A 141,074-nucleotide genomic window follows, 5' to 3' on the forward strand; every position below is an offset into this window, starting at 1 on the left:
CCTTGGGAGGAGGGCTTTGAACTAAGTCCAATGGGGGAGCGAGACGCACACTAGATGGGGGCACCGCATATTTAAAGGGAATGGCACATATGTCGGCAACTATTAATTTACAGGAACGTTCAAAAACTGAAAGCCTGGGGGATTCGTATGAAGGATTACCATGTCTCTACACCAGGGGTAGTCAAACTGCGGCCCTCCAGATGTCCATGGACTACAATTCCCAGGAGCCCCCTGCCAGCGAATGCTGGCAGGGGGCTCCTGGGAATTGTAGTCCATGGACATCTGGAGGGCCGCAGTTTGACTACCCCTGCTCTACACGAATGTGCAGAGTTGGGAAACAAGCAGGAAGAACTAGAAGTCCTAATAAAGGAAGGGGGCTAGGATCTCAGAGGCATTACAGAAGCCTGGTGGGATAACTCTCACCGCTGAAATAATGGGATTGAGGGGTACAACTTATTCAAAAGGGACAGACAAAGAAGAGGGGAGGAAGTACATGTGTCTGAGCATGGGAGTTCAGCTGAGAGTCTGGGTAAAAATAAAAGCAGTAGGAAATGAAAGTGCTATTGTGGTGGGGGTCTGCTATAGACCACCAGGCCAGAAGAGGACTTGGAGGAGATGCTCCTAGACCAGATGACAAAATTCTCAGAGATACAGGTCAGGGGAGATTTCAGTTACCCAGATGTCTGCTGGAAGACCAGCTCTGCTAAAAATGAAGTCCAATTCTTGACTTGTCTTGCTGACAACTACATATCCCAGAAAGCGGAAGGGGCAACCAGGGGGGTCTGTTGCTTTGGACTTGATTCTCACCAATAGGCAAGAACTGGTTGACGAGGTAATAATTGTGGGCAGGGTTGGTGGTCGTGACCATGTGACTTTGGACTCTGTGGTCTTGGGAAGAGAAAAGCTGCACATAGTCACACATACAGGCTAGACCTCAGGAGAGCAAATGTTAAGAAACAAAGTTATGTTGGGTAGAATCCCATGGTCAGAAAAAACTTAAGGAGGTGGAAGCCCAAGAAGGTTGGGAGTTTCTCAAATGTGAAATTCTGAAGGCACAATCGCAGAGGAGAGGACTGCAGAGGAGAGGACATGCAGTGATGGGTTTAAACTACAAGTACAACGATGTAGGCTAGATATCAGGGAAAATCAGAGTAGTTCAGCAGTGGAATAAGGAGGTGGTGAGCTCCCCCTCACTGGAAGTCTTCAAGCAAAGGTTGGATACACACTTTTCTTGGATGCTTTAGGATGCTTAGGGCTGATCCTGCATTGAGCAGGGGGTTAGACTAGATGGCCTGTGTGGCCCCTTCCAACTCTAGGATTCTATGATTCTATGATTCTACAACTCCCTTGAGAAGAAAAACTGGGAGGAACCTAAAGAAACTAGGATGGCCCCATAAACAGCTTTCAAAAGAACTGAATAATAAAAAATAATAATTTAGGAAATGGAAGGAGGGCCTTATAACCAAGGAGGAATGTAAACAAATAACCAAGGCTTGTATGAAGTGTTAGAAAAACTCAAGCTCAGCATGAGGTTAGGCTAGCAAGAAATGCGAAAAACAAGAAAAAAGGCTATTTAGTTATATTCAAGGTAAGAAAAAGAACAGGGATGTAGTAGGACAATTCCAGGGACAAGAAAGTGACACTGTGGCAGGTGATGAAGAGAGGGCTGAATTGCTCAATTCCTACTTCTCCTCGGTCTTCTCTTGCGGGGGGAATTGTGCTCAACGTGGCAAAATCATTTCGTGTGATGAGGCAGTGGCCTGGATGACCCCTTCCCACTCTAGGAGTCTATTATACTTCCACCAGCCCTTGCAGGAATTTATAAGCAGATTTCTAGACTGCCCCTAACACCTGAGGACTCTGCAGCAGCTGCAGCCCGGGGCAGCCCTAAATGACCCCCTCCCTCGCTCTGGCCCCCTCTGGAGTCAGACTCCACAATGCTAAGAAGGACAGCGCCAAGTGACTGACAGTCCACGGGGAGAAGTGAAAACAGCTCATGTTCCCTGAGGTTTGTTCTAAACTGGGTCCCCCCCCCCGCCACCCTTTCCACAGTCCAGGTTCATCCTGTCTCTATTCAGCCTGCAAACCGATTCTTCGCCAAAGGCTCCCTCTTCCCCCCTCCCCACCCCCAAGTCAATATGACAATTTACCAGCCCGATTGACTCCAGTCCGGCTTGGATCAATAAATCATAACCTTGTCAGCTCACAAGCCGGCTGTGGGGAAGGGGTAACTCTGGACAGACATGCTGAGATGCTTCTTTTGGCTTCGGGCCTGGGGTGCCCACCCTCCTCAAGCATCCATCCCCGCCCCCAGGGAGCCAATCTCTCCAGTGTTGGATCAGTTGTCATTCCCCGAGGACTCCAGGCCTCATCTGGAGGTTGGTGACCCTAACTGGGATGCCCGGCCTTCTAGCATCAGCCTGGGGGGGGGGGGTCCTCTAATGAGGGCCTGTCTTTATCTGAGCAGGGTTGCCAATCACCTGGAGATACCTGGTGATTACAATTGATCTCCCCAGGAGAGGATGGCTCCTTTGGGTACTATTCCCTGTTGAGATCCTTTTGTTCCCCCGAAACTCAGCCTCCCAAGGACCCAGCCCCCCAAATCTCCACAAATTTCCTAGCCAGGAACCGGCAAGACTCCTAGGCAGGGTCAAACCAGGGAAATAGGGCCCGTTTGCAAAAACTCCTTCACATAAACACACAAACGTGAAGCAGCTTTCTGCTGAATCTGACCCTGGGCCCATCAAGGCCAGATGTCCACTCAGACTGGCAGCTGTTCTCCAGGGCCCCAGGCAGAGAGCTCTTTCCCATCCTCGAGTATTTAAAAGGCTGCCATGTAGAGGATGGAGCAGAATTGTTCTCTCTTGCCCCAGAAGGACAGACCAGAACGAATGGGATGCAATTAATTCAAAAGAAATTCCGTCTAAACCTCCGGAAGAAGTTCCTGACAGTCGGAGCGGTTTCTCAGTGGAACAGGCTTCCTCGAGAGGTGGAGGGTTCTCCATCTTTGGAGATGTTTAAGCTGAGGCTGGAGAACCATCTGACAAGAGAGGCTGATTCTGTGGAGGTTCAAGGGGGTGGCAGGTGACATTGGATGAGCGAGAGGGATGTGAGTGTCCTTCCTAGTGCAGGGGGTTGGACTAGATGACCCAGGAGATCCCTTCCAACTCTAGGATTCTATGAGTCTGTGTGATTTCCTAACTGCCCTCTTGGCATTTCTGACTCAGGTTTGTTTCCAACATATTCCAGCATAAAACCACAGAATTAATCTGTAAAATACATACAACAGACCATCTCCGATGTAAACCGTGGCTCTTCAGTTTCTTGTGCCCCATTTCTTTCACGCTTGCTTATCATGTCGAAAGGCAAGTCTGAGCCGGTCTCTCTTTCCACCGTGACGTCCTCTCCCCAAGGCACAAGCCCATCAGAGGCAGAGATATCACACAGGACCTACGTGTGGCTTTCGGGGTGTCAAAGCAGAGGCTCTAATACTAAGCACAGCAAGCTTGTTTGGGGCTAAGCACAGCAAGCTTGTTTGGGGCTTTTCGACATCACAGAGAGCTTTTCAAAAAAGTCTCCAGAGCTAGATTCGAGGCCAGCAAGATTTTGGGGGTATAAACTTCTACGAGTTCAACCTCCCTTTGTCAGGGTTCTCTGAATCTACAGATGTCTTGTGCAGGTTTTAAAAGCCTATGGCCAGACACCATAATTTACGAATCAAGAATACTCGATAAGAACCCAAAACACTTGAAGGGCTGCCATACAGAGGATGGAACAGTGTTGTTTTCTGTTGCCCCAGAGGGTTGGACCAGAACCAAAATAATTCAAAATAAATTTTCCGCTAAACTTCTGGAAGAAGTTCTTAACCGTGGAACAGGCTTCCTCGGGAGGTGGTGGGTTCTCCTTCTTGGGAAGTTTTTAAGCAGAGGCTGGAGAGCCATCTGATGGAGAGGCTGATTCTGTGAACTCAGGTGGATGGTGAGTAGGTGAGCAGAAGGGATGATTTTCATGCCCGGCTCTTGTCCTCCTTTCTTGCACACCCAGGGATATGCTGATCCCTGCTTTGGGGTTGGGAGGTGAATTCCCTCCAGGCCATACTGGACAGGGATTCTGTTTTTTTTTGGGGGGGCATCATCTGGACATGAAATTGGGGTCGCTGTGGGTGGGCAGGTAGTTGTGAATTTCCTGCATTCTGCAGGGGATTGGACTAGATGACCCTGGAGGGCCCTTCCAACTCTATGGTTCTATGATAACAACAAAGCCCAATTTAGCCTTGTCAACTGTATGTGTTTTGTTGTGGTCAACTCAGTAGCTTCTTGGCCTTTTGACTGAGCTCAAGGGTAGTTACCTGAAACCATCTTTGGTTCCTTGTGTCGCTGGACAGAGTCGGTGTGGCCCCCTCCCCAACTGGGGCACTGAGGTGTAAAATTAACATTGCAGCAAAAAAGCCCCCCTTCCCCCTCCGCCCACCTCGCAGGCATATCCATCAGGACGTGACAGACCAAGCCGGGCCAAATGGTGGTTGCTAATTCGTTTGTGTTTATTCTGGGTGTTAATGAGTCTTTTCCCACAGCCCAATAATAAGTCCATTAGCTGCAAATTGTGGCAAGCAAACAGACGAGCCTGCTTATCGTCAAGACTACAAATCTCTGTTAGTCCTAATTAAAACAACTGCTCGGCCTTTAATTAAGTCATCTTTTTTCCTTCCACCCCCCCCTTTCAGCCCCCCTTTTGCTCTTTTCCCATCTCCTCCTTTCAGGCCCAATCGTTCCGAATCGGGCTCTATCAGCACAATGCGCCTCAAGGAGATGCACCCTGGAGCCAGGGGCCTGGAGGAAGACCTCGTCTTTGAGCACCCGAACTGCTGAGAGAGGGCAATTCCCTTCTGAGCATGCCCAGTCTGCCCTTCTCCTGCTGCCCCTAAGCAGGATTCTGGGGCTCACCGAGTGGATCTGAAGCAACAGACCAAATTTTGAGTCCAGCGGTACCCTTAAGGCTCACAAAGGTTTATTCCGGGCATAAGCCTTCTGATCATTTAAAAAGCTGTTCTTGATGAAGCATTGATTTCAACAGGAATGGGATTAACTCAAAAAAAAAAAAAGTGTGTGTGTGTGTGTTTCTTCACACCCTGCAGAGGCTACACACAAACTGCAAACTTGTGGTCTCATAGAATCATAGAATCATAGAGTTGGAAGGGGCCATACAGGCCATCTAGTCCAACCCCCTGCTCTACGCAGGATCAGCCCAAAGCATCCTAAATCATCTAAGAATCATAGAATCATAGAGTGGGAAGGGGCCATACAGGCCATCTAGTCCAACCCCCTGCTCAACGCAGGATCAGCCCTAAGCATCCTAAAGCATCCAAGAAAAGTGTGTCTCCAACCTTTGCTTGAAGACTGCCAGTGAGGGGGAGCTCACCATCTCCTTAGGCAGCCCCTTCCACTGCTGAACTAGACTCCTAGAATCCTAGAGTGGGAAGGGGCCATACAGGCCATCTAGTCCAACCCCCTGCTCAACGCAGGATCAGCCCTAAGCATCCTAAAGCAAGGTTGGGTCTCACAAGGTTGGGGGAGCTTGGTCTGCTTACTCTGGAGAGGAGACAACTGAGAGGGGATCTGATAACCATCTTCAAGTATTTAAAGGGCTGCCATGTAGAGGATGGAGCAGAGTTGTTCTCTCTTGCCCCGGAGGGACAGGCCAGAACCAACGGGATGAAATTAATTCAAAATAAATTTCCATCTAAACATGCAGAAGAAGTTCCTGACAGTTAGAGCGGTTTCTCAGTGGTTCCTCGGGAGGTGGTGGGTTCTCCATCTTTGGAGATTTTTAAGCAGAGGCTGGAGAGCCATCTGACGAAGAGGCTGATTCTCTGAAGGCTCAAGGGGGTGGCAGGTGACACTGGATGAGCGATAGGGTTGTGGGTGCCCTGCATAGTGCAGGAGGTCCAACTCTATGATTATATGATTCTGCCCTGTGGCTGGCCCTCCAAAGTGACTGGTTGGCCCCTGGGTGAGACGGGAGGCTGGACTGGAGGGACCCTCCTGGCCTGACCCAGCAGGGCTCTTTGGATGCTCTCGTGTATTGTAGACCCCCACCTTACGGAATGTCTTGCCTGAGGAGGTCAGAATAGCTCTGGTGCTCCTGCCCTTCCCGCTGCCAAGCTCTCCAGAAGACCGTTTTGTGCTGTGTTGGCAAATTCCTTGCCAGGGCTTTCCTTGATCGGTCTCAGGTGATTGGCTGAATAGCTTCCGTGTTATCCTATCAATGGCCGGCTTCCTTGTGCCAAGCATGCTGCTGTCCAGAGTGCTGAAGCTGGAGCCGAATAAGGGAGAGGCGTCTCCTTTCCTGGGAGAAAGAGGCCCAACAATTGCTTGGGATCAAGGAAAGCCAAAAGGTGCTCATTCCTCCCTTGGCATGTCGTGGCCCATCTGCCACATGACTCTTTATGTTTCCTGAGTCACTGGACCAGCGTGTGATCCTGTTTCCAGGCCTAACGGTCTCACTCCCACCCGCTCCAGCTCGGTGTTTTCTTGCTAAATGAAAAGCAATGTGTCGGACAGAGTCAGCTGTGTGCCCTTAAGGTGCCCTGGGACTTCCCCTTCCATATTTCCTTGTTTGGGTAGTGGGGAGGGCCACCCATTTGCACGGGACTTATGGCAACTCTGTACAGTTATTGAGGCAAGGGTGGTTTGCCCCAGTCTGCACCTGCACAGAAGCCCTGGGCTTCCTAGAAGGAGAAGGAGAAGGAGAAGGAGAAGGAGAAGGAGGAGAAGGAGGAGGAGGAGGAGGAGGAGGAGGAGGAGGAGGAGGAGAAGGAGAAGGAGGAGGAGGAGGAGGAGGAGGAGGAAGAGGAGAAGGAGAAGGAGAAGGAGAAGGAGAAGGAGAAGGAGAAGGAGAAGGAGAAGGAGAAGGAGAAGGAGAAGGAGAAGGAGAAGGAGAAGGAGAAGGAGAAGGAGAAGGAGAAGGAGAAGGAGAAGGAGAAGGAGAAGGAGGAGTTAATTATTATATGCTGCTTTTCTCTACCCAAAGAGTCTCAAAGCGGCTTCCATTCACCTTCCCTTTCCTCTCCCCACAACAGACACCCTGTGAGGTGGGTGAGGCTGAGAAAGCCCTGAGATTACTGAAGAAGAAGAAGAGTTGGTTCTTAGATGCCGCTTTTCTCTACTAGAACGAGTCTCAAAGCGGCTTCCAATCGCCTTCCCTTTCCTCTCCCCACAACAGACCCCCTGTGAGGTGGGTGAGGCTGAGAGAGCCCTGATATTCCTGCCTGGTCAGAACAGTTTTATCAGTGCCGTGGTGAGCCCAAGATCACCCAGCTGGCTGCATGTGGGGGAGTGCAGAATCAAACCCAGCATGCCAGATTAGAAGTCCACACTCCTAGCCACTACACCAAACTGGCTCTACACCAAATTTAGGGGGTGGGGTCTCCCATCCAAGTACCATCCAGGCCTGGCCATCTGGCATCACTTCTAGGGACCCTCATGGCTTGAGAATTTATTACAGGGGCTCCTCCACAGTTGGAAGAAGCTGCAGGCAGGGTATGCATCGAGAGACATTTTCTTGCAGGCATTTCCGGAGGGTTGAATGGGATTGCCTCAATTCTAGTAGGACATATACAGGCTGTATTTTTTATTTCTAGGGTTTTCAGGCCATTTCCTGCACCCCTCCCTGCAGACCCTGTCCCTTTCCATGCACAGCCAACCTGAGGGTCCCCCAGAGAGCAGCCAGGGTTCGTAATGCTAACAAAACCACACAGAACCACTCTGCCCTCTCCTCTGCAGGAGCCCCATCTCAGCCACATGCAGCAAAATTGGGTTTATTTACTGAGCTGCCTCCCAACCTGCCCATTCATGCACATGCAGTCTCCCTCTCTATAGACTGCTTTGGTGGGGAAATGACGGGCAGGAGGGGCCCTGATCGCCAGTTGGGCATTCAAAGCAAACCCTTCTTGCGTTCATCTTCTCCTCGGATCAGGGATAAATCAAGGGCAGAGAGACTGCATTTTCCCTCTCCCCAGAACAGTTCCTATCTCAGAGGGATCCTTTACAGGGATCCTGGCCCTGTCCTGGCTTCTAAAGGTGTTTCCACCTGCCCTGAGCTATCCTGAGAGATCAGGACGGCAATGAGTGAAGGGGAGGGGGTCACTGGGGGGAACCCACAGAATCCAGCAATCCATGTCTCACTTGACGGCACCAGGCCCTTCTCTCCCCAATGTGATCCATCCACTGGAAACCTGCCGATCGATAACCCCTTAATAAGCCACTGTCACCTTGTGCTAAGAGACCGGCCCGTGTTCCTTGGGGTGCTGAGCATGTAAATGCCTCCCCCCCTGCCCCAAAACATGGCAGCTAAACCAGCCTAACAAGCCACGGTGTCTGAGGCCAGCAGCCGCGATGTCTGCAGGAGGTCCAGAGAGCAGCCATTGATCCAGGGGATAATTGGGGTCTCACCTCGGCTTCTCGCTGCCAATCAGCTCCCAGCAGGGTGAATGGAGCAGGGAGGCCTGGAGGCAGGGATGGGAGGCATCGCAGGGGCACAGGTGAGACTCGGCCTCCGGAGCGTTCATTAGAGGCCTGGGGGTGGCCTGACCTCCTGGGGTGGCAGGTGGAGGGGACCGGGATGGGAAGGGCCACCTGCTGGCTCCGGAGCATCAATCAAAGCTCGTAATTGCCCTCAAGGGCTGGGAAGGCAGGCAGGGGAAGGGGGGGGGAGATGCAGAGGTCCTAGCAAGAAAGTCCTGGGGGCTTGGAGTATTTGCTGCAGGGCAGGTGGTCCCCTTCCTCTCTGGGTTGTTCTTTTGGTGAGTGTGAGCGGAGAGGTGCCGTTGTCCCGGAGTGGACAGGACACAGAACAAGGTCTCATTCCCCACCACAATCAGCAACTGGCCTTGACTGACTCTCCGTTCTCCAGATCTAAAACCAGGGTTCTGCCTGGGCTCAGCCTAGCCCAGTCTCTTCAGAAGAAGAGAAGAATTGTGAGGCAAGTGGGGCTGCGGGAGCTCCCGGAAGACTGTGACTGGCCCAAGGTCCAGTGGGAAATCAGATCCAGCTCTCCTGATCGGGGTCTCCTGCCATTTACTGCTTAGCCAGAGTTGGCCCTGATTAGTACTGGGAGGGAGGACACTGAGAGCCACCGTGGTGTTGTGGCTAAGAGCCGTGGACTGATCTGGAAGGCCAAGCGTGATTCCCCACTCCTCTTCCCCGTGTAGCCTGCTGGGTGACCTTGGGCTAGCCATGGTTCTCTCAGCTCTCTCACAAGGTGACTGTTGGGGGGAAAGGAAGGGAAAGGCAAGTGTACATTGTTTTGGAAGTCCTCAGAGTAGAGAAAAGCAAGGAATTGAGTATCTTCTGCACAGAACCCCACTGTGCAAGAGCAGGCCTGTCACCAGAGAGGCCTATGCAGCTAAGAACCTCCAGGGGGCACTCTGTGCCAGAATCAGATGCTTGTTCCCACCATGTATTCCTGTGCAACAGTACCGCCTATCCTCAGTATCTCTAGTGTAGCCTTTCTCAACCTTTTTACCATCAAGAAACCCCTGAAACATTCTCCAGGATGTCAGAAACCCTAGAAGTGATGCAATTGTCCAGAATACGGTTGGGAAGCAAAGCTGTGGACACACCCACCAAAGGCCGCTTCCCTTCCCACCTCTTCCAGGCCCATCAGTGGCCATTCTGGGAGTGGTGGATAGGCTGACCTGACCATATATGGTCCTATCCACAGATAAATGTTTAACAAATTTAAAACACACATTAAAATTAATTAACTCCCACCACTTCCAGGGTTGTCAAGAAACCCCAGGATTTCAGGAAACCCTGGTTAAGAAAGCCAGCTCTAGTGCCGCAAAAGCCAAAGCACGCAGTGGGACAGGAGGGAGGTATGTGTGCCTGCACAGAAGATACCAAATGAACAATAGTTACAAGTAAGTGCAACTTTGTTTTCATTCTCTATCTCTTGTGCAGTCCCACAGTAGTGTTCTAGTAAGCTACTCCGCAGGTAGTGGGGCATGCTCTCCTCACTTGAACGGTGAATGCTGTACTGCTTTTCCCACTTGAGTATCTTGCCTAGCCCACAGATCCAGTGTGTAGAGGTGTACAAACATATCTGCTGATGACCAAGTAGCAGTCAAGCAGATCTCTGTCAATGGTACTCTGCCATGAAAGAGTGCAGAGGAAGTTATAGGCTTAGCAGAGTGTGTTAGAAGCAAAACAAACTGTGCCATCTCTGAGCTCCATACTCCAGAGGGGGCTATGGTTAGTTTAGGCTAGTGAAGCCATGCCCTTAAACTCCCTGTTTACCTTCTGATCTTTTATTACTGTCTCCTTTGAAGTAGACTGATAGCTCTCAGGGAATCTTGGCCTCTCCCGCCTCCTCTGACAACTCTTTGTCTCTCTCTGTGAAGACTAGCCATCCTTGAGAGGGAGATGCAAACAAGGGGTTTGCATCTTCCCTCTGTTTTAGACAGCTTAGCTCGACCTATCCTATCTCTGATGGATTTCCTATAATAAAGTAGTTGTGTTAGACCAAAGAAGTAATGGCTGAGCCTGCTTAATCATGTTTGTTATTTTCTTAACTGCACTTGCAAATTCGGCATGATTTGCTTCCATTTTTCTTAGCTTTGAGCACTCTGCTACCTACTTACAAATAATTTGCCAGCATGCATATTGTGCCAGAGTGGGTTAAAGTATTTAGGGGGCAGGGTTTTCTGGTCATCCTATAATATTCTCTAATGACAGAAACAATCTACCGATATAATGTTTGGTGGGAAGTTCTCTTACCCCTACTGGGTCCCGCAAAAATGATGAACAGTGTTTTATCCCTGTGGAATTCCAGAGTTATTTTAAGGGGAAACAATAAAATCCTTCTAACAGCTAGAGAATGTAGCAGTCATTCGCTTTCTGAATTTGGTGTGGGAAAGAAAACAGGCAACAAATATCCTGAGATGAATGGAATCTGGATACAACCTTAGAGAGAAATCTGGGACTGGAGCACAGTAAGGAGGTTGAGAGGGGACATGATAGCCCTCTTTAAGTATTTGAAAGATTGTCACTTGGAGGAGGGCAGGATGCTGTTTCTGTTGGCTGCAGAGGAGAGGACACGCAGTAATGGGTTTAAACTTCAAGTACAACGATATAGGCTAGATATCAGGAAAACATTTTTCACAGTCAGAGTAGTTCAGCAGTGTAATAGGCTGCCTAAGGAGGTGGTGAGCTCCCCCTCACTGGCAGTCTTCAAGCAAAGGTTGGACACACACGTTTCTTGGATGCTTTAGGATAGCGATCCCTAACCTGTGGGCCACGGACCACATGTGGTCCTTCGACTAATTGGAGGTGGGCCCCGAAGGACGCCTTCTCCCCCCCCCCACCGGCCTTTTACTTCATCCCCCTCAGCCCTTTACAACACACTTCATTGTTGTGGCGTGTCTGTATCTTATTTTGAAGGGATGTTTAAACATTACCATAGAGATCAGAGAGCGTTAGGGCAGTGGTTGAGAGTAGAGGAGTAAACTACCCCCCCACCGGGGGTAGTAAAAGGTGTTGAGTGGTCGCCGGTGATAAAAAGGTTGGGGACCACTGGATGCTTAAGGCTGATCCTGCGTTGAGCAGGGGGTTGGACTAGATGGCCTGTATGGCCCCTTCCAATTCTATGATTCTGTGATTCTATGAACCCTCTTGGGGAAAAACTTGAAAACTGGGGGATCCACCTGAACAGCTGCTAATCCATTTTTCTGGCTGAAGTGATGGCGACCAACCGCCCCCCCCCCCATTTCCCTGGAAAGATTTCCCGAGCGACATGTCGCAAGAGGTCTGAAGGGCGTACACATTAAATGCGCTAAAACAAGTGAGAGGGACCCCTGGGGAATGAGGGGACCCTGAGGAGGGCAGAGATTACACAATCCTTTAAGGACCCTCTTGGACAAGTGACGAGAGAAAATCGAACTCCCATCAACACCCCCAAGGTAAGCAGCAATCGCAGCCAAGTTGACCTTTAAAGAAGAAAACGATAAGTCTATATTCTTCAGATTTAGTAAATACTCAAATATGACTTGCCATGGAACGGTCTACAGACACATTTTCTTGGTGCCACACCAGAGAGAATACTGTACCCACTTGAGAGCCAGCATGGTGTCGTGGTTAAGAGCAGCAGAATTTAATCCGGAGAGCTGGGTTACTCCAGGTGTAACCAGCTGCGTGACTTTGAGCCAGTCTCAGTTCTCTCAGAGTTGTTCTCAAATAGCAGTTCTTTTAGAGCTCTCCCTATCTCACAGGGGGGAGAGGAAGGGAAAGGTCTTTGTAATTTGCTTTGGGATTCTTTTGGGCAGTGAAAAGCGGGATATAAAAAGCTGCTCTCCTTCTTATACAGATAAGGTTTCTTAGTCCTTGATTTTCACAAATTCAGGAGAACATTGTTCACCTCCCAAGAAAAAAAATAAGTCCTTGTCCGAGACTGAGGGGATCTAAACGGTGGCAGAATATCTGATGGATGCTGATTGGGTCTAAATGTTTAGGTAAGTGAAGTTAATTGACCCTGAGAGGTCTTCATGCACCTTGGAACCAGATCTGGTATAGCTCTCTCAGCCTCCCCTCCCTCACAGGGTGTCTGTTGTGGGGAGAGGAAAGGGAAGGCGACTGTAAGCCACTTTGAGACTCCTTCGGGTAGAGAAAAGTGGCATCTAAGAACCAACTCTTCTTCTTCAGTAATCTCAGGGCTCTCTCAGCCTCCCCTCCCTCACAGGGTGTCTGTTGTGGGGAGACGAAAGGGAAGGCAAATGGAAGCCACTTTGAGCCTCCTTCAGGTAGAGAAAAGTGGCCTATAAGAACCAACTCTTCTTCTTCTTCAGTAATCTCAGGGCTCTCTCAGCCTCCCCTCCCTCATAGGGTGTCTGTTGTGGGGAGAGGAAAGGAAGGCGAATGGAAGCCGCTTTGAGACTCCTTCAGGTAGAGAAAAGTGGCATCTAAGAACCAACTCTTCTTCTTCAGTAATCTCAGGGCTCTCTCAGCCTCCCCTCCCTCATAGGGTGTCTGTTGTGGGGAGAGGAAAGGAAGGCGAATGGAAGCCACTTTGAGACTCCTTCGGGTAGAGAAAAGTGGCATCTAAGAACCAACTCTTCTTCTTCAGTAATCTCAGGGCTCTCTCAGCCTCCCCTCCCTCACAGGGTGTCTGTTGTGGGGAGACGAAAGGGAAGGCAAATGGAAGCCACTTTGAGCCTCCTTCAGGTAGAGAAAAGTGGCCTATAAGAACCAACTCTTCTTCTTCTTCTTCTTCTTCTTCTTCTTCTTCTTCTTCTTCTTCTTCTTCTTCTTCTTCTTCTTCTTCTTCTTTTCTGCTCCCAGGTCTCCGGGGGCCCCTGTGCTCTCCCGGGGACACTCGTGCCTCCCCCCCCCCCGCCCCCGGGTCCAGCTTCTCCAGGGCTGCGCACCTGTGCCCGGGAGCCCCCTGCGACGCAGCGCTGCCGAGGAGGCGCAGCTGAAGGGCCATGGATTTCCTGGGCTCAGGAGGTCTTCTGGAGAGCCCGGCCGAAAGCCCCCGGCCCGCTGCTTGGCTTCTCCGCGGCGGCAGCATTGCGGGTCGGGGCTGCCAGCTGTGCCTTGGGGAACCGCTGGAAGTCTGGGGTGGGGCAGATGGGGCTCAGCGGGACAGAATGCCAGGGAGGCCTCCCTCCCTCCCTCCCGGGGATGCCGGGGGAATCTGCCGGCCCGTCGGGAGGTTGGCAGCCAGCGCTCCCGCGAGGCGCGGCCAGCTGGTGGCCTCCAGGTCCTCGAGGGTCCGGTCCCCACTCGCCCGGGCTGGCTGCCCGTGCCCCGCTGCCGAGTCCGGATTGTGCTCCCGTCGGTCCGCTGCCCCCGCCCGGGCCTCCGCGGCGTCCACAGAGCGCGCCTGGGCAGGCCGAGAGGGCTCTGCTTCCGACGGGGCGGGGCGGGGGCAGCTCTGCTTCCCGGCCTCTGCGTAGCCTTGGGCAGCCTTCAGGGCCCGGAGGAAGGGGCTCCTCTGCCCAGCGGGGACAGCCGTGGCCCCCAACCCGGGCTCCAGCAAGGGTGGGGGGAGCTGCCGCTGGCTCCAAGGGAGACCACCTGCCCGGCCTGGGGGAGGGCCCGCAGGGGGTGGGGAGACCTCTGTCTGGGACCCGGGAGAGCCGCCCCCACAGGCCTGGGCTTTCCAACATCCAGGGGTAGCCGGAGAGCCCCCAGAATCACAACCGGTCTCCCAGGAAGAGCGGGAGAGAGAGAGGAGGGCCTGGCAGCTTTGTGGAGAGGGCTCTGCTGAGGAACCCTGCCGAGCTTCTCTCCCTCGTCAGATGCTGCTTTCCTCCGACCCTACCCCTAATCCCTCTCCCCCCCCCAGCATGCTAGCCACTGGCCCTAAGGGGCTGCCCATGGGATTCACCTTAAGGCAGCCTCCTCCGTTCCAAGACCTCTTTCTGGCCTAGGGCGGGAGGTTCCGGCAGCCCCGGAAGGGTTTCCTGAGTGGGTGGCCCCAGGCCCTTTCCTGGAGGTGTGTCAGTGGTGAAGGGTCCGACCCACGAAGCCTAGGAAGGCTGGTTCATATTGCTCTGCTGGCCCTTCCCCTTCCCCTCCGGCCTGATCCTTCCAAAGTGGAGCTGCCAGGGGTTGAGCCCGGGATCTTGTGCTCCACCCTGACTCTCCTGGGGCTGGCTGGGGATGAGCCCAGCCTCCGTGTGGGGGATCGTGCCCTCTGTGCGGTGCTGTCTCAAACCCCCGCCCATGTGCCTGGGCCTGGGAGCCTGCCATGGCTACGGACACGATGGTGCTGGATTTCTGGCCAGCTCAACTTCTCCCGTGGTGGTCCCCTCTGCTAAGGAGCCGCCTGGAGTCCCCATCTGGATACAGGCCTACCTGGCCACCCGACTGAGCGACTCTTCCCTTGAGAACGCCCCGAACTCTTGCCGGGACCTGCCTCAGCCGCGGGCCGCATCGACGGAAATGGCAAGGATTGATTCTCCCAAGGTTATGCCCTCCTTATATCACAGCTCCTTTTGCTAGCCTTGCCATTTTTAATTGTCACCCTTTGTTGAACAAAGCTTTTATTTATCCTCCCTTTCTCTTTCAATAAAACTATTGACCGCGCAGAACAAAGGAGGAGCAGTCTTACTTATCTCCCTCCCCATCTGATACTGCCTCGCCTCCCCCCTCGGCCTCCAAGGGAACTTCTTCTCCACTAATTCTTGCAGGGTTTTCGGCGGAGGGGAGTTCTTCAGGACTCCGGAGAACTTCGCTCCCTCTTTTGCGGCTCCTCTCTTGGAAGCAGCCCAGAGTCCATCCTGACCGGCATCCATCTGGGCCTGGAGAAACCAGCAATCAGGAGCACATAGGGTTGTCAGCTCCAGGCAGGGAAATACCTGGAGATTTGGGGTAGGAGCTGGAGGAGGAAGGGCTGTAGGCAGGAGAGGGACTTCAGTGGGGTAGAATGCCACAACATGGCCATTTTCTGCAGGGGAAATGATCAATATAGTGTGGACATTCACTGTATCTGCAGCCATCACCCGGCAAGCCTTGGAGAATGTCTCACCAGGACCATAGTGATTACACTGACTACCAATCTGATCCACAGCCTAATTGAAGGGTCTGTTTTTGACCTTAAAAGCTCTCTAGATCGGGACTGGGATAGCTGAAGGACCATCCTCTTCTGTACAGTCCTGCCCAGTTTCTCTGTAGGGCCTTCAAATGGACATCAGACGAGCCCTGCTGGATGAGGCCAGTGACGGTCCATCTAATTTAGCCTCCTGTCTCACATAGAGGCTTACTAGTTCCTCTGGAGGGCCAACAACACGGCAGAGAGGCTGAGGCATTCATAACAACAACCTCAGAAGAGCCCTGCTTGGTCAGACCTGGGAGGGTCCATCTGAACACAATGGGGAAACGGGCAAATGAGAACAAGATGCAATTTAATAAAGATAAGTGTAAAGTTCTGCATCTGGGTCAGAAAAATGAAAAGCATGCCTACTGGATGGGGGATACGCTTCCAGGTAACACTGTGTGTGACGGCCTGTATGGCCCCTTCCAACTCTATGCTTCTGTGATAGTCCAGCCTCCTGCCTCACACAGCAGCCAGGCTGTCCCTCTGGAAGGCCAACTACAGGGCAGAGAGGCTGAGGCCTGCTTCCTGGCACAGGGATTCGGAAGTTTAGTATCTCTGAACGTGGATGTGCCTCTCAGTCACCACGCCAAGTAGCCACTGATAGACCTGACAGACCACTTATGTGGCCGGGCAATGCCCCTGCCTACCTTTGACCACATCCAAAGGTTCTAAGCCACTCACACAAAACCGCCAGGGCACGTTTGCTGCATCAACCCATCTAGGCAGTGAAGAAGAGAGACCAACTGCGGTGGAACATGGGAGGGTGGGGAGGCCGTTGCCTGGCCTGCGACCCACTGTTGGGTCCTGAACAACAGTTCGGTAAGTGCTGAGCAAGAGGAGCAGCCAGAAACATGAGACACGGTGGCTCTGGGATGGAGCTATGGACTGGGAAGTCTTGAACGAGTCACATTTCTTTTGAAGAAAGCTGTTTTTTAATACCCTACTTCAGGGGTAGTCAAACTGCGGCCCTCCAGATGTCCGTGGACTACAATTCCCAGGAGCCCCTGCCAGCGAATGCTGGCAGGGGCTCCTGGGAATTGTAGTCCACGGACATCTGGAGGGCCGCAGTTTGACTACCCCTGGTCTACTTGGTTAGGAAAGTGTTTGTAACCCAGTGGCTTACAAATACTTTCCCCTTCCTCTCCCCACAATGGACACCCTGTGAGGTAGGTGGAGCTGAGAGAGTGCTAAGAGAACTGCTCTGCGAGAACAGTTCTATGAAAACTGTGACTAGCCCAAAGTCACCCAGCTGCCTGCCTGTGGAGGAAGAGAGAGTAATCAAACCTGCAGATTAGAGTTTGCTCTCCAGGATTTGGTGAGAAATGGACACCAGAGCCCTCCACATTTGGAAGTCTTTGGCTTCCAAATTCCACTTGGAAAGATGAACTCAAACTTTTTCCGCCCGGCCCTCATTGGAATTCTCGGGGCCTCGGGTTCCAGACACTTCCTTTCAGGGCTTTTAATTAATCCAACTGGATCCCTTCCACGAAAGGGCTTTGTAATTATGAGATACCAGTTGGAGGTCTGATGGACAACGGGGGAGCCGTGGCATTCATTAGCCTCTCTGTTTATTAATTAGTGTCACCTATTAGGATCAATAGGATAGATCGGGCCTCGCACTGGAGGCCTTGGGAGAAGTTCCCAGCAGGCGGGGCGATAAGATTTCAAAAGCCACGGTGACTTGCGATCGCTATATCTATTTTGTTTAAACTCTGTTTGAGCAACTCTTTGCTGAAGGAATGAAGCGCCCATCGATCTATTGGGAACCGCACGGGGCCCGGCACAGGGATGCAAATCGACATCGATTTACGTTAACTTTGGAGTATTTGGCTTTGGAGACCAGCTTCACATCTCGCACTCGCTCAGAAAGGAAGAAGCCCTGGCCCCCTGGCCTCGGTTCTGCCTCTGCATGGAGCTATTTCTGAAGGCGTGCGTCCGTGGGCTGGGGCTTGGATCGGCACCTGAGTCGGAGAAGTCCTCTGCGTCCTTCAGACCTGGAGGTCAGAACCCCTCCAGCTGCAGCAACGGGGGGAGGTGAGGCATACCTGAAGGACTGGGACACCTTTATTTCATTTTATTTTAAAAATTTATTTATATGCTGCTCTCCTCTGAGGCTCAGGGCTTACATAAAACGTAGAAACAGTACATGGAACTCCCCACCTCCTTAGGCAGCCCATTCCCCTGCTGAACTACTCAGATTGTGGACATTTTTTTCCCTGATATCTAGCCAATATCATTCTCCATGAGATTTAAACCCATTACCATGGATCCTCTCCTCTGCTGCCAACAGGAGCCTTTGCCTGCCCTCCTCCAAGTGACCGCCTTTCAGAAAGCCATCATAGGGCTTGGTTCCTGGCCCCAGATCATTCTCATCTCTCTCCTCTGCACCCTCTTCATATTTGCCATGTCCTTTTTGAAGGGAGGCCTCCAGAACGGCACACGGGACTCCAGGTGGGGTCTGACCAGTGCCGTATACAATGGAACTATGACATCTTGTGATTTTGATGCGATGCCTCTGTTGACACAGCCCAAGACTGAATTTGCCCTCTTTATTTATTATATTTATATGCCACTCTCCCTGAATGCTCAGCATCACCCTTTCTGCTCATAGGTAGCTTACAGTCCACAAGTACCCCAAGGTCATGTTCACACACTCTGCTTCCCTGCAGTGTCTCTCATATCCAGTCTGCCTCCTTCTCATTTTTGTGACCCAGATGTAGAACTCTGCCCTTCTCCTTATGGAATTGCACCTTGTTCTCGTTGGCCCACTTTTCCAGAGTGTTCAGACCTTGTTTATTTCTAGGGTGTTTGCTCCTCCTCCCCATTCGGTATCACCTGCACATTTAATGAGGAAACCCCCCACCCCCCCTTGTCCAAATCACTGATCAAAATGTTGAAAAGTAGCCTGCACCAAGCCCTGTGGCCCCCCCACTGCTCATCTCCCTCCACTCTGCTGAAATACGCCCGACGACCACTCTTTGGGGCCAGTTTTCTTGCCAGTTCCGCTTCCACCTGACTATCCAAAAATCCAGTCTGCTGTGCTCCAGTTTATCTTCTGGAGATTTGGGAAGGGCGGGGTCTGGGGAGGGGAAGGCCTCAGCCAGCAGGTATGTCGTACAGACGACTCTGTAAAGCAGCCATTTCCCCCTGGGGAACTGATCGCTGTAGTGTGAAAACAGGTCATAGCCCAATTTTGGAGTTGTGATTGCTGAGTCCTTGCAGGGCCTGGGTTTGCCTTCCAGTGGAAATGACCTCTGCAGGTTCAACTTCCATCGCCACACATCTGGCACCATGCAAAACCTTAGAATCATAGAGTACAAAAATTGGAAGGTACCTCCAGGGTCATCTAGTCCAGTAGTCCCCAAACTTTTTATCACCGGGGACCACTCAACGCTTGACAATTTTACTGAGGCCCAGTGGGGGGGGGTAGTTTACTCCTCTACTCTCAACCACTGCCCTAACGCTCTCTGATCGCTATGGTAATGTTTAAACATCCCTTCAAAACAAGATACAGACATGCCACAACAATGAACATAAGGAACATTTTATTTTCATGGAAATTTTAACTCATGACAATGACAAATCAATGGGAACCCTGAGCTTGTTTCTCTGCAACGAGATAGTCCCATCTGGGAGTGATGGGAGACAAGGACACCCAAAGTGTGTTGTAAAGGGCCGGGGGGGGGGAGAAGGCGTCCTTCATGGCCCACCTCCAATTAGTCGACGGACCACACGTGGTCTGCGGCCCACAGGTTGGGGATCGCTAATCTAGTCCAATGCACAATGCAGGAACTCACAGCTACCTGCCCACCCACGGTGACCCCAGTTTCATGCCCAAGTGATCCCCCCCCCGACCGTCTTAGATGGCTTCCACATGCGGAGCACAGATGTCACCTGAACCCGTGTCAGAGGAAAGAGGGGGGATGGGGCAGTGGTGCTGATGCTGGATGGCGTTTTAAACATTGAGACTTCTCCAAATGAACTGGTCAAAACCTGCCGGGATGGCAAGAGGTGAGCTGCTCCAGGAGCACTGGGGAAGGAACGGGCCACCTTCAAGGCTGACAGACGCACAGCAGAAACCTTAGCAGATCAAGGAGCACTTTCCCAGGGCACCTGGCTCACTGACAAGGGAACACTTACTCCTGGGCCAGTCTAGACACAAGGTCAGCCATGCAGCCATGCATTTGCACAACCCTGTTTACTATTTGAAGAAGAAGAAGAAGAGTTGGTTCTTATAGGCCACTTTTCTCTTCTGGCAGGGGCTCATGGGAATTGTAGTCCATGGACATCTGGAGGACCACAGGTTGACTACCCCTGGCATTCTACCATTGCTCTGATCTTCTCCTGCAGATGGGATTGAATCACTCTAGACTAGACTGCTCAGTGGCGTATGAGGTCACAGAGCCCACCCTCCAAAGCTGCCCTTTACTCCGGGGGAACCGATCTCTGTCACCTCGGACTGGTGGGAATTCCCGGAGCTCTTCAGCACCACCAGGAGGTGACAGCCGGACTCGACACCCAGACACCCAGGTCTGCCCCAGGGCCTGGCCATACCCGAGCAATTGTGATTGCTGCTCTTTACTGTTTCCACAGAGACTGTTTGCTTCTGCTTCCCTCCCCTACTTTATAAACTACCAAAACGGCACAGATAGAGAAGGCAGAGAAAGACGTACTTTGCTCCCTTTCTTGCCATATAGGAACCCGTGGGCCCTCCATGCCAGGAGGCTTAGAACAGGTGAAAGGAGTCCCTTGTCCACCTGGATTTTCTGCCGCAGGAAGTGGTGGTGACTACAAGCGTAGGCAGCTTCAGGAGGGGATTGGAGAAACATCTGGAGCAGGGCCCATCTGTGGTCCTATGCCACAAGGTCAAGTGGGAACACTGTCTGGGGCGGTGAAGCTCTGCCCTCTCAGGGCTTGGGGGGCCACAGTGGAGTTCTGGCCCTGCTGATGGCTCCTGGGTTTTGGCCCCTGTGTAACACAGAGCTCTGGGCTGGATGGGCTCCTGGCCGGATCCATGACAGCTTCTCAAGTGAGATTCTTAACCAGTGTTGTGGGATTTTTCCAGGCTTTCACTGACATTTCCTAGGCCTGATTTAGTAAGATCTTTCTGTGAAGATTGCAATGCATATGTGGACGGGAAAGGATCATAAAAGATCCTACTGTTTTTGAGGAAGGGATGGGGCAGAGATTTCAGGCTTTGAGAATCCTAGAGTTGAAAGGGGACTCCTGGGTCATCTAGTCCAACCCTCTGCACTGTGCAGGACACTCACAACCCTCTCGCTCATCCACTGTCACCTGCCACCCCTTTGCCTTCACAGAATCAGCCTCTCCGTCAGATGGCTCTCCAGCCACTGCTTAAAAATCTCCAAAGAGGGAGAACCCACCACCACCCGAGGAAATTAAGTTACTGAAGGCTACGCTAAGAGATTGTGACAGAAAATCTTTCAAAACCCATCATGAAATTACGAGCGGAAGGGCTTTTCTCTCCTTTTTTGGGGGGGGGAGCTCAGACGATAAAACAATAACCCAATTGCCCGATTATGCTCTTCTGAGGCCAGAACGAGCTCCACAAAACCCCCCACCATGATCAAAGCTGGGCTATAAGGAGGAAAGTGAACTCCTTGGAGCTGGAGAAACGCAGCCGGCCAACTTGGAGGTCCTGTCAAACTATCGACAGGCTAAAGTTGCAGCGGGAGTATAGATTTCATGGCATCCTCAGAAGGAGGAGAAGAAAAACTTGTCTATTTAAGCTTGAAAATCTACTTCTAAAGTACATTGAAAGTGCATTAACTAACGTGTGTGCAATGGGCCTCTGTCAGGCCCTTGTAAAAATGTGTGTGTTTACGAAGTGTCGTCAAATCACAACTGAGAGCAACCCCGGCAGGTAGAATTGAGCGCAAGTGAGTAGCAAAGTGGTTTGCCACTAACTTCCTCTGCAGGGTCTTCCTTGGCGGTTTCCAAGTACCGACCCTAATTTGCTTCCAAAATCTGATGCGATCAGGCTAATCCGAAGAATACAGTCTAGGACCTTTAAAAATAGTCCTACATAAAAGATCAGCGCAGTGAGAATAAACTCCTCGCATCTGAAAAAACAGTCCCGCAGAGCTTATGCTGAATTGTAGTTTTGTTCATTTCTAAGGTGCCCCAAGACTTGAAATTAAAGCCACAATTAGACAGTCTCTTCTCCACCCCCCTTCTATGGGCTGCAGTGAGTGAAGTAAGGAACCAGCTCCTTAAAAAGGGACGGAAATCAGTTTAAAGAACTTGAAAGAGAGCACTGCTGCCACCTGCTGGGACCGAGTAAGGAGAGGGTTCATGCGATACCCTTTTAAATGAAATGTGACCAGCAAGAGCCCAGAGGCACCCTAAAGTTGTAGCTAGAGGTGAGGCAGGGCTCCATTCTTTAAGTACCTGAAACTTATTGTCAGAGAATCAAAACGTACTGAATTATCCAGAGCAAACAGTTGTTGTTAGGTGCGAAGTCGTGTCCGATCCATCGCAACCCCATGGACAATGATCCTCCAGGCCTTCCTGTCCTCTACCATTCCCCGGAGTCCATTTAAGTTTGCACCGACTGCTTCAGTGACTCCATCCAGCCACCTCATTCTCTGTCGTCCCCTTCTTCTTTTGCCCTCGATCGCTCCCAGCATTAGGCTCTTCTCCAGGGAGTCCTTCCTTCTCATGAGGTGGCCAAAGTATTTGAGTTTCATCTTCAGGATCTGGCCTTCTAAAGAGCAGTCAGGGTTGATCTCCTCTAGGACTGACCGGTTTGTTTGCCTTGCAGTCCAAGGGACTCGCAAGAGTCTTCTCCAGCACCAGAAAACAGTTATCCTAAATTTAAAAGGAAATTCCTCACTGAATGCATTTCTCCCCACAAGGCTTGACTTGGTGAGCCCACCGGTTGACTTTGCCTAAGGCCCTAAGTGGCTGTGTTTGTCCCAGATGCACCTTCTGAGTGCTGATTTGCGACGGGAAAGTGGAAAAGAAACCCTTTTCATGCTTTGCCTATTAAAACCCTTGCCTTTGGAAACATTTTACCGATTCTAAAGGAGGAAATGCTGAATTGGGAATTTCTTTTCAGTGCTCTTTCAAATTTTCCAATTGCCCCATTTGAAAAAGCTTTGAAAAAAACAAAAGTGGAAATCCTGCCCCCCTCCACAACTTTAATGTTCTATTCTGCATAGTGCAGGGGGCTGGACTAGATGACCCAGGAGGTCCCTTCCAACTATATCGTTCTACGATTCTATTCCACCCCCCCCAGCTCTAATTCCTCTAAGATTCCTCCAAATACGGAGAACCCTTAATTTGTTCCTCTGTGACACCAGACCATAGGGCTCTCTGTGAGATCTGGGGCTTAGCAGCATTTTGAGGCTCCCCCCCCCCCCCGGAGCCTGGTGGTCCTTCCTGTGGCCCCTTGCTGCCACTTCCTGACAGGAGCAGTAGGGCTGGTGCATTGCACACCCAAAGGCCCAGGCTGAACCTTCAGTGCCCCAAGCAGGATGATTCTGGAGTGCTGCCGATACTGACAAAAACGTTTCTCTGCCAGCTGGATCAGTAGATCCTTGGCTGGATGAACTCAAAGCCCGACTTGGTAGGAAACGGTTTGCAATTTATATAAAAGCAGAGGCAACAGCAGCCAAGAGCAGAGCCCAGACGCCTGCAGCTTCTCCGTTTAGCTGCTGATCAGCAACAAAAGCCCTAACTAATCCAAGCCGGTCGTCTTAGTCCGTGGCACAGAACGAGCAGCCTGTTTTCATAAAACCAGAGGGATGCTCAACAGCACAAAGGGCATCCTAGAGTTGTTGGCAGCCAGGGAAATCTGGGTGTCGGAAAGGACTCCTGTTTGGCCTTGCTGGTCTGGTAACCAAGCAGCACCACCCTCTGGGCCTGCTTGCGGCAAGCGCCTCCTCGGTCTCCAGCGGGGATGAACAGATGGCTTCTGCCAGAGAGAACTGGCGAGCGGCATCTCGAGAGAGACGTTTGCAGTGTGATCTTCCATAGGCAAGAAATGCGGAAAACGCTCCAGACTCTCTAAACAGATGGGTTGGGAGACTGCGGTGCACAGACCACGCTGACAAAGTGAAAACAGAAGGCATCGGGCCCTTGGTGGGTTCCTAAAAGTGGGCTCAAACGGCAGGAACAGAGATGAGATCACTGCGTTTACTAGGGCCGCTAACAGACATGGGTCTGCCCCCAGAAGCACCTGACCTCGTATAGCCAGCCCTGTGAGTTCCCCCCCAGCCATTGCAAGGAAGAGGAGCAGAAGGGTCCCTTAATGCCAACGTTTCCCCCGCCCCCCAAGACAAAACATTTCTTCCAACAGTAGAAAATGAGAGTGACACAAATAAATTAAGCAGAAATTCCATTGTGTCGTAAGCATACTTTACAGCAGGGGTAGTCAACTTGTGGTCCTCCAGATGTCCATGGACTACAATTCCCATGAGCCCCTGCCAGCGAATGCTGGCAGGGGCTCATGGGAATTGTAGTCCATGGACATCTGGAGGACCACAAGTTGACTACCCCTGCTTTACAGCGCCTGGGAAATGCCACAGGGCAACAAATGGCATTGATACAGCTTCAACTTTTAGTGCTTACTTCCAGACTATCATGCTCAAATCCTTCATCCCCAAAGCAGACTCAAAAGGACCGTTTCTGGTGTTCCAGGAACGTCACCGCTCTTAGTGCCTAGAGAGAGCACGACGGGGATAAAACCTCACCAGATAGCGAACTGGCTGCCCGTGAAGAGGGGCTGCAGCCACTGCTTCACCTCCTTACCCAGCTTTGGCCTGGGGACGGCACCACCAACTCAGGAAAGGAAGAAACGGGAAGCCCCAAGAGCGAACATCTGACCCTCCCCTCAGCCCCCCTCCCCCACTTCCCAAAAGGGGCAGTTCTTGTCCGAGACCCTTTTGCTCCACTCTGAAGAGGGACAAAGCAGGCAAAGGAGGACGCTCACGGGCGGAGGGGCCAAGGAGCAGGCCTGGCTTCTGCCACAGACACACCTGAGGGCCAAACGTACACCTGCCAAAGGAGAGAGGCTGAGCTGCTTAGTGTGTGAACATTCGACTTTCCACTGGACACCGACCTTTGATTACTCCCTCTGTCGATGGACGGATGCAATGAGATGTTCTGTAGACAAACACAGCCCACGGAGTGTTGGAGTAGGCAATGTCTGGTGTACAAAGTTAACCAGGAAGAGGAAGACCCTGATGGGGGCAGCAAGAAGGCTGTTAGATAGATCAGAGTTCAGGACATTTCTATCTTTTAAGTGTGCCTTTTGTCTGTCCCTAGATTGCTACTCTTAGGGCAATTTCCTCTTTCTTCCCGGATGCTTCCCAGTCTGCCTTCTTCTCTTGAGCCAGCTGGATGTAGGAGCTCTATCCTCTGCCTCACCTTTCCTATCCGGAATGTCCTTCCGAAAATAAAACTTTTCTTTTCTAAGCTAAACAGCGTCTGCATATCAATGAAACAACTCTGCTATGCTAACACGGAGTGCTTTTTTAAAAAAGAAGAAAGCCCAAGTTCCGCAAAAACCCAATTAAACAGTCAGACCAAGACTCTCAGCTTCCTTGTTTTAAGCAGATCAGGGGCTTGCCTGAGTCCAACACCAGCCTCTCCCTCCTGGTGGACTGGAACATTCTGCAAATTGGAACTCGAAATAGAGCCCTAAACAGGGCTGGGGGGAGAGAACAGGTTTGGTTGTGCTTCATTAGAGCAGTTCAGCAGTGAATGGGCTGCCTAAGGAGGTGGGGACCTCCAAGGAGTTTTGGTTCGAAAACAACAGGGGAGCATAATGTTTAAGTAAACCGGTACAATAAGCCACAACTGTGAAAACATAAATCATCAAGTTTCCAACTGTGAAGATTTTATATATATTAAAAAACACACACGGCAGATTTATTCCTGGTTCATTCTATTTCTCTGCTTGTCAAAGAATAACACTGATTTTTGATTTCACACACGGTGTGGCAAACATGCCGAGACTGGACGTGTACAGGAGCCACAACGATTGCATCCGAGAGACAAGAAACAGGGCTCATGCGAGACGTCGGGTGGATGGATCCGAGGCTGTTTATGTTTCAGTTTAGATGCGCCCCCCCCCCCCTTCCCCGAGGGCTCAGGGCAGCTCACAACCCTGCGCCAAGGAGACCGCGGTTCCCAAGTCCCCTCTGCAAGGAGATAACGTAACCCTGGAGAGAGCAGGAACTGGGGCATGGGGGGCTGGGGTACAAAGCAGCTGCCTGGAATCCAATACCGTGTTCTGACCCAAAGAGCTGGGGGAAGCAGAAAGAAAGACCCTCTGCCCTCGCAGGTTCTCAGTGCTCCGGATGGCAGCACATACTAGGAAAGCTGTCCCATTTTCGACAGACGAGAAGGCTCGCACATCGGAGCATCACCCTTTGGAGATCCTTTTAAGGATCAACATGTTTCTTCCTGGGAAGGCTGGTGTTGGGCACGGGGCAGTCAGCCCTGCCAAGGGAGGGTGGCCCTGGGGCCCAAGAGAAGGCAAGGAGCCAGCGGCCCCCTTCCCCCGCATGCCTACACGGCAGCCAGACTCCTTTCGGCTTCCCAGCAGGACTGGCTGAAGTCCCTCGATGCCCGCTGCTACCTCCCTGATTGCAAACTGAGGACAGGTTTCCTACCCTCTGCCAGAAAGTGCAAGAGCCAGTGGGAATTACTGTTAGGGGAGGGGGTGTCCCCAAGGGGGAGATGAATAGCCCGGAGTTTAAGACTGGAGGAAGATTGGGACGGACAGGCTACGGCAGCATGACCCAGCTGGGGAATTATTTTGGGAGGACAACAGAGGCGCTCGTGGGGGCTGGCAGACAGAACTCCTGCGCTCTTGGGTGCCTCGACTACCAACTCTGCTTCCGCTTGGAGAGGGAAAGAGGGCACATCGTCCCTTGGGCACAGACAGTGAGCTACTGGACAGCACAAACAGGCTCAGAGAGCAAGAGGTCCGGGCAGGGATCTCTCGCATCTGGGGAAGAAGGAAGAGGGCGGGTGATCCGTAGGCTCTACCCAACCAGGTCGGCTTAATCCTGGGGCTCAGCCCAAAAGCACCCCCGGGGGCAAGCCCCGCCACCCCAAGATATAGACACTAGGAGGTATATCCATGCGTGCATAGCTGAAGAGGCCGCCAATAAGGCTTGAGGTTAAGGCGATGGGTGGCGGCTCTCTTGTGTTACGAGACTGAACTAGGGGAGGTCCTCTGAGAACGCGCGGCTCACGCTGATGAAAAGGGAGGAAGGAGAGCTCCACCGTCTTTGGCCCTGCAAGGTCCCCTGCCCCTTCCCCCGATCTCCTGGCCGGGCTAGAGAGGCTGACAGGACCTCTCACGCATTAAGACGCATTAAGGGAAAATCTTGTTGCACGCAGACAGGCCCCGAAGGCTTAGCTCCCCTGGGGCTGGACTGATCCAAGGAGCTTTGCTGCACTTACACTTCCCAAATTGACCCACCGGGGCCACAGAGGCCACGACTCTGATAAGCCACATGGGGCTGATCTCTACAGGGAGAGAAGGCGTCTTCCTGGCCACCCGCACAGGAAGTGGAATGCCATGAAATTCCTCCCCAGGGGCTAGGGCCCAAGGTGAACAAGGCTTCCGGCACTTCTGGTGCTCACGCCTTCAGGCCCTGCTTGGCCGCTCTTTCCCGACAGCGTAGCAGCCCTGGCTCATTCTCAGGATCTCCGTTAAGCTAAGTTAGCGGGACTTGTCTGCGTGATACGCTAGTGCAAATACGGCCTCTGTGCCCTGCTGCTGTGCAACACCCTATTCCTGTGAGAATGAAGCACGACACTGCCCACCCAGGGGAAAACAGTCACAGTCCTGCAGTCACAGAGGTTGCTGGGTTGCCTCCTGGGCGCCTCTCGCGTGCCCCAGAGGGCGGAAATGCATAATGGCATGGCTTCTCTCTAAGACAGCTTGTGTCCACCTCTCCAGGCAACAGCCAGCAAGGTCCTTGCAAAGCATGGTCAAGACCATGTCTAGTTAGAGAGACCTGTGAGAAATGTTCCCGTACCGACAGTATTCTGGGAAGGCATAGATCCCTGCCCTCTTTTCCCCCTTTCGTGGGCCTCCTGTTGGGGGGGGGGGTGGCTGAGAGGAAGCGAGCCCCACTGGGCATCCTGGGATGAAACATGGCCCGGGGGAGGGGGGGGGGCTAGGAGCTCTTTCCTTTGCAAAGGGTACGGCGGGGAAGGACAGGCACTTAATGGCCTGTGTCACTGAAGTAGGTGCTGGCCTCCAGGAGCAGCCCCTTGGCGTAGACCCGTACGGTGTAGAAGAGAGTAAGGAAATCCTGAGTACTGAAAACGGAGTCGGCGAGGGCGAAGCCGAGGGTGGATGGGATGAATCCCCGGCCGTACTCCACCATCCATGTGCCAGCGCTCCACTGCACGGCCGTGGCCTCTCCGGAGCGGTGAACGATGGTATCTCCTGAACACAAATAAGCAGATGATGCCTGGCGTCTTGCATGGCCCTTTGCCCTGCCTGGACTGACCCCAGAAGAACGGTGTGGCTCACCTGGGTAGTAGATCTCACTTTTGGTCGTTCCTTCCTTCCACTGCCGGAAGGTGCCTGAAATGATGGTGTCGTGGATATCGGCCCAATAACGACCTGCAAAGGAGGAAATGAAATGAAGACGTCAGGAGGGGAAATTTGTACAGCAAAGTCAAGTTCACGGGGATGAGCCACTGCTCCAGGGGACAGAATCTGTTTAGCATGGAGAAGGTCCCAGGTGCCGTCTCTGGCTTCTCCAGTTAAAAAGAACAGACAGGAGGTGATACAAATGACCTCCCCTTGAGACACCAGACAAGACTGACCCGGAGGGACTGATATGGCATAAGGCAGCTCCACCTACTCAAGGGTTAATGAATAAAAGATGCAGAGAGGTGTGTGCTCTTGAACAGGGGTAGCCAACCTGTGGTCCTCCAGATGTTCATGGACTACAATTCCCACCAGCCCCTGCCAGCAGGGGCTCATGGGAATTGTAGTCCATGAACATCTGGAGGACCACAGGTTGGCTACCCCTGCTCTTGAGAACTGATGGCAGAGTTCAGGGGCAATGTTAGCATTCCAGCCTCAGTCAGTTTCAACGATGATGTTTCCTCAGCTCACTGTTCTGCTCTGCAAAGGGCCCCACCTCAATTTTACATGTGAAGTCATGGTGAGAGTGCGCCATTGAGCTGGAACCACAGGTGAGCAAGGGGATCCAAATGCACCTCACTATCACCGAAACAGGGACCAAGACTACCTCTGAACTCAATATTGGCCTCCCTGATATAACAAAGAGATGTTTTCCTTCTGATGCCAATCCTCTCTTGGCTCCCTGCGAGCTTTTCTCTGGCTTACCAGAATGTCCCCCAGTGTCCACAGCTGTGCCAAAGAGCAGCACGTACTCGGAGAGGGACGCATGCAGGAGGCACATGGAGCCCATCCAGCCACCGGCGTTGACAAACACCCACTGCAGGTCCTCGTCTGGCAAGATGTGCCCTGGATGCTTCTTGCGCAGCTCTACGATGATTTTAGAAAAGGCCAGCTCGTGATCCAGGCCTGTGGGAGGTAACAGGGCCACAGTTTATTATTCTCATAGCATTGGAAGAGACCTCCTGAGTCATCCAGTCCAACCCCCTGCACTATGCAGGACACTCACATCCCAATTGCTCAGCTACTGTAACCTGCCACCCCTTTGCGTTCCCAGGATCAGCCTCTCCGTCAGATGGCTATCCAGCTGCTCAATTAAGATTATGTATATCTTAATGTTGTGATTGTTATGATAATGATTATGTACTCTATTTTGAGACTTCGGGGAAGGGCAAGTTCATCGAATCATGGAATAATAGAGATGGAAGGGCCTCCTGGGTCATCTAGTCCCACCCTCTGCATTTGCAGGACACTCACAACCCTCTCGCTCACCCACTGTCACCTGCCACCCCCTTGAGCCTTCATAAACTCAGCATTTCTGTGAGATGATTATCCAGCCTCTGCTTAAAGACTTCCAAAGGAGGAGAATGCATCACCTCCCGAGGAAGCCTGTTCCACTGAGGAACCGCTCTGACTGTCAGGAACTTCTTCCGGATGTTGAGACGGAATTTCTTTTGAATTAATTTCATCCCATTGGTTCTGGTCTGTCCCTCTGAGTCAAGAAAAAACAATTCTGCTCCAATTCTCCACATGGCAGCCTTTTAAATACTTGAAGATGGTTATCGGATCCCCTCTCAGTTGTCTCCTCTCCAGGCTAAACAGACCAAGCTCCCCCAACCTTTCCTCCTACGTCTTGGTCTCCAAACCGCTCCCCATCTTTGTTGCCCTCCTCTGGACACGTTCCAGTTTGTCAACACCCCTCTTCAATTGGGGAGCCCAAAACTGAACCCAGGACTCCGAGTGAGGCCGAACCAGAGCAGAGTCCAGCGGTCCCCTCATTCCTACTGACCCCAGTGCAGATCCCGCCCTCTCCCGAGGCCCCCTTGAAGCTCCCCCTGCCCCCCCCCCCACTGACCGGCGTGGTGCTTGGCGAGGCGGGCGATGTCTTCGGGCTCGAACTCGAAGCGGCGGGCGGAGCTGGCCCACCCGCGCAGGGCCTGGACGAGGAGCGCCACTGCGGCCACCACCGCCCCCGCGCGCAGCCCCCGCCCGGCCCAGCCGCGCCCCGCCACCAGCCCCATCGCCGCCACCGCCGCCACCGCCGCCGCCCGGGAGAAGGACGCCGACGCCGCGCGCAGCCCCGCAGCCGCCCGGCCAATGGGAGGCGCGCCCCGCCGCTCGCGCGCCCCGGAATCAGCCAATCCCAGCCCGAACCGCGCGCCCGCGACGCCGCTGCCAATCCCCGCCCGCGCCCCGCGGCGCCACTTGGCGGCGCGTCGGCCTTGACCAATAGCGGCGTCGCCCCGGCATCTCCCCGCCCCTCCCGCTCCACGAATCACAGACGGCAGGCCTAGGAGCGGCGTCACGTGACACGGGCCAAGCTCGTCCCAGCACGCCGCGGGTCAAGGCTCGGCCAACCGGCGCCCGCGGCCAGAAAGGGGCGGGGCGTAGCGCCTCTTTTAAGGTCACGTGAGAGGCGGAGTGGGCGGGGCGCCGTCGGGGGTCCCGAGGAGGAGGAGGAGGAGGACGGAGGCCATGGCGCGAGCGGAGTCCGGCCCGGGAGGTGAGTTAGGCCAGGCTGGACTCTGGAGGCTTCATCTGGGCATGGAGGTGGGGTCTTTGTGGGCGGGCCTAGTGCAGGGGGTGGACTAGATGACCCCAGGGGGTCCCTTCCAGCACTAGGAGTCTATAAATTTGGTGAATGAAATGCTTTCAAAGGCAACGCTTTCTTCATATAAAAGGCTGCGGACCATGCTGCACAGAGAAACGTTTGCAACTTAGCTTGAATCAAACCGTTTCCGATTTTGCCTGGCAGATTGCCGGGGGAGGGGGGCAGGCGTGGCTCTCAGGGTGGGACTTGAGGGGGGGAGGAGATAGACACAGGCGACGGTGTCCCAACAGGGGTCCTGCACCTACTTTGCCGGAGCCCTGCGGAGCAAAGGGCCCCAGGCCCACAGTGCTGTCGGCGTGCTGGGAAGCAGTGGCTCACTGGAGGGCCTGCAGGGACTTAGAATAATCATCTGGGCATGGAATTGGGGTCCCTGTGGGTGGGTGGGAAGGTGACTGTGAATTTCCTGCATAGTGCAGGGGGGTTTGTCTAGATGACCCTGGAGGGATTTCCGACTATGATTCTATGCACTGGGGAGCATGCTGTTTTCTGGGTAAAGAATAATTTTATTGTCTCCCCATCCCCATTGGTAATTCAACAGTCAGGGTTTGGGTCCCCTTCCTATCCCTGCTTTCCTGACCCCTTAAAATGGGATCTAACAGGGTCACAGACCAGAGAGCTGCTAGTGGCCTGTAAAGCAGGAGGTGGGACTTGCCCTGCTTGGGGGGCTGATTTCCTTTCCTTCTCCCTCTTTGCACAGAGCACCAGCACATCCGCTACAACCCTCTGCGGGATGACTGGGTCTTGGTCTCTGCGCATCGCATGCGGCGGCCCTGGCAGGGGCAGGTGGAGGAGCCCCCACAAGAGGACGTGCCGCGCTGTGACCTGGCCAACCCTCTGTGCCCTGGGGCCACGCGGGCCAACGGAATGGTACCTGCTGCATTCACAGGGGGCGGCTGTGGTGTATTTATTGCAGGGGTCCCCAACATGCTGCCGTGCCTGCCTAAGCCTCTCCTGGCTCTGACCTGGTGTTATTATAAAGCAGGGGAAGCTTTTCCCTGCAAGGCTCCCTCCTGGCTTTTGGAGATTTCATTGCCTGTGTATATTTTTAAAACTTTTGTTAAGGATCTTGTCTGTGTGCCTGAAGGTGAGCTGTAGGAACCACTTGTGCTGGCCCCATCTCCTGGGGCTGCCATTTGGGGTTGCTCACAACACAGCGGCTTAAAAGTCCAACTCTGGCTGCCCTCACAAAAACAGCTGGGCACTCCTGATTTATTGTATTTATATTGTGTTGGAAGCATATCCATCTGTGCTGCGTGATCCTCAGAGGAAGAACCTCTTTAAGGACCCTGTTCCTGGCTTGAAAGCAAAAGGGACCATCGCTGAGGCTGCCAGCCCACCCTGCTCATCCTGTGCTGGCTCCGTGGTACAATGTGTTCATATGCCATATAAAAATATAACTGTGCTGTATGCCCTATCTGCTTCTCCTTTGCCCTTCTCCTCTGAATAATATTCATAATCTTTGTATCCAACTTGAAAGAGTCAGAACCCAAAGTCTGGTTCTTCCAGGAAGGGTAGGTGGTCTTGTAGCCTGGAGGTCCAGGTGATAATTCTGCTCTTGCTCTGTTCAATGCAGGTGAATCCTGAATACAAGAGCACATTTGTCTTTGACAACGATTTCCCTGCACTGCAGCCGGATGCCCCCACGCTTGGTAAGAATCTGCACCATCCTGGTTTGAGTTTCGGGGAGCTATTTGGGGAATGCGGTTCGGAACCAGGTCTGAGATAACAAGCAGGTCACCACGCCTCTGCATTCAGAATTGTAGCAGCTGGGTAGAAAGGTGATTGTAAGCCATGACTTCTTCAGGTAGTAAAAAGTTCCAGCTCTTCCAGAAAGGTGGTAACTATTTGGAATAGAGGATTGCCACCCTTTGTCGAAGCTGAAGCTGAGTGTTTTCACTAAGAGGTGGTATGAGGATGGAGGAAGGAACCCAGCCCCTGATGGATGGGGCTTTTCTTTGGAGGGGAAGGATGGAGAATATAACTGGATAGATAACTCCTCAATCTTGTATGGACAGTTGGGGTTCTCTAGGGCAGGGGTAGTCAGCCTGTGCTTGCTTGGGGTTCATGGGAATTGTAGTCCATGGACATCTAGAGGACCACAGGTTGACTACCCCTGCTCTAGGGTGTTTCCACGTGGCAGTTCTGGGGGGTTTTCTTCTCTGTGTATAGCTCTTCTCCCCCTCTCTACTTAACTGTCCAAACACAGGAAGCCGTTATACTGGGGCTGCATTTGGCTTTGTGCTTCTGGTAGGTAGGGATTCATTTGAGCTTGTGAACGAAAATAAAACCTGCCTTATTTGCGGCACTTAGCGCTTAACAGCCAGGTACCAGTTTGAACACTTAAGGAAATGGCATTTGGGCCTATCGTACCCCCGTGGATCCCCCGCCATTCTTGCACTGATAGCAGACAGCCATGCCAGGCATTTCAGCCATGCACGTGTGGTTTCTCCCTGATTTTCAATCAAACAAGGCTGTCTTCTGCCTTAGTCAGGTGCACAAATATATATTTTAACCGAGTGATTCAAATGTGGAATTTGCTACCAGAGAGTAAGCATCTTTTAATAGGGATTAGACTCATGGTGGATAAGTCTGTTAGTAGCTACTGGCCATGGTGGGACCCCGAAGCCAGAGCCAGGAGGCAACGGTCTCGGCCTCTATATCCTCTTGTTTGACCTCTGGCTGGCCACTGTGTGCTAGACTAGTTGGTCTTCTCGGGGGAAGGCCTCAGCCTCTCTGCCCTGTTCTTGGCCCTCCAGAGGAACTGAGGCAGGATGGTGGCCTAGATGGACCACTGGTCTGATCCAGCAGGGCTCTTCTGATGTTTGTATCCAAACTATATATTGAAGCAGAAAAATCTCCAGGGGAATAGGCTATGTGGTTGTGGGTTAGGAGGGCCTTGGACTGGGCAATGCTTGGGGGGGGGGTCTCAGGGTCCTCCTCTGGCCTGCAGCTTTCAGCCTTGCCTTGATTGCAGCCCTCCCATTCTGCCTTCCTGCCTGTTTCTCACTGGGTTTCCTCTCCTTTCCCAGATGCTGGTGACCACCCTTTGTTCCGTGCAGCTTCTGCTCGAGGCGTGTGGTAAATGTAGCCTTGCACCTGATAGAATCGTAGAAACTCAGAGTTGGAAGGGGCCTGCAGGGCTATCTAGTCCAACCCCCGACAATGCAGTACACTCACAATGGCATGCCCAGATAATACTCCCCCCCCCCCACCAGAATCCCTGTCCAGCCTGGCCTGGAGGGAATTCACCCACCATCTGACAGTGGTGATCAGCCATTCCCCGGGTATGCAAGGAAAGGCCACAAGAGACAAACCCTTCCTGCCCACCCACTCACCATCTGCGACCGCCATGACTGCTTCCCAGGGCAATCCCAGCACTCCGACCCTGCTGCTTCCCACAGAGTTTCCCGAGGACACCCTTCTTAGCTAATTGAAGCAGGCAGCAAGGATGCCCTCTGGGTCTCAAAGGCCTCCCCTGCACAGACACGCCTAGTCCACCTGGGGTGGATTAAGGAAGGCAAAAGGCATGTCCTCTGACATGGTGAGCAGAGTTATTCCTCCTCTGCACCTCTGGCTTGTGGCAACAGAGGCAGATTGTTTGGGTGGGAGTATCCCCCCTCCTCTTGGGAGTAGCCCCATTCACTGTGTGTGTTTTTGGGGGTGGGGGTGGCGCTCTAGTTGGCCGGCCCTCAGAGTTTTTTCTGGCACTCTATTTGACCTCTCCACCCCTGACTGTCATTCAGGTTCACACGCTGACCAGCTGGGTATTCCTTGACAGCCTAAAAACAAGATGCAAACAGGATGTTGGGCTAGATGGACCTCTGGGAGCCAATGCGGGCAGTGGGTAGGGTGCAGACATAGGATCTGGTCAAATGACGTTTAAATCTCTGTTCTGCCGCGCAGTGTGCTGACTAAGCTTGGTTCAGTCCCCTTTCAAGCTAGACCCCTTTTCCTTACAGTTCTGCTGTACGGGGAGCCGACTTTTCTGCTCCAGGGCTCCCCCTCAGCTTTACGGCATGGCCTGTCCTGCAAAGGTTGGCTAAGGGCAGCAAATTGGAATTTGAGGGACTGGGGAGGCTGTCCTGACACTGACCCCTTGCCATTTCTGAGGAGGGTTTGTAGTCTTGCCTTCATGCTGCCCGCTTCGGCTGGGCTCTGCCATGGCTTTTCTTGCTTGCTAAGGTAGGAGTCTCTCTTCCTTGTAAGGCCCCAGCCCAAGAGGCAGCACCGAAGGCCTGTTAGGCAAGGGAGGGGGAGACATTGCAAAGGGTTCAGAGCAGCTTCCTGTAGAATTTGGGGTGGGAGGCACATGATACAATGGATTCAGGAAGGATTTTTGAAAGTCCTTGGTTACGCAATGAGTTATTAAACTGCGGCGTTAGCTGGAAGCAGATGCAGCCATATCACTGGGGATAGATTGCCTTTGAAAAGGGTCAGAATAAAAGGAAAAACAATTCCTTGTGGGCTATAGAATGCCAAGGATCTCTCGTCGCAGAGAAATAAAACCCCTGCTAACAAATAACTGTTATCAAGCTGAGTTCTGACTTCAAAGTCTACTTTTCCAACACAAGCCCCTGTTTGATGCTGATAGCAAACAATAAAGAAGGTAATATTCAGCCAGCTTTGATCCAGGAAAAAATCTTTTTCAACTTGTTTCTTTAAAAAGCTGGAAGATAAAGCGAAGAAGCTACATGATGCCAAAAAATTTACCAATGTAGAAAGGAACGATGCAAAACATAAGGCAAGACATACTCACCCCGCGACCTAAACAGATACAGAATGTATTGTAGATGCTGAAGTCGCACACAGTGTATGTCTCTGTCTTATCAAACAGCTGTGTGGCAGAGCAATTAACATTAAAGGAACATTAACCAACTGTATAATACAAATGTATCAGAGCCTGCGTCAGGCTAACCTAGCGCATAACATCAATGCTGATCAGATACATCAGTATAATTTATACTGGGGGGCCAAGCCCGTTGCATTCAGGAACACAGTGGGTGCTAGATTGGGGGATGGGGTGGAAGAACTCTGTGGATGGCCTCTCCCTCCCCCCAGGAACTGAAAAAGCTGCAGGCTTCCAGGAAGGGAACTCACCGGCAAAGGCAGCTTTCATGTGGCAGGGATCAAAAAAAAAAAGATGTTTTTCTGGATTGAAGCTGGCTGAATCCCGGATTGCCTTCTGTATTGTTTGCTGTCATCATCAACAGGAGTTTGTGTTGAAAAAATAAACTTTGCAATCAGGCCTCAGCTTGATAACAGAGTTATTTGTTAGCACAGCCCCCCCCCCCCCGCTTTGCAGTGGGAGATCACTGGCGTCCTAGAGCCCATAAGGAATTGTTTTTTCCTTTATTGTGGTTTCTGCACCTTGTCTTTCCCCCTTTTGTTCTATAGATTAGAAAAGGGGTGAGACAGATTCACGCAGGAGCAGCCTGTCAGTGGTCTCTGGCTGCGGTGAATACAAACCCAGGAAATGGCCTGACACCGAATCCAACTCTTAGTCCATTGAGGTCAGACTTAGCCCCTCAGACTGGCATCAGCTCTCCTGGGCCTCTGGCAGTTAGGCAGAAATGCAAGAGTCAAGTCCAGGAGCACCTGAGAGACCAACAAGGGTTCCAGCTTATAAGCTTTCAAGTGTCAGAGCGTTCCTCTACGCTTCTGCGACCTGCCAGAGGATCAGAGCCATTCCCTCGCTGCGATCATGACAGGGAAGCCTGGTCTTTCACCTCATTGAACTGGAGCTGCCGGGGATCGAACCTGGCACCTTCCACATGCCAAGCAACTGCTCTACCCCGGAGCCCTGTCCCCTCCCCATGACTGAAGAGCAGGCCTTGGGTTTTCTGCCCTGTTTGTTGACCCTGCAGGCCGAGGGGCCGGCCACTCAGGGTATGAACAGAGATTCTGGACTAGATGGACCCACCGGGTGGATTCAGCAGAGCCTTTGTGTGTGTTGTGCAGAGCTTAGCGCAAGGGGTTAATCCTCCTGATATGCACCCTGGATAGGTTGAGCAGTGGCTGAAGCATCCTAGGTCACTGGGGCTCAGCTTTTCTTCTGTCAGGCCTCATCCTTCTGAGGCTGGGGAGACAGAAACATTCTGGGGAGATGCTCCACTTCTTTTCCCCTTTGGGTCAAAATGACTATTTTGGTTTTTTGCTTCTGCATTCCTTGATCTTATAATTATCTGGAGCCATTTTTTGATAGCAGGGCCCCCCCAGTGTTTTAGAGCTTGCAGGCACCTTTGACGTTCTGTTACAGGACGGTAAACACAGCCGCAAAATAGCTGCCAGTGTGGTGGTGTGGCGGCAGACTCTAATCTGGAGAGCCGTGTTCGATTCCCCGCTCTTCCACATGAAGCCAGCTGGGTGACTGACCTTGGATCAGTCACAGTTCTCTGAGAGCTCTCTCACCCGCCCCTCACCTCGCAGGGTGCCTGTTGTGGGGAGAGGAAGGGTAGGCAGTTGTAAGCTGCTCTGAGACTTCTCTGGGCAGTGAAAAGCAGAGTACAAAGTACCCAGCTCTTCTAAAGCGGCTGCTGCTGCAGGTGGCTAATCTGGGCTGGGAGGGCTGATTTGGGCACGGTAGCCTCCAGGAGCCTCCCCGGCCGTTCATTCTACAGCTCTCTCCCTCCCCGAATTTCTTTCCTCGCAGCAAGGTCATGTGCTTCCATCCCTGGTCAGACTTGACTCTGCCCCTCATGTCGCTTGCCGAGATCCGGGCCGTGATTGACAGATGGACGGAGCTGGCGGAGGAGCTGGGTGCCTCCTACCCCTGGGTCCAGGTCAGTGCCCCTCGTCCGCTGCCCTCCTGGGTGGGGAGGGAAGACAGGCTGGCAGGGCAGAAGGTTTGGTCTGTGTTTATTATTTCTCCTTTACTCAAGAGCCTCCCTTCCTCACCCGGACTCAAGGTGGAAGGAGCAGAGTGAGGCCCTGCAGTCCACAGGAGGGGCCGTTCAGTCAGCAGCGCAAGAGGAGCTGGGCTGTAGAGCCAACCAAACAACAGAACTGAAGCAAAGCAGGCATATTAATGGGACACTTTAAAGCAGGGGTAGTCAACCGGTGGTCCTCCAGACGTCCATGGACTACAATTCCCATGAGCCCCTGCCAGCTTACGCTGGCAGGGGCTCATGGGAATTGTAGTCCATGGACGTCTGGAGGACCACAGGTTGACTACCCCTGCTTTCAAGGATGCCAGCATATGTCATTGATGAAGGATGACTGGTAGACTCCTGGCGAAGTCTTAACATCCTGAAAGCCAGCAGAGTGCCTGGTTGGGCTGGGAAGCACAGCGTGCAGCAGAGTGTGTGTGGTCAGGAAACAACAAACAAAGAAAAGCACATCCTCCAAGGCTGTACTTGACTATTTATTAGGATAAGATTCAGAAGGGCAGCCGCGTTGGTCTGAAGTAGATCATAGTCTGAGGAAGAGGGCTTGCACTCCAAAGCTCTCGCCCTGAATAAATCTTTGTTGGCCTTAAAAGTGCTCCTGGACTCTGATTTTATTTATTAGGAGTAATTCTACACATGAAAAGCAGAAGATCCCCCTTCCGATCTAAATGCCTGGATGGGAAGAGATGCTACAGGCATTTCTGCACCCACCTTATTGCAGGCTTGAGGGATGGGGAAAGAGGAGGAGGAGGAGGAGACAGGAACGTAGCCCTCTAGGGACACGTCAGTGAGATCAGAGAGGTGAACAGTTGTCTCACTAACTCCATAGCAAGGAGAGTTCCTGTTTGCAGGTAGAGGCAACGAGGCCTCACTTTGGAGAGAGTTTTCACAGTCCAGAATGGGTTGCCCAAGTGATTTTGTAATCCTTAAATACAGCACAGCCTATCACTTGCATGGAAGAGGAATAAGAATTATCCAATTCTTTGAATAATAAGAATTATTCAGTCCTTATTTGTGCAGCTTGTGGAAAGCCAGGAGGGAGGGGAGGCCACAACAGAGTTAAGTCCCAGCGGGAGAGGGCAGGGTTAACAGAGCTTCCAGGGGTGTGCGCGTGTGCCGCAGACAGGATGCCCCCCCCCAGAAGCTTCCCCCCCCCGCCTGGCTTCTGGTAGCCAGGGCGAGGTTTGGGGAGGAAGGGCTTAACCGGCAAGCAGGACGACTCCGGAGAAGTGTTGCTGTGCGTATGCTGAAGGGTCCTCTTTTTATCTCGACAGATCTTTGAGAACAAAGGAGCCATGATGGGCTGCTCCAATCCACACCCGCATTGCCAGGTAAGGAGGTGTCTGTCCCGGAGGGCAGCAGGGGCGCCTCATGACCATTTCCCGCAGTCCCTGAAAGGGTCAGGCTCCCGCGGTTGCTCAGGCTCCTTGACTGAGGTTGTCCCAGTGTGCTCCTTGCAGGCCAGCATCCGGGTTTGCTTCTGTCGTTTACGGTCCAGCTTTCTTACAGGGCGGAGGGAGTCCGCGGTCCACAAAATGGGGCATCCAATAAGTGGCATGTTTGGATCACAGAGGTCTGGAACCCCCCCGAAAGAAGTGGAGCATAGTGTCTTAGGGTTGTGCGATTCGGCAGCCAAAGCGGCTGGCCGCTACGGACGGGAAGGGCCGCTTCGGCTGCCGAATCGCACAACCCTATTAATATTCGCATGACACGTTAAACAGTGCAGAAATGACACTGTAGGATCCTCCTGACAGCAAGCTGAACACAGCACCAGAGACCCCTGCCCCTAGTCTTTCATGCAGTGCAACTTCGTTGTGCAGAAGAACCCTCTTGAAGGACTCGGTTGTGCAGGGAGACAGATCGGGACTCTTGCACTGTTCCCTCTGAGCAGGCCTTGGGAGTCTCCCCGGGTCTTGGGGAGAAAGACGGACAAATGATTTCGGCTTCTGTGTGTGAGTTCTTCTCATTTGACGGGAGAAATGTCTTAACGTAAACATTTGAGTCCAGGAGAATTCAGCTCACCGTGACACCCATTTGGAAGGTGGTTACGATTCGGCACACTTCTTGCAGGAGAGGGTCACAGCCGCAAGTGGGAAGGGAAACGTCCAACCAAGAGAGCAAAACGCTGAGCTGATGCTCCCAAACAGGTTGTGGGCAGTGTGACTGTTTATCCAAAATAATGGCAGAGAACCACACCGGTTGAACTGGTTTTTTGGTTCACTTCCTCAACAATCCAGTATCTGTGTTAAATTAATAAGATATTCATCAACCAAATTGTAATTGCATTTGGGATTACATTTGAAAGTAGCATAAATAACTTACTATAAAAAACTAGAAAAATAACCATACAGATCCACTGAGAAAACATGCTTTATTTAGTAATAATTCCAGTCTAAAGAAGAAATACAAACACTTCGTAAATTGAATATTATACCAAGAGAGACTTACCCAAAAGTAATCACAATCCATTTCAAAGTAAGATCCAGCTGCATAGTACAAGGTATCTTCTGGGGGACCTGGTCTAATAATAATAATAATAATAATAATAATATTTAGATTTCTAGCATGCCACTCCCAATGGCTCGTGGCAGGTTACAACATATATAAACCCCCAAGACCAAAACCTCAAAAATCCCAAGATGTCCAGAAGGGGCGGGCTAAATCTAACTAAACTCGCCCACTATCCATCGGGGGGGGGGGCATGGGGACAATGACCATAAACCCGCTTAGAGTAACCCGGGAGGGGGGGGGGTCCAGCTCTTCTTTAGTGTGCTGGCCTCAACCAAAGACCTGGCGGAAGAGCTCCGTCTTACAGGCCCTGTGGAATGCTGAAAGTTCCCGCAGGGCCTGCAGCTCTTCTGGCAGCTCATTCCACCAGGTTGGGGCCAGGACCAAAAAGGCCCTGACCCTGATTGAGGCCAGGCGCGCTTCTCTGGGGCCAACAAATTCGAACCTGCAGAGCGTAAAACCCTGCAGGGGAGCATAGGGCGAGAGGCGGTCCCTCAAGTATGTTAGCAGCGGTGTGCCTCCTATCTGAAATAAAACTTTGTGGGTCTTCAAGGTGCCCCTGGACTCAGAGTTTGTTCAGCACACAGTCACTGTGACTTCGGCAAGCAGGCCGATGTAATCACACCCATCCTGGGTCCCACAGATCTAGCTTTCAGCAGCCAGGTGGCAATCACATTGGGTCGGTCTGCTCTTTGCAAACTCTTCTTTGACGTGGCCGGACCGCTTGCTTGGCCGGGGACTGCTTGTCCCGGCCCCTTCTGGCCAGTTCCCTCCTGTTGCATCTGCTCTCTGGGCACATTGGCCGGAATAACTTGCTGCACTGCTCCTTGTTTGCTCTAACAATACAGGGTTATGTTTTTTGCTCTCCATCGGCGTGGTGTTAGCCAAGCTCCTTTGCCCTTCTGTGAGCTTGTGATGTCCCGGATTCCAGCTCTAGTGTTGCTGGTGCTAATAAACGGCTGTGCAGCCAGGGGCCATATGGCACAAGAGGGGAGGGGAGGGGAGGCGAGGCTGCTCCCACCTGTGCAGCTCTCCTTCATTGGTTGGGGCCTTTGGAGAGAGGCCATCCTGCACTCTCCAGCTTGCATTTGGGCCTTCTGCAAAATGAGATCAGCTGGCCTAGCTTGTCTTATTATTTAGCCATTCCCTGTTTGAGGAGCGTGGGGCGCTTCTCTGGAGTCCAAAGTTGTTGTGTGTGTGTGTGTGAGACTGTAAGTGCCATCAAGTGGCTTCCGCCTTGTGGTGCCCTTGTGCAGGTCTTGCCCATGGGGGGCTCTCGGGGCTTCCTTGACTGAGTCTCTTCATCTCCTGTGTCGTCCTCTTTTCCTGCCACCTTCAACTTTTCTTAGCCTTATTGTCTTTTCCGGCAACTCTTGTTTGGAAATGTGACCCAAAAAGCTGGGGAAGGGGCTCGCTGAAGACCCTCTGAGCTTGCAAACAAGGGTGTGATTTTCCACAAGGTGGGGCCAGGCTTCGGCAGCAGAGGACAGCTCGTAGCTGCAGCCCACGGCCAGTCGGGGCTGAGAGCTGGAGGAGCTAAGCAGGGGTGGCCAAACTGGCTCTCCAAATGTCCGTGGACAGCAATTCCCACGAGTCCCTGCCAGCAGCATGCTGTGGTAGTCCGTGGACATCTGGAGAGCTGCAGTTTGGCCACCCCTGAAAGGAAAGATGCGGCCGACTGTTGTGTGTGTGCCCAGCAATTGGGGCTGGGAAACAGTGTGCTTCCTCTCGGCTCTGTCTTCCGCCTTTTCAGTGGCGGAAGATAGAGCTAAGAGCAGACTGCCTTGTTGCCACCTCAAAGGAGGGGGTGTGCAGGGGACACAACCAAGATCGGAGTCCAGAAGCACCTTCAAGGAAGACCCACAGAATTCCCAGGGTTTGAGAATCGAAGCGTTTCCTTGAACCTGATGCAGGGAGCCCGGACTCTCAAAGGCTCCTGCCTTGGAAGTCTCACTGGCCTCCAGTTGCCCCTGGACTCTGCTCTGGACATTCGAACTTAGGCCAACGTGGCTACTTGTCTGACCCTGGCCTCTGAGGATGCGCTGCTCCCAAGCCCATTTTCCCATTCCTCTCTGGGACGCTGCTGGGCTCCTTCTCTATATCCGCCTGCAGGTGGCTCCCTCGTGCCGTGGAACGTGGGCCCTGCTTCTCAGAGGCCTGCCACCAGGGGGCGGTGCAAGCCTGCGAATGGCTCCCCAGGCAGTGGCTTATTTCCCGGACTGCTGGAGCTCAGCCCTGTGGCTTTTCCTTCTCCCCCCCCAGATCTGGGCCAGCGACTTCCTCCCCAACGAAGCCTCCCTGGAAGACCGGACACAGCGGCAGCACCACCGGGAACACGGCCTCCCAATGCTCCTCGAGTACGCCCGGCTGGAGGCCGAGAGGAAGGTGGGGGCCGCTTGCGAGGCGGGAGGGCGACGAGGGCCTCCTCCTCCTCCTCCGGGTCTGATCTCTCTCGTGGCCCCGGGCAGGAGCGGGTCGTGGTGGAGAATGCGGACTGGCTGGTGGTCGTCCCCTACTGGGCCGTGTGGCCGTTCCAGACCCTCCTGCTGCCTCGACGGCACGTCCCTCGCCTCCAGGACCTTCGCCACGGCGAGCGGGACAGTAAGTGCTGCCCCCTTGTGGATGACCCGGGGGGCTGCAGCTGGTGTCGTGATTTCTGGGGCGGAAAACGGGAGCTCAAAAAGATGGGCACCAGGGGAGATTTCTGGTTACCTGGATTATTTGGGGTGGGGGATTTTGAAAAGCACACTAATGCTGGCCTGAGGGGGAAGGTGGAGGGCTGGAAGAATCACTGAGTTGGAAGGGGACGTAGAGACCGTTTAGTCCAGTCGCCGCTTCGGTGCAGAGGCAGCCTAAAGCATCCCTGGTAAGTGTTTGACCGACACCTGCCAGGGAGGAGGGGCTCCCCACCCCCTCAGGCAGCTGCTTGGACTTAAAAAAAAAAAAAGAAAAGCATTTCTCAGTAGCCAGTGAATCCTTTTCCACCCATAATCTAAGCCAGGGGTAGTCAAACTGCGGCCCTCCAGATGTCCATGGACTACAATTCCCAGAAGCCCCTGCCAGCGAATGCTGGCAGGGGCTTCTGGGAATTGTAGTCCATGGACATCTGGAGGGCCGCAGTTTGACTACCCCTGATCTAAGCCCTTCCCTGTTGGTCCCTCCAGCCGCGTGCTGCCCTGTGGGTGCCAGGGGTCTCTACGGTGTTGGGAGAGAGGAAGGGAAATTTACCCCCGTCTGTCTTGGCTGGAGGGCATCCAAGCGCCGGCTCTGGTGGTCCTTGCTGGAATCTAGATTTGGAGCTAGATGGCCTCCCCCTGGGATGTCACTGCTTACAGTCACTGGTTCAAGTAGCTTTGAGGCGTGCTGGGAAAGACTGCTCAGTTGGATCTGCCTGGGGGAGAGAAGGCCGAGTCCTGCACCAGCCCTGGCCCTGAAGAAAGCCCTGCGGTGGGAGCTCTGCTGGCCCCTGGTACTTGACGGCCCTCTGGGGCAGCCCCGGCCTTGTGGACTTGTCAGAAAACAACCCAAAACAAGTTTTTCCTTTGCTGCAGGCCAGGAGGGGTGATTCTTTCCTGGCTCTGGTGGTGCTCTTGCTACCAGCTGGGGCTGGCAAAGGTCCCTCCCCCCCAGCTGTCATGTGATGACTCGGGGCGAGGGTCTTCGTGGGGAGGGTGCCCAGGTAAGAAGGGTCTGACTCCGCTTGTGTTGCAGGCCTGGCGTCCATCATGAAGAGGCTGCTCACCAAGTACGACAACCTCTTCCAGGTCTCCTTCCCCTACTCCATGGGCTGGCATGGTAAGCACCAGGGAAGAGGCTCCGCACAGTCCCCCTGGGGCCCTTAAATGCAGGAGGTTCACAACTACCAGCCCACTCACAGTGACTCCAGTTCCATGCCCAAGGGATTTCTCCTCCCCCACACTCAAAAAATCCAGAATCCCGCCTGGCCTGGAGGGAATTCACCCACCATCCCACGGTGGTGATCAGCAATTCCCCAGGTATGCAAGGAAGGGCCACAAGAGATAAACACTGGCCCATCCCTTCCTGCCCACCCACTCACAATCTGCCTAAGATCATAAAACTGGCATTTCTGTCAGATGGCTCTCCGGCCTCTGCTTAAAAATCTCCAAAGATGGAGAACCCACCACCTCCTGAGGAAGCCTGTTCCACTGAGAAACCGCTCTGACTGTCAGGAACTTCTTCTGGATGTTTAGACAGAATTTCTTTTGAATTAATTTGAATTTGAATTAATTTTGTTCCATTGGTTCTGGTCTGTCCCTCTGGGGCAAGAGAGAACAACTCTGTTCCATCCTCCATATGGCACCCTTTTAAATACTTGAAGATGGCTCTCAGTTGTCTCCTTTCCAGGCTAAACAGACCAAGCCCTCCCAACCTTTCCTCCTGCGTCTTGGTCTCCAAACCCCTCGCCATCTTTGTTGCCCTCTGGACACACTCCAGTTTGTCTACATCCCTCTTCAACTAGGGTGCCCAAAGCTACCAATATGAATGACAAGCAGAGGGGATTGGCCATGGCCATCCTCTGCAGAGCCCTCCTTGAGGGTCTCCCAACCAAGTCCTGGCCCTGCTTAGCTTCTGTGCTCCAATGAGATCTGGCTGTGCTGGGCCTCCTTCCCTCCCGATAGTCATTCTCTGCTTGGTATTTCTAAAAAGCCCATCAGAGGCCTTGCTGGTGTGACATCTTCTGCAGATTAAAAGGTAATAACAGAAAACACATAAAGCCAGCCACTATAACTGTCATTAAGAAATAAATAAATACATGATGCCTAAATTGCTATTGATGTATTTGTGAATGTTCTGCTGTTCCCTTGGAGGCTCACGGCAGACGGCCCACGGCTGGGCAGTGAAATCCATCGAACATCTGATAAGCAAAGGAATAGGGCCAAAGAAAGCATAAATGTTCATAGAATCCTAGAGTTGGAAGGGGCCATACGGGCCATCTAGTCCAACCCCCTGCTCAACACAGGATCAGCCCTAAGCATCCTAAAGCATCCAAGAAAAGTGTGTATCCAGCCTTTGCTTGAAGACTGCCAGTGAGGGGGAGCTCACCACCTCCTTAGGCAGCCTATTCCACTGCTGAACTACTCTGGCTGTGAAAAATGTTTTCCTGATATCTAGCCTATATTGTTGTAGAATCATAGAATCATAGAGTTGGAAGGGGCCATGCAGGCCATCTAGTCCAACCCCCTGCTCAACGCAGGATCAGCCCTAAGCATCCTAAAGCATCCAAGAAAAGTGTGTATCCAACCTTTGCTTGAAGACTGCCAGTGAGGGGGAGCTCACCACCTCCTTAGGCAGCCTATCCCACTGCTGAACTACTCTGACTGTGAAAAATGTTTTCCTGATAAATGTTAGATGTGATAACTAGAGCATGCCAAAACAGGTCGGAAGTAGCAAAAGTGAATTAAAATCACTGGACTTATTCCCATTCTCCTTCTCCTTCTGCGGAGGAAGTCCTTCCAAGGTGGGGGCCTCAGAGTCACGGTCATGCCTGCGGTGCCGCCTCTAGTCTCGTTCTCACCTCATCCTGGGGCTTCTCGCTCCTTGACGCCTCCCGCCCCTCTCTCTCTCTCGTATTATTTCTGGCCTCTTGGGACGACTGGAAACAGGACAGGCCATTACTTGGGGCAGATTCTCTCTCCCCCCTCCCCCCTTAAATGCCGTGATGCACAGTTTGGGGTTGCTGCTCCCAGGGGTCCATTGATTTGCTCTGGCTGGTCTGCCAGCTGCAGGTGCACAGATGTGCGAAATCCGAGCTCGCTTGCTCATGTCTCGGTGGTGTCCCCACCAAACCGTTTAACATGTTCGGTGTGGGATTTCCTGTGAGCAGAAGTGCCTGGTGGTCCCCAATGCGGCTTCCAGGTTGTTAATGTGAGCAACAAACCCCCCCCCCCCCCAAGCCCGTACCACCTGTTCGGTTTCATCTGCTCCGGCCGCCTTTGGGTTTCTGGGCCTAATTCCAGGAGCCGGTTCTGTCAAAGCTCTAAAGCAGGGGCAGTCAAACTGCGGCCCTCCAGATGTCCATGGACTACAATTCCCATGAGCCCCTGCCAGCATTCGCTGGCAGGGGCTCATGGAAATTGTAGTCCATGGACATCTGGAGGGCCGCAGTTTGACTACCCCTGTACTAAAAGGTTGGGGGCCAGAGACATTGTCCCTCTAATGTGCACATCTTCCTGGACACCTGGGGAGATATTTTTCCTGGTCTGTGACCGTTGTGAGCAAGGCCTGGACTGGGGAGTGCCCCCTTCCCTTTGCCTTTTCGAGAAAGTCATGCTCCCACCCCACCCCAAGTATCCCAGCCCACCCTGGCTTGAGACTTTGACACTGCCATGTCTGTTCCCTCCCCGTCCTCGTTCTTGTATCCTGCCTGCTCTGGATTTCTTTCCAGTCCTGTGTGTCTGCTCCTGTCCCACTCCTTCTCTCTTGCCTGGCTGCCCGGTGGTGGCCCCTTCTGACCGTCTCCTGTTTCTGGCAGGGGCCCCGACAGGGCCGTACCTGAATGCCGACTGCAGCCACTGGCAGCTGCACGCCCATTACTACCCGCCCTTGCTGCGCTCGGCCACCGTCCGCAAATTCATGGTTGGCTATGAAATGCTGGCCCAGGCTCAGAGGGACCTGACGCCAGAGCAGGTGAGCGGGGCTAGGTTGGGGGGGGGGAATGACTGCATGGAACCTTGCAGGGATGTCACAGTTGTCCTCATGTATTCTGTACGGCACTTGGTCCAGATGAAATCTGTTGACGGATAGAAGCACAAAAAGAAAAGAAATTCAAAATTGAAAAAGACACCAGCATTTCACTGTATGCTAGGACAGCACAGCGGAAAACAAGTTTAACAGGTTTTTATACCTCAGCAGTATGTATACAAGGTTCAAATTTGACACTGAATATGCCTCTTGTGGTGCAGAGTGGTAAGGCAGCAGACATGCAGTCTGAAGCTCTGCCCATGAGACTGGGAGTTCAATCCCAGCAGCCGGCTCAAGGTCGACTCAGCCTTCCATCCTTCCGAGGTCGGTAAAATGAGTACCCAGCTTGTTGCTGGGGGGTAAACGGTAATGACTGGAGAAGGGAATGGCAAACCACCCCGTACTGAGTCTGCCATGAAAACGCTAGAGGGCGTCACCCCCAGAATCAGACATGACCTGGTGCTTTTACCTTATGCAAAAATTAAAAGTTAACATTTTAAAAATATTACTATTTATACTCCTCTAAGGAATGTCTTGTCGATCCTTAAGTATTTTGGACGTGATGTACCTGGGCGCAATATTAGGCCCCTGGTATGAGAGCTGAGGCTCTACCTTTCCCCAGGAGGAATTTAATTCTTCCTCTTCCATCCAACCGGGAGGGCTCTCTAGAAGGCCTGCCTGCCTGCTAGCCCCTTCCATAGACATGTGGGTCAGAGAGTGCAGGGGAAGCAGAAGAGTTTGCAGAAGTGAGGAAGGGGAGGTAGAAAAGGAGGCAAGCCAGAGGCCTCTGGGGCAGGGCCCTGCCAGGTCTTATCAGCTCTACTCTCTCCCTGCAGGCTGCCGAGCGCCTGAGAAACCTGCCCGAGGAGCACTATCGGCTGAACCGGAGGGAGCCTCGTGGGGTTGGGGCGGCTGGGCCCCACGGTGATTCCTCCAGGTCGACCTCCTCCCTCTGAATCACCCCTGAGAAGGGCTTCTCTGTCATTTGCGAGGGGCAGTCATCGAGGGCTGCTGGACTGGCCATTGAGGCTGAGCTGGAGAGCTCCCTGCAGTGCAGAATCCAGGAGCTCTTGGGGGGGCGGGCAGAGCCCCCCATTGGACCTCTCTGGAACCTGCTGGTGCCTCTCTTGGATTCCAGCAGCAGTTCCTTCAAGCTGCAAGTCTATTCCTATGTGCTCCTGGGAGGTAAACTACTTTCCCCTGAGTCTTGGAACAAGGGCTCTGCAGATCTGTGAGTCTCAGGCCTCCTTGCCAGATAAAAATCACTTTAGGGCGGGCATGTGAGGAAGAAAATGGCCACAGGTCCTTGCTTTTGAAATGCCTGGGCGGCCAATGCAACTGCTAACTTAGTGAGAATGGAGGTGGCTCTGGGGAGATCTGCCTCTCCCCATGTACACTCCTGGCACGTGCCTGAGCTGCAAGCCAGCATATTTCCCTTCCTGCCTGCCCAGGGGAAGAGGACTCCCCTGTTTCCCAGCCTGACTATGGCTGTTTGCAGCTCCTCCAGGCTCTGAAGAGTCTTCTCGCCCCCTGAGTGATACTGGCTCTGCCGGGTTCATGAAGACCTCACAGGTCTGCAGAAGGCACACTGCAAATGGTCGGGGAGGCTGCTTGGTTGGTGCAGGAGGCCCTTTGCATCATGGTGGGGCCTGATCCTGGATTTGTCTTCTTTCTGAGCCTGCAAGAGAGTGGAGAGGAGCAGAGAGGCCTGCGGTTGAGGCTGGGACTTTGTCCCCGGTGTTGCTATTTTCTTCCTTTCTTTCCTAATCCAAATCTGATTAAATTAAAAAAAAAGAAATGAAGCGCTGTTTGTGGGCTGCCTTGCCTTGTTGCCGGTCCTTGGTGCAGACGGGGAAGAGGCCAAGGGGCCGAGCCCAGTCTGTCCCACCTGCCACGGAGCCCCTTTGTCGAAGGGGCGAGTCCTTGGGAGTGCCTGCGTTTCTCCCTGCCCCTCCCTGCTCTGCTTCCCCTTCGCACAAAGAAAGGCACTCAGGGCAATATAGCACATATGATCAGCCGTACAATAAAGCAGAATTACAAAATTAGGCGGCAGGGCATAGGAACAGTATGCTGTAGACCAGGGGTAGTCAAACTGCGGCCCTCCAGATGTCCATGGACTACAATTCCCAGAAGCCGCTGCCAGCATTCGCTGGCAGGGGCTTCTGGGAATTGTAGTCCATGGAAATCTGGAGGGCCACAGTTTGACTACCCCTGCTGCAGACTATAAAACAGCACAGCACAAACAAAAACGGGTTACAAATTTAGAGCAGGGGGTGCAACAGTAGATCGGAGCCCGTGGGCAAAGCAATGGAAACGCTTGAATTTTACAGGCTTTCACTGTGGCCCTGCTGCCTTTCCGAAAAGGCAGTCCTGAGCATTTCTGGCGGAATGATCCTCGTATGGGAGTTTTCGTGGCTGTTGAACGGGAGGTGAGAGTAAAACAGGCATTTCCACAGGGCGGCCTCGTTTGTCTGCAGTAGGAGAGAATTGAGTGGGGGCACATCTCGGAGACCCACAGGAGGCTCCGGGTGTCAGTCCAAGCCCCTTGCATCAGACAGAAAGACAACTGTGGATCTTGCCCATTTGCAGCGTGCTGAGTTCGCAGCTGACAAGGGGCCTGTGGTGGGAGAGAGGATGGCCATTGGCCTAGAAGCTGGAAGGTGGCTTCCCTGTTCTCCGTGAGCATCTTCCATGTTTCCTCAAAGTTTTCAGGTCTTTGCCGTCGGGTCCTTGGATGCATTCCACTGGGTGTTTCTCAGTCTGTGCCCCCCCCCCCTCACTTGTGACGTTTCCAGAGCTGCAAGTCCCAGGCGGAAACAGCCTTGCCTCTCACCCCCCAGCTGTGTCCGTAGAAAACACGGCATACCCAAATGCATGGCATACAGGCCCAACATATTACATCATGTAGTATAATACTATGCTAGGGGCCAAGTCCGTTGCATTCAGGAATACAGTGGGCACTAGATTGGGGTGGAAGAACTCTGCACACGGCTTTTCCCTTCCCCCAGGACCTGGACAGGCACCTGGCAGGGAACTCACCGGCAGGGGCAGCTCTCACATGGCAGGGATCTGCAGCCTCCGAGCCTCGGAAGGAAGTGCAAAGAGGAGGGGTGGTCAGGGGTGGGGGATGGAAGGTGATTGGCTGGCTGCTGGACAGACAGGCAAGCTGGTTGGAGGAGGAGGCACTTAGGGGTGGGACAGCCGCCCTGAGTGGGTGTTAAGCGCTGAGTGGCACTTAAGCCATGAGACCAGCTCCTCCTCCCTTTCCAGAAATATATTATGGGGAACAGGTAATGTTGACAAATCCATGAATGCCAATTAACTCAACAGAGAAAACAGTCTTTGCACTTCTGCTTTCCCTGTTGAAGGAGAGCTTTTTTCCGGCCTCTGCCCTGGACTTCCAGGGTGGCCTCTCAGCCAAGAGCCAACCAAGGCCGGCGCTGCTGAACTGCCGTGATCTGACGTCACTGGGCTACTCGGAGGCTGGCAGAAGGAGCCCCCAAGCGCAGCTCTTCCTCACAAGCGGGCTCCTGGCATGCCAAATGCCCCTGGCTCTTCTGGAGACCTGGTCCTACTGGGGCAACATGGCTTTCTTTGCCCTTTGCCCTGCGTAAAGGGGGTAGATTGGAAGAAGCGGCCCGGGCAATTTGGGAGAGCAGACGTGCCATGAGCACCCTTCTGTCTCTGCACCAACCTGCCATCTGCCCTATCTCGCAAGATTGTTATTTATTTCTCCTCCGGCATGTGTGTGATGCAGCCAGGCGAGAAACATGCTGTTGTCCGCCCTGCGTCCTGGCCCTAATACTCTCGCAGGTGGCCCTTTGCCGTGCTAGCCAGGGGCCCGCCCTGCTTCCCCTCTGGGGGCTGAGGGGCCCGGGCTGTCCAGGTTGAGCCACTCTCAAGGAAAGCACCGGGAAGCCAAGGCGGAGGTGGACAGCAGAGAGGCACAGCCGCCAGCCCAAAGCAATTGTGGCCAATTAGCTGCCTCCGGCCCCCGACCCCGGAGCGGTTCCACGCTCCTCTCCGCCAACGTGTCCAAGGCGGCTGGCCCAGCGCCAGCACCCGCTGCTCTTGAGCGCTGTTAACACGGTGTATTTAGAAGTCATCTGGCTCCTAATGGGAGTCACAGTTTTATTTCTCTCGCTCTCCCTCTGCATCTAAATTGTCAAATTTATTTTGAAAGGCCCATTTGTAATTAATCTTTACACCGCCTAAAGGAATTGAGATTCTGCTCCCGCCTCCAGCCCGCCTGAAACAGATGCCATGTGTGAGCCCCCCCCCCCCGAGGGTGCGGAAAAGACAGTTTTGTGGTTGGAAACACGGGGGGGGGGGGGCGGAGGACATCTTCCTTCTCCGTTCAGACTCCGGTTCCGTCCTGACCTTGGAGAAGACCTTGCAGGGACTGAGCCTGCAGGCTGGGGAAGGAATCCTCCAGCACTGACGGCCCAGGTCTCCTCGGGGGCGGCAGGAAGGCATGCAGGGTGGAGTTTTATGCCCGTGGAAATATCGTCTCTGGGATTGGGGCCAGCTGCCTTTGAAAAGATTGCTGTTGACGTAGAAACTGGAGCCTTCAGAACGGCTCATCTCCCCGCAGATGTCACATCCGACAAATTCGGAGAGCTTGTGTTTCTCTAAAGATCGATGCGCTTTCAGCCTTGGCTTTCTCTGTACTTTAAAATTCATAATATATCATCATCATCATACATAAATAAAAGTTAAAGTTGCAGCAGCACAACCAGCAACGACCCCTGGCTAGCGGGCTGGAGCCAGAGGTCATTTCCAGTGACCAGTGTGGGAATCGTAGAGCCCTGAGTCAGGGGAAGCCCTTGGCCCTGCAGAGGAACTGGCTGGCCACTGTGGAGGGCAGGATGGTGGACTAGGTGGACTGTCAGTGGTCCGACCCAGCAGGGCTCTTCGGAGGTTCTTAGGAAGGCCTCGGCCTCTCTGCCCTGTTGTTGACTGTCCAGAGGAACTGGTTGGCCACTGGGTGAGAGAAGATGCTGGACTGGATGGACACCTGGCCTGATCCAGCAGGGCTCTCCTGATGTCCTGGGACCTCTGCCACTGAGCCACACTCCCCCCTGCCCTGGCTGCATCTTGAAATGTGACTTCTGGGAGATGGGGGGATCTGAATCTGGGACCTGCAGGGGGAGGGAGGAAGGGCCAAAACCCCACCCTCTTTCTTCAATGGAAATCAATGGCTTGATCCTAAAGGTAAAGGACCCTGTGCAAGCACCGGGTCATGTCTGACCCTTGGGGTGACGCCCTCCAGCGTTTTCTTGGCAGACTCAATACGGGGTGGTTTGCCAGTGCCTTCTCCAGTCATTACCCTTTACCCCCCAGCAAGCAAGCTGGGTACTCATTTTACCGACCTCGGAAGGATGGAAGGCTGAGTCAACCTTGAGCCGGCTGCTGGGATCGAACTCCCAGCCTCATGGGCAGAGCTTCAGACCGCATGTCTGCTGCATTACCACTCTGCGCCACAAGAGGCTCTTGGCTTGATCCTACCCTGGCCTAAATCTTCCATTTCCGCAGCCTGAAGGGTTGGGGGAAAGTAGAGACAGCCTGATCCCACCCTGTGAATGTCTGCAGGGAGGGAATTTGAAAGTAAGGGCATCTTGCCAGTCCAGCAGCAAGCTTCTCACCCCCAGTCGGGGCACCCAGAGAAAAAGGCCTTTGTGGAATTGCTTAAAGCCAGATGGGAGGTCAGAGAGCTTAATGCTGGACAGCCCCATCCCAGCCTGTTTGGAATGCTGACTTCAAGCTGGGTCATCAGGAAGGCAGTAATGGCTGACTCTCTTTCCTAATCATGTTTGGCCCTGCCAGCTAGCTGCCTCCCCTGTCCGATCCCAGTGGTTGTCCAGGATCCTTTTCAAGGCCAGAGCTACACCCAACAGTTGCCAGGTGCAGGCTGGGAAACTCCAGGGAATCTGGGGGGGGGAGTGCCTGGGGAGGACAGGGGCCTCTCAGAGCCCCCCCCCCTCCAAAGCTGCCAGTATCTCCAGGGGAAGAGCTGGAATTGTGGGGGATTCCCAGGCCCCTCCTGGAGGCTGGCATCCCAAACAGAAAGAAGAAGAAGAGTTGGTTCTTATATGCCGCTTTTCCCTACCCAAAGGAGGCTCAAAGCGGCTTACAGTCGCCTTCCCATTCCTCTCCCCACAACAGACACCCTGGGAGGGAGGGGAGGCTGAGAGAGCCCTGATATTACTGAAGAAGAAGAGTTGGTTCTTATATGCCGCTTTTCCCTACCCGAAGGAGGCTCAAAGCGGCTTATAGTCGCCTTCCCTTTCCTCTCCCTACAACAGACACCCTGTGAGGTGGGTAAGGCTGAGAGAGCCCTGAGATTCCTCCTCAGTCAGAACAGTTCTATCAGTGCCGTGGCGAGCCCAAGGTCACCCAGCTGGCTGCATGTGGGGGAGCGCAGAATCGAACCCGGCATGCCAGATTAGAAGTCCACAATCCTAACCACTACACCAAGCTGGCTCTCCTGAATGCAAGCAGAGCTTAAATGACGGATGACTTATAGTTTGCCTGTCCCCACCCCTCATCCCGCTGGGCGTGGATTAGATAGTTTAAGTCAAATGCAACCTGCAAAGTGGGGGCACTGCCGGGAGGGTTAGACCACAGAAAAGCCGGCTGAAGTCTAAAAGAGCGGAAGGAAACCTGAAACAAAGCAGAAGCCATTTGAACTTGCTGTAAGGAATTGTGCAGAACAGGGATAGCCAGACTGTGGCTTGCCAGATGTCCAGGGACTACAGTTACCATGAGCCCCTGCCAGCGAGCCACAGTGTGGCCACCGCCAGTGTAGAAGCGACATTTCATAGGCCACAACTCAGTTATATGGGTCACCGTTCCTGTCCCTGGACCAAAGCAACTTTCTGAACCAGGGGTAGTCAAACTGCGGCGCTCCAGATGTCCATGGACTACAATTCCCATGAGCCCCTGCCAGCATTCGCTGGCAGGGGCTCATGGGAATTGTAGTCCATGGACATCTGGAGCGCCGCAGTTTGACTACCGCTGTGTGTTAGCTGTGCCTTGTGCATCGTTTAAATCATAGGTGAACCGGCACGGGTGACATTTCTGTTGCAGTACTTCACGGGCAGCCAAATATCTAGGGCTTCTTCCCGCTTTTATGTTCCCGTACGCAGAGATCATGTTCCTAGAGGGAAGGATGCGAACGCCAGGTGGGTCTTGGCTCAGGAGGCAAAAACACATGCATCAGAAAAGCAAACATTTGCATGAAATTGTCCCCTGCGAAGATCTCTCCGTGCGGCTTTCATGCTAATGCTGTCTGCGTGGGGAAATTGTGACGGCTGAGGCAATCAATCCGCCGGGCCTGTGCGCGCCAGCTGCCTCCTGAGCGATGCGCACAAAATATCTTGCAAATAACTCATGCAGGCGGTGGCACGCTTGTTTATTTAAAGACCTCCTGCGCCTCTGATCTGGAAAGGACGCCAAAGGGTAAAGAGCTGCATGGACGGGGCCTGGTTTCCGAGGGTGGGCGTGCTGGACTGCGGAAGAGCAGCTGGATCCCAGTCCAGAGGGCATCAAGGCGGTCGAGGTGTAAACCTTTGAGAGTCCAGGGATGCCAGCCTCCAGGTGGGACCTGGAGATCTTCCAGAATCACAGCTCCTTTGCGAGACCAGTTCCCCTGGGGAAAATGGCTGCCGTGGTATTGTTCCCCACACTGGGGGTCTCTGCCCTCCCAAGGGTCTACCCCCAAGTTGCCAGGAATGGCACCCCAAGCCACCCCTCCCCATACCCACACAAGTGGCCACGGGGGCCTTGGCAGACGGAGGGTCTCTTTGTCAGCCATGAGCTCTGAGGGGACTGGGACTGGCCCAAGGTCTCCCAGCTGACTGCATGTGGTGGAGATGGAGGAGGAGGAGGAGTCCAACCCGGTTCTTCAGATTGCAAGCTGTCTCTCTCAGCCACTGGACCAAGCTGGCTCTCAAGATTTGAGGATTACGGGAGTTCTATTCTGCTCAGGGTGGAGCTGCGCTTCACTGCAGGGGAAAGAAACTAGAGGGGACATCCTGGGAGGGCTTTCCATTTGGGAAGGGGCACAGGGGGCCCACCCACTGGGAGCCCAAGAAGAGTGCTATAAGCAAGCGTAGAAGAATCTACCTTGAATAAAATGTCCTTCAAGGTGCCCCTGGACTCATCGTTGAGCTGCTTCAGATTCTGTCAAGGCTCAAGGGGGTGGCAGGTTCCAGTGGGTGAGCGAGATGGTTGGGAGTGTCCTGCATAGTGCAAGGGGTTGGACTAGATGACCCAGGAGGTCCCTTCCAACTCTAGGATTCTAGGATTCTATCAAGATCAACGTAGCCACCCACCTGCGATCACAGATTCCGAGAGCTGGAAGGGCATAGGGTTGCCAATTTTGGGTTGGGAGATTCCTGGAGATTCCCTGGGCGGAGCCTGAGGAGAAGAGGGTGGGGGGTCACAGCAAGGGGTGGGGCCTAAGAGCCCGCCCTCCAAAGCAGCCAATGGCTGCAGTGGAGCGGATCTCGGTCATTTGCAGGTCAGTTGCATTTTTGGGACATCTCCTGGCCCACTGGGAGGGTTTTCAGTGGACGGCTGCCCTGGCTCAACGTGGAGACCTCCAGAGGAGGAGGGGAGCCCATGGAGTTCACCCTCTGAAGTAGCCGTTTTATCCTGGGCAATTTTTTTCCTCTGGAGAACAGCTGTAATTCTGGGAGATCTCCATGCTCCACCTGGAGGCTGGCACCCCTTGAAGGTTTTCTGCATGCCAAGGTCTCATGCCCTGGCTGAGGGGCTGCACGTTCAGGTGCCCCCATCAATCCCCCCCCCCCTCTACAGGCAGTCACGCTTCCAGCTGTCCTGCTTAGAGCATCCCTCTCTCCTCAGCGCTGCATTTCCACAGGGCCAAAGGGGCCATTGATCCAGAGGACAGAACAGGGGACTCAAAGTAGCCCAGGGCCACATGCGGCCAAGCAAAGGGAATTGCCTGTCAACCTGTCTTTGCTGAATCACCACTGTGTCCCAGCACAGTTATTGAGGGGGCAAAACCTTCCTGAGTTAAAACAATTCTTGGCTGTCTGGTGGATGGATCGCCACGCAGTAAAACGAACTGCGGTTGGACATGGCTGAAGTCAGTTCCCAGCTCCCCGTTCCTAGTGAGAGCCAGCCTGGCATCGTGGTTAAGATTGATGGCTTCTAATCCAGCCATCTGGGTTTGATTCCCAGCTCCTCCATGTCCAGCAAGCTGGGTAGCCTTGGGCTAGTCACAGTCCTCTTGGAGTTTTTCTCACAGAGCAGTTACATCAGAGCTCTCTCACCCCTCCCCACCTCACAGGGTGTCACACGACTGCTCTTCTCACAGATATGAAGCCGGGCCAGTCTTAGTCTGACCAGGGCCTACCTTGCAGGATTGTTGTGACAACAAAATGAAAATGCAGCCACTCACTGGCTTCTTGGAGGCTATTTGAAGGAGAGATTCCCTAAAATTTCTTCGACATGGAAGATGGGGGCTAAACAGTGACCCCGACTGGTCCCGAGATGCCAAGCCCGGCGTGGAGCAGGTGCTGAGGAGATGGTCCTGTGAACAGCCTGCCTCTGGGCGTGTCTTCCGGCTCCTGCTGCTGGGCCCAGAGGGATTGTCCGTGGCTCCTGGCCTTGAAGCAGGCTGCCTTGTTTTCTTGCTAACAGATTTCATGATGACCAGAGAGCTGGAAAATAGCCCTGTGAAGCGGACGCACATCTGGACAGTGACTGAGTGTGCCTCCTGGGGGGTCTGCCCCCTTTAATGAGAGATGGAGGATGGAGATGGAGCAAATCATTGGACTGCAAAGCCTTGGGGGGGCAGGGGGCTGCTGCAATCCTCTAACACAGGGGTAGTCAACCTGTGGTCCTCCCGATGTTCATGGACTACAATTCCCATGAGCCCCTGCCAGCGACCGCTGGCAGGGGCTCATGGGAATTGTAGTCCATGAACATCTGGAGGACCACAGGTTGACTACCCCTGCTCTACCAGAGCTGTCTGCGGAAGCCATGGCATCCCAAATGCCCCTTCGGTCCCTCTCTCAGTGCTTCTTCCCGGCTTCACTTTCTCCCTCTCTGTCTCTTGCAAATGCAGCCTCTGGAACGGCCTTATCAAGGAGGAAGATGGGGGGGGGGGAGAGGAGGAAGGGGAGCTTTAACCCTTTATCCCATTGGGAAATAAAAAAACACTCCTCCTCTAGAACTGCTTGAGGGGGGGGATACCCATACCAATAGGCTTCTCGAGGCAGCTTGGAGGTGACTAGAAGATTTCCACCCCTGGGGTAGGAAATATCTTGAGATCAGGGGAGCTGATCTTGGTCATCTGGAGACCCAGGGTAATGAGTGGGACTTGTAGGGAGGAAGGTGCTCCGTGGGGGCCTTCAGCCAGTGAGCAAACCTCGGAGGAGGAGGAAAGCGTGGGCCCAAAGTCATTCAGGGTGGTGGGGACTGTGAGGCACTCCAGAGGGATCTGTTGAGGCTGGGCGAGTGGGCGTCCAGGGGGAAATGAGGGCATAGGTGGGCAAGGGCAAAGTCTTGCACTCTGGAGCCCAAACCCCCAACTATAAATATGTGTCCAAACTGGAGCTAACTGACCAGGCGAGAGATCTTGGAGTCATTCATGGTGGGGAACTCCCTGAAGAGGTTCTTGGGGGACAACCATGGGGAGCTTCTGGAGTCCTTGCTTTGCGGATGGGCCTCCTGAGGGGCCTGGAGTTTTGGCCGCTGTGTGACACAGACTGGATGGGCCATTGGCCTGATCCGGCAGGGCTTCTCTTGTGTTCTTATGCTAAAGATGCCCTCTCTCAACCCAGCTCTGCTCTCCTCCAGGAAACAGCTCTCTTGGCGTTTGCAAAAGAAAAGGGGATTAAAAGAGACAGGAATGTGCAGGGAAGCCCTTTGCCAGTCCATCTGCATTGGCCCCAAGAATCCGAATCTGCCAGGGCCCACCCCCATTTCCCAGCATGGGGCCTGTCTGGGGACCTTGGCCCCATCCTCTCTGCATTTATGTTGCTTTGGGGGATGCTTTGACACTTCTTCGATAAAATTGAAAGGGTACAGAGGAGAGCGACGAAGATGATCTGGGGCCAAGGGACCAAGCCCTATGAAGATAGGTTGAGGGACTTGGGAATGTTCAGCCTGGAGAAAAGGAGGTTGAGAGGGGACATGATAGCCCTCTTTAAGTATTTGAAAGGTTGTCACTTGGAGGAGGGCAGGATGCTGTTTCTGCTGGCTGCAGAGGAGAGGACACGCAGTAATGGGTTCAAACTTCAAGTACAACGATATAGGCTAGATATCAGGAAAAAGTTTTTCACAGTCAGAGTAGTTCAGCAGTGGAATAGGCTGCCTAAGGAGGTGGTGAGCTCCCCCTCACTGGCAGTCTTCAAGCAAAGGTTGGATACACACTTTTCTTGGATGCTTTAGGATGCTTAGGGCTAATCCTGCGTTGAGCAGGGGGTTGGACTAGATGGCCTGTATGGCCCCTTCCAACTCTATGATTCTATGATTCCCACCAGTGAGGCATCTCCTGGCTAGCTGCTTGTCGGCTGGGGTACCTTGTGTGTGTGGCTGGCGAACTTAACATGAATCTTTGCGTGAAGTTTGCGGTTGTTTTCTTCAGGTCTTTTCCATCCCTTTCCCCCCAAGGACAGGGGAAGCAGCAGCGCTGGGTGTGCAGAACTGTGTCAATCCAGATTGTAATAATTACCCAGCAAACCGTTGGTAACGAACCCCATCATCTTTTCCTGCACGCACAGTTAGCGCTGATTTAATAGGCCAGCGGCTCCTTCCGTGGGCTTGGGCAGGATCGGCATCTGGAGCGGTGAACGGAACCCGCAATAAGTCAAGCAGGATTAAACTTTACGGCCACCGTATTTAACAACGAGACACTTTCCCCAATCAATCAGAGCGAGCGGAATGGCAAATATCAAGGCAGGATCCATATTGCTTAATTAAACAGCCGCTAATGAGCACCGTGGTTGTTGGGCTGTGACTGAGAACAAGAATTATTCAGATGGCGGAGGCTGGAGAACGTCTCTGGAAGGAGCTGAACGGGGAGCCGCAAACGTGGCCGCCTCAAGCCCGAAGGAAAGTGGCTCCTGCATTCACACATGACACAAAACTGCTTTATGCTGAACCAGACCATCCACCCATCAGGGTCAGAATTGCCTGCTCAGACTGGCAGCAGCTCTGCGGGGTCGCAGGCAAAGGCCTCTCCCATCACCTGTGGCCTGGTCCTTCTCCCTGGAATTGCCAGGTATTGAACCTGGCTCCCTGTGCATACCAAACAGATCCATCAAGGTCAGAATTGCCTACTCAGACTGGCAGCAGCTCTCCGGGGTCGCAGGCAAAGGCCTCTCCCATCACCTGTGGCCCGGTCCTTCTCCCTGGAATTGCCAGGTATTGAACCTGGCTCCCTGTGCATACCAAACAGATCCATCAAGGTCAGAATTGCCTACTCAGACTGGCAGCAGCTCTCCGGGGTCACAGGCAAAGGCCTCTCCCATCACCTGTGGCCTGGTCCTTCCCCCTGGAATTGCCAGGTATTGAACTGAGCTCCTTCTGCATACCAAACAGATGGTTCGTGTCCACTAGGAAGGACAGGACTCCCAGCTTCTAAGTTCTCAGGCCACATCTCTGTGTCTCCTCCTATCTGGCAGGTGGTTATCATGTGCATCTTGTGCATCTCTGGGGAAGGATCCCCTCGCCAGCTGACTACCCCTCCCTGTCCTCACGGCGCTCCTTTGAAGATAGCGTGTCCAAGAGGAGAGTAAAGGTACATCCTACGGCCTCCCCACCAATCTTGGATTCTCCTCCTACTCTCCTTACCAAAGCAGGCTGTCTGACAACGACTCTGTTTAAACTAACTGAATGGGTGAGTTTTATTGTGATTTTGTTTTATATAGAGATAGAGATAGAGATATAGAGATAACTATCGTATGGTTTTATTGTTCATATTGTTGGAAGCCGCTCTGGGATGCCTGACTCAACAGGGGCAGCCTATAAATGAAATCAAACAAACACAGTGGATGTCTATGTAGCACCAAGAACAACTACCAGCATTAAAGGTTATAAAGCATTTATTAAAAAGTTCATAAGCATCCTTTCAGCACAGCGCCAGATTGAGCTAGGGATTCAAAAGAAAAGGGTAAAAGCGTAATTCCTCCATCCCACCCTCTGTACCTGCCCTGTCAGTTGTTAAATATAAGGCAGGCTTCTTGGCTTTGAAGTTCCCCAGGTGTTCTGTAAGGGTTCCATTACCTTTAAGCCTCTTTCAGGTGTGCAGGCCAACACATGGCCATGTCCACCTCCCACAGACCTCCATTAAAAGTTCTGCCTGCCTGGATGGTCTACATTGACACAGGATCAAGATGTAGGATCACTTCAGCTGGGCACCTATGTCCATCTGCATCTGAACAGCAAGGTCCGAATCCAGAGGCACCTTAAAGAACAAGATTTCCAAGGGAGCAGAAGAAAAAGAGCTGGTTTTTGTACCCCGTTTATTTCCTCCTTAAGGATTCTCTAAGAAGCCTACAATCTCCTTCCGTTCCTCTCTCCACAACAGGCACCTTGGGAGGCAGGTGGGTCTGAGAGAGTTCTGAGAGAACTGTGACTAGGTAGGGCACTTTTGGGGAGCTTACTGATGCATTGGCATCACTCAGAAGTGAAGTTGGCATGTCAGAGATCGGGAGGGGGCTCTGTCTTGTGGGCAAAACTATGGAAGAATTTGCTTCAAACCATAGAGTTTTGCCCCCAAATTATGTATGCCCTGATGACCCTGGTGTGTGAGTGTCCTTCGTGGATGATGTAGAATCATAGAATCCTAGAGTTGGAAGGGGCCATACAGGCCATCTAGTCCAACCCCCTGCTCAACGCAGGATCAGCCCAGAGCATCCTAAAGCATCCAAGAAAAGTGTGTATCCAACCTTTGCTTGAAGACTGTCCACATGTCTCATTCAATAGCGACAGTCTTCTGGCCTGGGGTGAGTTTTGAGGGGTGAGGTGCATCTGGAAAGTGGGGGACCCCCACCTGGGCCAGTAGACCTCGCAACCGCTAATGGTGACTGGTCCAAGGTGGCCCAGTAGACTTCAAGGGGAAGCAGTGGGTAATCAACCTCAGTTCTCCAGTTTAGGGTCTGCTGCTCTTAACTATGACACCCCACTGGTACGAGCTTTTGGGAATCCTGACTCCCCTTGTCAGATACCTAAGCTATGACTCTTGAGCGTTTATCCCCTGAGGGTTTTGTTGGCCTTTGAGGTGCTCCTGGGCTTGAATCCTGGGTGGGAATGCCCCAGAGGCAGTTAGCTCAGATGCGTCCCTCCCCCTAAATCCATGGCCACTTTGCAGTAATATATGAGAATCATCATTGTGGTGAATTTGAGCAAGGCTGCGGTGAAGAACCGTAGTCCATGAGAGAGGAAGAGAGAGGAGGGCATTGGGGAAAGGTGGAGTCAGCGCTCTCAGGCCCCATTGTCCCGCAGAATTGAACGTTCCACCTCGTTTTAAAAAAAAAGACCCAAGCCATCCCCATCTCGGCCATCCCAGAACAAAGATTAAAAGGTAGGCAAAAAACCGACTTAATGGTTTCATCAGGATGACTAAAAAGCCTCTGCGAGGAAGGAGAAAGCTAAGATGTCTAGGAATGATTGTCCATTTATTATCTTTTATTCCCCTTTTTGCTCTGCCACAAATGGGCTCCCTGAGAGGCTTGCTCCAATCAAGCGCTAATAAAATGATGCTTAAATTTAAGTGCAAAAAGATTCTTTTCAAGGGGGGGAGGGTGTCGTGCCTGACTGCTTCCCTCCCTTCTCATGACAGCTCGTGGACTACCGTTCCCATGAGCCCCTGCCAGCATATGCTGGCAGGGGCTCATGGGAATGGTAGTCCACAGACATCTGGAGAGCCACAGTTTGGCCATCCCTGACTCAGGTCCAAATCCCAGCTCTGCCACGGCTGCTTGCTGGGTGACCTTGGGACTGTTCCCCTCTCTCACCCTAGCTTCTGTCCCAGGTCAGGCAGGCCCTGGGGCAAGAGGAAAGAGGCAGAGTTAATCCAAAAGCAGTCTGGGATGAAGGCCCAGCTATGCAAAAGGCCAAGGGTCAAACCAAAAGGGCAACTCCAAAGCGTGCAAGCTGGATCACCGTCCAGAAGGTCAAAGCGTGCAAAAATGTCTCCATCATGCACTCGCCCTTTCCGGCTGCATTGATTCAGGGTCATCCAGGGACAGATGCAAGTCAATAACCGGCAGAGTCATCCGGGGACACGTGCCTCAATCGAGTCCACCCAATTCCTGCAGTGACCACAACTGGCCACTTGAGGGGCAGTGTGGTGGAGGGGTTAAAGAGCAGTGCCCACTAATCCTGAGAACCGGATCTGATCCCCCGCTCCTGCACATGCAGCCAGCTGGGGGACCTTGGGCCGGGCACAGTTCTCTTAGGGCTGTTCGCAGAGCAGTTCTGTCAGAGCTCCAAGGGTTGGGGCTGGCTTCCTCCATCTCATCCGAGGAGGGGTTGGCAGCCGGGCCCACAGAAGCCTGCCTCACAGGGCTGTTGTGAAATGGAGGATGGGGAACTAAAGCATGCTGCGCTGGGTTCCGTGGCTGAAGGTTGGGGGGGGGGAAAGGAGTGGAGATGACAGGTGTGGTGTCGTGTAGTGCTTAGAGTGCTGGACTGGGGCCTGGGAGGCCCAGGTTCATTTCTCCCCTCCTGCCCCTCCCCCACACTGGGTTCAGGAGCCCACCAGGGTCCGCTTGCATTCATGTGCAAGGAGGTGTTTTCCAACCAGACTTGGATGTTGTTTCAGGTCCCCCCAAATGCCATTTGACTGGATCTTTTGGGTCAGGTTTTGGGGACAGAGGCTGGGATCGGGCTGCCCTGACTGACATGTGTAGAAGCTGCCTGAGACTCCATCAGAGACCCTCAGCAGACCCCAGAGCTCCACAAGGAGAGCTTCCTTTTGAGTAGGAATGGCAGGCCCCGGGGGGGGGGGCGCTGCAGATCCCCTGATTTTACAGCTCCTCTCCGGGTGACGGAAATCAGTTCCCTGTGTTGCAGGGCGGGCTCCATAGCATTCTACTCCACGGAGCTCCCTCCATGCCCCAAAGCCCGCCCACTCCTGGCTCCGCCCCCAAAGTCTCCGGGTCTTTCCCAGCCCAGAGCTGGCAACCCTGTTTCCAAGAAAATTGCTGCCGTGTCTGTGATTCGCTGCCAAGCTGGTGATTGCTAGGTTCTGGGAAGCTGAATTGGCTCTCTAAAGCCAGGGCTCTTCGGACAATGGAGGCTCTTTCTCACCAATTATAAGTTGCAAGAGGGCAAGGCCAAGCAGAGATCTGCCTCTCCCTGTGGATCCTTTTCATCTCTGGCATGAGAGGAAGCGGAGAAGGGATTAAATAACCGTGACATGGACTTTGCGCAGGGGTAGCCGTTCAGCCACTGCATCCCGAACAACAAAGGCTCTGAATGCACCTTAAAGAAGAACAGATTGATTGTGGCATAAAATGGCTCAAACAACTCGTTAGACTTTAAGCTTCCCAAAGAGACCTTGTTGTTATTTAAACTTCTGAGGGCCTGGAAGCAGGGATCTCTTTCTTCATTACAGCCTTATTTCCTTGTGATTCTGTTGTTTTTTTTTAATTGTAGAGGGCAGCCATGTAGGTTTGCAGCCAGCTTGGTGTAGCGGTTAAGATCTGGTGAGCCCATTTCATTCCCCGCTCCTCCTCCACATGCAACCAGCTGGGTGACCTTGGGCCAGTCACAGAGCAGTTCTCCCAGTGCTCCTTCAGCCCCACCTACTCACAGGGAGTGTGTTGTGGGGGGAGGAAGGGAAGGTGACTGTAAGATGCTTTGAGACTCCTTTTGGGTAGAGGGAAGTGGCATCTAAGAACCAGCTCTTCTTCTTCTTCCTCAGTAATCTCAGGGCTCTCTCAGCCTCCCCTCGTTCACAGGGTGTCTGTTGTGGGGAGAGGAAAGGGAAAGCGATTGGAAGCCGCTTTGAGCCTCCTTTGGGTAGAGAAAAGTGGCATATAAGAACCAATTCTTCTTCTTCTTCTTCTTCTTCTTCTTCTTCTTCTTCTTCTTCTTCTTTTATTACTACTACTACTACTACTACTACTACTACTAATACTACTAATACTAATACTAATACTAATACTAATACTAATACTAATACTAATACTAATACTAATACTAATACTAATACTAATGCCTGGAGGATGGCAGCATTTCTCCAAGTAATTCACCAGGAAAACAACTTACTCCAAGCCTCCCAAACTCGGTGAATGAAAATGGGTGCTTTTGTTTTATGTTCTCGAGAGCCAGGAGGAAGCCCTGTGGCTAGGAAGGAGCTGATGGGGAGAAATGTTTCTGTGAGATGTGGCGGCATGCCCCGAAAAGATTTTGCTCACTGTCCCAAGTGTGTTTGATGCTACAATTTCGTTCTGATTAATTTCTTCTATTTGACCCAATGGGGGGAAAAAAGAAAAGAAACAGAGATCAGGTAATTCTAAAAAAGGTACCAGCTAAAATGTTTAATCTCTCCCAGTCTTCGGTCCAAAGGCAACAATCCTATCAAAATTCTCATAAAATAAGAATTTATGATTCCTCCCCATCCCTTTTTGTGCACCCCCTGGAGGGAAACTCAATTACTGGCCAGAAAATTGCACAAGCTTATCAGAGTTAGTTAAAGCTCACTGTAAATCAATCATTTAATTAACACTTACAAGGAGAGATTACAACCGCACCCCAAATGAGTCTGGGGTATTTCCCAGCGGGGTCCTATTTCCGAAGGAATTCTGAAATTGCCTTCTTTTTTGTCATGAGATGAAAAACCAGAGAGTATGACAATACCAGAATGAAATGCGCTCTTCCAGTGGCACGCGGCGTCCGAAAGAGGCATTGTGACAGCAGCTCCCTCTTATGGGACATCTTTCATCCTGGAAGAAGCGAATTCCACAAGACCGACTGACTATTTTCTGGGAGCAGCAGGGAAGCAAAAGTGCTTTTGTTCACATCCAGTGGCTTCTGTAAAACAGCTGAAGTGGTAAAGTATGGAGTGGCCCATTCTGGGCTGGGGGGAACTCCTGGAGATTGGGGGGGGGGGGGCGTGGGAGGGGGGGATGCTGTGCGTGTGGCGAGGTGCTGAGGCCCAGTGGGAGACCATCTGCACTGCAGGTTAGCAGGACTGAGGTCCAATCCCTGGCATCCCCCGTTTAAGTTAGAAAATAAGAACATAAGAGAAGCCCTGTTGGATGTGGCCAATGGTCCCTCTCCGTGTGTTACACAGGGGCCAAAACCCCAGCAGGATCAGGACTCCAGCAGCCCTCCCACTGTTGCCCCCCAAGCACCAAGGAGACAGTGCCCCCTCTATCCTTCATGGCTAATTGCCACTGATGGGGCTCTGCTCCAGACGTTTCTCCCCTCCCCTCCCCTCTTGAAGCGCTCTGTGCTTGTAGACTCCACTATTTCCTGCAGCCATGAGTTCCATGTGTTAATGACTCTTTGGACACCCTTTGGTCTGTTTTTAAGCTTCCTGCTCCTTAATTTCACAGAGTGCCCATGAGTTCTTGTACTGTGAGAAAGGGAGACAAGTACTTCTTTCTCTACCTTCTCTATCCCATGTATAACTTTGCAAACCTCAATCATTGTACCCCTCAGTTTCCTCAAACTAAAAAGCCCCAACCTCCTTAACCGTTCTTTAGGATGCTTAGGGCTGATCCTTCATTGAGCAGGGGGTTGGACTAGATGGCCTCTATGGCCCCTTCCAACTCTATGATTCTGTGATTCTGTGAAAGGGGAGGAGTTCGTAGTCCAGAGCTCTGCAACATGGAATAAAGAGAATACAACCAGTCCTGAAGAGGACAAGGAGGTTGACCACAATAGGGAGCCTCTGCAGGCAGTTCGGAAAAAGACTGAACGGCGAAGGGCGAGACAGTTCTCGGGGCCTTTGGAGCTCCAGAATAGATTTCAGGCCCTTGCAGAGGAGGTGCAAGGGTCAACAAAGGAAGAGGTCCCAAAACAAACTCTAAGACAAAGGGAAGAGGCCATGGGGACAGAAGGAAATGGAGTTGAGAAGAAAAAAAAAAAGGAGAGTATTGGTAATTGGAGACTCCCTGCTAAGAGGAATGGATCGCCATGTGGCTGGGCCCGACCCCCTAACCCGAGAGGTGTGTTGCTTGCCAGGGGCGAAAATTAAAGATGTTTCAGAAAGGCTGCCCAAACTCCTCAAATCTACGGATCGCTACCCATTTGTGATGGTCCATGTGGGAACGAATGACATGTCCCTGAATACCATCGCTCCTATTAAAAAAGACTATCAAGATCTGGGGAGGAAGCTCAAGCAAATGGGGGCACAAGTGGTATTCTCTTCAATCTTGCCTGTCAAGGGAAGAGGAATGCGTCGGGAGAGGAAGATAATGGAGGTGAATCACTGGCTGCGTAGTTGGTGCCAGCAGGAGAGATTTGGTTTCTGGGACCATGGGATAGGCTTTCTTGAGGAAGGCCTACTAGCACCTGATGGACTGCACTTATCGAAACTGGGGAAGAATGTGTTTGGCAGGAACCTGGGGAGATTCATCAGGAGAGCTTTAAACTAAAGCCACTAGGGGAAGGAGACGATCAACATAGGGAGTGTATGGAAGGAAAACTATCGGAGGCAGCCCAACCGGCAAGGCCAGCTCATAGGGAACCAAAAGTAAAAGGATTCAGATGTCTTTATACTAACGCCCGAAGCATGGGCAATAAAAAGGAAGAGCTGGAACTTCTCATGCTGATGGAAAGGTATGATCTAGTAGGCATCACAGAAACTTGGTGGAATGATTCTCATGACTGGAATGTAATGGTGGATGGATATGAACTGTTCAGAAAAAACAGAATAGATCGAAGAGGTGGAGGAGTGGCACTGTATGTGAGGAAAGGGCTTACCTGTCAGGAAATTCTAGTGGAGGAGAGCATATCTACAGTGGAAAGCATCTGGGTGAAAATAAGCGAGGGGAAAACAAACAGTGTGGTGGTTGGTGTCTGCTACCGACCGCCTGACCAACGAGAGGATGTGGATGCTGCACTTTGTGAGCAGCTTGAGAAAATATCCAAACGGCAGGACCTTGTCATCATGGGTGACTTCAATTTCCCAGATGTGTGCTGGGAAACAAACTCTGCGAAGCGTCCTCAGTCATGCAAGTTTCTGACCTGCCTGGCTGACAATTTCATTTATCAAATGGTAGATGAACCCACAAGAGGTTCAGCCATACTGGACTTAATACTGACCAACAGGCAAGAGTTGGTGGATGAGGTGAAGGAGGTGGGGACCCTAGGGGGAAGTGACCATGTCCTCATAGAATTCCTTTTGAGATGGGGAGCCAAGGAAGCTTGTAGCCAGACGCGGATGTTGGATTTTCGTAGGGCAAACTTTAATAAACTCAGAGACATGATGAGTGTCATACCATGGACGAGAATGCTGGAAGGGAAGGGAGCATGTGAAGGGTGGGCGCTACTCAAACAAGAGCTATTGCATGCTCAATCAATGACTATTCCAGAAATACGAAAACACTGCAGGAGCTCTAAGAAGCCTATTTGGATGAACAGAGAACTTCAAGAGGAACTAAGAAAGAAAAGGAAAATGTTCAGGAAATGGAGGGAAGGACAGAGCTCTAAAGAAGAGTACCTACAGGTTACTAGGCACTGTAGATCAATCATCAGAAAGGCCAAATCTGAGAGTGAGCTAAGATTGGCCAGGGAAGCCCACTGTAACAAGAAAAGATTTTTCAGTTACGTGAGGAGCAAACGTAAAGTAAAGGAGGCAATAGGCCCGCTGTTGGGTGCGGATGGACAAACTCTAACGAAAGATGCAGAGAAAGCAGAAAGGCTTAGTGCCTATTTTACATCTGTTTTTTCCCACAGGTCAAAATGTTTAGGCACATCTAGAGATGGCTGTAGCCAAAGGATAGTGTCTGGGTGGCAGGTTAACATGGATAGAGAGGTTGTCGAGAGGCATTTAGCTGCACTGGATGAGTTCAAATCCCCTGGTCCAGATGAAATGCACCCGAGAGTACTCAAAGAACTTTCCAGAGAACTTGCACAGCCCTTGTCCATCATCTTCGGAAACTCTTTAAGGACTGGAGATGTCCCGGAGGACTGGAAAAGAGCAAACGTTATTCCGATCTTCAAAAAAGGGAGGAAGGATGACCCGGGAAACTACAGACCAGTGAGTCTGACCTCCGTTGTGGGGAAGATAATGGAACAGATATTAAAGGGAGTGATCTGCAAACATCTGGTGGATAATTTGGTGATCCAAGGAAGTCAGCATGGATTTGTCTCCAACAGGTCCTGCCAGACCAACCTAGTTTCCTTTTTTGACCAAGTAACAGGTTTGCTGGATCGAGGAAATTCGGTTGATGTCATTTACTTGGATTTTAGTAAAGCTTTTGACAAGGTTCCCCATGATGTTCTGATGGATAAGTTGAAGGACTGCAATCTGGATTTTCAGATAGTTAGGTGGATAGGGAATTGGTTAGAGAACCGCACTCAAAGAGTTGTTGTCAATGGTGTTTCATCAGACTGGAGAGAGGTGAGTAGCGGGGTACCTCAGGGCTCGGTGCTCGGCCCGGTACTTTTTAACATATTTATTAATGATCTAGATGAGGAGGTGGAGGGACTACTCATCAAGTTTGCAGATGACACCAAATTGGGAGGACTGGCAAATACTCCGGAAGATAGAGACAGAGTTCAACGAGATCTGAACACAATGGAAAAATGGGCAAATGAGAACAAGATGCAATTTAATAAAGATAAGTGTAAAGTTCTGCATCTGGGTCAGAAAAATGAAAAGCATGCCTACTGGATGGGGGATACGCTTCTAGGTAGCACTGTGTGTGAACGAGACCTTGGGGTACTTGTGGATTGTAAACTAAACATGAGCAGGCAGTGTGATGCAGCGGTAAAAAAGGCAAATGCCATTTTGGGTTGTATCAACAGAGGCATCACATCAAAATCACAAGATGTCATAGTCCCATTGTATACGGCACTGGTCAGACCACACCTGGAGTACTGTGTGCAGTTCTGGAGGCCTCACTTCAAGAAGGACATCGATAAAATTGAAAGGGTACAGAGGAGAGCGACGAAGATGATCTGGGGCCAAGGGACCAAGCCCTATGAAGATAGGTTGAGGGACTTGGGAATGTTCAGCCTGGAGAAAAGGAGGTTGAGAGGGGACATGATAGCCCTCTTTAAGTATTTGAAAGGTTGTCACTTGGAGGAGGGCAGGATGCTGTTTCTGCTGGCTGCAGAGGAAAGGACACGCAGTAATGGGTTTAAACTTCAAGTACAACGATATAGGCTAGATATCAGGAAAAAGTTTTTCACAGTCAGAGTAGTTCAGCAGTGGAATAGGCTGCCTAAGGAGGTGGTGAGCGCCCCCTCACTGGAAGTCTTCAAGCAAAGGTTGGATGCACACTTTTCTTGGATGCTTTAGGATGCTTAGGGCTAATCCTGCGTTGAGCAGGGGGTTGGACTAGATGGCCTGTATGGCCCCTTCCAACTCTATGATTCTATGATTCTATGATTCTATGATTCTATGATTCTATGATTCTATGATTCATAGGGAAGGTGTCCCATCCCCTTTCTAGCAGGACAGTTCTGCTCTGGCCTGCAGGCCCTGTCCCAACCTGCCCTCTGAGGTTTTTGCAAGAACTGGAGAAGCTTCTCTGTCTTTCTCTGTCTCTCTCTCTCTGTCTCTGGTAACCCACCTGGGTAGGAATTGCCAGTGGGGAGGGTCAAGACTCTTAGTTTCCCTTCCAAGTTCTGAGGCCCTGCCTCTGTGTCTCCCAGTGTCCAGAACCTAGGAGGTCACCACAGGCACAGTTGACTGTCTTTTGCACCCCTGCAGAAAATCGTAGCTTTACTGGGTGGACTCCATTTGAAATAATATGGATTTAGTGATTCAAATTCTCAGCATACAAAGTTAAAATAATCAATTGAGCCAAAATACCTGTATTCATTACAAAAAAAAAGATTATAAAAATGTATAGGCCCAAATGGAAGACTCAAACCATAATAAAAATTAGTCAGTATTCTCAACTACAGATCATATGCAGCCTGGACCGTATGTGTTGCAGCCAAATGGCCCCTTTGGGGGTCAGACATATAAATCACACATGACACAATGGCTCCAGACGTTAAAGTGATCAAGGGTAACTTCCAAAAAGTTGGACCCCGTTGAAATGCCTTTAAAATCTGTGAGTTGAGGCTGAGATTCAGTGAAGAGGCCTCTTTTTGAATAATCTTCTTTCCTGGTTAAGGGCACATATTTAGGATGCTAATTCTGCAATGTCCCTTTCCATCAAGGTCCAAAGAAGGCGAATCTCAGATGCAATATTGAGTCAAAGGGTGGATAATGGTATCATGGAGATAGATTCAGGTGGGGGGTCGTGTTGGTCTCAAGCAGCCGAACAAAATGCTTAAGTCCAGGAACACCTTTAGAGAGCCAGCTTGGTTGTAGGGGTTAGGAGGGCAGCCTTCTACTCTGTTGAACCGGGTTTGATTCCCCGCTTCCCCACCTGCAGCCACAGCCCTGATAAAGCTGTTCTGACTGAGCAGTAATCTCAGGGCTCTCTCAGCCTCACCCACCTCACAGGGTGTCTGTTGTGGGGAGAGGAAAGGGAAGGTGATTGGAAGCCATTTTGAGACTCCTCTGGGTAGAGAAAAGCGGCATATAAGGTACAACTCTTCTTCTTCTTCTTCTTCTTCTTCTTCTTCTTCTTCTTCTTCTTCTTCTTCTTCTTCAAACCAATGTAATATAATGATATTAGTTTAGAATGTAATATATAACAATATCATATCATAATCTTTAACACTATTTGCCCCTCCCTCTTAATATTTGCAAAACAGCCTCCTGGGTGGAGACTATCTGGGCCCTCCAGAGTGTCTGGACTCTGAATCTGGCCCAATCAACTCACTCTATGCAGGGCTGCCCTTCCTTGAAACTTTCTGGGAAACTCTAACCGGCCCAGAATTCCACAGCCCGGGTCCTTACTGGGCCCCATGGAAAGCATGTATTACACCTGCACAGATTGGAGACCGGATCAGGCCCAAGGTTCTGACTCTTCCTTTCAAAGCCCGTAACCATCTGGGAACTACCCTGGCAACAGGGCTGCCTCACCAAAGAGAGTTAAGATCAAGCAGTCAAAACCTACTCAGGGTCCCCCACCCCAAAGAGGCAAGCCTGGCCTCGAGCAGGGCCAGGGCTTCTTCAGTCCGGATCCCAGCCTAGTGGGATGTTGTTCCTGAGGAGACCAGGGTCCTGCAGGACCTTAAACAGTTCCGAGGGTCCGTGAGACAGAGGTATCCCGCCAACCTCTGGTGGAGGCCCGAAAATCACACGGATGCTGGCCTCCCTACGCGAGAATCCACCTGCCGAAGAAAAAATCCACCCAGCACTGTCTAGTCCCCTCAGGAGACTCAGAGAAAGCAGCTTTTAACATTTTCGAAAACCTAAATTTAAAGTTGTATTCAATGGACATTCTATATGTCTGTTTTTATATAAAATTGTATTGACTGTTTTTAAAACTAGTGACCTGCCTTGAGCCGTCTCAGGAAGGACGGGTCATAAAAATAACATTGAATGGAGTGGATAGGACTCTATGGCATCCTGTCCCCCCTGAGTTCTCTCCCCTCCCCATATCTTGCCCCCCAACCTCCAGGAATTTCTCCACCCAAAACGACAACCCTCCGTGTCCCCAAGGAAGCCCTCGTTGTGTACAGCAAGAGCGATTCCCCAGCAAGAGGGAGTCGCACAGCAGATGCCTGAGTGGGTTAACAGCCGCGGAAATGAAATCTGCACAGCTTTGGCAGCTGACGCCCCCTTCCTTCCCACCCCTCTGTCCTTCCACCCAAACACTTGCTGGCAAACAGCGGCTACCGGAAGCACAGGGACCGGCCCATCTGCTCAGGCACTCTTCTTCAAAGCGCTGGAGGGAGTGTCTGTTCTCCGCAACGACTGAGCAGTTGGCTCTCCCTGCCAGAGGATCTGGAGAGGCAGGAGAGTTCCCCGTCCCTTCTGCCAAGATGGCGCTGGAGCAGGCCAACACCGGCTGCTACAGGAGGAAGGAGCCGAGCGTCCCAGATGGCTGGAAGGAGGTGGAGGCACTGCTCAGAGGGGCAGGGCACCCTCAAAAAGGACAAAATGGAGAGGGTGCAGAGGAGAGCGATGAGAATGATCCAGGGCCTGGGGAGGAAAGGCGGAGGGACTGGGAATGTTCAGCCTGGAGAAGAGGAGGCTGAGAGGGGACAGGAGGGCTATGAAAGGTGGTCACTTGAAGGAGGGCAGGGAAAGGTTCCTGTTGGCAGCAGAGGAGAGGACTAGATGGCCCAGGTGGCCCCTTCCCACTCTAGGATTCTAGGAGTCCAGTTCAGCTGTGGAATGGGCTGCCTCAGGAGGTGGGGAGCTCCCCCTCACTGGCCGTCTCCAAGCAACGACTGGACAGATCCTTCTCCTGGATGCTTGTGGCTGACCCTGCACTGAGCAGGGGGTGGGACTAGATGGCCTGCATGGCCCCTTCCCACTCTAGGATTCTAGGAGTCTAGTTCAGCCGTGGAATGGGCTACCTAAGGAGGTAGGGAGCTCCCCCTCACTGGCTGTCTTCAAGCAGGGGCTGGACAGATACTTCTCCTGGATGCTTCAGGCTGATCCTGCACTGAGCAGGGGGTGGGACTAGATGGCCTGCATGGCCCCTTCTCATTCTAGGATTCTAGGAGTCTAGTTCAGCCGTGGAATGGGCTACCTAAGGAGGTAGGGAGCTCCCCCTCACTGGCTGTCTTCAAGCAGGGGCTGGACAGATACTTCTCCTGGATGCTTCAGGCTGATCCTGCACTGAGCAGGGGGTGGGACTAGATGGCCTGCATGGCCCCTTCTCATTCTAGGATTCTAGGAGTCTAGTTCAGCTGTGGAACGGGCTGCCTAAGGAGGTGGGAGCTCACCTTAACATTATGGTTCTTTGATTCTATGATTCTGTGATTCTGATCCATGTTTGATAAGAGAGGCAACTCAGCTTGCCAACTCTAGTTTGAGAAATCCCTGGAGTTTTGGGGCTGGAGACTGGGGTGGAACCTCAGTGAGTTGCAATGGGAGAGTCCTCTCTCCTGTGACAAAGTTTTGCAGCTCAGTTTTTAAAATTTACCAGATACTGATGGCCTATTTTTTTTTACAGACACACATCACAGAATCTGCAGGGCCTGCAGGATGGGGCTCTTCCACCAAGCTTTTGCTTGGGGCCAGTGACTTGATAACATCCATGGCCCTCCCCTACAGCAGACCCCTGCAGAGATCTAGTGGGGAGTCTGATGGGCAAGGAATATCTGGATGCTGCTATTGCTACATGCTGCTAAATTCCCTGTTTATGTTTTATTGCATTTTGGTACTGTGATTGTGATGTTCTTATGTTGGTTTTAAATAACTGTGAATTTAATCCATTGGGTACACCACCCTGAGACAAACTGGGAAGATAGTATCTGTTCCACATAATATATTTCTGGTAAGGGCTTGGAGGAGGAGCTGGTCTCACAGCTTAAGTGCCACTCAGCACTTCACACCCACTCAGGGCGGCTGTCCCACCCCTGAGTGCCTCCTCTTCCAACCGGCTTGCCTGTCTATCCAGCAGCCAGCCAATCGCCTTCCGTCCCCCACCCCTGGCCACCTCCTCCTCCTTCCATTTATCTCCGAGGCTCAGAGGCTGCAGATCCTTGCTGCGTGAGAGCTGCCCCTGCCGGTGAGTTCCCTAAGAGCTGCCTGCAGCCTTTCCAGGTCCTGGGTAGGGGGAGGCCATCCACAGAGTTCTTCCACTCCACCCCCCCAGTCTACCACCTGTTGTATTCCTGAATGCAACGGGCTTGGCCCCTAGTTTAATTAATAACGATGATCAGGATGATAATAACAATCATGTTATCATTTTATTGAATTTGCATTTCTCTTTGAATTATAAGCTAACTTATGTGTGGGGGTTCATCTTAATTTTTCCCTCCTTCACTGCGAAGGTCAGGAATTTTGCTGAGGCTTGTGCTTGTCTATGACCATATTAATGAAAACGTTGACTGAGTCCTCCCTCCCAAGCAGCCATTCTTTCCTGGGGAATTGATCTCTGTCATCTGGAGAGCTGTTTGAATTCCGGGAGATCTCCCTCTGGAATCTGGCAGCCCTACAAACCTATCCTGAGTCCTTGTAAGGGATCTGTGATGAGATCTACTCTTCTATGCACATGCAAAAACTTCTTAGAAAGGCCCGACGGCCATCCCTAAACCGGCTCCGGATTAGCCGAAATTAGTTGCAGCCTCAGATGAGGTGTGAATCTGTGCTCGGTCTTGACCACATCCGAGACTCCAACAGAAGGCAGGGCAGAGACCAGACTGAATGCAAAAACCAGGGAAAAGGTATTTGCACGAGGCAAGGCCGGAAGCTGCCTTCCTCTACGGGACAATCATTTTTCTGCCCGGAAGACTATTCCAGCAGGTGAGCCCCCGCCCCCGCCTCCCTCCTGCTGGAGGGGGCCAAGTCCAGACACAGGATTACCACCTCATCTGCGGCTGATGAGAACCAGGCCTGGGGACAGGGGTGCCAACATCCGGGTGGGGCCTGGAGTTCTCCTGGAATCAATGTGATAAATGCATTATTTGTTACGCGTTTCTTTTTCTTGGCAGTTTCTTCACAGATCAGTCCAAAATAACACAGGATCTATTTGCATTCCGATGAAATTCGAACCGTGGGAGCTTGAAATGCAAAACCCTTTGATTTGACATGGCCCACCCTAAAGCAAGTCAAGTCTGTACCCTCCAAATGGAAACGAAAGAGAGAGTTAGAGAGAGAGAATGATCCTGCGTTGAGCAGGGGGTTGGACTAGATGGCCTATGTGGCCCCTTCCAATGATTCTATGATTCTATGAGTGTGTGTGTGGGGGGGGGGTACAGCTGGTGGTGTTCTGGAAAACTGAAAGCTAGAGCAGGAGATGGCATGGTATCATGAGGCCAAAAACAAAAAAGGATGCACATGAGATACACTCTCAGCACAGAATTATATAATAGCGAAGAGTGGTGACCCCAGGCACATATCACAGGAGGTGGCCTCCAAAAAGGATAACATTGACATATATTGGTTGGAGTCATAATGTACAAGTCCCATTCAACCGCTCTGCTACATGTTATAAAGCGTTTAATATAGATATTTTATAGAGAGTGTCTTATCACAGTTCTGACCACTGAGGAAGACCCAGTAGGATCTAAACACGTTTGGTCTTATGTGCTGTTCTGTATTGTTTTTATGAAGTTTTTATTCTATTTTTAATTGTGTGCTATAATAAATAATCAACAAGTTTTACATTATTTTATTGTTCCTCCAAGGTATCATCAGACTTCATCCCAACTTGAAAGCTAAGCCTTGTCATCACTTGGAAGGGAGACCACCAAGGAAGGCTCTGCAGAGGAAGGCCATGTCTAACCACCTCGGCTTCCCCTTTGTCTTGAAAGCACCTTATTGGAGTCTCCAGAAGCTGAAAGCTAAGTAAGGCTGGTACTTGGAAAGGAGACCACAAGGAAGACTCTGCAGAGGAAGGCCATGGAAAACCACCTCTGTTTTTCCCCTGCTTTGAAAGCCCCTTGCTGGGGTCTCCATAAGTCGGTGTGATTTAACTATTTTTTACACACACACACACAGCAGTGAGGAGCTGATTAGGCATCGGAGCAGTGAGAAGCTGGACGTCAAAGAACAACAAGGAACTAGAGCACTGGGTGAATCCATCCATCCATCCATCCATCCATCCATCCATCCATCCATCCATCCATCCATCCATCCATATATCCATCCATATATCCATCCATATATCCATCCATCCATCCATCCATCCATCCATCCATCCATTCCGTTTATATACCGCCCCTCACTATGAAGTCTCAGGGTGGCATACACAGAAACAGAAAAGTTGGAAAGTTGTGGGAACTCAGTTGCTTCCAGGTATTGCCCAAGAACCAACCACCAAAACATTGGAAATGCTAAGGTCGCCGCATACTGGAAAGCAACAACTAGAAGGGAAATAGAAACTGGGGGGGGGGGCGGATATGAGAGGCTATCAGGGGTAATCAAACTGCGGCCCTCCAGATGTCCATGGACTACAATTCCCAGGAGCCCCTGCCAGCATTCGCGAACGCTGGCAGGGGCTCCTGGGAATTGTAGTCCATGGACATCTGGAGGGCCGCAGTTTGACTACCCCTGGGCTAGATGGTACCTTCCTGGAAATTTCAGGAAAGGCTTAATTGACCCTCAAGGTGGTTGAAAAACAGAGGAGAGCAGGGGTAGTCAACCTGTGGTCCTCCAGATGTTCATGGACCACAATTCCCATGAGCCCCTGCCAGCATTTTCTGGCAGGGGCTCATGGGAATTGTGGTCCATGGACATCTGGAGGACCACAGGTTGACGACCCCTGGAGGAGAGAACATCCTTTGGCAGAGACGTAGAGGGGCTCATTTGGGTGGGTTCATTCTGTCAAAATAAATCTGCCGGAAGGAGGTCTTGCCCCTGGGTTGCCTCTTGAGGGACAATTCCCATGTAGAATGGACAAAAGGCTGCTGCCCGGACAAAAACATCAGAGTAGTGGGAAACATATATCAGACGTTAACTTCTAAGTTAAATTTTCTCTCTTAGACTCATAGAGGCAGGTACAGGGTGAAGCACAAAGGAATTGCGTGCTGACATCTTTATTTTGTATGCCTTGCTCAATCAGTTGCTGTGCGGAGAGTTTGTGCACCGAGTTTTTACTTTCAATAAGTTATTTACTATTTGACATGCTGGTAGTTGCTCTCTGGACCAGGGGTAGTCAAACTGCAGCCCTCCAGATGTCCATGGACTACAGTTCCCAGGAGCCCCTGCCAGCGTTCGCTGGCAGGGGCTCCTGGGAATTGTAGTCCATGGACATCTGGAGGGCCGCAGTTTGACTACCCCTGCTCTGGACAGTAGGAGACAGAGACATCAGGCAGAACTTTAGAACAGCAACAGGGAAGGGAGGACTGGCCCTCTTGGTGGATATTTGTTAAGATGACCATTTGGTGGCAGCGTATCAAAGCAGAAGAGAGAGAAACAGCAAGCCCATCCGAAGACTGAGAAACTTCGGGGGGGGGGGGGATATGAGAATTTCTATGCGTGAAGCTGAGCAAGATGTAAACAGTCGGCCCCCTTCTCCTTTCACACACGGCTCATCTGCATGGCATGTGTTTGCACATAGTTTGCTATTTGGAGGCAGATAGAGAGCTGTTACATGGGGGGGGGGGGAGGCTGTTGCAGTTTAACCCCTTCTTCTCTTGCTGTTTCCAACTGGAAGCTGCCACCCCCAAATTCTTCCCTCTGAAGCATCCTGAGGCTGAGAGCCTTGCTGGGGCCTTGAAAACGGAGGGCTGCGGCTTCCCTGGTGGAGTCTTCCCTTCCCATGCTGGGTCTCCCTCTTTTCCTTGTATGCTTGTCTTTTCCAGGGACTTTTGCCTTCTGGTCCTGTGACCGAACCTCAGCTTAATCATCTCAGCTTCTAGGATGAGTTCAGGCGAGATTTGCTCTGGAATCCACTTGTTTGTCTCTTGGGCTTCCACAGCACCCGTAAAACTCTCTTCCAACAACCCATTTCAAATGCTTTTTTTAAAAAACGGAATATTATCAAGAGAATAATCGGGGGGGGGGGACTGCTCACTGTGCACTCAGCTGCCCTTAAACACTCCAGAAGCCCTTTCTGTCTGAGCAGGCTTTGCAAAGAGAGAGAAGCTGGGAGAGTCCCGGTTTTAACCTTGCTTTTGGTTATTTAATGGATGTTCAATTCATAGAATCATAGAATCCTAGAGTTGGAAGGGGCCATGCAGGCCATCTAGTCCCACCCCCTGCTCCACACAGGATCAGCCCAAAGCATCCTAAAGCATCTAAATTCACATGAAATGAGAATTCATTCTAAATTCACATGAAATGAGACCTCAGATTGGTTGCTAAGCTCTCCCAGTGCAGATTCTCCCATAAAATTCAATGTAACCCTGAGTCCAGAAAATGTAGGAGGGTAAATATTTCATAGAATCCTAGAATCATAGAGTTGGAAGCGACCTCCTGGGTCATCTAGTCCAACCCCCAGTACACTCACAACCCTATTACTCATCCAATGTCACCTGCCACCCCCTTGAACCTTCACAGAATCCGCCACTCCATCAGATGGCCATCCTGCTTCTGTATAGAAATCTCCAAGGATGGAGAACCCACCACCTCCCGAGGAAGCCTGTTCCACTAAGAAACCGCTCTGTCAGGACCTTCTTCCTGATGTTTAGACGGCATTTCTTTTGAATTAATTTCATCCCATTGGTTCTGGTCCGTCCCTCTGGGGCAAGAGAGAACAACTTGAAGATGGTTATCAGATCCCCACTCAGTCGTCTCCTCTCCAGGCTAAACAGACCAAGCTCCCCCAACCTTTCTTCATAGGTCTTAGTCTCCAAACCCCTCGCCATCTTGGTTGCCTTCCTCTGGACATGCTCCAGTTTGTCTACATCCCTCTTCAACTGGGGTGCCCAAAACTGAACACAGGACTCCAAGTGAGGCTGAACCAGAACAGGGTAATTTGTCATGTCACAGGGAGCCACGGGGAATGTTTTTCATGGGAGGGATTAAATATGCAATACTTCTTTTCTTATTTTCACAGCTAAATGGACTTAACTACTTTGGTAATGAAAATTATATTGTCTGTAACTTCACATATAACATTGCACAGTTTGAATTTTACAGTTCTAGCTGCCTTGCTTTTACCCAAACTGTAATCACAAATGTAGCCAGGGTTGATTCCGGAAGATGCCCTTCCCATCTTTAAACCGCCCGTGGCGCCACGGGCGCCACGGACTATATAATTCGTTAAGCCCCCTTGAGGTGGGCTTTGTCCGTGATGAGGAAGGGTCCGGATTGGACCCTTCCTCACGACAGACAATCGGAGGGACCAATCGGCAGGCGCGAAGCGCCTGCCGATTAGTCCCTCCGATTCCCAGTTCCAGCAACTGCGAGCCGCGCAAAGCGCGGCTCGCAGTTCCCCCCGGCCTGACGCGGCGAGAGGCGCTCCGCGCCTCTCGCCGCGTCAGGCCGCCGACCCAGGGAGTCCCCGGCAGTCGCGCGAAGCGTTAGGCTGCCGCCCGAGGGAGCCCCCGGCAGTCGCGCGAAGCGCGGCTGCCGGGGGTTTCCTGCCTGGCGGGCTGATGCGGCGAGAGGCGCGAAGCGCCTCTCACCGCGTCAGCCCGCCGCCGCCGCAAGATCACCGCCGCCGGAAGATCGCCGCCGCCGACCAGCCTGCCGCTGCCGACCAGCCTGCCGCCGACCAGCCTGCCGCCGACCAGCCCGCTGCCACTGCAGCCAACGACGACTCAAGTAAGCACCTAGCGCCCGCTGCATTCCCCTGCAGCGGGCTTGCTTACTAGTAATAGACATAAGTCTGCTAATCTGAGAAGAAGCCCCACTGTAGAATTGACTTCCAAGTCCACATGCTTAAGGTTGTATGAATGTGAAATCATAGAGCTGTAAGGGACCTTGAAGGCCATCTAGTCTAACCCCCTGAACAATTTTGGAAATCCAGAGCTTAAGCAGATGGCTGTCCATCTTCTGTCTGGAGGGACCCTTGCCTTGGTAAATGGTTCCATTGTTGAACTGCTCTGTCAGGATGTTTCTCTTGACAGTCAACCAAAATCTGCCCTCTCGTTGGGGAGTTCGGATGCCCACCAATTTGGCCTCTGGTATATTTGCTGGTCACATGCAAGGAGCCAAGTTTTCATCAGAAACAGTTTTGCTGTTTGTGAACAGTTGGGACGTGTTGGTTCTTTGGATTCCTTTTCACACTTTCAAACAGTCCAGAACTTATAGTGTGATCAGTGTCCTCCTGTTTTCAGAGGTGAGGGACAGAGCTCACCAAATTCCTTTGGCATCCCAGTTTGTCATTCATCCAGCCCCCAAAACTTGCTCAGAGTTGTTAGGCACTATTTATCTATCCTGAGTGGCAGGGTCAAAATTTTGCAACTGACTTGATTAGAAACTATGATTCAAATGGGTTGCCATGTAGTCCTGAAGCAGCACAACAAAATCAGAGTCCAAGAGCAATTTAAGACCAACCGAGATTTCTTCAAGGTGGGAGCTCTCGAGTGCATGCACAGAGTGCATGCACTCGAAAGCTCCCACCTTGAAGAAATCTCGGTTGGTCTTAATGGTGCTCTTGGACTCTGATTTTGTTTAGAACTCTGAGTCAGAGATCCAGAGAATCTAGCAAGTTGCCTTACCAGAGATCAAATGCTGAAACAATGAATTACGGCATTAGGTAAGGTTTTCTATTTGGACTCGAACAAAGCAATAAAAACGTGTCAGGCAGCTGAAATGAATTCATTAACAATACAGGGGTTTGGAAACCACAGAAGCCCAGAAGAAAGGCGATCTGCTCAGCCCAGGTGCCAGCATGCAGGCAATTACGAAGTGCCAGTTCTGAGCGGCCAGTTGTCAGGTGCGCGGACGCCCCGTGCACTGAAAGACTTGCTGCGTGTGTCACGGATGCGGTCCTATTTCATCAGCGGGTGTGACCCCAAACATCACAGGCTCCAGGAAGCTGCAGCAGACACCGTGGCAATGAAAAGCGAAAAGGAAATCTGAAACCAGAGCAGGAGTCAATGAGTGAGCGACACTGTCGAAGGAAGACGCACGGTGACAGGCCGACATGGTGATTAGGAACATGGAAGCAAGAGGAAAGAGAGAGAAAACTGAAGGGGACCGCTGAGACACGGAGGAAAGAAAGCAGAGTTCATCGCAGCGAAAGGAAATGGCGTACCTGTCTCGGGATTACAAACAGGTTTGGCCCTAATCGAAAGGGTCTACAATGTAGAGCGTGATGTTAACGCTGAAGATAAACCACCAGACGTGTGGTCGGACAAGATGGGTAGCCACCTTTGATGGAGAAGGGGGTGACATAATATTTCCTTAATTATTGTTCTGTAAAGAGAAGCTTGGTGTACCAGACTGTTTCGTAACTGAAGGCCCAGAAACTTGTTCTTGACTGTATCTGATATGTTCTTTTCTCAAGGCCGGATGCAATTGTTTATATTAACAAGAGAACTTTGGTAACCTTTTGTACCTTGTACCATCTTGATGCCCCACCTACAAACCTCAAGGCATATTTCCAACCCAGACACAACCAACCTCTAGATGGGGTCTGGAGATCTTCTGGAATCGCAACTCATCTCCAGACTATGAAGATCAGCTCTCCAGGCAGAAATGGCTTCTTTGGAGGGTGGACAGGACTGTTATGCAAAAGAAGCATTTGAGCCCTCCCACACAGGTTGTTGTGGAGATGAAACACTTGAGGCCTACTGCACAGGGTTGTTGTGTGCAGATGAAACAGGAAGCAAACGAACCCTTCTTGCAACAGTATCCAGTTTCATCTGCTCAACGACCCTGCATAGTAGGCCTCAAAGGTTCAGAGAGTGGAGAGGAGATGTGAAGGTCACTGGCAGTCTTCAAGCAAAGGTTGGATACACACTTTTCTTGGATGCTTTAGGATGCTTTGGGCTGATCCTGCGTTGAGCAGGGGGTTGGACTAGATGGCCTCTATGGCCCCTTCCAACTCTATGATTCTGTGATTCTATGATTCTATGAATGGCTTATCTCCAGCAGCAAGGCCAGCTACAGCAGTATAGTAAGTGAGAAGGGGATTTTCTGTGGCTTCCCTCTCAGCTAACGGTTAGGCAGAAGGGGAAATGCCCACCGACACCCCTGCGTTGCTCTCGGAAACTCCTCCCTCCCCTCAGTCGGACGCTCCCTTCATAGCAGGCCTGAAGGAAGGAGGAGGGTGTGGAATCCTGAGCAAGAGCAGCAATTGGCCCTTGGGGCGGTTGGTTCCACCAATAGGAGGCTTCAGAACCTTCAGCATTTTCTCAGGGTGTAAGGTCACGATTTTATGTATATAGACGATACCTTGGAGAGTGGAGGGATTTCAGATACCAAATGACAATTTATTCATTTTATTTATTTATTATTAGGCTTATTACCTGCCACTCCCAAACCGGCTCACGGTAGGTTACAACTTGTCCGTATAAAAACCCAATAACCCCATTAAAACCCAATGAAACAATTTGGACATAACATACAATAAACATGGGTAGCAGGGTAGGAGAAGGGCATCAGGGGTGAAGAAATCAGCACTGGTAATGAGACAGGAAACCCAACGTCTTGATTCGGACCAGGAGGCTGCATTGTCTTGAGCTTCATTATCAGTTGCAATTCAGCAGCCTGTCTTTCTAATCTCCCCTTGAAATCCCTTTGTAAGAGAACTACTGCTCTTAGGTCAGCAGCCGAATGTCCCTGTCTCATTACCAATGCCGATTTCTGCATGCCTACTGTCCGCCAGGCTTGTAAAAAGCCAGGCAGGGATGCTTATGCTAATCAAAGGTTTCTATTCTTCATGCTAATGAGAGCTGGAGATGGATAACTGCAGTCGCTTGCCTAGTAACAAACTTATTTAGCATTTGAATGAGAGGTTCCTGGAAGAGAACAGCCCCCCCCTCCCCCAAGAAGACACACCAGGAACATGAGCGCTTCTCCATGGGGGGGGGCCCTAAGAGGGATCAGAAAGCTGATAGGAAGTGGGGCGGTGCAGGGGGAGGAATCCTACTGTGGCACTGCCTGTGGGACCAGCCGGAGATCCCCATATGAAACGCAGCAGACTGGCATGGCTTCCTCGACTCTTAAAAAGGGATGCTAACCTCCAGGTGGCAGCTGGAGATCTTCTGGGATGATCTCCAGGGGGCCGAGATCAAAGGGCTGATTCGGAAGGTGGGCTCTACGGCATTTTACCCTATTGAATCCCCCCTCCCCACATCCAGTCCTCAATCTTCCTCCACCCCCCAAATATCCAGGAATTTCCCAACCTACTTAAAAAAATTGGAAATCCTACTTAAAAAGGAGCCAGCCCGGGGCAGTGGGGAGCTCTGAAACATAGTCTGGGGGAACCAGGTCTGCATTCCGCCAGGGCTCAGGATTCCAGCTGTTACATCGTCTAGCAAACCTTTCAATCCGTACAGGGCTTGCTGATTGAGCAGACCCCGTGCACGTTTACTAGCTGATGTAACCCATTTGTCCATTTTGGAGAATTCCTTTATGCAAATATCCCCTGGAGAAACTTGATAGTATTACATTATTTCTGTTGTTAGATTCAAGGGTGTGGCTGAGTTGGTCTGAAGTAGCAAACAAAATTTGAGGCCATGAAAGCTCATGCCTTGAATAAAAGACCACCATGGAGGGGGAGCTCCCCACCTTTTGAGGCTCATTCTGCTGCTGAACTAGACCCCATAGAAACCTAGAGGAGGAAGGGGCCATCTAGTCCCACCCCCTGCTCAAGGCAGGATCAGCCTCCAGGATACAGGAGAAGGATCTGTCCAGCCGCTGCTTGAAGACGGCCAGTGAGGGGGAGCTCCCCACCTCCTTAGGCAGTCCCTTCCCCTGCTGAACTAGACTCCTAGAATCCTAGAGTGGGAAGGGGCCATGCAGGCCATCTAGTCCCACCCCCTGCTCAGTGCAGGATCAGCCTCCAGGATACAGGAGAAGGATCTGTCCAGCCGCTGCTTGAAGATGGCCAGTGAGGGGGAGCTCCCCACCTCCTTAGGCAGCCCCTTCCACAGCTGAACTAGACTCCCAGAATCCTAGAGTGGGAAGGGGCCATGCAGGCCATCTAGTCCACCCCCTGCTCAGTGCAGGATCAGCTTCAAGCATCCAGAAGGATCTGTCCAGCCGCTGCTTGAAGGCCGCCAGTGAGGGGGAGCTCCCCACCTCCTGAGGCAGCCCCTTCCACTGCTGAACTAGACTCCTAGAATCCTAGAATGGGAAGGGGCCATGCAGGCCATCTAGTCCCACCCCCTGCTCAGTGCAGGATCAGCCTCCAGGAGAAGGGTCTGTCCAGCCGCTGCTTGAAGACCACCAGTGAGGGGGAGCTCCCCACCTCCTTAGGCAGCCCCTTCCACTGCTGAACTAGACTCCTAGAATCCTAGAGTGGGAAGGGGCCACGCAGGCCATCTAGTCCCACCCCCTGCTCAGTGCAGGATCAGCCTCCAGCATCCAGGAGAAGGATCTGTCCAGCCGCTGCTTGAAGACGGCCAGTGAGGGGGAGCTCCCCACCTCCTGAGGCAGCCCCTTCCACTGCTGAACTAGACTCCTAGAATCCTAGAGTGGGAAGGGGCCACACAGGCCATCTAGTCCCACCCCCTGCTCAGTGCAGGGTCAGCCTCAAGCATCCAGGAGAAGGATCTGTCCAGCCGCAGCTTGAGGACGGCCAGTGAGGGGGAGCTCCCTACCTCCTTAGGCAGCCCCTTCCACTGCTTTACTACTCTGACTGTGAAACATTTTCTTGATATCTAGCCGATTACCTCAATTTAACTTTTTGCACTACACCTGTTGGATTTCCACTTGAACCCTTTTTTGGATGGTGACTGCAGTCTGATGTCCCTTAACCCCCCCCCCCATCCAAGCCTTTAGAAAACTGTTTTTTTTAATTTGTGGCTTTTCCATTTAAACAATAAAACCTTTCCTTAAGAAGGGGACGTGTGCATGTGTTTTTAAGACATTCCACCCCCCCTCCTCCATGTACTGCATTTTCACACCACCCCCTGCGGATTTCTGAGGATCCTGACTGCCTTTCCACTTCCCTAATCTTGGGGAGGGAGAAAAAGGCCCCTTTCATCTGCTACAGGTGTGGGAATGACAGTCTCCTTCCAAGGGGCTGATTTAAAGAAGTTATTATTTATGAAAGGTGTTCATTATAAATAAAAGCTTCTGCACTTTAAAAAATAACTGTTCTCACTCATTCTGGGTGTTTCCAGAACCAGCAATTCACAGTTGCTAAAATACATGGAGATACATTGGGCCGGCAGAGAGAGAGAGAGGGGGAGAGAAAATACTATTAGTTGAGATTCCTGGCTTGGAATCTGGCAGCCGTGGCTGGGCCAGCACAGGATACAAGAGGCATAAATTAGGGCAGAGGGACCCCAATACAGGGGAGAGGGCACCTGCCAAGTCTTTTTAGAAAGTGGGTGGGCCCAGGTTGGGTTTTTGCTGCTGCTGCTGCTGGAACAACAGAAGCAGAAGAGTTGCTTCTTATAAACTACTTTTCTCTTCCAGGAGTCTCAGAGCAGATTCCAACCACCTTCCCTTTCCTCTCCCCACAACAGACCCCCCCTGTGGCGGAGGCTGAGAGAGCCCTGAGATTACTGAAGAAAAAGAAGAGTTGGTTCTTATATGCTGCTTTTCTCTTCCTGAAGGAGTCTCTGAGGGGCTTCCAATCCTCTCCCATTCTGTGAGGTGGATGAGACTGAGAGAGCTTTGATAGAACTGTTCTGCAAGAACAACTCTGCATGTGCCGGAGCAGGGAATTAAATCCAGCTCTGCAAATTAGATGTCGCTTATAGCCAGAGTTAAACTTTGTGCTCCTGGATTCACACTTTGTCCTAATTAAGAGTTGGTTGGAGCCCAAGGTCACCCAGCTTGCTGCCTGTGGAGGAGGAGCAGGGAATCAAATTCTCTCCAAGAACACACACACCCTGCACAGGTGGCTAGGTGCTCTTGATTAATGTTCCTTCAGGTGAGGTGATGTATTTGCCTGAAAAGCAATAATGGGTTTTTCCTAAGTTGGGCAAAAAGATGAGAGAGGCATGTTTTCCTGAGGTGTGACAAAATGCCCTCCTTTGCTATTTCAAAAGGACACAGGTTTTTCCCCTTTGTGCTGTGCAGAGAGGGAAGGGGCGCTAATCCCTTGTTCACCTCCTTTCACAGGCTAATTGGCCTAACTAGGAAACAGGCACCTGGAGTGGGGCGGGGAGAGTTTCTTCTTGCCAGATTTCCTAGGAGAGGAGCTTCCTGTGGAGGGGCCACGGAGATATTTCTATGGCTGACCAGAGGAGGAAGGGGTCTTTCACTAGGAGCTTGTTCTTGGGAGAAGAGGTGAGCAGCCATCTTGAACACGTGACTACAAGGTGAGTGAACCATGTGATGAGAACCTCTTAAACAAAAATGTTCACCCTGTATTAAGATCTGACAGGGCATGTTTTAGCAGGGGAACTGCGTTTCATCCAGTTTTTTGTCTCTTTTGCTTAACTCTGTACTATGCTAAAGATCTCTTTTTTCATTGTTTTATATATTTGAAGTGGGCTGTGATTCTCTGATCCATGTAGGGCTCCCCCATCTTGGAAACACTAGCCCAGTGCTAAGGGATGACCTAGGATCAGGGGTCTAGAGGGGTGTGCTCTTGTGGTCACCCATCCTCGCAATGCTTATGGGCTAGGGCTGTCGATTACCACAGAGGCAAGGCCTCAGGAGTGAAAGGGGCAGCTAGGAGTCCTGGTTCTCCCAGCTGCAACCCTGTTAACTACAACGATGTGGTAGCAGTGTGTGTTACCCAGAGAGAGTTTCTTTTGCTACTCTTCTGGAATTGGCAACTTCCCAGAATAGGGGGTGGGCAAGACAGAACTGGGCCTTCAAGGCAAAAGTGGGCCAGCTCCACCACATGGACTATAGGTGTGAACCCTGTAAGTACTACACGGGAAAAATGACTAGGTTTGGTGAACAGAATTATGTATTAATTAAGGTTAATGGGTACAAGGAAGCGAGGTGTTGATAAGATTAGACCAAGGTGAGTCAATTGGTTCTTGGGAGACCTGTTGTCCTAAATTATGCATCTCTCTGGGGTATGTTCATTAGCTAGCCAGCTGCTCTTACCCACGCATCTAAACTACATCTCCAGACTTTTTCATTCATTTTGTCAGGCAGTATCTTGCACTGATATGTTAGGGAAAGTTCTATGGTTTTCTACCTATAAACTGCCTCTCAGTGAAAGGAGGGATCTGGCTGCTAACAATAGGGGGCCAGTCAGCTTTGTTTGCTTGTGGACTTTTGTAATGCTTTGGTTGGCCTTGGAAGGGCAGAATACTCCCAGGGGTTGGGGGCCCTGGAGAGTTAGAAATTCAGCAAGAGGGGGTATATGCTGCCATAGGAACTTCGCAGACAAAGCTATGGGAAACACAACAAAAATCATATGGAAGAATGCAAAATGCTGGAAGCAAGCTTTGGGGTCCCACAAGGCAGCTGGGACTGCAAAGAAATCCAGATTCTCCTTTGGACACACTTCCAGGGCCGCTCTAAGGAATCATGGGGTCTTAGCAGAGTACAGTTGTGATGGGAGCAGCTGTAATGGGGGCTGGAGGCTTGGAAAGGGGTGTCACTCTGTGTTCTTAAAGAGAGAGGCTGTAGTCCTAATCCATGGAAGGGGAGGCTTTCCGTGGGGCCTCTGGATGCATATGCTAGATCAGGAGTAGTCAAACTGCGGCCCTCCAGATGTCCATGGACTACAATTCCCAGGAGCCCCTGCCAGCGAACGCTGGCAGGGGCTCCTGGGAATTGTAGTCTATGGACATCTGGAGGGCCGCAGTTTGACTACCCCTGTGCTAGATGGATAAACCGGTCCAGCACACTTCATGCCAATGGCGGATAAGGCTTGTGGGAGGTGGCCTCCTAGGTGGGCCTCAAAGTACTGGAGTGGGGTTCCAGTTGAGAGAACGCAGTCCATCGAGTCTAACAGTGTAAAAACAACATGCTGAATGGGGCCCACAAACTACCTGGACGCCCTGGGCCACATTCTGGACCAGTGGTTGGTTCTGAAAGAAGAACAGTTGGTTTTTATACCCCGTTTTTCACTACCAGGAGGAGTCTTACAATCACCTTTCTTCTCCACACCACAAAACGCCTTCAAGGGAAGCCCCAGGGGTAGCTCATTGTGGTAGTCCAGTCTGGACAGTGCTAAGGCATGGGATTTGGCCCCCAGATCCATGTGATGAATGAGAGGGCTGGGTTATGTCCTGCCTCATGTCCACCCCTATTCTCCTGCCTCTTTCCCAGCTTGTAATGATTCTGTGATCCCAATATGAGTTCACATCTGGAAGCGAGTGATGTCATATTCTGCTCTGGCTAATAATTTTCTCAGGGATAAAAGCCCGAAAGTGCCTGTCTAAGCCAGCCTTTGTTCTCTGCCCGTCACCCTGCCACTTCAGAGTCTTTTTGTTCTGGCGGATTTATGGAATGGACTTTGCTAGGCAGGTAGCGGTTTCCCCATGTTTAAACGGGGGTGGGGCTGAAGCAGAGGGGGGTAATCAAACAACCTGCGGCTTTAAAGTTTATGCAGGTTCGGTTTAAGCGTCTCCAAGCGGAGGTTCGCGGCTGCCTCTGATGCCGGCTTTCCGGCAGATTTCAAAATCAAAGCGCGGCCGTAAAAATCTCCGACTCCCCCTTTATGTGGGGTTGGTGATAATAAGGAAGGGTGGAGTTGGTTTATGGAGGAGTCTTAGTGGGTTCCTGGAGATTGCCGTAGCCCGGGAGCCATGCTGGGGTGCCTGTCCAAATGCCTCTTTCAAGAGAGGCGGAGGAAGGGGGAGCTGGGTTGCGCAAAGAGGTGACAAGGAGTTGCGCAGGTGTGCATGACGGGGGCCACCAAGGCTGCAGCCCTTCATGGGTGCCTGCTCGTGGCATGGCCTACAGCGTGGCATGGCCTACGGGGTACGCTGCTCGCAGGACGGGTCTGCTGCAAAAGGGGCCTCTCGGGGTGTCGTCTGGGTGGCTGAGATGCCCAGGGTGTGCACCCTGCTGGCTCCCAACCGGTGGAACTCTGGAGCAGGTCCGCAGCCTTTCCCCTCCTTCCTTAATGGGTTTGGCCACCCGCTAGGGAACCAGTCACTTCCATTGCTCTCCTTCTCCCAGTTCTGAGCATGAGTGAGTTCTCTGTGGCTTTGGCACCTGGGAGGGGGAGGAGCCTGCATGCCTACACTCCCCCCCCCTTAAACCACCTCCTGTCTCTCCCCCCTAAGTCCTCTTTGAGCCTGCCTGCCTCTTAACGTGGGCAGTGGTGTCACTGCCATGATGTGTCACTTGGGGGGGGGGGCTGAGTCGGCATCCCTGGCAGAGGTGGTCTCAGGGTCTGAGTCAGTTGAAGGCCCAAACGGAAGGTGTCTCTCAAGTTGGAAATGGCCCCTCCAAGACCGAACAGATGCCTGTGCCATTAACAAACCCAGTCAAGGAAGTCATAAAAGGCAAAATGGCTTTCTTTAAAAAGTTGGAAGGTGTAAAAGCCTTATAAACTTGGATGAGGGGTGGGGGCATGTTATGCATATTATCAGCAGCTCCTTTGCCTCTTCCCCCCCTCCTCCCCCTGAGGTGTTCTCAAATGCTCCGGTTAAGGCTTCATTTCGACGGCTGTTGAATTGCGAGCTTGATATTGTGTGGTAGATTTTATTGCTCTTTAAGGCCACTAAAACAGTGGAGCAGCCGCTGCGGTGATTGCGTGGCTGCAGGCAGGGCGCACCGGATACGAAGCAGTCTGCTATCGGGGCCTTGATGGGGGCGCATGTTCCGGGTGCAGCTCCGGAGGCCCCACTCCACAAAGGACGGGAACAAAATGGAGAGGGGGCAGAGGAGAGCGGTGAGGATGATCTGGGGGTGCCTGGGGACCCAGCCCTGGGAGGAAAGGCTGAGGGGAACGTCCAGCCTGGAGAAGAGGAGGCTGAGAGGGGACAGGAGGGCTCTCTTGGAGGAGGGCAGGGAAAGGTTCCTGTGGGCAGCAGAGGGTTTAATCCAGGGGTAGTCAAACTGCGGCCCTCCAGATGTCCATGGACTACAATTCCCAGGAGCCCCCTGCCAGCGAATGCTGGCAGGGGGCTCCTGGGAATTGTAGTCCACGGACATCTGGAGGGCCGCAGTTTGACTACCCCTGGTTTAATCTATGTGTAGAACGGTCCCAATAGGGATTTAAACCTGGGTCTCTCCTGTCCTAGTTAAGTCATGCAGAAGGCCTGATCAACCCACAGGTAGCAATGCTGCCAACGAGGGGGGAACTCTCTGGGGAAAGTTGCAAGTGAGTTTGAGCATTTGCCAGCAACGTTTGTCAGGGCCAGTCCAAATCCAGGGTAGCAAACTCATCATGAAAACCCGGACAGCAGATCCCCTTTATGCTGCTTGCGCCTCAGAGAGGCAGGACTGCAAGAAGGCCCTCTCGCTTTTAATATTTTTATTTATACTTATTATCCCCACCACTCCTGAAACCGGTCCGGCTCATGGCAGTTTACAGTAAAAGAATAAAAGCGTACAGTGCAATATGATAGAAATACAATATAACCCCCTAAACGAAGACAACAATAAACAGCTTAACGCTCAGTTCTGGAGAGCCACTATGTTTGTCCTGGTTACCAGGTCCAAGCTGGGCAGCAGCTGGAGGTTTGGGGTAGAATGCCGTAGAATCCACCTTCCAAAGTGGCCATTTTATCCCGGTGATCTCATTGGGGGATGAGTTGTACTCTCCAGCCACCACCTGGAGGTGGTCTGCAGCAGAAGAGTTTGATGAGCGTCCAGGAGCACCTTAGAGGCCAACCAGTTTGGGGGGATCTGAGCTATCAAGAGTCAAAGTTTCCATTGTCTGGTGATGTTTCTCTGCCGAAGGAGATTTGATGCTCCAAAACTCCTGCCGCCAAAATCTCGCTGGTCTCAAAGGTGCGCTTGGACTGGAAACCAGATTAAAACATAAATATGTTAGGTAAACAGCTTGAGCGACTACAAATAACTTCAAATGAGGCCCCAGGAGCAAACTGGTGCAAAAGGAAACACGCAACGTTTTCATCTTAAGAGGCGACGTCTGCTTAGTACGAGAACAAAATGAATCGTCATTACAGGAATGCTCATTATGACTTCTGCTTCACGATGCAAAGATAAAGGAAGGGGATGCCGGGAACTGCCTGCTTTGCGTTTCAAAACATGGAGCGGGCAAAGAGAACGGAACGTAATGTGGAGCGAGGGGGGTTAACCTTCTTCCGGCCTGCTTTGATCAAGGAGAGAGAAATCATCTTGGCCTTTTCTGCCAAGCTGTGGTTTTGGTGGCACTCACAGTGAGAAGTTGATGGGGCCGTTTCCCGGTCTTGGTTCCCCTTGCTTGCTTCAGATTCAGCAGAACCGTCTGGGTGGGAAAATGCTGACCTGTCCAGATCAGCACTTGGGCTTGCCTGGAGCATCAGAGACCTGGGGATTGAACCTGGGACCTTCTGCGTTGCAAGCAGATGTCCTGCCTCTGAGCCATGGCCCCGCTCTACACACTCATGAAGCTCCCTTCAACTGAACGATACACTTGGTCCCTCAAGGGCAGCGTTGGCTCTTCTGACTGGCATCAGCTCTTCAGGGCTCCAGGTGGAGGTTTCTTCCATGGCTTCCTACCTGGTCCCTTTTAGCTGGAGATGCTGGGGATTGAACCTGGGACCTTCTCCATGCCAAGCAGGGGCTCTTCCCCTGAGCCAATACCCCTCCCCAATTAATTTAGCCTTTTCAAGTCCAGACCCCAGATACCTATTGTCGCATGGCTAGTTTTTCTTGGCTTGTCTCATCTTGAATGTCCCTTGAGCAGTTCTGGAAGAGCAAACTGTATTCCGTGTCTCTGTAGCTGGGGGGTGAATGAAGCCCCCCCCTTGAACTGGTGCTTCTGAGCAGATCAGTGGCAGCCACGGCTGCTTCTCAGAGGGTCCACTGATGGACGGGGACGTGGGCTCGGCTGGTTGCTATGGGAAGCCGCACCACCAGGCGCCTCTCCTTTGTCTGAGCTGTCAGGGCGCCTGGCGTGTGTGCTGGCCCAGATAAATGCTACCTGTCTGGCTGAGGCCCAAATTACAGAGCGGAGATGGCAACAAGTCCCTTTCGACACAGACTGTGTGTGAATGTGGTGCCATTGGCACAATTAGTTTTCTCAATGGGCAATGCATCACTGGCGGGGGGGGGAGTGAGAGCACTGCTTGGAGGAAAACGCACGAGGGTTTGGGGGTGGGAAATGTACCAGCCTGAGGGCTCCTGGGGCACCCAGCGCTTGGCAGAACGTTCATGAGCAGGAGGTTTCTACACTTAACCAGGATCCTCCCATCGCTTTGGAGAGCAACGTGGTACTCCCGCATTACCCATGAATAGCAGAGTCCTGCTCATTGTGCAGGAAGATTCAGTGGAGGCAGAAGGTCACAGGGCTTTGCTTCTAGGTCCCCCTCCCCATAAATAGCCAGAGCTTTGAACGGACAATGAGGAAGCTGAGGTGCAGGGCAGGAGAAAGGTGGGGGCATCTCCCCCCAAGCGTCTCCCCCCAAGCGTGGGGCATCCCTGCAAGTGAGAAGCTGTGCTGGCCAGTTATCTTGTCCAGAGACCAAAGAGTTAGATTCTGAGTTACATTACATATTACCAACATCACATTACAGTCACATTATCCCAAATAATTATCCTCAATTATCACTGGCAGTCTTCAAGCAAAGGTTGGATACACACTTTTCTTGGATGTTTTAGGATGCTTTGGGTTGATCCTGCGTTGAGCAGGGGGTTGGACTAGATGGCCTCTATGGCCCCTTCCAACTCTTATGATTCTGTGATTCTATGAAATAAAATAAAATAAAAGAAGAGGGGATTGTAAGGAATGTGGATATAAGAGTTGAATGAGGTTAGCATGCGTAGTGAGATAAAAAACCTATGTCCTTGTTGAGTCCAGGGCATGCCACTGTTTTGAGTGTTGTAATAACTTGCCTTTCTGCAGTCTCCCTTTCTAGTCTTTTCTTGAAGTTCCTTTGTGATAAAACGGCTACTTTGAGGTCCCTTATTGACTGTCCTGGAAAGTTGGAGTGTTCCCCTACAGGTTTCTCAGTCCTGTGAGTTTTGATGTCAGACTTGGGTCCATTAATTCTTTAGCAGAGGGTTTGACCTGTTTGCCCTATGTAGAGAACAGAGGGGCATTTAATGGCACATACAGTGTTACAAGATGAGCATGTGAATAATCCTTTGGAGGTGTAGGTGACGTTGTTAGGTCCAGTGATTGTGTTATTGGAATGCATGTGGCAACAAAGTTGGCATCTGGGTTTGTTGCAAGCTCTGGTACCAGTGTCCATGTTCAAATTAGATGCTGCATAATTGTTTGTCATTCTGATTGGCCTAATAAAAAGTATATAGTCACAGGCCCTTGTCCGTCTTTGTCAGATCTCAGAAGCCCTGTAGGGTAGGCCCCATTCATTACTTGCATGGGAGACCAACAAAGGAATCCAGGGTCACTCCGCAGAGGCAGACGATGGCCCAGCACCTCAGGGTGTCTCCTCCCCTGGCCTGGGTAGCCCAGAATAGCCCGATCTTGTTGGTGGTCAGAAGGGCTGCTCCTTTTTCTCAATTGTGTAGTTAACCATCAGGGCATTCCAGGGTCACTATGCAGAAGCAGGCGATGGCAATCTCCCTCTGTTGTTCTCTTGCCTTAAAAGCCCCATGGCAGACTTTCTCAGCCAGGGTTTTGTGAAACCCTGGGGTTTCTTGACAGCCCTGGAAGGGTCTTCCAAATGGGTGGGAGTTAATTTTTTATATATGTTTTTGATTTGTTAAACGTTTATCGGGTAATATGACCATATATGGACATATGGACCAGACCCCCCGCCCCAAATGGCCAATGATAGGCTGAAGGGGGGGGGGGGTCTGTCATGTCCCATGTGAATCTCTGCAAAAATCTCCTGGGCTGGAGGTGTGCTCCTTTAAGGTGCCCCTCCCCTCTCTGTATATCTCTGTGTTCCCTCATTTCCGGTAATGGGTCGTCTCCCTGTTCTCCCTTTGGACTGTAAGCATTCGGTGTAGAGCCTAGCTGCATCGGGGCCACCTGGCCTGACAGCTAGGCCGCTCAGCTCCAAGGGCCATTCCGCACAGCATTAATGTTGCTGAAGTGTTACCATTGTGTAATGCTATTTATTTTCCGTTATTCACGACATCGTACACAATCTGCAACAGTCCCGCAAAAATCACTTCGTTGTAGCGCTTTTCAGGGAATCCACAAAAGCGGATTCCCCCTAAAAAACTGCTAGACTCTTGAAAACAACCTGCAACACATCCGAAAATGACATGTGTGTTCTCAATATAGGATTAGCAAGCATGTCCCTCCTTAAGCTCTCACACCCAAGCTTCCAGTGTCGTGATTGCCATTTTCCCCCCTTAAACCGGCAAAAGCAATGAATAAGCGATGATTCTTTGGCAGAAATCCCTCCACAACAATTGTAAAGCTTCCAAGCACAATACAGCCCCCGTTCGACATTGCCTGTAATTTCAGCCAGAAATAGCACGGGGAGGGTGAGGGTGGATATATATTTTTTTACTTTAAGAGCGTGTAAACGAGTAAGCGCCATCTCCTACGGCAGCAGAAAAGGTCTTTCTGATACATCGATTGAACAAATATGCGATGCTACTGGTGTTTTTGGGTTTTTTAAAAACAGTTTTTAAAGGGAAGCACAAACACAACAGTTAATTGGCTGTTCTGTTTGATTGACGGCCAGGGGCGGGAGGAAGCACAGAAAACTATCGCCTCCTCTGTTGCGATTTCGGCGAGACCGGAAACTTGTGTGTTACAAGAACAGCGCTAGCGGGAGAGCCTTTTTAAAAATAGAAATGGCTGTGTGCATTACCGAGATCTGCCGCTTTTGATCGCAGCACTTTTCAGTAGCACTCAGATTTAGCAACATTGCCCATTGTGCGGAATGGCCCCAAGTTTCACACTTTCTCGGATCAGTTCCTTCATGGTGCAGCTTTGGGGCAGAGGCCCGAGCCTACAACTCTCCTAGCCCCCCAGTGTAACATGTCTTCCACAATCCCTTCATTTGTGAATGGCTTCTACTGATGCTTAATCCTGAATGTGCTTTCAATACAAAACTAACTTCAGCTGTGGTCCTGATTCCTGGGGCTCTGCTCTGCGGGTGAACTTCTGGATTGCAAAAGCTAACACAGAGGCAGTTGTTGAGAAACCCTGGGTAAGTTCTTTACCAACCAATGTTTTCATGTTTGATTGCAACATACAACAGGATTCTATTTGCTTTGAGGATAATGAATTGAACTGAAGAATGTACAGAGAAGGGAGGCTGGACTGGAGGGACCCTCCCTGGCCTGACCCAGCAGGGCTCTTCTGAGGGTCTTCTCAGGGGAAGGCCACGGCCTCTCTGCCCTGTGGCTGGCCCTGCAGGGGAACTGGCTGGCCCCTGGGTGAGACAGGAGGCTGGACTGGAGGGACCCTCCCTGGCCTGACCCAGCAGGGCTCTTCTGAGGTTCCTATCAGAGGAATGCCTCAGCCTGTCTGCCCTGTTGCTGGCTCTGCAGAGGAATGCTTATGTCCTTATGTTCTTGTACTTAACTTGCACAAGAGGTCTCTTGGGACACTCCAATACTTCCGCTGTACATAGCCGGGTGCCATAAAGAAAGAAACACGGGAAATAATTGTTATTAAATAGAAATGTATTTCAGGTGCTGGGAGCCCTCCCTTCTCCTCAGGACAACTCAAAGTGGGTTCCAAAAGTACTCAATATCCATCTCAAAATAGATCAAAAGACACTACATATCTACATAGAAACCAATTAAGGGCGAGCCCAATGGCTGGAGGTCCTTCAATGCGCACCCCCCCCCCCCCCGCCCCAGCAGTCCGGAGAACAAATTGGAATCCCTTGGGAAGGAACAAACAACGTCACGCTGTAGCCTTTAAATTTAATAAGCAAACAAATAGACTTAAACTTCTGAATGCGTTTCCTTTTTAGAAGTCTGGAGACATTCTGGAAGAGATGGGAGACTCTTTTATCCAAGGAAGCATTTAACAGCTGGGCTTCTTTCCCCGGTTTGTTTAAAATTCCTTTTTTATGCACTATTTACTGTGGCCGCCATCCAACAGCAAATTAAGCTGCCTTAAACCCTTGGATTGCAATTGGCCCCAGCACCCCTACCTCTGTGTTGGAGGGAGCACTCTGTTGTTAAATGTTACCATCTGCATTGCACAGGATGAGTTATAAAGCCTCAGAGAAACAATGAAACTGAACGTGGAACAGTCCTGGTCAGTGTTCTGGGGGAGGTTGGAGGATCAAGGCCACAGAGCTGTGAAGGCCTTCAAGTCCCACCCCCTTTTGTGAGTGGCAGAACCCTCCGTCCGTCTCCCTCGTTTCCACAGTGTCCCTCAAGCTGAGAGATGGTATTTCATGGCAAATCCAATTTAGATATTAGGCTAGATATCAGGAAAAATATTTTCACAGTCAGAGTAGTTCAGCAGTGGAATAGGCTGCCTAAGGAGGTGGTGAGCTCCCCCTCACTGGCAGTCTTCAAGCAAAGGTTGGATACACACTTTTCTTGGATGCTTTAGGATGCTTAGGGCTGATCCTGCGTTGAGCAGGGGGTTGGACTAGATGGCCTCTATGGCCCCTTCCAACTCTTTGATTCTATGATTCTAGATGACTCAAGCAGTTGAGCCCTGTTACATGTTATGGGGGGGGGATGCCAAAAAAGAAAAACAACAAGCCAGCCACATCCACAGAATCATTTGCCAGCCTGAAATTGCAGTGGAAACACTGGTTGCCAACTCCAGGTTTCGAAGTCCCTGGAGATTGGAGGGTGGAGCCTGGGAGAGCGGGATTTGGGGACATGCCTTGCAGTCCACCTTCCAAAGCATCCACTTTCTCCAGGAGAAGTGGAATAAATGTTTTTAAAACCTAAATAATTAATAGATAAGTGATTTATGTAGCCTGCAATTCCGGGGGATCTTCAGCCCCCACCTTGAGATTGGCAACCCCAGGAAACCACCCAAGATTCCCTTCACTCTGCACACAGAGCACCCTTTGCAGCCCTCCCAGGATGGCTTGAATGATGCATGAGGTCCAGTCTGAACCACGCAGGTAGCTTCTCACCCTGCCCCTCTCCGACACCTGAGTGCAAAATGTGCTGCGTCCATCCAGCCGAGCCCGGTCTCCGCAGGGTCCCTGACAGCACTCCAGCTGGGGAAAGGGCAGTGCATGGGATGCAAAGGTCTGCTAAGCCATCAGTTACAGCGGGCTGCTGCACTGCTTTGATCCTGCCCTGTCTCGCTCGACAGGACCCCCGCCGCTTGATGGATCATGGCCAAGAAGGAAAGGTTAACTCTCTGTGATCCGCTACCAGCCCAGCCCTGACAGTACAGTTGTTTGCTCTGCAAATTACCAAGTGCCGAGGCTGGGAAAGGTTACGCTGTGCTGGGCCTCAACAGCCAGTCGACAGCCTGGCTCTGCTCAGCATCCCATGTATAATCTGTGCAGCCCCTCGGCCATGGGAAGCAGCATCCCCTTTGCAGAGTGCCACTCTCCTGGGGCTCTGGCATTAGGCACTGTGGCTGCCATCACACCTCTGGGGCCGTGGCACAGTGGCAGAGCCTCTGCTTGGCCTGCAGAAGGTCCCAGCTGGTTCGATACCCGGTCTCTCCAACAGCTAGGGGATGGGAAAGATCTCCACCTGAGGCCCTGGAGAGGCACTTCCTGTCTGAGTAGAAGGCAGCTTCATGTGTGCTGAGCAGCAGCAGCTGGACACCCTCCTGCTGGCTTAGGGGATGGGCGGGCAGAGCCCATAAGAAGGCCCCTGGCCTGGGGCTGTTAAAGGCATTTCAGCAATTCCGGTCTGCATGGCTTTAAGTGGTGCATCCTTTGCTTTAGGATGCTTAGGGCGGATCCTGCATTGAGCAGGGGGTTGGACTAGATGGCCTCTATGGCCCCTTCCCACTCTAGGATTCTAATCAGAGCCCTTCAACAGGTGAGGTGGGTCCTGATGTGCATGGAAACCGCTGTCATGAGCCGGTTCAACTGGAGCGGTTAAATGAACGGAACCTGTCATTTGCAAAAAGGCCCGCTTTACAGGCGACACGCCATGCTGGGGAAACGGATCTTACAGTAGAATTGCCTCCAGAAACACAGAATGCTGCCTGGACATAGTTTCTTTTCAAGATCTAATTCTGCACCAATCCGAGAGAGCTTCCTAAAACAGAGTATAGGTATGAATTTCAGAGAAATGCGTAAAGCTACCTCTGCACATTGTTGGAGGGGCTGCAGTTCACATGGAACGCATTCCTGTGTGTTTGTCACATGATTGAGGCCTTCTGGAATTTAGTGTTTCTAGAACGTGATAACTTTAATCGAAACGGAGTTTAACAAAATTATCAAAATAGAATTAGCGGTGGACCCTTAGAATTACTGAATTGGTTTGGAGATAAACTGTGGCCTACAAATTCCTGATTGTGTTTTTTTGTGTGCCTGTTCACACTTCTCTGTCAGCACCAGAAACCCAGCAGTTATTAGATATGCCACACTTTGTGATGAAATGCATGTCTGCGCATGTGACGTTCCCCTGGCTAAACCCACACCAAGCCACTAGCTAGCGCCCCTTGTATTTTGGCATGCAGTGGGCTTTCCTGCTAGGACAGCCTCCCTCAACTTTTTTACCATGAAACCCCCCCCCGAAACATTCTTCAGGCTTCGAGGAACCCTATAATGTGGATTGGTTTTAATGATTTTAGCTATGGGTTTTATTGCAATTTTTATCTTGTAAACCGCCGTAAGCCTAAGGGAGCAGCGGTATAAAAGTCTGATAAAATAAATAAATAAGTGGTGCAGTTGTGCAGGATGTGGTTGGGAAGCATGGCTGTGTGCATGCCCATCCGGGGCCCCTCCCCTTCCCACCCCCTCCAGGCCCATCAGGGGCCATGTAGGAGGGGGGTTGACATGACCATATATGGCCATATCACCTGATACATGTTCAACAAATTTTAAATATCTGCTCCACTTAATATTTCTGGTAAGGCTTGGAGGAGGAGTATGTATCACGGCTTAAGTGCCACTCAATGCTTAACAGCCAATCAGGGTGCCTCCTAGAATCATAGAGTTGGAAGGGGCCATGAAGGCCATCTAGTCCAACCCCCTGCTCAATGCAGGATCAGCCCAAAGCATCCTAAAGCATCCAAGAGAAGTGTGTATCCAACCTTTGCTTGAAGACTGCCTCCTCCTCTAACCAGTTTGCCTGTCTGTCCAGCGGCCAGCCAATCGCCTTCAGCCCCCCACCCCTGACCAACCCCTCCTCCTTCCACGTTCCTCTGAGGCTTGAAGGCTGCATATTCCGTTCATGTGAGAGCTGACCCTGCTGGTGAGTTCCCTAAGAGCTGTGTGCAGCCTTTCCAGGTCTTCCACCCCACCCCATTAATCTAGCACCCATTGTATTCCTGAATGCAGTGGGCTTGACCCATAGTATATATAAAAATGAATCAACTCTTAACCCTTTCAGGAAATTCTTCCAGGGCCATCAAGAAACCCCAGGGTTTCATGAAACTCTTTTTGAGAACGCCTGGCTTAGTACCTTGAACAAAACTTGGTCTTAAAGGTTCCCCCGGACTCCGACTTGGTTTTCCTGTGAGATAGGCGTGACTGGCCCACGGCAGACAGGGAATGTAAACCGACGTTTTAACCAAAATCTCAGCTTCATTGTTCTGACGTCGGAAAGATCCTAAGGATCACGAAAAGAGGAATGAGGTATGAGGCTCTCGTGGCCAGCTTTCCTTCACCCCCCGCCACGGTCATCAAGGCCGGCGTTATGCAAGAGAGTCCATGAATAATCACTCAAGCAAGCGGTAAATGAATTAAGCAGTAACCAAATCATGCAAACGACACATGAAAGTGTCTTCAGCGTGCATCATTTAACAGGCTTGTTTATTTATAAGCCCGTCTTTCTGCTTTCTGCGGATTACAGAAGGTCAGAATGAGGCAACCAAACAGCATTGGACATTCAGTACAGAAAATGCAGAATTAGAATGCAAAGCAAAGACCGTTCTCCTAAACCGTTCTCAGTGCATAATTTGAACTGGTGATATACAAAATTTCAATGGGTTTTGAAGCACAAAATCCAGATATTCCTGTCTGGGTTTGAATCTGACTCACTTTGATTCCCCACTCCCTCACATGCAGCCAGCTAGGTAACCTTGGGCTTGCCAAATGACTGATAAATCTGTTCTGAATGAGCAGGAATATGAGGGCTCTCTCAGCCTCATCCACCTCACAGGGCGTCTATTGTAGGGAGAGGAAAGGGAGAGGCCAATGGAAGCCACTTTGAGACTCTTTCGGGTAGAGAAAAGCGGCATCTAAGGACCAACTCTTCTTCTTCTTCAGTAATATCAGGGCTCTCTCAGCCTCCCCTCCCTCACAGGGTGTCTGTTGTGGGGAGAGGAAAGGGAAGGTGACTGTAAGCCACTTTGAGCCTCCTTCGGGTAGAGAAAAGCGGCATAGAAGAACCAACTCTTCTTCTTCTTCAGTAACCTCAGGGCTCTCTCAGCCTCCCCTCCCTCACAGGGTGTCTGTTGTGGGTACAGAAATAGCATATAAGAACCACCTCTTCTAATGGACTCCTTGGCTTTGGGCAAGTCTCTTTGCTTCAGTTAGAATAATAGAATCTTGAAATAAAGGACTTGAAAGGGACCTCCTGGGTCATCTAGTCCAACCCTCTGCACTATGCAGGACACTCACAGTTCCTTATATATACATTGGGGATCAAACCTACATTTGGAAGCCAGTAGTTCTCTGTGAAAGGTAAATATTGACAGCCATGACCCCCCCCCTTCCCACACACAAATACAAAATTTCCTTCGACTAAATCAGATTCTTGGTCCATAAAAACCAGGATCATCTACCCAGTCCAGCAGCAGGCTCCCCAGGGTCTCAGGCAGAGAAAGGCCTTTCAAATCAACCCCTTTTAAATGGAGATGCTGGGGGCTCTTCTACTAACCTGCCACCCCTCCCAACAAGCCACACCCCCTGCTAGCGGGTCATTTGACTGGAGGGATCCCAGGACCCTCTGTGGGCCAAGTAGATGCTCAGCCATTGTCCCTTGGCCCATCTTCCTTTCCAGCTGGACATGTCATGGGCTGGCACAGGATCTTGCGCATGCAGGGCTTATGCTCTGCCAGGAGACATTGGGCCTTAAGGCACAGGGGGAGCCTCCTTTCCCAAGGGACGGAACTGCATGATGGCCAAAGGGGGAAGGAAGGGGAGCCTGGGCACGGCTAGACTCCCAGGGCAGCCGCTGTCCATGGTGCCGAAACCGGCATCTCAGTCTCTCTCCGTCTCCCAGGAGGACAGCCTCAACGCTAACAGAACTTGCCAAGGGCCAGTATGGAAGAGGGCGGGCAGGATTGCATCGCACCTGAGACGTCTGCAGCACAAGCCCAATTAAATCCTCGGTTTGCTTTCCCATTAAGACACAGAACAGCTTCCTTCAGGAAAACTCCTGCTGTGCCATTAAAAGGCACAAGGGTTTCTTCTGTCTGTTCAGCCGTGGAGCCCACAGCCTGCTCCAAAGGAAAGGCTTCCTTGTGAATGAGACGGACTTGGGAGTAGAAGAGGAAGGGGAGGGGCTGTGGCGCAGTGGGGGAGCCTCTGCTTGGCATGCAGAAGGTCCCGGGTTCTATCCCCCACGTCACCCATTAAAAGGACCAGGCTGTGGCCGAGGTGGCAGACCTCTTTCTGAGGCCCTGGAGAGCTGCTGCCCATCTGAGTAGGCAATTTAAATGATGATGGACAAAGGGCCTGATTCAGCGTAAGGTGACTGCATGTATGCTCATGCTAGGAAGGGGTAGGTGAGTAGATGTGTCTAAGAGGCCAAAAGAAGCTGGGAGAGGTCAGCCAGCGGAGAGGCCAAAGCTGGGAGTGAGCTGAGACTGGCCAGGAAGCCCACTGGAACCAGAAAAGCCTCTTCAGATATGTGAGGAGCAAACGCAAGGTGGACAAGGCGATAGGCCTGCTGTTGGGGGAAGATGGAGAGACCCTGACAGAGCACAGAGGGGAAGAAGGAAGGCTCAGGACCTATTCTGCCTCTCTGATGTCCCAGAAGAACATGGACACATCTGGGGATGGGAGTAGGCAAGGGATAGTGCCTGGGTGGCAGGTTGACTTGCACAGAGGGGGATTCGAACCTGGGTCTCCCAGATCCTAGTGTCACACTTTCACCACGACGTCCTGCTTGCCTTAAACCAGCGCAGCCACACTGAATATTTATTGGTTCTTGAAAGGAAGCCTCCCCAGTTCTCCCCTTCTAAATCTCGCCCATCTGAGGCCTGAAGGTAATTAAAAGCAGGAAGATTTGCCGAGGGAGTGATTTTGTGAAAGAAAGGTGATCTTCTGCAGAGGAAACCAATCTGTTTTTCTTGCCATCTCCAAGAAACCAAATCCTGCCACGTGGCTTCGGTCCCTTCTGATGTCAGCGATCCCTGTTTTCTGGACGGATTATATGCAAATCTGTTTTTTCTCCAACTGGGAAAAAAAATGAAATTGACCCTGAGTGCAGGGGAAAAGTGTGCGAGGGGGGGGGGTCTCAGATGACCAGGCAGCCCCCCGGCCCCTCCGATGCTTCAAAAAGACCCGGCCTAATCTATTTGGAAAGGCTGACCGGGGGAGAAGCAACTTACTCTGGCTACAGTGCAGACTTAGAGTTATTTTCTTTTTTCCTCATTGCTTTGAATTCATATTTAGTCCTCCAGTTATCAGGCGGATTTGTGCTGTCTTTTGTTACTCCCTCTGTTGCTGCCGTCCTCCTGGAAAGAGCAGAGGACAAATTCAGGCCCCCTTTTTAATTTCCCTTAATTAAGCCTGTAGCGTGGGGGTGCTTTTGAGGAGCTTTCTGTAGGGGAGGGCTAGAAGAAGAAGAAGAGCATGCTTTTAAACTCCACTTTTCTCTGTCTGAAGGAGTCTCAGAGTGGCTTCCAATTGCCTTCTCTTCGTCTCTCCACAACAGGCACTATGGGAGGCAGGCTGGGCTGAGAGAGTTTGGAGAGAACTGGGACTGGATCACATCAGCCAGGTGGCTGCATGTGCAGGAGCCCTGATATTACTGAAGAAGAAGAAGAGTTGTGCAAACCTCTCCCCCTTCAAGTAAAGAGTTGGCTCCACTTTTCTCTACCCAAAGGAGTCTCAAAGCATCTTACATTCACCTTTCCTTTCCTCTCCCCACAACAGGCACCCTGTGAAGGAGGGGAGGCTGAGAGAGCCTGAATATTACTGAGGAAGAAGAAGAGTTGGTTCTTGTATGCCGCTTTTCTCTACCTGAAGGAGTCTCAAAGCATCTCACAGTCGCCTTCTCTTTGATGTAGTGGTTAGGAGTGTGGACTTCTAATCTGGCATGCTGGGTTCGATTCTGCACTCCCCCACATGCAGCCAGCTGGGTGACCTTGGGCTCGCCACGGCACTGATAAAACTGTTCGGACCGGGCAGAAATCTCAGGCTGACGGGTTGATAGTTACCCGGATCCTCCTTTTCCCCTTTCTTGAGATGGGGAAAACATTTGCCCGCCTCCAATCATCTGGCACCTCACCTGTTCTCCAAGAAGTGTCAAAAATAATGGACAGAGGTTCAGAGATGAGATCTGCAAGTTCTTTTAGTACCCTTGGATGCAGTTCATCTGGCCCAGAAGACTTTGTTTCATTTAAAGAAACTATTTATGGAAGAAACTAAGTGTTTATCAGTCTCTTAATTGGGATGGAGCAGTGACTCCCAAAAGCTCCCCCCCCCCTCCAACAAATGTTAGCCTTGAATGTGCTCCTGGACTCTGGCTCTTCTGTCTGCTGCAGACAGACAAGGTTGCTCATCTTGAACTGTCTCCATGGAAGAAGAAGAAGAAGAGTTGGTTCTTATATGCCGCTTTTCCCTACCCGAAGGAGGCTCAAAGCCTTCCCTTTCCTCTCCCCACAACAGACACCCTGTGGGGTGGGTGAGGCTGAGAGAGCCCTGATATCACTGTTCGGTCAGGACAGCTTTATCAGTGCCGTGGCGAGTCCAAGGTCACCCAGCTGGCTGCATGTGGGGGAGGGCAGAATCGAACCCGGCATGCCAGATTGGAAGTCCACACTCCTAACCACTACACCAAACTGGCTTTCCACATTTAGCCATACAGGCACCACATTTAGCCATACAGAATGGAAATCCATCCACCTTGTGATATAAGGGCAGATTTATTCACATCCTAGCCATACCTAAGGAAGTGAGCAGTGACTCGCAAAAGCTCTTTGTTGTTGTTAGGTGCAAAGTCGTGTCCGACCCATCGCGACCCCATCGACAATGATCCTCCAGGCCTTCCTGTCCTCTCCCATTCCCCGGAGTCCATTTAAGTTTGCAACTAAAGCTATTACTCTTCCACAACGTGTGTTTTGGGTACTCCTGGACTCTGGTACATTTCTCTTGCTACAGACAGAGTAGCCCAAGCACCCTCCTTGATCAGTCTGAAGCTGGGAGTCATGAAAGCTCATCCTGTTTCACAAATGTTGTTAGCCTTGAAGGTGCTCCTGGACTCTGGCTCTTTTCTGCTGCTGCAGACAGACTGACATGGCCACTTTTCTGTTCCACATAATATATTTCTGGTAAGGGCTTGGAGGAAGAGCATGTCTCAAGGCTTAAGTGACACTCAGTGCTTAACACCCAATCAAGGCAGCTGTCCTGCCCCTGAGTGCATCCTTCTCCAATCAGCTTGCCTGTCTGTCCAGCAGCCAGCCAATCACCTCCTGTCCCCCACCCCTGACCACTCCCTCCTCCTTCCACTTCCCTCCAAGGCTTGGAGGCTGCAGATCCCTGCTGTGTGAGAGCTGTCCCTGCCGGTGAGTTCCCCAACAGTTGCCTGCAGCCTTTCCATGTCCCGGGGAGGGGGGCATCTGCAGAGTTCTTCCCCCTCCCCAAATCTAGCACCTGTTGTATCCCTGAATGCAACAACCTAGGACCCTAGTCTTGTTCTATCTGAGAAAGTGAGTTCCTCCCCTGCCACAAATTTTCTGATTCCGTCAAGGAGGTTGCAGCCTTCAGTAGGCAAGACCTGAGCAAGAACCTTTTGGAAATAATCGATTCAGAAAACAAAAGCAAGAGTCCTTTACCTGAAGAAGGGAGCAGGGACTCCCAAAAGCTCCTCCCCGGCCACAAATGTTGTTTGTCTCGAAGGGGCTCCAAAACTCTGGCTCTTTTCTGCTGCTGCAGACAGTCTGACATGGCCGCCCCTCTCGATTTCATTAAGTCAGTACTTAGCAGCTTTCTCCCCCGAAAACAGCTTAACATTCTCCGTTCAAGAAGGTTAATAAAAGGGAGAAGTGGCCACAGGGAGGCTGCCTACAGGTGTACCTGGAGAGCCGCAGGGGCCCAATTCAGATTGGGATGACGGGGTGAGGGGACCAAGGGCTCCTGCCTCGGGTGCCATCTTGCAAGCCCAAAGCATCCCCATGGAGCCTCTCTGTGCCCTGTGGGGGACTGCAGGCATGCCGTGCTTATCTATGGGAAACAGAAGGGCACAGAAGCAGATCCTTGAATATGGGAGTCAGCGGAGTGACCCTAATCCCTTCAGCCAGGGAAACGGTGTGCATCCCCCCCCCCCCAAGAAACAGGAACTTAACTTCCCCACACACTTGAAAGGAAGGGAATCGGAGCCTTTCTTGTCTAGGAGACCAAACAGGAAAGTTTCCTCCCCCCCACCCCCCCAGACAACACTCTTTCGATGTCTACGGGGAGTTGTTTGAATGCATTGTTGGGAAATGCAAAGATACATTTAAGAAGCCTGCCTGTTTCATCTAGGGGTTTCAAAGGCTCCGGAGGAACAAGCCCCATTCATCACCAGGCCTGACGGGAAGATATATTTTCATTAGTGGAATCTGTAATGAACATATGGCATTAGGATTTCGATCTTCCTTTCCGCAGATAATTACTGATTTTGGGGGTGGGGGGAGCAGGAAGGAAACGAGCGCATATGGCACGCACTGGGCAGAGCGCCGAAGTGTAGGATAAATATCCCCAAATTGGCCTGGGATGCCTCGTTAATGCATTGCTGGGGAAGGAAATGGGTCTCCATGTGTTGCGTGGAGAAGGGGCCCGTCACCTTCCTCCCAGCTCAAAATGGCTTTTGGGGAACCCACTGGATTTTCACAAAACCTTCCCCGGCAGAACCCAAAGTGGTTTCCAAGGATTGCCTTCCTGTCTCTTTGGCGCTGTTGAGGTCAATGTTTGACTTTTGTTCAAGCCTATTGCTGGAATTGCAGTCAACAAGTAATTGGGTGAGGTCAGCCCTGAAGGGCCGTTGTTAAGCTGTTTAAGCAACTAAGTTGCACCTGTGTGCTCACTGGTGGTGCTGGGTGGCCAGTGCTGGGAACTGCAGCAATGAGCCGTGGAAGAACCCCAGCATGTGGTCTGATATACTCTGTTTAAGGTGGGCTCCTGCCTATATCCTGCTTCGTCAGGAAAAAGTTCAGTTTGTGTGCTCTGAAGTGAGCAAGGAGCAGCGTCCTCCATTAAGTCTGCCTGCAGCCTAGCAAAGAGGCTTGCAATGTCTTCATTTTGTAACTATCTTTTAAGCTTTTGTACTCTGCTTCAGTAAAGAGACTGAAGCAGATGAATCTGATATATTTTGCAAATAATTTTTCCCAGTAAAGATTAATTCTCTTTTAATCCTCAAAGCGCTGTCAGTTTGGATCCATATTTATTTGGATAAATATTTGTTTGTTTGTTTGTTTATATCCTGCCCTCCCCGAATGCTCAAAGTGGTTTACAGAGGATGCAGAAACTGTATAAGAATCAATCCATACATCCATACAACCATAACATTAATACTACAAACTGATAATTATAACGATGGTAACAATACAACAGTACAAACAGTATAATAGTACAAACAGGTCCAGGAGCAGAACGCATGGGTGGATATTTTAGGAGGGAGGGGGGCAGGGACCCTGCAGGTGTTGTTGGTTGTGCCTGGTCTCAACCAAATGTCTGGTGGAGGAGCTCCCTTTTACAGGCCCTGCAAAACTGTTTTAGCTCTGTCCGGGCCTTGACCCTCACAGAAGGAAAGATCATTGGCTGCTAGGTTATTTCAGGGGAGATTTCTTTGGACAGTCACTGTCTAAAGCAGGGGTAGTCAACCTGTGGTCCTCCAGACGTTCATGGACTACAATTCCCGTGAGCCCCTGCCAGCAAATGCTGGCAGGGGCTCATGGGAATTGTAGTCCATGGACATCTGGAGGACCACAGGTTGACTACCCCTGGTCTAAAGTACACACACCTACGACCTGAACCTCAAGGCATCCTTGTGTCCCCTGCTGATTTTACGCAAGTTCAACAATTGTGAGCCATTGGGAGTGCGTCAGTTTTGGGACGTCTCCTTCCCTTTCTGCCGTCCGCCAACAGCAGAATAAACATGGAGCCGTTCCAGCAGGATGCATAGAGCCGAAAAGAGGAAGGGATCATTCGTGTCAACTTCGTTAGTTCCGGCCAATTTAATTTCCTCCAGGAACTATTAGATCAGGCCCATTAAATTGTCTTTGGCCCTCTTGCAAAGAGACAGAGAGTCTTGCCCCCAAGGGGCAGACCGGAGGATCCCCCACTTAAGTGAGTGACTTCCCCCAGATCACGTGGCCGGTTCACATCCAAACGAGGCCCTCAGGGGGCAGCGCAAGGCATTCTGACACGTGAGGAAGCCCCGTGGAACAAAAGGAGCTTCCGATTAAACAGATTAGGCTCCACGGCGATTTCTTCCCATGCTCAGAAAAGTCTGTAAAGCAGCAGGAGAAATGAATGCAAGGGAGGAGGAGGAGGAGGGAATGAATGTTCCACTGCAGAAATAAATGCACAGGCAATTTGTGTAGACAGTGACTGATTTCCCCATGCACACCCCACACCCACACGCATGCACATTTATCTGTTAGCGTTAACTCCCCATCTCCCCCCTGTCCAGCTTGCAGTCAGGAGGTCTTTCATTAGGACGGAGGGCCCTGATCTCACTAGTTCTAGGGGATCCCCTGATTAAGCTGACCAGGTCTCCCAATACTGGTGGGACCCTCCCACCTTTGGCGGAAAAGTCCCGCTTCCTTGCTGTTGCCTGACTCTTGCTGCAGCCATGGCCCAGCCAGTGCCCCCTTCCTGCCTCCCTGCCTCCCTCCCTCCCTGCCCCCCGGCCAGCAGGATGGCTGGCAGTGGTGCTGTGCCCTGGCTGGCCTGCGCAGGTGTGCCAAGCTGTGTCCTGGCTGGCCCTGTGGCTGACCTGCACCAACTGCGCAGGTGGGAAACTGACCGGCTCTTGGGAGATGCGCTTGGGAGGCGATAGTGAGCCCAGTCGGAGGGAGGGAGGGCTGCTGCCGTCGCATCATCCCACTTTACCTCCCTTCAAATCTGGTCACCTTACCCCTGATGGTAACTCCGAGACCTCAACCATACACCTGCAGAAAGCTGATAACTCCAGCAGAGCCCTTAGCTCTTCTGGGAGCTTGTTCCACCAGGCTCGGGAAAGGGCCGAAAAAGCCCTTGCCCTGGTCGAGGCCAGGAAAATGTCTTGGGGGCCCGGGACAACCAGTAGATGCATACCTGCAGAGCAGAGTGCCCTGTGGCTGGCCCTGCAGAGGAGCTGTTTGGCCACAGTGTGAGAAGACAGGAGGCTGGACTGGAGGGACCCTCCCTGGTCTGACCCAGCAGGGCTCTTCTGAGGGTCTTCTCAGGGGAAGGCCTCGGCCTCTCTGCCCTGTGGCTGGCCCTGCAGAGGAACTTCAAGTTTCTTGTGAAGGCCTCAGCCTCTCTGCTCCCCGGGGGAACTGGTTGTCCAGGTTGGTACGGTGATTAAGAGCTGCAGCCTCTAATCTGGAGCATGGATTTGCATCCCTACTACTCATAGAATCATAGAATCATAGAGTTGGAAGGGGCCATACAGGCCATCTAGTCCAACCCCCTGCTCAACGCAGGATCAGCCCAAAGCATCTTCTATATGCAGCCAGCTGGGTGACTTTGGGCCAGTCACAGTTCTTGTAGGACTGTTCTGTCCATGCTCTCTCAGCATGGGGGGAAGCAGAAAGGCAGATATAATTTTTGTAAACAATGAATGAATGAATGAATGAATACAATGCATTTGAAAGAAGTCCTTGAGGCCACCTGAATCAGAGGGCTCTGTTTTTTCTGTTTCTCTGGGTGGGAAAATTCCTAGAGATTTGGGGTGGAGCCTGGGGGGGGGGGGCTCAGTGCTCTATGAACTGACCTTTGCAAACTAGTAATAATTCCAGGAGGTTCTCAGCAATTCCCCACCTGGAGGTTGGCAACCCTGGTTTCTCTGGCCAGGCTGCCCTGCAAGAGAGCCCAGGGGGTTGCTGGCCCCTAGCTGCGCCCCCTTCCCCCAATGCAGCTTTGGCCTCTTTAGGGGATGGCACAGTCTTCTGTATTCCCGGGAGAGAAAATCGGCACTTTTCCTGTGTGTGTGTGTGTGGGGGGGGGGGGGGCTGCCAACCATAGCATTGGCCATTTATGGTGAATTTGGATCTGGAATCCTTGGCTCAGACCGGCAGGACATTGATGCGCTCCACGGAGTGTTGAAGGGCAACCTTTTCTGCCCTCTCTCTCCCCCTCTCTTCCTCTCCCCCTGGGTTAGTTAAAAGTTTCCTCCTGTAACAACAAATCTCTGGCAAATGCAGCCCTGCTGAGGCTGGACGGGAGGGAAGGAATAGCCGGCATCTGCTTTCAATTGCCACTGGCTCTGGGGGGTAAGTGGTGCGCTCCCTTTGTCGCTCTCAATCTGTGGGAGGAAACAGACCCCACAGACAAATTCCCACAGCATGAAACACATCAGTGTGTCCTCCTTGGAGCTCTCAGCATTGGCATGGAAATACCCACACCTCATTGCCCCAAGTGGATGTGGAGGGGGGGGGAGAATCCCACAGCCAGTCCAGAATCGTGGCCTCCTGCCCCACCTTGGGTTCGGGGTCTTATTAAACTGCTTCTGGCAGCAGAGACACTTTGGGGAGCGCTAAAAAAGCTGGCCCCGTTAGTCAGGGCAGAACCAGAAGGGGAAACCAGAACCCAACCTAACCAGAGAAGCTAGGAACGCAAAGGTTGTGCTGGAAAAAATGATTCTTACATTTTTTTTACAAATATTTATTTCATAAAGTGCACTCATTCAACCTACTGAAAACATGAAGATAAATTCAAGCGGGTAGCCGTGTTGGTCTGAAGGAGCACAACAAAATCAGAGTCCAATAGCACCTTTAAGACCAACCGAGATGTATTCAAGGAGAGAGCTTTCAAGTGCATGCACAGAGTGCATGCACTTGAAAGCTCCCTCCTTGAATACATCTCGGTTGGTCTTAAAGGTGCTATTGGACTCTATTTGTGTTCTGCTAGTTCAGACCAACACTCTGTGCCTGCACTCAAAAGCTCCCACCTTGAATCAGTCTTGGGGGGTCCTAAAGGTGCTCTTGGACAATAATTTGACCTCTGAGGTAGACCCCTTGGGGTCAAAATGCGTTTGGTCCATTCTATGTTGGTCTATTCCATGTAAAGTTAGAAATGTGTTGTTTTTAAATTAGGATGACTATATTTTAATAGGTTGAATTAGTGCACTTTAGTAAATATTTGTAAAAAAAATTTAAAAATCATTTTTTGCACTCAATCTTTGGGTTCCTGACCCCTGAGTCGGGGGAGAGAGAGGATTGATCGTCACCTCTTGTCTGCTTAAACAAAGAGAGAGCGGGTGGCTCCATGAACAGCATTCAAAAGAGTTGAGTAATAAAAAAGACTCATTTCGGAAGGAATATAAACAAATCACCAAGGCTTGCAGGGGGAGTGTTATAAAAGCTAAAGTGTGTGAGCTTAGGCTAGTGAGAAATGCTAAAAACCACACACACACACACACACACAAAAGTTTCTTTAGTTATATTCAAAGTAAGAAAAAGAGTAAGTCCATGGTAGGACCATTGCGGGGACCAGAAAGTGATGCCATAACAGGTGATAAAGAGGAAGCCCTCCTCCAAGCGGTAGTCAAACTGTGGCCTTCCAGATGCCCATGGACTGCAATTCCCATGAGCCCCTGCCAGCGTTTGCTGGGAAATGTAGTCCATGGACCTCTGGAGGGCAGCAGTTTGACTGCCCCTGTTTCAGATACGTCCTGCTCCCTCTCAGCCTCCTCTTCTCCAGGCTGGACATCCCCAAGTCCCTCAGCCTTTCCTCACAGAGTTTGGTCCCCAGGCCCCGAATCATCCTTGTTGCTCTCCTCTGCCCCCTCTGCATGTTGTCCATGTCCCTTTTGTAGTCCCCTTTTTGAACTTCTGTCTGGGAGACCCACATTCAAATCTTTGCTCCATCATTAAGCTCGGGGCTGGCTTGAACTACCTCAGCGGGTTGTTGTGAAGATAATACAGTAAAACAAAAATGCACACTGAGCAAGGGGCAAACATGAGACAGTTCTGCTGCGTATTGAGGAGGGAATTTTACATGCCAAAGGTGTCAGGGAAGCAGCAACCATGAGCATTTCCTTTGCGGGTCACATTTCTAGCTGTATGTATGTGTTAAGGGCTCCAAAGTCCCTTCCAGTTTTTGGCAACCAGACAGATTAATGCTGTCAAAGACATCCTATCCTGCACAGTCTAGGTCAGGTCTTGCATAAGGAGGGACACACAGCTGTAACCTATGTTTAGAATAGTACCGGCTAGATATCAGGGGGAAGGTTTTTACAGTCTCAGTAGTTCAGCAGGGGAATGGGGTGCCTCGGGAGGTGCGGAGCTCCCCTCACTGGCTGTCTTCAAGCAGGGGCTGGACAGATCCTTCTGGATGCTTGAGGCTGATCCTGCACTGAGCAGGGGGTGGACTAGATGGCCTCCATGGGACCTTCCCACTCTAGGATTCTAGGAGTCTAGTTCAGCAGGGGAATGGGCTGCCTCGGGAGGTGGGGAGCTCCCCCTCACTGGGGGTATTCAAGCAGCGGCTGGACAGATCCTTCTCCTGGATGGTCTAAAATTATCCTGCTTTGAGCAGGGGGTAAGACTAGATGGCCTTTATCGCCCCTTCCCACTCTAGAATTCTGGGAGTTTAGTAACCAGCATACCCATCTGGAGGTTGGGAGTGATGGAGCTCTGGATGAGAAGGGGTCTCTGTTAATGTGTTTTGGAATTAATCCGTATTACCTGGAAACAAGGGTGAGAAGTTGAGCTTTGATTAATTTCCTTTGTTCGCAATTTCATTAAAGTCAGACTGCAATGCCAATTAGTTCAACCAGTTCATTTTAGGCTGAACTAATGACATGACAGTAATTAAAAGTGATGTTTGAGACTCTGATGAAAATGTGAGTTTGGTGAATCAAGGAGAAGAAAGAGCCTGGCCTTCTGATTCGCATGGCCCCAACGTCTTCTTATTAAAGACATTTTCTTTCTTTCTTTCTTTCTTTCTTTCTTTCTTTCTTTCTTTCTTTCTTTCTTTCTTTCTTTCTTTCTTTCTTTCCGTCCGTCCGTCCGTCCGTCCTTCCTTCCTTCCTTCCTTCCTTCCTTCCTTCCTTCCTTCCTTCCTTCCTCCCTTCCTCCCTTCCTCCCTTCCTTTCCTTTCCTTTCCTTTCCTTTCCTTTCCTTTCCTTTCCTTTCCTTTCCTTTCCTTTCCTTTCCTTTCCTTTCCTTTTCTTTGCCTTTCTGTTTCCCCCCTGTTAGGTAAGTGGGGCTGACAGAGCTTGGACAGAACTGCTTTGTAAGAACAGCCCTACAAGAACTGTGACAGGCCCGGCTGGCTGCATGTGGAGGAGTGGGGAATCAAACCCGGCTCTCCAGATTAGAGGCTGCAGCTCCTAACCACTAGGCCACACTGTCTCATGTTGGCACTTTGGGGACACTCCGGTTTGTGGGTCAAGCCTCAGTTATAGAATTTGCGTCTTACCATAGAGTCCCCCCCCCAAAAAAAACCCCCAGAGTGTCACATCCCTGACATCACTGATGTGCTTACGTCACTTCTTGGTGATGTTGTAGACACATTGCGTTTATTTTCACCTTTTGGGGCCAGGTGGCCAGCAACAGAGATGAACACCTGAACCTGGAGGACCCTGCCTGCACCTGCACCGGGGAGTCTGGCCTCCCTAGAGAGTATGAAGGCCTTTTCTCTACAGGAGAGGGCTGCAGATAGTAGGGGTCAGAGTACAACTCCCAAGACAAAGAGAGGTAACCCATTCAAGGAGATAATGTCCTACACATGTAGCAGCAGCCCCCCCCCCCCCCATGTCCAGGCATGCCGAATTTCTCACTCCAGCAAAACTTGGGCGTCAACAATTTGCACCAGGGCTCACTGGAATCCACCAGGCCCAGCATGGCCCATGTGTGAGAAATGGAAGGGGCTGCTGGCCCTTCATCTCCACATTGTCCCCTTCGGCAAATCTCATTATAGACGCTAATTGGGGTTGGTGTGGACCTGCCCCTTTTTGGCGTTGATCTCTGGAGGCCTGCTAGCCCTTTCCCTGCTGAACATGAGGTCCAGGGCAGCCCTTTCTGTATGAATTGGGAATGTTGGAGCCCCCCTCCCCCCCCCATCCTGGTGCCAGCTATTTGTCTCTGGCTCCCTGCCACCCAGACGAGGAAAGCTCCCAGCCCTTTTAATAGCTGTAAAATTGCTTGCTTCAAAAATAGCCGCCGTCCAGAGGGACACCAGAGGAGAGAAGAGAGGGGAATTCTGCAAAAGCTTGCTTCTGTTTCCAGCCACATGCCGCCGCAGGACGCATCCCCCTGGGAATGTCTGCACCAGCCATGCTGGAGTGAAGGCAAGCTGCCCAAGAGCCATGCGTGGCCAGGAAACCGCCTGGCAAGGAAGAGGGGGCAGCATTGGGCACTTCAGCTGTTGTGCGCTGGATAATTCATTGGGGGGCTATTTAAACATTGCAAATGTTAAGACGGGGGATTTGAAGAGGTGACCAGCAAATCATGAGGAGGATGGGGGGACGGGGAGGAACTATGCTTCGAGGACTACTGAGAGCCAGCGTGATGTCATGGTTAAAAGTGGTGGCAGACAACCAGCTGAGTGACCTTGGGCTAGTCCCAGTTCTCTTAGAGCTGTTCTCTCAGAGCTCTCTCAGGCCCATCTATCTCACAGGGTGTCTGTGAGGGGGGGGGAAGGTGTTTATAAACCACTTTGGGACTCCTTCGGGCAGTGAAAACAGAGTATTAAAAAACAGCTCTTCTTTTCCTAGTCTGACCTGTGAATCAATACTGTCCCAGAATCATACGTCACCCCAATAAAACAATGATCATTTAATACATACGGAAAATATTTCAAAGTAAGGAAAAACTGAACTATTGACCTGTGCCTTTTCAATCATCCTTTACAGATTGTTCAGAAACTTGAAAAAATAAAATAAATTTTAGCCCCTCCCACTACGTTATCTTTCTAATATTTTATTTCCTTTATAATTATTGTGCTGTCGTTCAGAGGGACGGTGGTGTCTTTGCTCCCTTGGTTTTGATTCTGCACCCGGGGTCTGTTGTGGGGAAAGGAAGCAAAGTGTTTGTAAAAGGCTTGGAGCTCCTTTGAGGAGTGAAATCTGAGCCCTAAATATAGCTCTTCTGCTGGACCGTTTATGCACTGGAGGTTTCATGCTGGACTGGAGGCTGGAGTTTTAGTCATGGCAGGTTGCCCCACCTCTTCCTGCACCCACACGGGGGAGCTTTTGGCCCAGTGCACCTCATCTGTCCCCAATTTGTGCTCCTACATGGGAGCTGAGGCAGTGAAGTTCCCAGGGCATAAACGGTCCTGGAGACACAGGGCAGCCGGCTATGCATTGGGTAACACCTGGCGATTTGGAGGGTCTAGCTCAGGAGTAGTTAAACTGTGGCTCTCCAGATGTCCATGGACTACAATCCCCATGAGACCCTGCCAGCGTGCTGGCATGGGGCTCATGGGAATTGTAGTCCATGGACATCTGGAGAGCCGCAGTTTGACTACCCCTGGGCTAGCTGGAAGAGGGCAGTTTTCGAGAGTGGGGCTGAATGCCACAGAGCCCTTCCAAAGTGGCCATTTTCTCCAGGTGAATTGACCTCTGACACCTGGAGCTCAGCTGTGATTCCAGGTGATCTCCAGCCATCTAGTGGAGGTTGGCAACCCTAGGGGGACATCATGCCAGGGCATCAGCCACCAAGCCTCCCCTCCCACAGCCTGCGAGGATACTTGACTTCTGTTTAGCATCCATATTGTCTTCAGAGCAGCTGACTGAATGTTCTCTATGGCAACAAGGAGCCAAATTGAGCCAAGAGGAAACAGGAGGTATCAATATGTGGATGAATCCTGTTCCTTTAAAAAGGGCTGAGGCACACTCTAGTAGGTTACCAGCCGCAGCCTGGATCAGGTTCAAAGTTTTGGTTCTGACCTTTAAGGCCCTTTGCGGTCTGAGACCCACATGCCCGAGGGACCGCCTGTTACCCTCTGCCCCCCACTGGGCCTTGCGCTCTGTGGGCACCAACGTTTAGGTCGTTCCCAGCCCCGGGGAAGTTCTCCTGGCCAGTTTATGCCAGTTTTCAAGTTTGTAAAAGGGGGCGGACAGGCATTTAAAATCCACACACGAACTAATTCCATGCCAGGTGAGGGACTTCCTTTTGTTAATCCCAAGTGACACCAAATTAGCACCATGCTAGGGCAGAGTTTAAAGTGGAGTGGAATGGGGGCTCGGTATGACCCCCACATTTCCTTTCAGGGGGTGTCAAAGACTCCCCTCTTTTTTCAGTGAATGAAATCCATGTAGGGTGGCCATCTCCTGTCTGGGAAACCCCTGGACATATAAATTATATAATAATATAATATAGTTTTAATAAAATTGTATTTTATTAAAGAGGGACACTGCCTCTTAAGGAGAGTCACATAATACCTATTGTAAACAGATGCCCATGGGCTACAATTCCCATGAGCCCCTGGCGGCATGTTGGCAGGGGCTCATGGGAATGGTAGTCGATGGACATCTGAACAACCACAGTTTGGCTACCCGTGTCCTCGAGTCTGCCATTTTCTCCAGGGGAACTAGTCTTGGTGGAGAAAATTCCACCTGGAGTTGGCAACTGAAACTGGGCAACACCTGGAATACTAAATATTAGGCCTTTTCATGGATATTTGGGTCTTCTTTGATAAGAACATTACTTTTGGTAATGGCCGGTAACAGACAGCTATCATCTCAAAATGACCTAATTCAGGCTTGTTAGCAAATCATCATGCAGCAATTTTATGCGCAAATATATAGGTGACCGGTAAGGAAACAGGGTCCTGGGGTGAGGACCCCCAGCCTTAGAGCACCTGCCTCAGATCCAAAGTCAAGGTCTCTGAGCTGGGCTGCTGCTGAATTCCACTCGCCTAAACTTGAGCATTACGTCAAAGAATTCTGGCCCCTGACCCCCCATTTCTGGTTTTTATGCAAACTGTTCTGGCAACTGGCCCAGAAATTTTTAAAAATCTGGCTAGGATGTTAACTCTGCAATTTCCTTCTCCTGGAGACTTGCCAAAACCTAAGTGTTTGTGATATGCGCTGGGGAGATGCCACAGCTCGGGGGCATGAAATGCGCTTGGTATGCAGAAGGGCCGTGTTTGATCTCTGTCACCATCTCTCAGAGGTGGGCTGAGACCCTGTGGAGCCTTTGCCAGGTGGAGCAAGTGAGGCTCAGATAGATGGACCCATGGTCTGACTCAGCAGGAGACAGGTATGATCTTAAACATGAAGCTGCCTTCTACTGAATCAGATCCTTGGCCCAATTGCCTACTCAGACTGGCAGCTGCTCTCCAGAGTCTCAGGCAGAGAAAGGTCTTTCCCATCACCTACTACTTGACCCTTCTAACTGGAGATGCCGGGGATTGAACCTGGGACCTTCTGCACACCTCGCCTCAGTCCTTCCCCTTCATGAGTTCATATAAACACTTTATGGGGAGTAGCTGCTGGTATCATGCATGATTGTACTGAGGAAGGAGGACAGTATGGTGTAGTGATTATATCCCAAATAGGGTGTGGGGGGGTAGGGACTTAAAATTGCAATCTACAAACTGTACAGAAACCAGAAATTGTTGGGGAATTATGTTCCAGAAACGTTGTTGTTGTTGTTAGGTGCAAAGTCGTGTCCAAAACATCACAACCCCATGGACAATGATCCTCCAGGCCTTCCTGTCCTCTACCATTCCCCGGAGTCCATTTAAGTTTGCACCGACTGCTTCAGTGACTCCATCCAGCCACCTCATTCTCTGTCGTCCCCTTCTTCTTTTGCCCTCGATCGCTCCCAGCATTAGGCTCTTCTCCAGGGAGGCCTTCCTTCTCATGAAGTGGCCAAAGTATTTGAGTTTCATCTTCAGGATCTGGCCTTCTAAGGAGCAGTCAGGGCTGATCTCCTCTAGGACTGACTGGTTTGTTCGCCTTGCGACTCGCAAGAGTCTTCTCCAGCACCAGAGTTCAAAAGCCTCAATTCTTTGACGCTCGGCCTTCCTTATGGTCCAACTCTCGCAGCCATACATTGCAACTGGGAATACCATAGCCTTGACTAAATGCACTTTGGTTGGCAGGGTGATGTCTCTGCTTTTTAGGATGCTGTCTAGACTAGCCATAGCTTTCCTCCCCAGGAGCAAGCGTCTTTTAATTTCTTTGCTGCACTCCCCATCTGCAGTGATCTTGGAGCCCAGGAAAATAAAATCTGTCACTATACACCGTCCAAATAAAGCAACAATCCTTTCATTGATAAACAAAATACTCATGAGTAATAAAGCATTCTCATAAACAGCCAGATAGGAAAAAGGGTATTTTGACTGCGCACTCCTCACTGAGAGGCCACCTAAACACTCTTTTCCTTCACAAATATATCTTTGTGCAGAATCGATACCAAGAAATAAAAGATACCAATCTCCCACTGAACTTTTGAACTATAACTACAAAATAACTTCCCCAACAAACACATTAGAAAGATAAAATAGTGGTGTATTTTTTTTAATGTATACATGCAAAGAATGATTGAAAAGGCACCGTTCAATAGTTCAGTGTCTCCTTCTGAATATTTTCTGTATGCATTAAATGATAGTTGTTTTATTGGAATGACGTATGATTCTGGAACAGTATTGATTAGCATGTCAGACTAGGAAAAGAATAAGAGCTTTTTACACTCCATTTTTTACTACTTGAATGAGTCCCAAAGTGGCTTACAACCCCCTTTCCCTTCCTCTCCCCACAACAGACACCCCGTGAGAAATTTGGAGCGGAAAGAGCTCTAAGAGAACTGCTCTGAGAGGACAAACCCAAGAGAACAGTGACTAGCCCAAGGTCACCACATGTGAAGTAGAAGTGGGGAATCAAACCTGATTCTCCAGATTAGAGGCTGCTGCTCTTATCCGCTACACTAAGCTTGCTCTCAAGAAAAAGAGCTTTATACCCTGATTTTCATTTCTCAAAGGAGCATCAACATGACTTACAATCGCCTTTCCCTTCCTCTCCCTGCAAGAGACACTCTGTGAGGTACATGAGGCTTAGAGAGCTCTGAGGAGAACTGGGACTGGGACAAGGTCACCCAACTGGTTGTGAGTGGAGGAGGAGTGGGGAATCAAATCCAGTTCTCCAGCTTAGAGGCCACTGCTCTGGTCCACAAAGCTATGCTGTGAAATCCAATTTCCCTGCTCTGCCATGATGCTGACCAGGTGAGCTTGGCTCAGGCATTCTCTTGAAGTCTCACCTACCTTACCCGTTTGTAGTTGTGAGGATAAAATTGGGGACTGGAGAACCAGGTGTGTCTCCTTGAACTCTGTCATGGAAGGGCAAGATCAAGACCCAGTCATTGAAAAGGCTCTTTCTGGCTGCCTCCCCCAACTGGCTCTGGGCCCTGTGTGCAGAAGGGGATCAGGAGAATGGTGGCCAAGAAATCCAAGTGGACTTTTGATCTGCTGGTGGAAAAGAACGGGCAGCCTGGTGAGGGAGGCCGGGAGGCCACGAGGGCCAAGGGGGCAGGGACAGGGGGCTGCCAGGCAGCCCTGATGGCTTTATTTGGGGGGATTATGCTCTTGGAGGGAATGCGGGCATGTCAGGTGGCTGGCTTTATTCAAGGGACACGAGCACATGGCTCTTTGAATGAATTTGGGTTGGCTTGCGGAAGAATGCTTGTCAGCAGACCAGAGAAAAGTAGAGGCCTGGGGATTTTTTTTTGGTTCGGGAGGGGGGGGGGATGAATCTGGAGTTATTTCCCCCCAGATAAGTATATGAGTGCATTGGTACAGTTTAGGGATGCTTGAAAGCCCAATAGTTTCATTCCTGTTCTGCTTGCCAGTTGCTGTTGTTTTTGTAGAGCTGTTTTATTGCTAGCGAGCATCTTGAGTATCTTTGGTGAGTTCCTTTCTAACACAATACAACACAGTGCGATCCGTGGCACTTCACACAAGTACAGCTAGTGTGGTCTCGGGGTTAAGAGCGGTGGCTTCCAGTCTGGTGAGCCAGGTTTGATTCCCTGCTCCTCCACATGCAGCCAGCTGGGTGACCTTGGGCTAGTCATAGTCCTGTTACAGCTGTTCTCACAGAGGGGTTTTCTCAGAGCTCCCAGTTCCACCTCCCTCACAGAGTGTCTGTTGTGGGGAGAGGAAGGTGAATGTAAGCTGCTTTGAGACTCCTTTGGGAAGGGAAAAGTGTGGTATGTAAAGCAGTTCTTCTTCTACATTTACATACAGCCTGATGGGTATCCTAAAGTTACCAGTTAGAGATTTGTCACTGTGTCCTGTTCCTTAGCTAGTGGTTTAAAGAAATGGTGAACAAGCTAGTCCATCACTGAAGTATAAATATTATGATTTTTAAAAAAAGTCTCACCATTTTGTGTTTTCCTACATCTGTGTTACTGATGTTATTTAGCATTTGAATGTTTTCTCACCGTCTTATGGGAGCCATAACTCTCCATCCCTGGGAAGACTGACTGCGGAAAGGTCTGTTTTCTTGCTGAATGTATTCACTGCAAGATTTTCAGCATCCCCAATGTGCACTAAGGATGCCACAAACATTACAGTGAGCCTCAGGGATGGGCACAAACGAACTAAAATTTGTGATGAATTCTGGCCAGCTTGTGCTTTGCGAATTGAAGTTTGTGGCAGGTGAATCGGCATGAACTTTCTGCAAACTTTCAAGCAGTCCACGATATTTTGAGAATAGATACATTTCCAGGCAGGCTACCTGGGCTCAATCAAAATCTTTGCCAAACTTCAAAGGCAGTGTGAGGTTCTCAGTGTGTTCGATGTGTGTAGCTTGCAGGGGGACCATTCTATGTACTATTGAACCTGTGCTTGACATTTCCCCCAGAATTTCTAGCCTGGGGGCGTCTTCTTTGTGGGGCTGTAACTCAGACCCCGAAAATCCAATCCTCATCAGGCTTGGAGGGCAGGTGGAGGAGAGACACCCAGAGAAAAGACAGTACTGGTAGCGAGCCGGGAGGCCATTCTACCCCATCACAAACCTGAACCAGTTCATTTGACACCTGAAAGTGTGTGATGGTTCGTGACTCGTGAACTGGGCACACCACCATGAACCATAAACCGGAATTAATGCCATTTTCCAGTTCAAGTCCATCCTTAATGAACATTTTCTCTCCTTCCCCCTCTGAAACCCCCCAAGACACATTCAGAGTTGAGATGGAAATTTAATACTAAAACAGAAGTAAAGTCTGCCTATAGTCACCCTCTAATCAGATCTGCAAAATCCTCCGTATACACGCATGTGTGACATTCATTCCCTGTTTCCTGGACATAAACCGGTCTTCATCAAGCAGAACTGATCTCCAAACCCAGAGAAAGGGTGTCGGTTATGGGGAGAGGAAGGGAAGGTGATTGGAAGCTGCTTTGAGACTCCTTTGGGTCATGAGCAGCAAGGTTTTTAAAAAAAAAACAGCTCCTCTTCTTTTAGGTTCTTTCAGGTTATGCGCAGTAATGGGTTTAAACTACAAATACAATGATAGAGGCTAGATATCAGGAAAACATTTTTCACAGTCAGAGTAGTTCAGCAGTGGAATAGGCTGCCTAAGGAGGTGGTGAGCTCCCCCTCACTGGCAGTCTTCAAGCAAAGGTTGGATACACACTTTTCTTGGATGCTTTAGGATGCTTAGGGCTGATCCTGCGTTGAACAGGGGGTTGGACTAGATGGCCTGTATGGCCCCTTCCAACTCTGTGATTCTATGATTCTATGATTGAGCAGGGGGTGGACTAGATGGCCTGCATGGCCCCTTCCCACTCTAGAATTCTAGGAGTCTAGTTCAGCAGTGGAAGGGGCTGCCTAAGGAGGTGGGGAGCTCCCCCTCACTGGCAGTCTTCAAGCAAAGGTTGGATACACACTTTTCTTGGATGCTTTAGGATGCTTAGGGCTGATCCTGCGTTGAACAGGGGGTTGGACTAGATGGCCTGTATGGCCCCTTCCAACTCTAGGATTCTATAATTCTATGAGATCTGATGTGATGAGGCTACACCATGCTGCCTTCTTTCACGATGTCACCTGTGGCGCCTTAAAATTTGCACTGGACCTCTGGGCTTTATGAATGGGGAGCCGAAATTGCTGCCCTTCCTAGGAAACTGGCCTAGAGCCATCTCCTGTGACTGGGGGTGCTCGCTTGCCACAAACAATCCAGGGCTGATTCTGCACTTACTTTGTTCATGCTGCTGTGGATCCTGATGGATTTGAATTTGGGACTTCCTCTATCCCCCCCCCTCCCCATTGAAACAGAAAAGTGTTCTGCATGTGATTAGGGGAACCTCAGAAGGGGGTGGGGGGAGCCAAGTGCATCAGGAGCCTCTTTCTTCCTTTTCTTGAAGGGGGGGGGAGAGGACTGGAGACAGCAGAGGAGAAGGAATAAATCCAAGAGGCAGATCTCTGCCGAGAGAAGTTAGGGCTTCTGGAGCCTTTGCTGAGAGAAGTTACAGCTTCCCCTTTAAGGGAAGACTTGCAACCTGGGAACAAGGAAGCCTTTGAACTGACGCCCTGGCCAATCAGGGCTTTGCTACAGCGTTGGAGGCTCGGCAGCAAGTTATTTCGGGGAAAGCAGACAGCTGCCAATTTTTCAAATATCAAGGGTTATATCCACTCCAGGATAGTGTGGGGGAACGGTAGGGCCACTCTGGATCAATCATGCACGTTGCAGAGGGAAAAATTAAATTGGCCAAAATCAAAATGGCAATCACATTCAATGTAGATATCAGGGATTGAATCGACCTGGGATTGGAATAAAAGCTCTGCGCAGGTTCAGCCCAGGTGCCAACAGCAGGTATAGCAAGATGCTGTGCAGGAAGGCTGGCTACAGCTGCGAGGTGAGGTTTTCATAGCTTCTCGCAATGGAAGAGAGCACCACAGCTGGCGGCACAGATTCGCCTGGTCTGGACCAGTGTCTCTTATGGAGCTGAAGCCAGCGTCATCTGCTCAGGCAGCGTGATGGGGAGGGGGGTGTGCAGTTCGGAGCGGCTGTTTGCAGACAAACACGATCCTGACGTCAGGAGGAAGATAATGACCCTCAGGGCCTTGCGCTAATGGGATGAGTGGGGCTTGGCGGAAATGCAGACATTAGGGAGAAAAATCTATATTTATGAATATCCAAGTAATGTGCGGGGCGGCTGGATACCCCTCCGATAAGACCGCCGCGGGAGAGAGACGCCATCAATCAAGCGGGACGATTCCTGGTGGAAGGAGACAATGGCCACTCAGGAGACAGGCGGAGTGGATGTCGAGGAGGGCTGGGCGGGGGCTGGAGACACGATAAGGGAAGAAGACACCCGGCAAATGGATCTATCAAGGTGTCTGAGGATTGTCATGTTATGGCTGCTATTGTGATCCGGCAGAGATCAAATCCATCAAAGCTGAAACCCATTTGGAATTAACATGACTCTCTGGGGGATTCAAGTCCCTGCGCTGTGTGCCCTTGGCCCCTGAGCTCTTCTTCTTGCAGAAGAACAACTCTGCCTGTGTGCGGGGGGAGGGGGGTTGCTTGGAAAGACAGAAGGGGGAGGAAGAGGAGCCAGCCTGCCTCTTTCTTGCTCTTTCGGTGCTCCTTCTGGGAGGTTTGCACGGTGAGAGTTCAGTGACCTGTTTGCCGGAGCATGAATGGTTTGTCGATGGAGCCTCCCTATTCAGGGGCAGTGCACTGGACATTCCATAGGGTGGAGAAAAGGTCACCGCATGCCAAGGAGCTTCCTAGATGCATCAGGCCAGCTGCCCTTGGAGTGCTGGACCAGATTGACCTTGTTAGGCTATGTTCACAGCGGGATTCAGGCACCTGAGAGAACCATCCGGGGTTGAGGGTATGAGCATTTTGGAGGCAAAACTCCCTTCATCAGATACAAGGGGAGCTGACAAGGGAAGCTTTGACTCTCAAAAGCATATCTCCTGAAAGTCCTGTTGGTCCAGAAGATGCTATTGGATGCAAACCGTGCTCTTCTATTGTAGAGCGACCTGGTTACCTTCTGAAAGTAGGTGATGGTCACAGCAGCTGGTGCCCCCCCTCCCCACTCCCTCCCAGTCCAGCTATTGCCCCCAGTTGCTGACATCCCGGGTTCCGATATGAGAACACAACACTTGCAAGTGTAGCTCCAGGAAGTGGCGTCAGACCTGGACTGGTCCACTGAGCAGGATCATTTCAGGCAACTGAATATTTTTAAATGACCCTCTCCGTAAAATCAACTTCCTGCAAGCAGAAATCTAGCACAACAGCGAGAGCGTTAGTCTAGAGCAGGCAGGGGTGAGCAAATTGTGGCCCTCCAGATGTTCATGAACTACAATTCCCATGAGCCCCTGCCAGCGAATGCGAATGCTGTCAGGGGCTCAAGGGAATTGTAGTCCATGGACATCTGGAGGGCCACAGTTTGCCCACTCCTGCTCTAGAGCAGATTCAGGTGGGCAGCCATCTTGGCCTGAAGCAGCCGAACAAAGTTCCAGTCCCGTCAGGCACCTTGAAGACCAACTCAGCTTGATTCATGCTAGAAGCTTTTGTGTGTAAACACAGTTCTTAAAGGTGCCACAGGTCGTGACCCCAGTCTAGAACAGATGCCTGTGTGTGTGTGTGGAGGGGGATTGTTTGCAATTAGTTAATTTTTTAAAATGTAGCTGAGTATTTTTTTTTAAATGGCATTTCCGGCTTCCAACGGTACAGTCCTCTCTACCAGTTGCAGGCTGTGCCACATCCAGGTCCTCGCCTCAGCTTGCTGGCTTTCAGCGGGCCGAGTGAGAGAGATGGGGAGGGGACTTCCCCCCAATTTCCCCACTGCCTGTCCCTGCTGCTTCCTGACTTTCCGTCAGCGATGATCGATGGGGAGGGCTGCTTCCTAACCCCCGACTGCCTTTCATGAAGGACTTTGTCAAACGCTTTTGGAAAACACACATTGGCTGGGCTGCTGGCTTCCCCCCAAGAGCTGGTTTTAAAAGCAGCTCTCTCTCTCTCTCTCTCTCTCTCTCTCTCTCTCTCTCTCTCTCTCCCCTCTGTTTTCAGTGCCAACTCAGCTATCAGCCTGCATGACAGCTCACCTACGGCCTGCCTCTTTGAAATGGGCTCCCCGTACCAGTAAATGTCCCCACTGTCCAGCAAACAGAATACTTCCTACCAAAACCACCTTTTCACCCAGGCCTTTAAAGACCCTCCAAGTTTGTCTATTGTGGGTCAAACAAGCCGTAACAAGAGGATCAATATGTCCTTCCCCTACCTATATGCAAAGTGAAGGAGGGGAGGGGGTGTATTTTTGACCAGGAATTCCGCAGTGAACAACCCCCACTCCCCCCCCCCACTCACAAGGTGAGTCTTGACTCTCCGCACTGTCCGACCGGCACAATTCGGAAGCTCAGAAGAGCCCTGCTGGGTCCCACCAGTGGTCTGCCTAATCCAGCATCCTGTATGACACGGTGGCCAAACTGTTCCCACCACAATCCAATCCGTAGGGAACCACCAAAGGAAAACCTCTGTACCGAAGCACCACTAGTAGACCCGATACGGCAATGAGCCCTTAGAAGAAAATCCAGTGACTCTAGCCAGAAAGAGTGGGGGGCTAGATATGTAAAAGGAATGTTAGATTTGAAATGAAAATTGGTTACTGTGGATGCAGACTGGACCAGAGACAGCTTAGACCAGGGGTAGTCAAGCTGCGATCCTCCAGATGTCCATGGACTACAATTCCCACGAGCCCCTGCCAGCATTCGCTGGCAGGGGCTCGTGGGAATTGTAGTCCATGGACATCTGGAGGGCCGCAGCTTGACTACCCCTGGCTTAGACTATAAACCCAAAGTGTTCCTGCAAAAGGATGAAGCCAGACCAGTGACGAAAGGGCTTAGGAGAGGACAAGCAAATGCCCGTTCAGCTGGAAGTCGACAGCCGGAGCTGCCTTCAGGTTTCTCCATCGGGAAAATTGGCGGCCTGCATGAAGGACACGGGGTGAAGTTTCAATGAGTGCGAGATCTAACTGAGAAGGGTGGAACTGAGACAGGGGGCTGGTGGACGGAAGAGAGCATGGCCAGCATCCTGACCAAGCGTCTATCAAGAGGCAGATTTGAAAAGCTGTGAGATACACTGTAACCTAAGGACTCTTGCATGAAATGTTAGGAAGGGGGGGATGGATAATATCACTCTGCCTGAAATAGGATCTGTTTCTCCTTATTGAATTGCATCTTGTTCTCATGGGGCCACTTTTCCAGAGTGTTCAGATCTCATGGAACCTTATCTCCTGGGGTAGTGAAAAGCAGGGTATCAAAACCTCCTCTTCTTCCTTTGGAAGACTTGGCAGTGGGTACCTGTTCTCTGATGGGTTGGAGGTTGAGGCTCTTTGGTTGTTGCTGGCTCTCTGGTTTTTATTTTATATGGGGCCTTCTCTTCTCTCTCTTGCCTGGGCTTGGAGCTGGAGCGAGTTCTTTTACTGTATACCGCCACGAGCTGGACTGGTTTCGTCCGTGGTGGGGATAAATCGAAATATAAATAAAATAAAAATAAATGAAACCATTTGGGAGCTAATCTGTTCACAGTACATTAGATGTACTTACATGAACAAGTTGTGCAAGATGGGCTTCTATTTTTGTAAGTAAAATTTCTTTCTCTGGTTGCCATTGGAGTCAGGTCACCTTTGGAATTTGTTTGAACAGCATTTTCCCCTTGACTGGGAAACAGGGAGGAATGGGGATGCTGTGATAAGCCGTGCGTCCAAGATAAGTGATAACATTATTTTTAATACTTAATCCACCACTATCACCCTAAAAATAACTCCCCCCCCCAGGGAATAGCTCAAATATGGAAAGTGAAAGTGGGTAGGTGGGCGGGGGGGGGGGAGAGGAAGCTGGGGAGTTCTCTGGACACCTGGGGCGTTGCTGTAATTTGGGCTGTCTAAATGTTAATCAGAATAACGACGCCTGTTGAGACAGCTGTTTTAAAGGAGACTGTGATGTCGGAGTAAAAATGGCAATAAAAGTCTATTAGGCCTCCCCCATTAGGCTAATGGCATTTGCCGCTGAAAGCCCCTTTCTGCAGACATCCGTATTAATGGACTTATTACAGGAAATAAAACCCACAAGACGAGCATTACAGAAACGGGCTGATTAATTCGGCAAGGTAATTCTTTCCTTTTTTCCCCCTTAAATTTAATTTTACTTAATGAAAGCCTTCTTTGAATTGCCACCTCTTTTTGCTTATTGAGGTTTAAAAAAAAAAAAGAAAAACTCATGCGTGCGGGCCTGGTGACAATTTCCAGCTTATTTAATCAAGAAAAGTTAATTTTGCTCTCAGATTTCATATTAAAGTGGAGAGAATGTCAATCCAGACGCGGGGAAGAGGGAATGACGCCTCGTAAGTCCCAATGCACAGTCTCCGGAAATGAGACCCAGAGACATGCTACTGGAGCCTGTGTGGCCTGAGTTCAAATGCTACCACTGAGTGTTTCCGCCCAAGCGATATCATTTAGATTTCCGTTTTTAAAGGGTTGAGTCTTTTGTCCATTTCTGCACTGAAATCCCCCCTTCACTTGCCCAGCAGCAAAGGAATCCTCAGAAAAATGGTTTTCGTTTTTTAAAGTGGGGACTAACAAGGTCTAATTCTGAAAAATCTACCCTTTTTTTTTTTTTAAGGGGTGACTGTGTTGCAATGCTGGTTTTAAGTTTTCAAAAAGGCAGACTTTAAAACTCAGGGTTTGAAAAATTACGTTCAGGACACTTTGGGGGAAGGGAGGAGGCCATCAAGGGTGGGATTAAAGGGTGCAATGAAAAAGGGCGCCATTTTGCCCCACAGTTTTTGAAAAGTGGAAGGGAGCAAAATATGATGGGAGGTTACTTCTGTCCAATTCAGTGTGGAAAGCATGTCATGCATTTTGCATACAAAGGAAATCCAAAACGAGCGTAAAACAAGACATTTCTCCTAATGCAGAAATGGTCTCTGTAACCTATGGGATTCTGTGCTGTAATATACCTGTAATATGCACCTTCCCTTCAAGAGAATTCCCTTCAGTTAATGCAGTACAGGGATGAGTTTGAATTTCGTGAACCTGTTAAGTTTTTGAGCCCCAAATCCCCGTTTTGTCTGTGATTCTGCCTTTGCAAAATGAAGACAGTAATTCTTACTTCCAATTTCCTTTCTGTTTCCCTGCATGAAGGTTGCTGTTTTTTTTTGCCTGCAAAATGTACGCATTTTGTACATGTCAATCAATCAGTACGCAGACCTTATGTATAAACACAACATAAATGGTGGACTAAAAATATTGTATTTATTGTATGGGCACAACAGGCCTGCACAATTGAAACAGAGCTGCAAAGCCAGCTGTGGAAAGCAGAGAACTGACACCGTTGACAAAAATATAAACAAATAAAAACTGAGAAAGAAACGGAATTGGGAACATTTATGCACCGTTCCCGGAACAGCCGACAGCTGCCTGCTTCCAGGGAGATGTGTGGAGACAGGCACAGACCCCAGAGCTTTGTGGTGAGTAGGGGGGATGCCAGTTGGCTTCTGAGCCCTATTCAAGAGGCTAGTTCTGGTCTCAAATATGCTTTGCAGCTAAGGGCCTGCATTGCCAACTTCCAGACGGGGCCTGGAGATCAGTTCCCCTGGAGGCTGCTTTGGAGGGGGGACTGTGGGCCATTAGACACCAGTGACCTCCCTCTTCTCTCCCAGTCTCCATCCCCAAATCTTTAGGAATGTCCCAAACTGGAGTTGGCAACCTAATGTGATCTATATCAAGCATCTACAAAAGATTAGGATGTGCAACAGGTGGAGGGTGATGAAGCCCACCCATTTCTGCTCTGCCCTTTGCCCCCTCTCCTCTTCTCCCAACTCTTATAGCCCACTCTGGCATTGGCTGTCCCCCTCCCTGATGCGCTCTGATTCTGTGCTCTGCGGGTGCCACTCTCCAGGTGGGACCTGGAGTTCTCCCAGAACCCCAATGGGCCCCTGTATTACAGAGACTGGCCCCTGTGGAGAAAATGGCTGCTCTGTGGCCTTTACAGCATTATTATTATTACTAGCAAGAAAGCCCATTGCAACCAGGAATGCAATGGGCGCTAGGACCCAGGGGACACCAGGAGGTGCTTTTTTTTTCTGCTGCGTGGAGCTGTGAAAGGCTCCTACAGGGTTTTTTTTTTTCTGCTGCTTGGAGCTGGGAAAGGCTCCTGCAGGGTTTTTTTTCTGCTGCTTGGATCCGCGAAAGGCTCCTACAGGGTTTTTTTTTCTGCTGCGTGGAGCTGGGAAAGGCTCCTACAGGGTTTTTTTTTTCTGCTGCGTGGAGCTGGGAAAGGCTCCTACAGGGTTTTTTTTTCTGCTGCTTGGAGCTGGGAAAGGCTCCTACAGGGTTTTTTTTTTCTGCTGCGTGGAGCTGGGAAAGGCTCCTACAGGGTTTTTCTTTTCTGCTGCGTGGAGCTGGGAAAGGCTCCTACAGGGTTTTTCTTTTCTGCTGCGTGGAGCTGGGAAAGGCTCCTACAGGGTTTTTCTTTTCTGCTGCGTGGAGCTGGGAAAGGCTCCTACAGGGTTTTTCTTTTCTGCTGCGTGGAGCTGGGAAAGGGTCCTACAGGGTTTTTTTTTTCTGCTGCCTCTCGTGGGCGTGCCGGCTTGGAGCTCCTACAGGGGTTTTTTTTTCTGCTGCTTGGATCTGCGAAAGGCTCCTACAGAGTTAATTTTTTTCTGCTGCCTCTCGTGGGCGTGCCGGCTTGGAGCTCCTTCAGGGTTTTTTTTCCTGCTGCTTGGATCTGCGAAAGGCTCCTACAGGGTTTTTTTTTCTGCTGCCTCTCGTCGGCGCGCCGGCTTGGAGCTCCTACAGGGGTTTTTTTTTCTGCTGCCTCTCGTCGCGCTAGCGGCGAAAGGCTCCTCCGGGGGTGTTTCTTTTTTCTCTGCAGCTGCTCGGCGGCTGGAGTCTTGTGTTGTGTTTGCGGCGGGGGCTTCCTTGGGGCGGCAGAAGGCTTCCCTTCCCCCCCCCACCCATCCACCCCCCCCCCCGAGGCTCTCTGGAGCCTTCTCTCGGCCGGCGGAGCGGGCTCGCAGCGTCCACAACGCTGCGAGGCCGCTCCGCCGGCCGAGAGAAGGCTTCCCGGCCCACCCCCCAGCCGAGGCTCTCACCAGGCGGGCCGCCATTTTCTGAGCGAGTGAAGCAGGCAAAGGGGAGCCGCGCTTCGCGCGGCTCCCCATTGTCTGCTTGGGGCGGGATTGACACTCGGAGGGGCCAATCAGGAGCCGCTTCGCGGCTCCTGATTGGCCCCCCCCGAGTTTTTATCCCGGACCGGTCCCGCCCTAACTCCTCCCCACTACCCCTTACTCCTTTATACAGTCCGTGGCGCCCGTGGCGCCACGGGCTGTTTACAGATTATTATTATTATTATTATTATTATTATTATTATTATTATTATTATTGTTTAGATTCATTCCTCGCCTCTCCCCGGAGGCCCAAGGTGCATTACAAACATATAAAACCCCCACTAAAACCATACAATAAAACGTATCGTATGCAATTCCCCACATAGTGAAACAAGATGCAGCAAAAACGCAGCTCCTATCTACACTGCCCCTTAGTAACCCTCTGCTGAGGTACCCCCCCTTCCCAAATCCCCTCTCCCCGGAGTTCACCCCTCCCCTAATCTCCAGGAATTTCCCAAACTGGAGTTGGCAAACAGGACTGCCCACACCTTTGGGACTCCCTTTTCCAGGGTCTGTTTTTGGGTCCCACCAGGGGAAGCCAGACGGTGGAAGAGGCTTCTGTGCTGCCCCGTCAGTTGGGACGTCGGGGGCCCTATGGATGAATGACCTCCCCACCATTATGTCATCAGCAGTCTTGCTTGGGTCTTGCTGACGGAGACTCAGGGCTCCCTTGATTCATTTTATGTGTTTAGGGTCATCACAGAATGCCTTTCAATTGTCTTTCCCAAACCAGTCAATACCATGAAATTAAGTAGTAATAAAGTCCCAATGTGCAATTAAAATTAAACAGAACAAATTAGATGACGGAAGCCGCGGTCCTGAAGTGATCCATGTGGCAAGTGACACCTGAAGCACACAGGGTGACCTTGAACCCCTTACTCTTAAGGACACAAGGGAAGCCCTGCTGGATCAGGCCAGTGGCCCCTCCAGTCCAACACTCTGGGTCACACAACGGCCCAAGCCCAGGGGCCATCAGGAGGTCTGCAAGCAGTGTTATAACTCCAGAAGCCCTCCTGTTGTTGCAAACTCCCCAACACCAAAAATACAGAGTTTCTCTGCCCTGAAATTAGAACCTAAGAGAAGCCATGTTGGATCAGGTCAATGGCTCATCCAGGCCAACATTCTGTCACACAGTAGCTAAAACCCAGGGGCTGCCAGAAGGTCCACCAGAATTCCAGAAGCCTTCCCACTGTGCCACGCCACCCCCCAACTCCCAAGAACACAGAGCATCATGTCTCAGACATAGGAACGTAAGAGTAGATCAGGCCACTGGCCCATCCAGTCCAACATGCAGTGGCCAAAACACAGGGGCCATCAGGAGTTCCACTGCCCCAGATGATAAAGAAATCGAGATTGTTCAGGATTTTTTTCCCTTGGTTGTGTCACGTTATATCTGTGTGGGTTAAAAGACCAGGACACTGGGAGTTCATGTCAGCTCTTTATTGAGACCTGGTTGGCAATCACTGGGCTGGCCCGGGAATGTCAAATTCTATATCAAGCCTTGCACACCCTTGCCAAATGTGTTTGTGTGTTCCCTCCACACCCGGCATCCTTTCCACCCCTGATATCATCAACCTGGTGTCTTTGCTGCTTGAACACAAGACGGGCGGTATTTCCTTAACCTTTCCCTCTGTAGAACTTAGTGTTTGTATGTTTTTGCTTGTGTATGTTTTTGAAAAGGCGAATGCCATTTTGGGCTGTATCAACAGGGGCATCACAACAAAATCACAAGATGTCATAGTCCCATTGTATACGGCACTGGTCATACCACACCTGGAGTACTGTGTGCAGTTCTGGAGGCCTCACTTCAAGAAGGACATAAATAAAATTGAAAGGGTACAGAGGAGAGCGACGAGGATGATCTGGGGCCAAGGGACCAAGCCCTATGAAGATAGGTTGAGGGACTTGGGAATGTTCAGCCTGGAGAAAAGGAGGTTGAGAGGGGACATGATAGCCCTCTTTAAGTATTTGAAAGGTTGTCACTTGGAGGAGGGCAGGATGCTGTTCCCATTGGCTGCAGAGGAGAGGACATGCAGTAATGGGTTTAAACTACAAGTACAACGATATAGGCTAGATATCAGGAAAAAAATGTTCACAGTCAGAGTAATTCAGCAGTGGAATAGGCTGCCCAAGGAGGTGGTGAGCTCCCCCTCACTGGCCATCTTCAAGCAAAGGTTGGATACACACTTTTCTTTGATGCTTTAGGATGCTTTGGGCTGATCCTGCGTTGAGCAGGGGGTTGGACTAGATGGCCTGTATGGCCCCTTCCAACTCTATGATTCTATGAATGCATCCCAATATTTCCCCCCAATAAATCCCCTTGAGTGTGAATTGGTCATCTTCCCCACAATTCCCTTGGAGGGTTCCGATTTGGATAATGCTGACTGGACTGGAGGAAGGGAAGGGTCAGCGTAAATAAACAAAATGAATGGAAACTGTTGGGGTCTTGACTATTTATAACATGCACAGTTGTTGTTGATATAAAAATGGATTCTTCAGCACAGACCCTTGGGCATCGGATGCCTTTCCCCCGACCTCTCCAAAAACTGGGATTTTTTGGGGGGAGGGGGTTTAGAAAATAAATGAACGTGGAGAAATGTTGGTCCCATGACAGGTGGAAAAAAGGAAACACTCAAAAGGTATGTTTTATAAGGTGTTGCAAGCATGCAGAGAGGCAGACGGAAGCAAATTGCATGGAATTGAGATGAAAATGAAGGAACAGATAAAAGATGAAGCACACTGTCAGATTCAAAGAGCGAGATAAAGAGAAAAGCGGCCAAGAGAGAGAGGAGAGTTGCTGAGGACTGGCTGAAGGTTTGGGGAGGAAGGCACTCAGTGGCTCCAGAGAAAAGAGAAGAGAGCTCCCCTCTCCTCTAGTGCAGCCTTGGGTGTTTTGAGGCAGGGTCCATTCTCCGCAATCAAGTAGTCACCGTCACTGAACCAGCACCCCGTGCAACTGAGATGGACGATCCACGGGCACGTTTGAAACTCTTCCCTGGTTGCATTTTCCCACTGAAGCCCGGAGCCCTGTTACAGATCACAAATCCCTGTCTCCAATGGCGACAGCTGGAATGTGGGGGTGGAAAAGACCTTCAAATCACACAGGGGTGGCCAAACCGTGGCTCTCCAGATGTCCATGGAGCTCTGCTTTGCCACATTCCCCCAAATGTCTGTCCCAAGACCATGAGGACTCTGTCCATGCATTATGGAGACTGATAGAGAGGCTAACCCCAGGCAAGGCCTCGGGATCGCCCACTATTACAACTGATCTCCAGATGACCACAATCAGTCCCCCGGTGGAACATAGCTGCTTCGGAGGATGGACTCCTGGCATCACAGCTCTGCTGAGGCCCCTCCCCTCCTGAAGCCCCTCCCTCCCCAGGGTTCACCCCCCAAATCTCTAGGTATTTCTCCGCTCAGAGCCAGCAAGCCTCTAAAATTCCTTTTGTTCTGCACAAAAGGAAAAGCGCAGCCACAAATGGCTCCTAGACCATCATAGGGCCATAATGAGGAAAGGAGGGCAGCACAGCAGATGGGATGCCGAGATTATCACTGCCTGGACCAGTGATGGAAATCATGCGCTGCCACCCCATGCCGAAGCTCCCTTGGACCTCTCTGCCAGGTTTCCTCGTCTCCTTTACAATATCTTTGGCTTCCCCAAGGAGCACAGGAAGGATCAGGAGAGGAAGTCAGACGGCATCTTCCACAGCAAAGAGGGAAGACTGCAGCTGGGGCTGGCGGGGCCATGGTTCTTGCAACCGAGTATTCATCCCCCGGCATCAGATTTCCTGCTGAAAAAAAAATCACAAAGTGCACTTGAAATTCCGAGGACACAAATGACCAGCCGTGCCTCTGAGGGCAAAGCCCAAGAAGAGGAGCTGTTCTTTCTTGAAAGGCCGCCCATCTGTCCCTGGCTGCTGTCCCTAGCCTCTGCCCTTCTTCCCAGCAGGTTCCATCACAAATAGAGTTTTAGGATACTAGAGTGGGAAGGGTTCATAGAGGCCATCCAGCCCCACCCCCTGCTCAATGCAGGATCAGCCTCAAGCATCCAGGATAAACCTCTATCCAGCCGCTGCTTGAAGACTGTCAGTGAAGGGGAGCTCCCCACCTCCTTGGGCAGCCCATTCCACTGCTGAACCCACTGTGAAACCCCCCCCCCCCACCCCAAATATCCAGCAGGTACATTTCTGCCTGTAATTTGAACCCATGATTGTTAGTCATGTCCTCTGCTGCCAGCGTGATGTTGTGGTTAAGAACGGCAGCCTCTAAACTGGAGAACTGGGTTTGATTCCCTGCTCAACCACATGCAGCCAACTGGGTGACCTTGGACCAGTCACAGTTCTCTTATGGCTCTCACAGAGCAGTTCTCCCAGAGCTCTCTCAGCCACACCTAACTCAAGGTTTTTTTTTTTTTTGTGGGGAGAGGAAGAAAAGGTGATCGCAAGATCCATTGAGAGAACAACAACAACAACAACAACAAAATACAGCTCTTCTTCCCTGCTCTCCTCTGAAGTGACAGCCCTTTGCAATGCTTCAAGAGAGCCCTCCTGTTCCCTCTCAGCCTCCTCTCCTCCAGGCTGAACATCCCCAAGTCCCTCAGCCTTTCCTCACAGGGCTTGGTCCCCAAAGCCTGGACCATCCTCCTCCCTCTCCTCTGCCTTCTCTCCATTTTGACCACGTCCATTTTGAAGGGAAGCCTCCAGGACTGCCCTCAGGACGCCCAGTGGGGTCTGAACCATGCCCTGTACAGCTGGACTAGGACACCTTGGGATTTGGCCGTGATGCCTCTGTTGATGCAGGCCCAGGCTGCCTTCGCCTTCTTTGCCGCTTTGCAGGGGGACAAAAGCGACAGGAGCCCAGGTATCTGTTTCCGAGAGGAGCCACTGCTTCCAGTGGGGGCGATGCAGAGGAAAGAGGGGGTGGGGGAGAGGGGCCCACCGAAACGCCATTCTCCCCTCCAAATTGACTCCTGCCCGCGGCCTCTTCCCCTGCTGGGTTACGCGCTCTCCTGTTTCCCCCAACTTGAAAACGACACAAGTGGGAAGACGCCAGAGGGCAATTTGGAGTGGGGAAATGGGGGCGAATCCCTCCCTCCGCCCCCCCCTCCGCCTTCTCCCACCTGGAGCAGATTTCCCTCTTCTCGAGAAGCCATCAAAATGCTCAAGGCATTTGCCTGCCGTGTGTCAGCCGACCCCAGCACATGAGGAGCGGAAAGAACTCGGCAAGCGGCGCGCCTACCATAAGTGCTGGTTAAAAATAGCACCTGTGCGCCACTGCTGCTGCTGCAGAAGGGTCCCCCACCCCCCTCCTGCCCCTCCGCCCGGCCCTGCCGACGGGGGAACAGGTGACTTTGCATTCAGGAGCCCCTGGAAGCCGGCAGGGCTTGTTGCAGGTAGCCACCGTCCCACAGGTGTCCTCGCTCCGTTCCTTTCTCAAATGCCCCTTTGATTTACTTTTCTCTTGGCAGATCTTAATTACCACTTTGCTCCCATTGTCTGGAAAGAAGCGGCAGCCAAGAGATCCATCATCGTAAAAAAACCCAAGACGCTGGAGGAAAGATAAAATAAATATTAACCGGCTATAAAAAGAAGTCACCGTTTCCCGGGACGGTGGCTTTCCGCCGGGCCCTCGTAGGCTCCAAGGCTGCAGACGCCTGGGCAGGCAGCTGGCGGCTGCGAGAGACTTTGCCCTCGAGTCCCCTTCTCCCAAGGTCAGAGGCCCGGGAAGCAGCGGGGGTGGGGCGAGGGGGCCCACGGGCCGCATTCCGAGAGCAGCGGCCGGGCAGGAAGGGAGCTGCGAGGAGAGCTGCTGACTCAGCCACCACTTGGCACAAGATCCCTCTCAGTCCCTCGTGCAACTGTTTCCCCGCAGTCCTTGAGTTGGCATGAGAGCCAGCACAGTTCAGTGCCTGAGAGCAGCAGACTCCAATCTGGAGAATCCTGTTTGATTCCCCACTCCTCCTCCTCCTCCCCATGAAGCCAGCTGGGTGACCTTGGGCCAGCCACAGTTCTCTTGGAACTCTCTCAGCGCCATCTGCCTCGAAAAGTGCCTGCTTTGGTGAAAGGAAGGGGAGGAGAATGTAAGCTGCTTTGGTTCTCCTTTGGGTATCAAGACCAATACTGCCTCCTCCTCCTCCTCCTCCTTTCTCAGCCTCACCTACCTCACAAGGTGGCTGATGTAGGGAGAGGAAGGACCGGCAACTGCAAACCACTTTGAGACCCCTTTAGGCCGTGAAAAGCAGGGTATAAAACCCAACTCCTCCTCCGTCTTCTTCACTGAGCCAGTCCTCCATCGGCATTTAACCGTGGCTTAAAGAATAATCACAAAATAGCGATGTGTGTCTGCAGGCCACTCTGCACTAAGGTAGCAAACTCAGGGTTGGAAATTTGGAGAGATTTGGGACTGGCCCTTGGGGAAGGTGAGGCTTGGGGATGGGGGAGCTCAGCTGGGCTGGGAGTCCATAGAGTCTGGCCTACAGGGTGGCTGTTTCCTCCAAGGGAACTGGAGATCACTGAATTCCAGGAGAACCCCAGGCCCCACCTGGAAGGTGGAAACTCTATGGCCTGGGCATACCTCCTTTTAGAGAGAGATAGCCTGGCGATATCATTCCTGCATGGGTGAACAGTGCACCCTCAGCTTCTGGCTGCCAGGCCTGGAAGGGACCTCCTGGGTCATCTAGTCCAACCCCCTGCACTATATAGGACACTCACCACCCTGTCGCTCATCCACCGTCACCTGCCACCCCCTTGACCCTTCACAGAATCAGCCTCTCCGTCAGATGGCTCTCCAGCCTCTGCTTAAAAATCTCCAAAGATGGAGAACCCACCACCTCCCAAAGAAGCCTGTTCCACTGGGAAACCACTCTAACTGTCAGGAATTTCTTCCGGATGTTTAGATGGAATTTCTTTTGCATTAATTTCATCCCATTGGTCCTGGCAAGAAGCCCACATCCCTTCTCTCCACTGGAGTAGCCAGGTCCAGGTGGAGAAATTCCTGGGGATGTGGGGCGGTGGGGAGGAGGATGGGGAAGGTGGGGTTCAGGGAAGGATGGACTTCAGTGGGATAGAAGGCCCTTGAGCCTGTCCCCCACATTTTCTCCAGGAGAACGGCATCTAGTGATACTGGAAGAGCTCCAGCCCTGGCCTGGAGGTTGGCAACCGTCCAATCCCTCCGTATGCTTGCCTCCGCCCTCCCTGCTGCTAGGCCAGAGCTGCCTGTGGGACTGCTTCTGACTGGCAGGAATTTTGACTTTTCCTGAATAATTCCTTTTCTTCTCTCTGAGCGTTCATTTGTTCTGACAGTGGGCTCTGCAGGGGGAGACCCTCGACCGGCCCGGCGCAGGCAACATGAAAGGGAATCCAGGCCCAGCCAGCACATTTTTTCCATGGCTCCTTCTCCTCTCTTCTCCCCCCTCCCTTCCCCTCCCCAGTTTTCTTGGCAAAGGACAAGAAAAGACCCCGAACACATTTCTCCTTCCAAAACCTGATGCTTTGAATATTGGGTTGGGGCTGAATGCCGGCATGCCCGTCCCTCCCCCCTCTGGGGGATGCCTAAACATTCACAGCTGAGGAATGGGGGGCTGGGGGGAACAATGGGGGTTTGTGTCTGGCATGGGATGGGGAGGCCGTCCGGTGCTGCACCGGGTTCCTTGGGCCATCCCATGGCTCTCCTCCGTCGCCCGTTGGTCGCTTGTTGAATACTTGCAGCTGGATCAACAGCCTCAGGTCTCCCTTCCAGGCTCGGTTGTAGCCTAACTCCCCCCCCCATCTCACTCAGAAACCCCCAAATATCCTAGCTGCCAATTGCTCTCTCAGGGATGCCCCTGCCATTTTGGATTTCCATCATGGGTGTGGTCAAAGGCCACGATCACCTCTTCCAAGTCTGATTGCCCAGGAAAGGAGATTGGAGGGGCCTCCCTTAAGCACCTGAGTGGGGCAGAGAGACCCCTCCTGTCAGAAAAACAGGGTGTGGGAGGGAACCTAGAAGCCTAGAGCTGAAGAAGAAGAAGAGCTGGTTTTTAGACCCTCTTTTTACTGTTGAAGGAGTCTCAGAGCAGCTTCCAATCCCCTTCCCTTCCTCTCCCCACAACAGACCCCCTGTCAGGGAGGTGAGCCTGAAAGAGTTCCGATAAAACTGCTTTGTGAGAACAGCATTATCAGGACTGTGACTGGCCCATGGTCACCCAGTTAGTCGTATGTGGAGGAGCAGGGAATCAAACCCAGCTTGCTGGTGTCCATTCCCTGCACAATGCAGGAAGTTCACCACCGCCTCCCCCAATGACCCCCCACTATGTGCCCAGAGGAAGGCCTGGGGGGGGGAATTCTTTCCTGACCCCAAAATGCTGATCAGCATGTGCCTGGGCCTGTGAAGAATGGCCACAAGAGCTGAGCATCAGCTCATAACTCTCTCAGCCCCGCCTGCCTTGCAAGGTGTGTGGAGAGGACAAGAAGGAGACTGTCAGCCGATTTGAGACTCCCGGTGGCAGAGAAGTGTGGGGTGGAAAACCAACCTTCTTCTTCTTCCTCCTCTTCTACTCCAGAAACAATGCCCTCCACAGGGTCCACCCCCAAATCTCCAGGAATTTCCCAGCCAGGAGATGGCAACCTTTGATGGAAGCACACCTGTGGAGACCCCCCTCCTGTGCCTGCACGGAGGAAGGCCACTGGAATAAGGTCACCATCTGCTTGGCTTGTCAAAGGGGGAAGCGCCAAGGTGACTCTTCCCCCCCCCCCCAGGTCCCTGACACCTGCGACAGCTCATTAAACCTGCAGATTGGGTTGGAATGAGGCAAGGCGGAGGGCCGGCCGTCTGACACGGGCTGCCTGCAGGAGAAGGAAGCTGCTCCGTGCGCTCAGGGCTCACCCCCATGACAGCCCCTTCTGCCATCATTCCGGAGGAGAATCGGAGCAGAGGAGGACTCTCAAAAGCAACCGGAATATTAACACGGTTTTATTCCTCCTGCGGCTGTCATTGATTAATGCCCCCGTTTGCTGCTCCGGTCCACAAAAGCTTTGGAGGGAATGAAATCTTGCTAGGCACTGAGAGACTGCCGGGCTCCAGTTGGGGTTTGGAGTCTGATGCTGTGGGGAGGAGTGGGCACTTCTAATGTGGCAAACCGGGCTTGATTCCCTGCTCCTCCCCCACATGCAGCCAGCTGGGTGACCTTGGGCTCACCACAGGACTGAGAAAGCTCTTCTGACCGAGCAGGAATATCTGGGCTCTCTCAGCCTCACCCACCTCACAGGGTGTCTGCTGTGGGGAGAGGAAAGGGAAGCTATTGGAAGCCACTTTAGGACCCTTTGGGTAGAGAAAAGTGGCATATAAGAACCAACTTTTCTGCTTCTTCTCTCTCAACCTCCCCTCCCTCACAGGGTGTCTGTTGTGGGGAGAGGAACGGGAAGGCAGAGAAAAGCAGCATATAAGAACCAACTCTTCTTCTTCTTCTTCTTCTTCTTCTTCTTCTTCTTCTTCTTCTTCTTCTTCTTCTTCTTCTTCTTCTTCTTCTTCTTCTTCTCAGGGCTCTCTCAGGCTCCCCTCCCTCACAGGGTGTTTGTTGTGGGGAGAGGAAAGGGAAGGCGAATGAAAGCCGCTTGGAGACTCCTTTGGGTAGAGAAATTGGCACATAACAACCAACGCTTTTCTTAATATCAGGGCTCTCTCAGCCCCAGTAGAAGGAAAGTTGGATGAACTCCCCACCCGCAGGGTTTCTGGTTCTGGATGTTACCATCTCTGAGCTCAGGGGCTGAGATCCAGCAGGCTCCTACCCAACCAGGTGCAGGTCAACAGGGGTTTCCCAAAACTGCCCTTTACAGCGGCCTCTGAATCCTGCAGCCTTTCAGGAGCTCCTCGTGGGAGCAGAATTTGTTTTTAACCAGGTGTTTAAGTCTGACCTTGAATCGATTTATCTCTCTTAAAGCATTTCGTTTTTCCGCTTGACAGCGAGTTGGGAAGATGAAAAATTGACACCCTATAATAGGAGAGATGGGTCTTCGCTCATCTCTTCCCTCTACCCCCCTCCTGGGCATGGAATCAAATGTTTTGAGGACAGATTTGCCAGCAAATGCAGCCTCCTCCCCCAGATTTGTCCTAGCGCATTAACATTCTCCAATTTTGTTGCGCCGTCTGGCCGTTTGGAAATATGGCTGCAGGGTAATGGAAGTCAAACTGTTTTTATTTGTTCTCACTATAAAACTGATATCTCCATATTAACTTCGCAGGGCAATATCAATTTATGTGGTCCAATAAAGTTGATGGTGGATTTCACAGCCTTGTTAAGCGATTCTGTTTAGAGCACTGGAACACACTGCCAGAAAGGTGTGCACAGAGGCCTGGCAGCTACACAACCACAACCTCTTGGCAGAAAGACAGCCAAGGAAGGCTTTGTTGTCCATGGAACAAAAGCTGGGGAAAGGGGGACGGTGCGGGGAACTTTTCACAGACTCAAGTTTGGGAAAAAACCGAGTGGATCAATTAATGCAAGTCACCTGATTTGTCCCGATTTATTTTAGGGAGCTGCTTTCTGCAGCTGCTCTTCCTTTCCCTGTCAGAATGCTCTTAGAGAAAAGAACTTTTCACCATGCAAACCATGGCTTCTTCTGAGATTCGACTTGGGAATCTAATGAGGGGCGCTTCGACGTTTGGGAGAGTGCCCCCCGCCCAATCTCTCCAGGGCTCCTGTGGGTTTGAATCCAGCTGCTGTCCTGCAGCTCAAGATGGCTGCCCGCTCGGAAACCGGCTTCTCGCTGTGGCTACAGGGAACTCTCACCTTGCTGTCCTCCTGGTTGAGGCAGAAAAGCCGCCTGACACTGTGATCAAAGAGAATTCCCTTTCCCCCAAGATAAACGTCATCTATTCAATTATGACCGAGGCTCTAGAAAAACGCTTTCTTAAAAAACAAAGCCTCACACAAGACCCCAAAGGACTTGAGGTGATTTTTCTGATGGCCACCTCAGCCTGTTCATTGTGAACAAGCCAAGCAATATTGATTCAGCTGGAGGGAGGTGTGTGAGGAGAATGGCCAGTAGGCCGATGGCCCTGCACTGATCAGGTGGTGGGACTAGATGGTCTCCATGGACCCTTCCCACTCTAGGATTCCATGAGTCCAGTTCAGCAGTGGAAGGGGCTGCCTCAGGAGATGGGGAGCTCCCCCTCATTGGCGGTCTTCAAGCAGTGGCTGGACAGATCCTTCTCCTGGATGCTGGAGGCTGATCCAGCACTGAGCAGGGGGTGGGACTAGATGGCCTTCATGGCCCCTTCCCACTCTAGGATTCTAGGAGTCTAGTTCAGCAGTGGAAGGGGCTGCCTCAGCAGGTGGGGAGCTCCCCCTCACTGGTGGTCTTCAAGCAGCGGCTGGATAGATCCTTCTCCTGGATGCTGGAGGCTGATCCTGCCCTGAGCAGGGGGTGGGACTAGATGGCCTGGGTGGCCCCTTCCCACTCTAGGAATCCATCCTGGTTGGGAAACTTGATAAAGACAACCTTACAAAGGCGGCTTGGGGGGGGGGCAAGAGGAAAAGAGGACCCAACCCATTTTGTTGCCCCCTCCCTCTCTCACATGGCCTGTGGGGGCTATGCCCTCATCCTCCCCTGCATATGATGCCAGAATAGGCTTCTCTCTCTCCTTTTGGCTGCAAGCTGGGTGTCAACTGGATTAACTTGAATCAATGTCAGTTTACCTCTTTTGCAATATGCTCCTTGGGAGATTTCTTTCCTGCAGCCAGAATCACGCCTCCATGGCTGGACAGGACTCTGCTCTATTACCCAGATATTGGGAGGACGGAAAGCTGTGCGGAGCTGATAAAGAGTTAAAGGGCCAAAGGTACCTTCCAAACAACAGAGGACCACAGCCCGAGGACGCCATTC

The 141,074-nt window shown here is 51.4% G+C and overlaps 2 protein-coding genes and 1 pseudogene across 4 annotated transcripts; 1 reads left to right on the forward strand and 2 right to left on the reverse strand.

Annotated features, from left to right (window-relative positions):
* Positions 1 to 24,130: 24,130 nt before the first annotated feature.
* On the reverse strand, positions 24,131 to 25,609 carry LOC143841704 (mitochondrial import receptor subunit TOM7 homolog pseudogene; annotated as a pseudogene).
* Positions 25,438 to 30,274, reverse strand: SIGMAR1 (sigma non-opioid intracellular receptor 1). The gene is made up of 4 exons (XM_077346594.1): positions 30,096 to 30,274; positions 28,949 to 29,149; positions 28,121 to 28,213; positions 25,438 to 28,033 (listed from the first exon to the last, which is right to left on the reverse strand). Exons 1-4 carry the CDS (start codon positions 30,259 to 30,261, stop codon positions 27,807 to 27,809), a joined length of 687 nt encoding a protein of 228 aa, XP_077202709.1. The 5' UTR covers positions 30,262 to 30,274; the 3' UTR covers positions 25,438 to 27,806.
* A 333-nt stretch (positions 30,275 to 30,607) lies between these two features.
* Positions 30,608 to 84,539, forward strand: GALT (galactose-1-phosphate uridylyltransferase). Of its 3 annotated transcripts, XR_013232961.1 has the most exons (13): positions 30,608 to 30,743; positions 31,549 to 31,718; positions 32,425 to 32,500; positions 33,881 to 33,929; positions 37,501 to 37,630; positions 39,010 to 39,066; positions 42,506 to 42,628; positions 42,712 to 42,844; positions 43,955 to 44,038; positions 46,737 to 46,891; positions 59,608 to 59,822; positions 75,323 to 75,585; positions 76,699 to 84,539. XR_013232961.1 is itself a non-coding variant. In XM_077346595.1 (11 exons), the coding sequence occupies exons 1-11, from the start codon at positions 30,716 to 30,718 to the stop codon at positions 47,899 to 47,901; spliced, it is 1,125 nt and encodes a 374-aa protein (XP_077202710.1). In that variant the 5' UTR covers positions 30,608 to 30,715; the 3' UTR covers positions 47,902 to 48,747. The 3 variants fall into 3 exon arrangements, 1 of the variants encoding a protein (XP_077202710.1); XR_013232962.1 differs by lacking the exons at positions 75,323 to 75,585; positions 76,699 to 84,539 and adding an exon at positions 64,766 to 65,006; XM_077346595.1 differs by lacking the exons at positions 59,608 to 59,822; positions 75,323 to 75,585; positions 76,699 to 84,539 and adding an exon at positions 47,782 to 48,747.
* The last annotated feature ends 56,535 nt before the right edge of the window (positions 84,540 to 141,074 follow it).

The sequence above is a fragment of the Paroedura picta genome, chromosome 7 (genome assembly GCF_049243985.1).
Source record: "Paroedura picta isolate Pp20150507F chromosome 7, Ppicta_v3.0, whole genome shotgun sequence".
NCBI classification, from domain to species: domain Eukaryota; kingdom Metazoa; phylum Chordata; class Lepidosauria; order Squamata; family Gekkonidae; genus Paroedura; species Paroedura picta.

Coding starts and splice junctions, on each gene's coding strand:
- SIGMAR1 (XM_077346594.1), bottom strand. CDS start 30,261: ATGGGGCTGGTGGCGGGGCGCGGCTGGGCCGGGCGGGGGCTGCGCGCG. Junction 29,150..30,095: donor CCTCGCCAAGCACCACGCCG/GTCAGTGGGGGG, acceptor TACCTCCCACAG/GCCTGGATCACGAGCTGGCC. Junction 28,034..28,120: donor AAGTGAGATCTACTACCCAG/GTGAGCCACACC, acceptor ATTTGTGTTCAG/GAGATACCATCGTTCACCGC.
- GALT (XM_077346595.1), top strand. CDS start 30,716: ATGGCGCGAGCGGAGTCCGGCCCGGGAG. Junction 30,744..31,548: donor AGCGGAGTCCGGCCCGGGAG/GTGAGTTAGGCC, acceptor CTCTTTGCACAG/AGCACCAGCACATCCGCTAC. Junction 33,930..37,500: donor GCTTCTGCTCGAGGCGTGTG/GTAAATGTAGCC, acceptor CTTTCCTCGCAG/CAAGGTCATGTGCTTCCATC.